Here is a 144179-nt window from a genome sequence, read left to right as displayed (position 1 = left end):
GAGAATGTCATGAACACAGTACATCATGAAACTACTGGGTTCCCACCGGAAGAAATTTTGTTAGGCAGCAGAAGTAAACGTTTAATTGAGGAAAAACTAGAGTTTCCACCTTGTACAAGCTTGGGGTTGAGTCAAAAGAAAGAATTAGTCAGAAAAAGGGCAAAGCAAAAAGCTGAATCTAGATCTAAAAGACAAGATAAAAATCTGAAAGTTTCAAAATTCAAATTTGGCGATTATGTTCTTTTAAAAACCCACGAAAAATCTAGTGAACTGAACCATGAAATTTCCAAATTTAAATACATTAATAATGGACCGTATATAATACAGAACATTCCACACGATAATGCTTACTACCTGATCTACCGAAAATCCAAAAGACCTTTAGGTGTAAGAAACGTTGTGGACTTGAAACTGTATGTTCCTAGGAGTGAGTAACCTAAGTACAATCAGAAATCAGTCTGCAGTAAATGTGTTGGATTTAATGCTGAAACTATTTTATTCCAAATGTAACAAACCTTGTAAATGTATGTATACCAATGTCAGTGTGCTAATGTACTTATGTGAGTTTCAGATTACCGAATGTACTATAAATGTAAAGATATGTATGGATACCAATGTGATTGTGCTAATGTACTTATGTGAGTTTCAGATTACCGAATGTACTATAAATGTAAAGATGTATGGAGGAAAGGGCTGAAAAGAAAGGGTAAATGCGGCAAGCCAAATAAAAGATGGGACTGCCAAAAGTCAAAGTGGGCAGTATATGAGTCATTATATAAAGGACTGCCAAACACCAAAGAGGGCAGATAAATAGTCAAAGGAGAATTGTAAGTGTGGTGCAGGTGATGTGATAAAAAGATGCAAAATGGACTGCCCAAATCTGAATAATAGACAGCAAATATATGTAGTGATTTTCTAAATATTATCGTGTGTTTATTAGTAAATAAGGAAATGGACTGCCATTCAATGCAAGCAGCAACAAATTGTCTTATAGTGTATGTAGGTATTTGTATATGCTTTGTAGTTAAGTGTTTGTGTTTCAGCTTTTGAATTTATTTTTCTGAGAAATTTAATAATAAGAAATTTGCTATTTAAATCATGTTCTGATAGGAGGTTGGACTGTGCCAAAGGCCCTTAAGTAAATGATAGGTAAATGTTCTCGATATATTATAAAAGTATAGACCTATATGAAGTGAGTGAAAGGAAGTTTTGTGGTAAAAACTTTTATGATGGCACAATCACGCAAAGATTCAGAACCCCTGTATAAATATAAAGTTTAGTGTTCCCATCAAATTTGCACTTAGTGAAATTTACTGGAAACAGGGGCATGTGTAACAGCAACAACGCTGTACTATTGTACATATAAGTAATATTTTATTTCCATCTGAATTTTCGATAAACTTGAGTAATTGATGTTCTGATTTCATTTCTTTTTTTTTTTTTTTGTTTCATGTCATTATGTTAAGGAAACTGTAAACAAATTTCAATGTGAATATTAATGTTTATGTCAAATGTCAAGCAATATTGTAATAAAATTTAAATGTAACAAATGTTGAGACTGTTGTAACATGTTTAAAATTGTAACTGTGCGTCTGGTCCATACGTAGGCAATGTGTTAGGATATGTAGAATGCAAAACCTCGGGTGAATACCCTGTCTGTAAGGAAGCGGTAAAAGGTGGATGGCAGGTGAGCGCGGGAAAATGCACGCGGGCACTGCACGGCATAACGGGCTCAGCAGTAGTAGTTGGAGTTTGGCATTGGTCTGAGCAACACGTTCTGGATCGAGGAGGCTCTCCTGGAAGACGTAGTTTCATTGAGCCTCGGGTATGCCGTTCCAACGCCCATACAGCATGGCAAAATTACATAGGCACTAAATGGAAAAGTATTGCGACGCTATGAAGAAATAAAGTGCCGATACGTCAAGAGCCATAGCTGTGGTTGTATGTCTGCTCTGTGCCTCGCCATCTCGCCGCCTGCCGACCGCCGCATCGATACAAGCAGGTTGAAACTTTTAGTACTGTAATCGCATGTACCAGAGAATGACTTATTCAATAATAACTTAAATTTTACCAGAACTTTCCTATCATTTAATTATCGTCACAACTAACCTACACAGGGTCCTTTCCAAATGTTGTGCAATCTGAGTGTCCCGAGATGAAAAATTGAAATGTGTGTTAATAATAATAACCTACAGACCTAACTATGTCAGAATGGTGTTTAAAGAACTGTTTTATTAATGAACCAGTAAATGAATAACGAAGGTCTGACAAAGTTGGAAGATAACTTTAGTATTTATTTAGTAATGAAGTTTAATTATTTCGAGACAGATATAAAGGTATTTAGATAAGCAGGAAATAAGATAAAAAGAGTAGTAACTCATATACTGGAAATCTTGAGCGCATAATTATTTCAGTAATCAATTTTTCAAATACAGTGATCATAACAGTTTCAGGGTCCCCCCCCCCCCTTTTATTTATTCATTTGAATTCTGAAGTGTTCTAAATTGGTTTGACTAGCAAAAGTTAAAGTCAAACCTGACATTTTGTGTGTGGCCCCAAAGTGCTATTTCTAGGGTAACCTATGCCCGATTTTAATCAGATTAATAGACAGCACGAAGTTTGGTAGTATACATTATAGTGTAGTGTTATGTATTTATGGTTTTTCCATATCAGTACAGAACGTGAAACTATCAGTTCAATAGATTTTCTGGTTCTAAAATTCTACTATATTATGCATTGTTACTATTTGTTGCTTTGCACGAATATCTGCCAATTTGTACAGGGAAGAAACTCAGTTAATGCCTAATTAGGGTGGCGACCGTATTATTAACAAATTGATGGCATCTTCTTGTGTTGTTTTTTGTCCGTCCTGACGTGTAGTTGCATTTCGGACTTGCTTGACGTATCATTGTTAATACAGAGTGGGTGTAAGTCTGATTTGCCTCCATTTAGGTACTCGCGGTCAAGATCTATACAAAAATCGTGTCTCGTAAGGTGAACCTCACTCACTTACCATAGTACAGGCTTTAAGGAGTATTGTGTGCCCCACGCGCACGTTACAATCTGCTGTATGAAGTGATAGAAAATCGAAGAAAGACGAAGATAATGAGAAGTAGTAGTAATGAGAACAGCGAGAAACTTAACATCGTGATTGATGGTCACGAAGAATATGAAGTTAAGTAACTCTGCTGCCTAGTCAGTAAAATATGCAATGACGAAAGAAGCAAAGAGGACATCAAAAGCAGGCTACGTATAGCAAAAAGGCATTCGTGGCCAAGAGAAGTCTACTAAGATCAAATATCGGCTTTATTTTAGGAAGAAATTTCCGAGAATGTACGTCTGGAGTACAGCATTGTATGGTAGTGAAACGTGGTCTGGGGGAAAACCGGGACAGAAGAGTATTGAAGCATTTGAGATGTGGTGCTACAGACGAATGATGAAAATTAGGTGAACTGGTAAGGTAAGGAATGAGGAAGTTCAACGCAAAATCGTAGAGGAAAGTAATATGTGGAAAACACTGAGAAGGAGAAGGGACGAGATGATAGTACATCTGTTAAGACATAAGGAAATGACTTCCATGGTACTAGAGGGACCTGTAGAGGGCAAAAACTGTAGAGCAATACAGACATTAGAATACATCTAGCACATTGTTGAGGACATAGGTGGCACGCGTTACTCTGAGATGAAGAGATTAGCACAGGAGAGGAATTCGTGGCGGGCCGCATCAAACAAGTCAGAGACTGATAGCAAAAAAAAGAAAAAAAAGAAAGGGAGAATGCTTGGAGCATGCTCAAAAGAGCTAGTAGCCAACATCGTCCATTAACGACTGAAGCTCTCAGGAATGCTGCTGTGGATGACACATACCATTTTATGTCTTTGATATTGTGAGAGATTTAAACTTCTTTGCTTTTTCAAACAATCTTCCTTTTTTTTATTTCGAACATATAGTTTAGTTTTGCTCTGTGTAATATTCTGTATCATCAAAAGATACAGTTATCAATTGAAGACATAAAGTCTGTGTGTGAGTCCGAAATCATTTTATTTTTAGCACATTTATTTTCACAAGTCCGTCTTGATCTCACAGATTTCTATTCATTTTATGACCGGTTTCGGCTTCTCGCCATCTTCAGATCGTTAAAATATTCTGGTATAAATCATCGTCAACTTAAACATCTTTAACTTGACGACGATTTATATCAGAGTATTTTAACATGTTAAACATATTTTAACAATCTGAAGATGGCGAGAAGCCGAAACCGGTCATAAAGTGTAAAGAAATCTATGTGATGAAGACGGACTTGTGAAAACAAAAGTGCTAAAAATACGATGTAAGACATCAATCTCATTTCGAGATACAAGAGCTAATAACACGATTAACTGTTTTTGATGTGTGTAATATCGTACTTTTCACTAGATAAGTGCCAATAGCGAAAAGCAGACAAACAACAGAGTAAGTAAATCAGAGTCAACGTATGTCTCGGAGCACTCCTTGCGCTAAATCCCCCAGCGAACACCTTGCAGTAGAACCTCCAAGTTATCCTGCGCCCGCTGGCATCGCACATGTGTGAGACGACGCCCCTGCGACGTGTCGGCCTTTTCCACGCCGCGTGCGACTGGTGACTTTCGGGAGCGAGACGGGCTTACGCTGATCGGCTTTCCGGAAGAAATCCACGCTTACGGCCGTCCGCCCGGCCTTCGCGGACGCCGGCGACGACGACGACGACGACGCCCAACCGCAAGACGACGCGTCCACTCTCCTCTTTGTGTTTCCACCTACGTGTTCCTGTCAGCATGTCTGATTCTCCACAGGTTGTGTCATTATGGTTCTCCGAAAGGCGTTCAGCACTACACTGTCGATGATACAAAACCCCTCACTAAATGCACTGACGCCTTCAGAAGCTTCCGTATGTGTGTAATTCAATACGATAAACAAGTATATAAGACTTAATGAGAAAAAAGACGTCAGCACGATTACAATGTACTACGCTCAAGTTACAGATCGTACATGCACTCGATCCAAGTGTCAAAAGCTTTAATTTAAAGGAGGGTACGATGAGTGACACTTTACACACACACACACACACACACACACACACACAAACATACAAACACACACACACACGCACTGAATTAGCGCTCGAGGGAACTGACACCATACATCCCACAGGGCTGTCCATAAATCCGTAAGAGCACGAGGACGTGGATATCTCTTCTGAATAACACATTGCAACGCATCACAGATATGCTCACTAACGTTCATTACTGGGGAGGTTGGTGGCCTGCGGAAGTGTTTAAACTCAGAAGAGTGTTCCTGGTGCCGCTCTGCAGCAATTCTGGACGTGTGGGGTGTCGCGTCCTGCTGTAGTTGTCCAAGTTCGTCGGATTGCACAATGGACAAGAATGGATGCAGGTGATCAGAGAGGATACGTAGGTACGTGCAACCTCTCAGACTTGTATCTAAACGTATTAAAGGTCCCATATCACTCCTACTGCACACGTCCCACACCATTACAAAGCCTCCACCATCTTGAACAGTCCCCTGCTGACATGCAGGGTCCATGGATTCATGTGGTTGTCTCCATACCTGCACACGTCCATCCGGTCTTTACAATTTGAAACGAGACTCGTCCGACCAGGCAACATGTTTCCAAACATCAACAGTCCTATGTCGGTGTTGACGGGCCCAGGCGAGGCGTAAAGCTTTGTGTCGTGCACTCATCAAGGGTGCACTAGTGGACCTTCGGCTCCGAAAGCCCACTTCGATGACGTTTCGTTGAATCGTTCGCACGCTGACATTTCTTGATGGTCTAGCGTTGAAATCTTCAACAGTTGGCGGAAGTTGTTCTTCAGTCACGTTAAACGACTCTCTTCAGTCGTTGTTTGTCCCGTTTTTGCTGGAACTTTTTCCGGCCGCAGCGATGTCGGAGGTTTGATGTTTTACGATTCTACGCTCATGCTACGGTACATGCTTCGGTGGTGTGCTGTGTTCCATTGCTCGTGCACCGACTATAATACCCCGTTGAAACTGACTTAAGTTATAGTAATCTGCCATTGTAGCTGCAGGAACCAATCTATCTAACAACTGCACCAGACACTTACTGTCTTATACAGGCGTTGCCGACCGCAGCGCCGTATTTTGCCTATTTACATATATCTGTATTTGAATACGCAGGCCTATACCTGTTTATTTGGCGCTTCATATATATATATATATATATATATATATATATATATATATATATATATATATATATATATATATATGAAAAAGTAAGGAACAAATTTGAAACATTTATAGCTTCCAAACTGCGAAAGATAGAAACACAATTGTTAAAACATTTATTGCTTCCAAACTGCGAAAGACAGAAACACAATTGCGACGTTCCTGAAAAGAGAAAAGTTGAAATTTTCTTGCATTCAACGTGAGCAGTAAATGTTACACGACAATGGCGGCTCTTTTCCTGCCACATTCGATGCAATGTTAGCTATAAAAAACGGTCTTTTACGAAACCCCACAGATAAATGTTACAAGGTGTGAGGTCTGGAGACCTGTGAGGCCACCGGCGTTGAAGTTCATCTTCTGCTCCTCCCCTTCCAATCGAATGTTCTGGATTTGTGTCATTCGGGTGACGTCGGACGTGATTGGAGAAATTTCTCAAATCACGTCCGACGTTACCTGAATGACACCAGTCCAGGACGTTGGATTGTAAGAAGAGCGGCAGAAGATGAACTTAATCGACGATGCCTTCCAGGTCTCCAGACGTCACACCATGTGACATTTGTCTCTAGAGTTACATAAAAGAACGCGTTTTTATCCCCCCCTCCCCCCCCCCCCCATGCCTGACACACTTGAAAATCAACGACATCGTTTTGTTCAAGGTATGAATTCGATAACAAAAGACCAGCTGTTTCGTGTGTGGCAGGAAATGAGCCACCGTTTTGATATTTGCCGTGTAACACATGGTTCTTACATTGAATGCATACAAATTAGAACTTTGAACTTTTCAGTATGGAATATGGAGCCAATGGATTCAGTAAGGCCGTACTCAACATCGCGCAAGGTCCCAACAGCTTTCCATGATAAATGCACGAGAGAACAGATACGTAATTTTCTCCTTCGTGCTGGATTGTAACAACACGACAATCACATAAACACTTCTTTGTATCAAGACAAGTATCCACGTGGACACTCGGACGACATATGGAGCACTGCAGATCGTCAGCAAGGAGGCCATTGTTGCTGCCTTCTTGACGTGGTAGGTGTGAGACGCGCACCGACCATGGTTCATTCAGTGGCAACACTGGACACATGAGTCGTGGTGCTTCCAGCTATGTGATGGTTTATCCCAGCATGGAGACCGCGGGGAGAACGAACGTCGTTGCCACAATGGCCCCAGCACCTGCTGTTTGAAAAGTGGTGTCATTGGGTAGACTACACGATGCACCTCTGGTTCACATAATCAGTAATTTGCCCAACAGGCATTATATATATGACGTGTTAAAACGGATGGCTGTGCCCTATTGTGATGCATTCCATGACGTTCAATATCAGTAGGATAATGCCTCTACTGACCAGCTCGATACGGAGGGTGTTCGATTTTTTCCCTGGCCCGGACAGTCACAAGACATCTCACCAGCTGGGCGTGGATTGATGTTCTCTGGCACAGTATCTAAGATGCTTCAAGTAAAGTACCCCTGTCTGATATTTCAGCTCAGTTTGATTCGATGCCTCGCGAGATGAGCACCATTGCTGCTGTCAGACGAAGAATTAACTCGCGTCATACACCTAAATGACATAAAAATTAAATGCTTCTAATATATGCGTTATTTTTAACCTTTTCGAGTATTTTTTATGGCCAGCAGAGCAGTACTTGGCGAGAGTCAGTGCCAAATTGTCTCGCAGGACACCGCAATCGCGCGCAGGACTGGGCAATCGTGGCAGACAGCAGCGCATCGCAGCCGGGTCCATCTCTGGGTGGCGTACGCACTTCCGGCGCGCATCGCTCACGCAATTAGCAGTTTAATTAACTCGTAAATTAAATGCGATGGCCGGGTGGACGGTCAGTGCCAGAGGTCAAGGCGACTAATAGCCTCTCGGGGCGTCCATTAGCCGACTTGCCCCGCGCTCTGTGTGCGGGACTGCGCTGCCCCGGTCAGACTCGGCTGAGCGCAGAGAGTTCCCCGGCTGTCAACGACGCCAGTTGCTGGCGTTAGCGTCGCAGGCTGGTGGTGGATGCGAGGTAGCGTCAAACGTCAGCGCGGCGTTCTGCACGTCTGGAGGTACACACGGCGCTATCACGGAGAGCCCTAGAACAAATATTATACATGGTGGACGATATATAACTGATACAGAAAGCATTTCATGCATCTTAAGAGAGGCAACCCAACTTGCATCACCTGGCCCTGTTACGGGTGATGAAATTGGGTTGCCTATCTTAAGGCGGATGAAACACTTTGTGGGTCAGTTTCGTTTCGTCAGCCCTGTACATAAAGTAGTTTTGGGTGAAGTCGACGGTACCTCCAAAACCAATCATCCCGAATAACTGTACTTATTTGTATTCCCCTGTTGTATACTGCAGTGATTGCTTGATATTCTACTAGACATCAGTCAAGTGGTCGACAGACCACATCTCTCCGCAGCAAAGTGTTTTTAAAGTGAAACAAATCAATACCATTTCACATTGTTCTTGATTTTCTCAAATATTCTCGACTGCATTCAAATGTTGTAGAACACTGTAGAATGTTATAGAATACTAAGTTCTAAACGCCGCGAACAGCAAAGATCGGTTCTCGGACAATATTGCCTCTACCGACTAGTTATCTGACGTATTTAGCTCAGAGCAAGAACCCGTGATCTGTTAGGTCTACAACTTTGCTTCCGCCGTTTTGCAATAGACGGCAGTAGCAACAAGAGGGGTTCAGGTAGTTGGCCATAGGTATAATACAATAAGCTTAGGCATATTTAAACATAATGCCATAAAAATATTAGTCGATTTGTGATTGCATCTTAAGGTTATTCTCGATTAAGTACGTCAACTTACGTACCCATTTCTCGCCATTTGCTGGTAGTTTTAATTTTCTGCTTTAACATAAAGAAATCTGCGGCTGTGGCTCTTAAAATTCTGGTTAAGACCAATGGAGAGGGAACTATTAGTGGAATAACTTGCAGAGAATGTTTTCAAAGCCTTAAGGAAGGTGATTTTGATGTCGAAGCCCGGCATGGCGGGGGAAGACAGAACGTTTTCGTAGCTACTGAAACAGACGAAGACAGTCTCAGGAGATCATTATCGAAAGCAACTGATGCGTTCGAGCCCAGCACTGAAACACAAACGGCCACAATACAGCGGTAGACACGTAAAGGTAATTTTGCTGCAGGTCAGTGCTCGAGCCCATGTCGCAAAACCCGCCAAAATGTACACGGAAACGTTGAAATTAGAAGTCCTATCTCTCCCGCCATATTCTCCATACGTTGCTGTCTCTGACTACCACCTTTTTCGATCAGTGGCATACGGTCTGGATGGCAAGCACAAAATTGAATCGATTCATGGATCCCCACAAAAGACGTCCAGTTCTTCCGCCACGGGATTCGTATGCTATCCGAAAGAAGGGAGAATGTAGTGGCCTCCGATGGGCAATACAATGAATCATAATTTTTTTGTAAGTTTTTCAAAATAAAGCCCCGAACTTCGAGAAGAAACGGCGGAAGCAAAGTTGTAGACCTAGTACATATACCTTATTCTTTAGTTTATAAACGAGGGAGTCCGAAGCGAGCGTTTTCGCATCTTGAATAACCATAAAATTAATTCATCTATTCATCTTTGCTCCTGTAAGCCAAACTCTAAATGTAGATAGTAACAATATACTTTCTTACTTGCTGTACACTTGAAATGATTAATTTTGTCTCTCTCTCTCTTTTTATTTTTTTGCAAAGCAATGAACAACTGGAAAAAATAAGACTAGTCTCAGGCTAAGATGGCAAGAAAATACTGGGTTCTGTAAAAATTTGATAGCCCAAAGAAGCAGCATGTGTGACAGTATCCTACACTGAACCAGGTATGGCGATCAACGAAAACCACAGTGCTTTAGACAGTGCCGTCAATGGTTCCAATTGACAGCCTCGGCTAACATTACCAGAAGATTTCGGGAGATTCGGTTTGGCCCTTAGGGGCATATTCTCTCGTCGTCGCACAATGGCAGCCGCAAAAGAACAGCAGTACCTTGCTCCATGATGGTTGCGGCTACACCATTTTTTTAGCGTTACTTAATCAATATGTAACTTTTTTGACAGAATAGACCGCCATTTAACTGCGTATTGCTGTATTTATCTTATGTGCTATCTAAATTTCGGCGTAAAACCCGAAATCTAGGTAGCACGAAGATAAATACAGTAATACACAGGCAAATGGTTGTTTATTTTTTCAAAAAATGTAAATGTGGCTGTACACCGTCGAAAACTTTTATTCCACATGTATCAGATCCTAAGTTTGTTCCTTTCTCTCGGGATCGTAGAGATACACTCAGTACTTGCCGTGATAATTAAGATTCTAAGGATATGTTCTGGAATGACTTGATGTACCTTGTAACGCTACCGCCCTGCTCGGACGTACGTTAGCTCTATGAAGCCTGTACTGTAATAAGTTCACGGGCTTCACCTTATAAACATGGATTTTAGTACAAAAGTTGGCCGCGTGTACCTAATAGAAGCAAAATCGGACTTATTCTCAGTCAATAACTACAGTGATTCATCAAGCAAATGTAAAGTATAATTACTCTTTCGCATGGACAAGAAGTACACACAGTAGATGTCACCTATAATTAATAATTCTGTCGCCAGCCTACTTAGGCAATGAGTAAGTTTTTCCTTGTACAAGTGGGTGCATGTACAAGCATAGTAACTCGTAGTAATGAAGCGTTATATGGCAAAGTTTGAAACCGGAAAAATCCACTGAACTAAAGTTTTCTCCCTTTGTACTAATTTGGATGAACTACAGTTACACAACACCACATAGCAATGATTACTACGAACTACATTTTGTATATTTATCAGACTGAAATCGGGCATAATTGCCCTAGCATTAGCAATCTAGAAAGTACACACACTATGTCACTATTAAGGTTGGAAAACTATTAAGTACTGAAGGCAAATTTACACTCAAATTTAGCAATCTATGGATAACTACTCTTTTGTCTTACTTCTGAATAATTTAACTGACATTATTTCTGTCTCCAATTAATTAAATAACATCGCTAACTCAATTCAAAAAAAACCCTCTTCCAATTTAGTCATGCTTTTGTTCTTTACTAACATTTGCAATAACACACAGCACTTTAGATTCCTTTATGGCATAAATTAATCTGCTGATAATTTTCATTGACACTAACATTAAACTTTCAGTTTAGGATACTCGGGTTGCACAATACGAGGTAAGGATCCTCTCTAGGTCAGTGATCAGGATAAGTCATGGCTAAAGCAATTCTGGTAAAAGTCACGTTATTATTGAACAGTTAGAAACAGTTTCGACACTGGTCCACATGGATACACTTCTAAAGATGAAATAAATGTTTGACCTGTGCAAGTCGGTGCGGCGGTTGGCGGGCAGCGATATAGCGAGAAGCACGGCACACATGCAAGCACGGCTAAGACTCTCACTGCAGAGGCACTTTCCTTCTTCTTAGCATCGTTATCTTTCCAACTTTGTGCCTCAGAATATAGCCATGCCAAGTAGTCGTCGGAATCGGTTCATCCGAGGCTCAATGGAATCCAGTTTTCCTGGGTAGCCTCCTCGGTACAGTACGTGTACTTCCGACTGTTGCTCGCCTCTGACTGTTATACTGTGCCCGTTGTGCCGAACCGCGCCAGTGTGCGTTTTCCCGCCTCGCCTGCCTCCACCTTTTCCCGCTCCCCTACAGGTAGGGTATTCACCACAGGTTTTCTACTACACATATTCTAATGCATTACCTGCGTATGGACCAAGTGTATAAATTACAATTTTCACATCTTACAATAGTTTTAACATTAAATACACTTTCCTTTGATTACCACATTATTTGAAATCTAACATAAATAATAATATTCATTTCAAAAGTTGCTCATAGTCTCTTTAACATCACGATACGAACCGAAAAAGAAGTTCAAAATTTTGCTTACATTAATTTATCTAAATTCATAAATAAAAAAGTTATTATATGTACAGTTGTCGTTACACATGCCCCTGTTTCCAGAAAATTTTCTTAATTCCAAACTTTATGGGAACACTAAATCTTACAATTATACAGTGGTTCCGAATCTTTACTTCACTGTCCAAAAAGATTTACACTACATATTTCCTTTTACTCACTGTATATAGGTTTACACTTTTTTAACACATCAAGAATAATTACTTGTCATTTACTCAAGTGCCTTTTGCACAGTCCAACTTCCCATCATAACATTACTAAAATAGCAATTTAATCATTTTTTCTAAATTTCTCTAAGAAATAATTTAAAATTCTGGAATACAAACATTTAACTACAAAAACAATTGCATATTTTCTATACACTATAAGATAATTTGTCGCTGCTTGCTTTGAATAGCAGTCCATTTTCTTATTTACTAAACAAAACACACACACATATATTCAGAAAATTAACTACACATATTTACTGCCTATTATGCGGATTTGGGCAGTCCTTTTCACTTCATATTGTCACATCTCCTGGATCACATTTACAATTTTCCATCGATTATTTATCTGCCCTCATTGGTATTTGGCAGTCCTTCATATTATGGTTCATACACTGTCCATTTTCATTTTTGACAGTCCCATCTTTTATCTGGCTGATAGCATTTATCCTTTCTTTTCAGTCCTTTTCTCCATACATTTTTACAATTACAGTACAATTGGTAATCTGAAACTCACATAACTACATTAGCACACTTTCAAGGGTATACAGACACTTACAAAGATTAGATACATTTAGAATAACTTGGGTTCAGTATAAGATACAACACATTTACTCGTTCCTAGGAACATACAGTTTCAGGTCCACAATATTTCTTACACCTAAAGGTCTTTTGGATTCTGACCACAATCTATTGATTATGAACTGTAGATTAAAACTGAAGAAACTGCGAAAAATGTGGGAATTTAAGGAGATAGGACCTAGATGAACTGACTAAACCAGAGGTTGTACAGAGTTTCAGGGAGAGCATATGGGAACAATTGACAGGAAAGGGGGAAAGAAATACAGTAGAAGAAGAATGGGTACCTCTGAGGGATGAAGTAGTGAAGGCAGCAGACGATCAAGTAAGTAAAAAGACGAGGGCTAGTAGAAATCCTTGGGTAACAGAAGAAATATTGAATTTAATTGATGAAAGGAGAAAATATAAAAACGCAGTAAATTAAACAGGCAAAAGGAAATACAAAAGTCTCAAAAATGAGATCGACAGAAAGTGCAAAATGGCTAAGCAGGGACAAATGTAAAGATGTAGAGGCTTATCTCACGAGGGGTAAGATATATACTGCCTACAGGAAAAATTAAGAGACCTGTGGAGGAAAGAGAGCCACTTGTATGAATATTAAGTGCTCAGATGGAAACACAGTTCTAAGCAAAGAAGGGAAAGCAGAAATGTGGAAGGAGTATATAGAGGGTCTATACAAGGGCGATGTATTTCAGGACAATTTTATGGAAATAGAAGAGGGTGTAGATGAAGATGAAATGGGAGATACGATACTGCGTGAAGAGTTTGACAGAGCACTGAATGACCTGAGTCGAAACAAGGCGCCGGGAGTAGACAACATTCCACTGGAACTACTGACGGCCTTGGGAGAGCCAGTCCTGACAAAACTCTACCATGTGGTGAGCAAGATGTATGAGACAGGCGAAATACCCTCTGACATTAAGAAGAATATAATAATTCCAATCCCAAAGAAAACAGGTGTTGACAGATGTGCAAATTACCGAACTATCAGTTTAATAAGTCACAGCTGCAAAATACAGACGCGAATTCCTTACAGACGAATGGAAAAACTGGTAGAAGCCGACCTCGGCGAAGATCAATTTGCATTCCGCAGAAATGTTGGAACACGTGAGGCAACACTGACCCTACCACTTATCTTAGAAAATAGATTAAGGAAAGGCAAACCTACATTTCTAGCATTTGTAGACTTAGAAAAAGCTTTTGACAATGTTGACTGGAATACTCTCTTTCAAATTCTAAAGGTGGCAGGGGTAAAATACAGGGAGCGAAAGGCTAATTAGAATTTGTACAGAAACCAGACGGCAGTTATAAGAGTTGAGGGGCATGAAAGGGAAGCAGCGGTTGGGAAGGGAGTGAGACAGGGTTGTAGACTGTCCCAGATGTTATTTAATCTGTATATTGAGCAAGCAGTAAAGGAAACAAAAGAAAAATTCGGAATAGGTATTAAAATCCATGGAGAAGAAATAAAAACTTTGAGGTTCGCCGATGACATTGTAATTCTGTCAGAGACAGCAAAGGACTTGGAAGAGCAGTTCAACGGAATGGGCAGTGTCCTGAAAGGAGGGTATAAGAAGAACATCGACAATAGTAAAACGAGGATAATGGAATGTAGTCGAATTAAGTTGGGTGATGCTGAGGGAATTAGATTAGGATATGAGACACTTAAAGTAGTAAAGGAGTTTTGCTATTTGGGTGCAAAATAACTAATTATGGTCGAAGTAGAGAGGATATAAAATGTAGACTGGCAATGGCAAGGAAAGCGTTTGTGAAGAAGAGAAATTTGTTAACATCGAGTATAGATTTAAGCGTCAGGAAGTCGTTTCAGATAGTATTTGTATGGAGTGTAGCCATGTATGGAAGTGATACATGGACGATAAATAGATTGGACAAGAAGAGAATAGAAGCTTTCGAAATGTGGTGCTACAGAAGAATGCTGAAAATTAGATGGGTAGATCACATTACTATTGAGGAGGTATTGAATAGAATTGGGGAGAAGAGGAGTTTGTGGCACAACTTGACAAGAAGGAGGGACCGGTTGGTAGGACATGTTCTGAGGCATCAAGGGATCAAAAATTTAGCATTGGAGGGCAGCGTGGAGGCGTAAAAATCGTAGAGGGATTCGAAGAGATGAATACACTAAGCAGATTCAGAAGGATGTAGGTTGCAGTAAGTACTGGGAGATGAAGAAGCTTGCACAGGATAGAGTAGCATGGTGAGCTGCATCAAACCAGTCTCAGGACTGAAGACAACAACAACATAGAGAAGATCTGTGGTATGGTAGTATGTTTTCGTACTGTGTGTATCTTTGTTTTTTATTTTGTTTCGATTATCTGGAATCGAGGTGTATGATATAAATAAAGTTACCTATATAATTTTTATGTTTCAAGGCTGTTGGTTCATTCAATATTTTATCAGTGACTGTGCGTGAGTTTATACACATTTAGATGTCTTCTAAAACGTTTATTTTCAATCCATTTGGAGTTACGTATACGTTAACTGTATTGTTAAATGATCAGCCACGAGTACTTCTACTTCTAATTGACTGAGGAAAGTGGATTAGTTGGTGTCTTTACATGATGCGTGATCTCTGTACCTAATTTCGAAGTCCCTGCCTGTATACCCCATACATAATTAAAAATCTTTAGAATTGATTTGGTATGTGACTGGTTGTGTGTGTATACAAAATAATTTGTAAAGTTGGTGTTTTTTAGTATAACGATTATCAGCAACGGCGGCCGAAAACCCCGACATAAGAAATAACCCTCATTCTGCAGACGGCCTTGTCGACAAGGTCAGTGGAGCAGAGAGAGGTTCCGGACACTTGCCGCTCTTCGTGGAGGGAGAGGGGGGGAGACTCCACCTAAAAGGTGGAAGAATTAGCAATGATCAACGGCATGGAGATGCACAAGGCAATGGAAACCAGTGCGTCAACGAGTAGTTTAATGACATGTAAGGCCTGGGGGACTTGCCTGATGACGTGACAGAAGAATAAACAGGAATATATATGGAAAAGGTAATGGAACCGCATTTTTTTTCTTTTTTTCAGTCATCAGTCTTCGACTTGTGTGATGCGACCCGTCACGAATTCCTCTCCTGTGCCCACTTCTTCATATCAGAGTAGCACACACAATCTACGTCCTCAATTATTTGCTGGATGTATTGCAAAGTCTGTCTTCACCTACAGTTTTTGCCCTCAATTACCATGGGAGTCATGTCTTGATGTAATAACAGACGTTATATCATCCTGTCTCTTCTCCTTGTCAGGGATTTTCACATATTCCTTTCCTCGCCGATTCTGCGCAGTACCTTCTCATTCCGTACCTTATCAGTACATATAATTTTCTACATTCATCTGTAATAGCACATTTCCAATGATTCGATTCTTTTCTCCTCCGGTTTTCCCACAGTCCAGGTTTCACTACCACACAATGCTGTGCTCCAGAAGTACATTCTCAGAAATTTCTTCCTCAAATTATGGCCAATGTTTGATGCTAGTAGACTCATCCGCACCAGGAATAACCATTCTGCCAGTGCTAGTCCCCCTTTTATGTACCCCTTGCTCAGTCCATCATTGGTTATTTTGCTGAATCGGTAGAAGAATTCCTTAACTTCATCCACTTCGTGACCATCAATCCTGATATTAAGTTTCTCGTTGTTCTCATTGCTGCTACTTCTCGTTACTTTCGTCTTTCTTTGATTTACTCTCAATCCATATCCTGTAGTTGTTAGACTGTTTATTCCATTCAGCAGATCCTGCAATTCTTCACCTTCACTCAGGATAGCAATGTCATAAAGGAATCATATCACTGATATCCGCTCACCTTGAGTCCTTATTCCACTCCTGAACCGTTCTTTTATTTTCATTCATGCTTCTTTGATATACAGGCTGAACAGTGTGGGCGAAAGACTGCATCCCTGTCTTACACCCTTATTAATCCAAGCCCTACCACTTTACACTCTTCGATCGCTTTTTCCAGGTCCACAAATCCTATGGACGTGTCTTGATCATTCTTTAGTCTTGTTTCGATTTTCAGTCACAACGTCAGAATTGCCTCTCTGGACCCTGTAGCTTTCTCAAAGCTAAACTGATAGCCATGTAACACATCCAGAATTTCCTTTTACATTCTTCTGTATATTATTCTTGTAAGCGGCCTGGATGCATGAGCTGTTAAGCTGATTGTGCGATAATTCTCGCATTATTCAGCTCTTTCAGTCTTCGGAGTTGTGTGGATGATACTTTTTCGAAAGTTGAGTGGTGTGTGACCAGACATACACAACAACATGAATAGTCATTTAGCTGCCACTTTCCCCAATCATTTTAGAAATTCTGAAGAAATGTTATCTATCCCTTCTGCCTTATTTGATCTTAACTCCTCCATCTCCAGCTACATGGATACTCTGAAAATCACATTTAAGTGCCTGGCAGAGGGTTCATCGAACCACCTTCAAAACTCTCTATCATTCCAATCTCGTATAGGAAGTGGAAAGAACGAACACTTATATCTTTCCGTACAAGCTCTGATTTCCCTTATTTTATCATGCTGATCGTTTCTCCCTAAGTAGGTCGGCTTCCACAAAATATTTTCGCATTCGGAGGAGAAAGTTGGTGATTGAAAATTTGTGAGAAGATTCCTCCTCATCTTAAATTCCGATTCTAATACTGGGTGCCCTATCTCCTCTAAACCGAATCTTGTTTCTTCTAGAGATGGGGGATCCGCTGCTGAACTGATTCATAGAGTTGAATATTTCAAAGGAGTGAACAATCAGTGATTCAGAAAAAAAGAACGGTAGCTCCAAACGTTTCCCACAGCAGAGAGAGAGAGAGAGAGAGTCGGAGCAGATCAGCGGGGCCTCTGCTGGTCAGAGTACACTGCACGCCACACAACACAGCCAGCGCTGGCCTCTGCCCTGCTTCTGCCTTGGCTGCCAGCATTGTGCAGTGCACCATTGGATTTTGTGTTTCACATATGCCGCGCCGTCTCTGTACTTCCTCTGGCGCGCACTCCTTCGGCGATCGTTTCAATCGCCCGTCCTGCCCTCTGGGCAGTTGATGCGAGCAACAGGACAGAGAGCCTCCCAGCGGAGAACATAAGAACTACTTGCAACAACCTGCTCGCAAGAGAACTGACGATTTATCTCTGAGCGGGTGACTGGTGGCCGTTCACCGCTCCCCTCACCCTCGGAACTCGACCGCTCAACGCTCACCCCACCGTTCTCGACTCTAGCCAGAGCGTTGAGCAAAGCAACTCGGGTGTCACTCTGGTCTTTACGGTCTTAACTCACGCAGTAATACAGCTCGCAGCTCGACCTGCTTGGTCCAGCGCCTCTGCATTGGAGTTCGTCTCTACTGGATATTGTTCTTCGTAGTATGTATATTACATAATTATGTTATGTATACATCATTTGTTTTTATTTTATTTTTATTTGTTTAAACTGATCAGATTAGGTTCCTCACGACTCCTCTTACTATAGGATTTTTTATTATGGACACTCGAATTTACGCTTTAATTACGAGCGAACCGATAAATGTATCGCAAAATGTGATACACCAATATTTTCCTTGTTTTGTTCTGCATAAGGCTATATGCAGCACTTCGGTCTTACGGTCAAATATATATATTTTTTCCTTATTGAAGTACGGATTTTGCGATTTTAGGCGTCTTCGGAAGGAAATGTTTACTTTAAAAATGTATGGCTTGCAATTTATTTGTACGAGGTTTTTTAATACATTATAGCCAAATATATTGTTAATGTAAATCTCAAGTTACAACATTTTCTGATCACCCAAAAAAACCACGATAGTGCAAAATAAATCAATAAACAAAATCTTTGTCATATCGTGGAAATTTCAATAAACAACACAAAATTCTTACTGATTATCTGTGTTACTTCAAAAGAGGATCAAATAAGATCAAAATACAGGTACAGTACTGGAATAAACCAAGTTTAAAGGGCAATGTGCCTTCCATTTATTTTCTATTGTGAATGAGTGGTGAGTCATGAAAAAGAGCTAGTTCATTTCAGGGAGTGAACAGTTCTGATCCGATCTCTGGAAAGAACAGTTTTGCCCATCTCTAGTTTCTTCCCCTATCACATCAGACACATCTTCCTCCTCACAGAGGCCTTCAGTGCACTCTTTCCTCCCATTAGCTCTATCCCCAGCATTTCAGAGTGGAATTTCTGCTGAACTCGGAACCTATATCATTGACGTTGGTTTGCAGTAGGGTTTTGGAGCATATACTGTATTCAAACATTATGAATCACCTCAAAGGGAACGATCTATTGATACGTAATCAGCATGGCTTCAGAAAACATCGTTCTTGTGCAACGCAGCTAGCTCTCTATTTGCACGAAGTAATGGCCGCTATGGACAGGGGATCTCAAATTGATTCCGTATTTCAAGATTTCATTGATGCTTTTAACACCGTCCCTCACAAGCGACTTCTAATCAAGCTGCAGGCCTATGGGGTATCGTCTCAGTCGTGCGACTGGATTTATGATTTCCTGTCAGGAACGTTGCAGTTCGTAGAAATAGACGGCAAATCATTGAGTAAAACAGAAGTGATATCAGGTGTTCCCCAGGGAAGCATCCTGGGACCTCTGCTGTTCCTGATCTATATAAATGACCTGGGTGACATTCTGAGCGGTTCTCTTAGGTTGTTCGCAGATGATGCTGTAATTTACCGTCTTGTAAGGTCATCCGAAGACCAGTATCAGTTGAAAAGCAATTTAGAAAAGATTGCTGTATGGTGTGGCAGGTGGCCGTTGACGCTAAATAACGAAAAGTGTGAGGTGATCCACATGAGTTCCAAAAGAAATCCGTTGGCATTCGATTACTCGATAAATAGTACAATTCTCAAGGCTGTCAATTCAACTAAGTACCTGGGTGTAAAAATTACGAACAACTTCAGTTGGAAAGACCATATAGATAATATTGTGGGGAAGGCGAGCCTAAGGTTGCGTTTCATTGGCAGGACACTTAGAAGATGCAACAAGTCCACTAAAGAGACAGCTTACACTACACTTGATCGTCCTCTGTTAGAATATTGCTGCGCGGCGTGGGATCCTTACCAGGTGGGATTGACGGAGGACATCGAAACGGTGCAAAAAAGGACAGTTCGTTTTGTATTTTCACGTAATAGTGGAGAGAGTGTAGCAGATATGATACGCTAGTTGGGATGGAAGTCATTATAGCAAAGACGTTTTTCGTCGCGGCGAGATCTATTTACGAAATTTCAGTCACCAACTTTTTCTTCCGAATGCGAAAATATTTTGTTGAGCCCAACCTAAATAAGTAGGAATGATCATCAAAATAAAATAAGAGAAATCAGAGGTCGAACAGAAAGGTTTAGGTATTCGTTTTCCCGCGCGCTGTTCGGGATAGGAATGGTAGAGAGATAGTATGATTGTGGTTCGGTGAACCTCTGCCAAGCACTTAAATGCGAATTGTAGAGTAATCATGTAGATGTAGATGTAGATGTTTCCCCCCGTGCTTTTAATTTCATCGAAGGTTGTTTTGACTATCCTATATGTCGTTCCGACAATCATTCATTTTTCGATTTCTTCACATTTTTCTTAGAGCCATTTAACCTTATCTTCCCTGTATTACCTGTTTATTTCATTCGTCAGCGACTTGTGCTTCTGTATCCCTGAATTTTTCTCAACATGTCTTTACTTTCTTCTTTCGTTGATCAGCTGAGGCCGGCCGCAGTGGACGATCGGTTATAGGCGCTACTGTCTGGAACCGCGCGACCGCTACTGTCGCAGGTGCGAATCCTGCCTCGGGCGTGGATGTGTGTGATGTCCTTATGTTAGTTAGGTTTAAGTAGTTCTACGTTCTAGGGGACTAATTACCTCAGAAGTTAAGTCCCATATTGCTCAGACCCATTTGATTTTTTGATCAGCTGAAATGTTTCTTCCATTACCCACGGTTTCTTTGCAGTTCCTACTTTCTACCAACGTTTTCCTTTCCAACTCTTTGATTGCCCTTTTTAGAGATATCAAATCCTCTTGAATTCTACTGCCAACTGAGCTATTCCTTATTGCTGTATCTATAGCCTTTGAGAACTTCAATCGTACCTCATCATTCCTCAGTACTTCCAAGTCTTCGCGTATTGATTCATCCTGACTAATCTCTTAAACTTTTGCCTTCTTCATCAGTACTACATAGTGATCTGAGCCTGTATCTGCCCCTGGGTACACCTTACAATCCAGTATGGTGATTTCGGAATCTCCGCCTGATCATGATGCAATATAACTGAAATTTTCCTGTTTCACTGGGCCTTTTCCAAGTATACCTCCTCCTCTTGTGTTTCGTGAACAGAGTATTTGTTGTTACTAGCTGAAATTTATTACAGAATTCTATTAGTCGTTCTTCTGCTTCAGTCCTTGGCTCAAACCCATAATCTCCGTAGCCATTTCTTCTGCTCCTTCACCTACAACTGCATTCCAGTTCCCCGTGACTATTAGATTTCTACTCCCTTCATCTACTGTATTATCCTTTCAATATCCTCATATACTTTCTCTATCTCTTCATCCTCTGTTTGTGACGTCGGCATGTATATCTGAACTATCGTTGTCAATGTTGGTTTGCTGTCGTTTCTGATAAGAACAACCCTATCACTGAATTGTTCACAGTAACATACTGTCTGCCCTACTTAACTATTCATAACGAATCCCTCTCCCATTCTACCATTTTCTGCTGCTCTTGATATTACCCTATACTCATCTGACCAGAAATCCTTGTCTCCTTTCCATTTCACTTCACTGACCCCTGCTATATTTAGACTGAGTCCCTGCATTTCCCTTTTATGATTTTCGAGCTCCCCTAGTACGTTCAAGCTTCTGATATTCCACACCACGAAGTTATCCTTTCGTCGGTTATTCAATCTTTTTCTCATGGTCATCTCCTCATTGGCAGTCATCTCCCAGAGATCCGAAATATTTTGCCAATGGTGAACTCATCTTGACACTTCTTCAATTACAGGCGACATGTTGTGTGGACGCGAGTTACGTGTCTTTAATGCAGTGGTTTCCATTGCCTTCTGCATCCTCATGTCGTTGATCATTGCTGATTCTTCCGCTTTTAGGTGCAGTTTCCCACCGCTAGGACACAGAGAGTGCCCTGAACCTCTGTCCGCTCCTCCGCCCTCTTTGACAAGGCCGTTGGCAGAATGAGGATGACTTCTTATGCGGGAAGCGGTGGCGGGTTTCTAAGCCGCACCGAGGGCCTTTTGTTTACTAGCTGTACAACTCTATATGAACAATAATATAAAAGGGCTTTCGAGGATTTAAGATAAAATAAAATGTAGGCGATAGATAGTACTCCATGAGAATTTCTAAAACCATTAAGTGAAGGGGAAATCAAAAGATTGCTGTGTAGAATGTATGCGAGTGGTGATATACCATCAGACGTCCGGGGAAAAAAATCAGTCACACAGTTCCAAAAATTGCAAAAGCCGACAAGTGTGAGAATTATCGCGCAATCGGCTTACTTGTTCATACTTCCAAGTAGATAACAAGAATAATATATGGAATGGAGAAGAAAATTGTGGATCTGTTACATGACGGTCGATTTGGCATCATGAACGTTAAAGACCCAGAGAGGCATTTCTGACATTGCGGTTAGTAATGGAAGCAAAACTGCAGGAGAATAATAGAATTCGACGCCTTGGGAAAAATCTTCAACAATGTCAAATAGCGCAAGACGTTCAAAATTCTGAGAATAATTGGGGTAGGATATAGGGGAAACGGGTAATAAAGAATATGTACAAGAATCAAGAGGCAACAATAAGCCTGTAAAATGAAAAGAAGAAGTGTGTAAGACAGGGATATAATCTTTCGCCTCTATTGTTCAGTCTATACATCGCGAAAGCAATGATGAAAATAAAAGAAAGTTTCGAGGGTGGGATTAAAATTCGAGGTGAAAAATGGCGATTATACGAGAGTACGAACTTTAATAGTCGCATCTATTTATTTACAGCTCGTACAAAATAGATACTTGTTTCAAAGTTTTACTGACCGGCATTGTGTACAACCCGTTGCCAGCGATGTGCAGGTCGTAGTATACTCTTAGCAGTGCCAGTTGTGTTGCCAGTTCGAGCGGCGCCTGACGAATTTGTAGCAGTTCTGGAGCGAATCCGTGAAATGTTTCCTTCGGTTTAGAAATCAAGTTGAACTTACGAGGGCTTAAGTCAGGGGAGTGCAGTACGTGGTAGAGCACTTAGCAACCCCAATAGTTAAAAAAAAAATCTGTTGCAGCTTGCACTGTACGTTCTTGAGCATTGTCCTGCAAAATGATGGTCAGGTCCTGCAAAAAGTGTCATCACATCTGTCTCTAAGATGGTCGTAGCTTGCAGGTGGGAATGTTGCCAGGCTTGTTGGCCACCCCATGTTGCAACGCCATGATCGAATCTTCCGCTTTTCCTCCATTTGCGTCTCTCGTGCCACTGTACCATCGGCGGGATTTGGCACTAATATCAGCAGTTCGTCCCCGCAACGCTGTGATTACTCTTGTGAGGTGGAGCAAGCGTCGCTCAATATTATCTCCGTACTGGAAGTACATATTTACGAGAGCTAATACTCCCGCGGGAGATTGCATTTCAACGATTGTTGCAGTGACTGTTTTTGTACTGCGAGAGAATTGTTCCCCGCAATAATTTCTTAGTAATTATTATTGCTGCTGTCGGGGCTTCCCCGCTGCTGACAATTTGCCATGTTGCTGCTGCAAAAGCTATTTTCCCAGCTTGAGAGTACGGCTCCTGCAGGCAAAGCATGTCTGGTCTCTTCTGCTTCATCACCTAGCGTAGCTCCTGCATCACAAGTCTGCCATTGTGAGTATTTAGCCGTGCGGGATTAGCCGAGCGGTCAAAGGCCCGGACTGTGCGGCTGGTCCCGGCGGAGGTTCGAGTCCTCTCTCGGGAATGGGTGTGTGTGTTTGTCCTTAGGATAATTTAGGTAAAGTAGTGTATAAGCTTAGGGACTGATGACCTTAGCAGTTAAGTCACATAAGATTTCACACACGTTTGAACATTTTTTTATTGTGAATGTTTAGTTGACCAATAGTTATTTTCGTCATTACGGGAAGTATGTATGTATGCGATCATCTGGCCAGTTCTTTCTCCAATCGAAAGCAATGCGTCCGTTTCCCAAGACTGTTTGCGTATATATATCATCAAGATGAAATTTTTCGCATCGTCTTTCGAAAACTTTCTTGACCAGATCCCGCAGGGCTCCGAAGTCGGTGGGGAGATTCATCGACTTTATCTGTATTCTGTCTACAGCCTCCATCACAGCGAAGGTTACCTTCCTGCCATATTTATGCCCTATCCGGACCACATGTCGCAATGCAGTGGTCAGGGTAGTCGGTTGGTCCAGCCTTGCCAATTGCATTTCGTGTTCTACGTTTGGGTACACTCTAACAGGGTCAGGAGGCGGTATTCTGACAGGAGTGGTGTCTTCTGTAGCTGGGAGCACACTGGTGCTTCTTAGTATATTTTCTTGAACTGGATATTGTTGTACTCTGCGCAGTTCATTTTTCTACATGGCCACAGGTGGGGCCACTACCACAGGATAACCTAGCCGCTCTAGGTCTCTTATCGGCCTAAATCCACGACTTTGGTAGGAGGGAGCTGCCACCATCGTTGGAAGCTCAGACTGTATCCCGATGTCAATCACTCCTATTTTATGGGTGTCCGAGAGCGACCTCAAGAACTCTCTGAATTTACTTGCCCACATAGCATCTCTCCTCTTTTTGCTCGGGAATTTTCACTTTGGCATCCTGTTCCATTTCTGTTTTCAGCCATAATCTGTTCCTAATATGAGCTTCCGTTCAAGCATCCTGTAAGAAGGGCAATTTCGACCAGTGCCTCTACATGATCTTTTACCTCGTTTCTTGCCTGTAATGCATATCCTGCTCCCTTGTAGTCTTTGCGTGTGTGACTTTCCTCGCCGCACTCGGAGCAAGCCGACCGCCTGGTGCAGTGCTTGAGAATGTGGTCTAGGTCACCACAGTTATGGCAACGAGGTACCAAGAGATAATCCCTGACGTTGACCGCGTGAAAACCAACTTGTCATTACTTTTTTCCACATTGCTGCGATGACCTCAGCAACGTAATGGACGAATCCACGTTCCCTAGGTTTCGTCTTAAATCTCTGATTTAAAACTCCCTTTAAGCTCGTCTTCAAAATTTTGTCTCTTTATTGTTTCACACAATTCTTCATCGTTCATTACTGTGGGTACGTCATACAGAATAACTAGAGGATTTCGTTTCTTGGGTGGCTCGATTTTGACCACCTTGCTTAAATTTTGGTTATTTTTGGTTATCTAGAACTTTTTCTTTGTCCTCCTCAGTTGCTACAGCTACGATTACAACATTTTTACGAGGTTTGACCTTATTAATCTTAATTTTATCTTTTACAGTATTAACACTGTTGTGAATAGTTCCTGTGCTTTGTTGATGTCCTGGCCAGGCAGAGGCCTAAGGAAGACCTCCGTGTGTGGCCGTTTGGTCACTTTCGCGATCGTATCCTTTGTGGTTTGCGGCATGAGTGGCGCTTGCGCGACCACTCCCACCCAGGTGTTTGTTCGTTATTTCCGTAATATCTCATTTTCTTCCTCAAGTTCTTCAACGCGGCTTTCGAGTTTGGCATTGGCAATAGTCCATGCTGCAAACTCGTTTTTACTGGTTATTAGAGCCGTCTGACTAATTTGATCTTTTTTGATGTTCTGCCCCAAGAGCAGTGTGAGCCTAGCATACCTCTGTAACACATTCTCTGTCCCAGCTCGTCCTGTGGAGAGGTACAGACACCATAGATGCCTGTGAAGGCGCGCTCACATCACTCGTTTCTATTTCAGCCATTATGAATTAACGAGTAATGAAAAGGTGGGCGCCTATCTCTTACCCTGGGCCGGCTCCTCTGTCATGTGGGAGGGGGGAGGAGGACACAAATGCAGCTCACCCACCGGCCTCACCCCTAGGCCAAGGGCACTCACGAGCTGTTGGGTTCAGCAAGCAGTCGCCAACGTACTGGTCCCCCTCGGTGGCCTCGTCATCAATGATTTCACTCGGTGCTCCTCGGCAAGTACACCCCGCACTACGGAGAAGCGGATGCACTTCTCGTCCTCTGCCGCCTACTAGCCCAAGCTTCCACCTCTCTGCTGGGGACCAACTCCTACTCAGGTGCTGGTCTGGTCACCCAGTCGTTCAGTGGTCTTGACCCAGCTAACCTGGTCCAGGCGATGTCACCACCTCCTGGGTTTGGCGGAACACGCCCCGGTCACCCAATGGCGCGGCAAAGCGCCCTCGCCTACTCACACCGAGATCCCCTGCCGACAAACAAGGTCGCCGGCATACATAGCACCTTATGTTCCGCAGACAGGGAGTGGAGCAGCAGCCCCTCAGTGCAGAGGATTCGCACACAGTGTCAGCAACACTCCCCACAGACTAGCAGCCCCGCCCAACCCCCCCCCCCCCCTAGAGGGACAGATCTTCGGTCCCTGGACACAGCTCCCCCTGTGCCACGCATCCTTCGCTTTCGTTTCGGGTTGGGTACCAGCTGTGCCTCCTGACGCTAGGTAAATCCGGGCGGGCCCGGGAAATACCGAGCTTAACGTCTGGCACCACGGAAAGGCGGAAAGAGCCACTTGGGAAGGAGATGCTGTGTATGACGCATCACTCCCTCATGTGAGACCGTCGTCGGCACTCCCGACCAGAAGCGATACGCCGTGGTGCGAGATTCCGTGCCTTACGTCGCGCCGGCGTCGAGCGGGCTCGCACCAAGCGCGCCGTGCATGCGACCGAGGAACTGAGAGCTTTCGTCCGCGCTCAGCTCATCCGACCTTTCGCGAGACGTATGGTAGCTTGTCATCTGCAACCAAACGATGTTGATGAGAAATTTTGTTCTGAGTTAACTTATCATTTTATGCTTTAAACGTAGTTTTGTATGTCGCGATATTCAAATTTGGCGCCAAAGTCACTGGTGTACTAATGAACACCGACTGAGCCGGAGCACTCAACGAGCACTATTACAGTGTGTCCTGCTGAAGTGTAAAGTGCTTTCTACAACCAAATATGTGTTATATTTATGTGTGCTTCACAACACCTCATCAAGGTGCTGAGAGAAAAGGGCTTGCCACACAAAAACGTAAGTAAAAACGAATACATGAGCGAAATATCGCGACAAACAGAATTAAGTTTAAAGCATAAAAGTATAGGTTAACTCCTAACAAAATTTCTCATCAACATCGTTTGGTGTCAGATGACAAGCTACCAGTACGAAATAATAATTTAGTAAAAATGTTCACATTACTGATTAAATAAAACAGAAACCCACTGATGGTGGCACAGAGGCGCTGAAACATGTTTTGGAACGTAGAGAAAACGGTGTTTTGCATAACTGGTGGACCTTACATCATACATTTTTTACGGCACAATGTTGAAAATTAGATACACTGAACAGGTAAGGAATCACGATGCTGTCTGCAGAAACTGAGAGGAAAGGAATGTACGGATAACGTTAACAAGAACAACGGAGAGGATAAAAGGACATCTCTTAAGACATCAGTCTTTAACTTTCGTGGTACTAGAGGGAACTGTAGAGAGTAAAAGCTTAGAGAAAGACAGAGATTAGAATACATCCAGCAAATAACTGAGGACACTGGGCACAATTGCTGCTCTGAGATGAAAAGTTAGCACAGGAGAGGATTATGTGACGGGCGACTACTTATCAAACAAACAAACAAACAAAAATGGTTCAAATGGCTCTGAGCACTATGGGACTCAACTGCTGAGGTCATTAGTCCCCTAGAACTTAGAACTAGTTAAACCTAACTAACCTAAGGACGTTACAAACAGCCATGCCCGAGGCAGGATTCGAACCTGCGACCGTAGCGGTCTTGCGGTTCCAGACTGCAGCGCCTTTAACCGCACGACCACTTCGGCCGGCATCAAACAAAAGACTCATGACAAAATGAAGGGTAACCAAACTTGCATGAGCACCTTAAGATAGGCAACCTGCCTTACATCATTTGCGATCGTGCCTGTCTTAAGGTGAATATAGAAGATGGTTTTATTTCAAAACTCGTACTTTGTATATAGGAAATCCACCTATTCCTCTGTCATTGACTTCCGAGAAAGTCCTCTGGTTCATAGCTACATATAGCCTTCTAAATAACATGTAATCCTAGAAGATATGTTACCAGGTACGTGACTCAATCAAAAATTACCTGAAGAACAGGACGCAAGTACTTTTTCGTGGATGGAGAGTCATTTACAGATACTATGGTAATGAATCCAGGGGCGTGCAAGAACGTTGCAGAGCCTGTGACACGCTATCAACTTAGCCATGAGTATCCGTTTGTAAATGTGTTGTTTAACTTTTTCTGTAAGAGAACTGGTTTCTTATTTTTTACTTCAGCGCGTGTAATGTGAATCTGAACAATGCAAGTGGAGTGCTTACACTATCTGATAGAATGAGTCTGAAGCTGTTTATCTGTAGTAAAATTAACTTTTACGACAAATAATCAGAACACATCAAATTGTATACTAAAGAAATTAAACTGTGAAATTCCCTTGTGTACAGTAGAGGGAACAGTGCTATACAGAGTGACGTCACAGTACATGTGTTGCAGTTCCAACATGCTAAACTAACGAAGCAAAAATTCTACGTGAAATTGCAAATCGAATTTGGAAGGAATAAATGTAATAAATGCTTTTATTAAAATGGCCTACATGTTCAAGAACTTTCGTGAGCAGCCGAAGGCAGAAACTGAACTTACTGAATGATTTAGGGAGACTAACATCCACAAACTGTGTTGTGAATTATGACACTCATTCCTTAACAATCACAACTATTCTTACAAAATTCGTATCTACCAAAAAAAAAGTTTACTCTGGCACATAATACGTTACTGAATGGTAAAGATGTAGACCAAACCAAGTGAGCAGATAAGTTTTGTTAATCTCCCCTCGTCAATCTAACTACCTGTGGCAAACTAATAAAGAAAAGTCATGCTAACAATCTGACCCTTTCAGACTCATCACAAATTACACGCGAGCAAGCGGTGCAGCGACAACGTTACCTGAATATCTTTATCCTTCTGAAATCAATCTTTACAAAATCACATTTCCAAAAAGTGACATCAACTGCTAGTTATCCCCAGACCGCTCAGAGACGTTACTAACACCCAGCTCCTTCACTTCTCTATTACAACGGCATCATTACTGACCAACAAATATCAGTGCTTTTACTCAGAACCTCTGTGATGTAACATATCGATTACTGAAGGTTTCTATTCGGAAGATACCCAGTGAACTAGTGTGAAGTGTGACGCATCGAGTAAAGAGACAGCTCACACTAGTTTTATAGCGAATACCAAAAATAAGGTGGAAACCTTAAAAGTTGCTGTAACAGACATTTAGTATATGACTCAATTACCTATGAAGCAGTTCTACCCGATTAAAGCTGAAATAACATGACAAAATATATTAATATATCGCGAATGATGCCAACTTGCCCTCATTGTAGAGAAATGCTAAGTTACGCACTTCTGGAGATGTAAAGGGGTAGATTATCCTCTAATAAGTCACAACTGTAGTCAGTCATGTCATACAGTTGGGAGTAACAATGTGTAGAGATGCGAAGTAGAAAAATATAAATAGACTTCATTTCTACGGTTCACAACTGACGATGGCTCAAGTTAATATATTTTCTTTCGTGGAGGACCTAAATCATATAGAAATTCCCGACAGAAAATTCCGCCATTTCAAACCAAATTTCTGTTGACATCCATTTCGGATCTATAGTCATTTTCAAGTGCAATTTGAATTTAAAAGTGTCGAGCTTCTTGTGACATTCCAACTTGCACCTTAGAATGGCTAAAAAACCGAAATCATGATTGTGTGTAATGTATGTACAGTAATTTACAGTCTAGTGACGGAAAATTGTTTCGAAATAAAAAAAGTCGATCCAATGTATGGCTCAGGGGCTAGCCAAGGAAAAACATTTGGAATGATCACATTTTGTTGGACAGGCGAGAAAACTATGCGAAATGCTGAAAATCCTTAACTAGTGGAAAATCAAAGGGAGCCGCTTTACGTCTCACGAAAATATGCTTAGGATACTTTAAGAGCATAAATGTGATTTCTGCCTGAGAATCTTTGACGACGAGGAGGATGACAACGACAACGGAAGGTTGGTGAGAGCGAGAAAGAGGTGAAGGTGACCAGCCGGCGATGGCCGACTGTGCACTGATAGCTCAGTAGACAGTAATCCCGTAGACGACGCTCGTACGCGGAAGATCCCAGTAAATTGTACGAGTGGTAATGCCAAAGTCAACCAGAACACAGCTGAGCTGTTCGCAGTGTCGGCACCGAGCATCAAGGACAGCTTGTTGTTTGTTTCAGGGCTGATTAAAGACGGCATTGTACGATGATAGAGGACGTATTCTGCGTCTGCTCTTTTTTTTTATTTTGATAAGTGGCTTCCGCAACATGCTCATACAGCCACCTCAACAGTGGAAGATATGACAGTGTGGTGCAGCAGTTCGGAACATTGATTAGGGCCAATCAGTACCCTAGTACGAAGCTGCATATACTGAGACTAGACCAACGATGCCAAGCGCCCATTTCAGTTTCTATTATGACGGTACCAAGGCACAACACCCACTCCTCGAAAGAAGAAAAACTTCGACCCGGCCGGGAATCGAACCCAGGTGTCTTTGGTTAGCAATCTCTCGCGCAGACCCCGCACCTACCATGGCGGATATTCACTGAGGCGACATAAGTCATGGGATGCCTCCTGATATCCCATTCGACCTACCTGTGCCCGGCGCAATGCAGATGCTCGACGTGGCATGGGGTCAACTAGTCACTGGAATAATGACCCATTTTACCTTTACAGCCATCCATAATTACGAAAATTTTGTTGGTGCAGGATTTTGTGCTCGAAGTGACCTCTCAATTGTGTCCCATATATGCTCGATGGGATTCTTCTCGTGTGATCATTCGCTCGAAGTGCCCAAATTATTCTAAAAAACCAATCACGAACAATTGTGGCCCGGTGACATGCCGAATTGTCATCCACAAAAATTCCATCCTTGTTTCGGAACATGAAGTCCATTAATGGCTGTAAATTGTCTCCCAATAACCGAACATAGCTATTTCTAAATAATTATCGATTCATTAGGACGAGAGAACCAGCCTATTCCAAGTAAACACAGCCCACGCCATTATGAAGCAACCACCAGCTTGCACAGGCTTTGTTGACACTCGAACCCTACCTACCATCAGCCCTCCTTTCTTGGTCATCAGTCTACTGACTGGTTTGATGCGGCCCGCCACGAATTCCTTTCCTGTGCTAACCTCTTCATCTCAGAGTAGCACTTGCAACCTACGTCCTCAATTATTTGCTTGACGTATTCCAATCTCTGTCTTCCTCTACAGTTTTTGCCCTCTACAGCTCCCTCTAGTACCATGGAAGTCATTCCCTCATGTCTTAGCAGATGTCCTATCATCCTGTCCCTTCCCCTTATCAGTGTTTTCCACACATTCCTTTCCTCTCCGATTCTGTGTAGAACCTCATCATTCCTTACCTTATCAGTCCACCTAATTTTCAACTTTTGTCTATAGCACCACATCTCAAATGCTTCGATTCTCTTCTGTTCCGGTTTTCTTTCCACCTATCTGCTCTCTCCTCTGCATTTAACAGTGGAATTCCCGTTGCACGCTTAATGTTACCACCGTTGCTTTTAATGTCACCAAAGGTTGTTTTGACTTTCCTGTATGCTGAGTCTCATCAGCCGTTACCAACTGAAATCGGTACTCAACTAATCGGGTCACGTTTTTCCAGCCGTCTACGGTCCAACCGGTATGGTAACGGGCTCAGGAGAGGCGCAGCAGCTGATGCCGTGCTGATAGTGTAGCACTCCCATAGACCGCCCGCTGCCATAGTCTCTTAGCGATAGATTTCGAGGCACTGTCCTAACGGAAACGTTAGTCGTATGACACACATTGATTTCTGCGGTTATTTCAAGCAGTGTTGCTTGTCTGTTTGCACTGGCACCCCTCTCGGTCGTTACGTGAAGTGAAAAATGGTATTCTCGACGCTGTGTATCTCGGAAGATTGAATTCCCTAACGGTCTACGATACGGAATGTCCCAAGCGTCTAGATCCAACTACTATCCCGCATTTAAAGTTTGTTAATCTCGTCGTGCGGTCATATTACGCCGGACACCTTTTCATTCAGGTACAAATGATAGCTCGACCAGTGCACAGCCCTTGCGTACGCAATGCTGTCGCATATCGCTATCCCATGACCTTTGTCACCTCGCTGTATTTCCATGCTACAGTGTCGAGCTAAGACCATTTATATGTGGGAAAACACTTTTGCCATTTCCATCCGTCTGTACGTGGCTTACTATAACGTTTGACTGACCTGGCTTTGCATATCTTTTTGAATACAGCTGCATAAACTGATCATTGTTCGTGAAACGTCAGTTGTTTGTAATTAGCATAATTGAACTGATGATGTTCTTGATGTGGGTAGTGTGGTGAAACTGCACTACTTAAAAGGACAGGGTGCGTCTGAGGTCTTCATGTATTGTTCACTGCCCAAATAATTCTTTTGTAAACTTTATCTGGTCACTCTTAGAGCTGCGGCTGGAATTATTTCGTAATAATCATTTGGTCACTTTAAGAGGCACGGTCCGAATCATTTTATAGTTATTATCTGGCCACCTTTACACTGTATATGGTTCTTTCAGCAACGGGGCAGACTCTAGAGTCCCTCTATTTTATAAGAAATTTAAAAGGATTTAAAATAATCCCTCTTTTTATGCTTGAGTTCGTACCTGAGAACGAAAGTTGCCAAGTAATGTTGAATCTGGAAGTTCATGGTGCTTAACAGCACAACAATGGTGTGATGAACTGTATCGATAATTAAGTTAATATTGTTAACCTGTATTCGTAGCAGCTGTCTTTTAGGGAAGTTCGAAAAAAAACGAAAAAAGTGATTTGTTTATATTCTTAACAGTTGAACGTCTTTTATTGGGTTGTAAGTGTCAAATATTTTTATTGTGGTTGTGCTAAGCTGCGCAGTAATTGTTATTGCGAATTACACACGTAACAAAACCACTACTTCAAAATTTTGAGTTTTCTAAAGATACTGGGACTGTGAATACACTTACTTGTAACTGTGAAAGATGTCGAAATGCTGTTACAGCTTCTTTGAAAATAAATATGTGTTTGGAAAAAGAAAAGTGTTATGTTTGGTGAACAAATAAACAATAACGTTCCACTTCCTAATTAATACTTTATCTACCATCATTCCACAAAGAACAGAGAGAAACAGGTGTCCATTCAAAACAAAAAAGGTACACCAACTGTACAAGCTGTGAGGTGTCTACAAAAGATTTATTGAGCGGTTTACATACAACACAAACGAAATTTTACCTGTCACTTTCTTTCGGAAAGCCCTGTGAACATAATTCCGATATAACATTTTTTTAAGAACCTCTTAGAACAATAGCAATAATTAAGCGGGAGAAACTGCGTAACATTTACTGAAATTAGTACAACAAGCCACCCTATTGAGTCGTATTAGCTCGGCGGCCTGCCCAAATGGAAGTAGATCTCAATTCTCCCGCCAGATGGCAGCACCTACCGGGCTTTAATCAGGCTGTGTCTGAGAGAACGGGAACAGTATCTAGAAACACAGCACACGACCAGATAAGCAAGGGTTTCTCAGCATTCTTGTATTCAAGATATCTGAGACATTATAAATTGTTTTACAGAATTGTAGATCATGCGAAAGAGGTAATTCTCAACTGCTAATTTCACGAAAATATTTTGCCGTAGATTTCTTTCTGAACACAGAATAATGTGTAGTTTAATTTTTAACCACAGCCAGCTTACGTTCACGAACAATGAAACCTCGCTCGCACTTTCGTTTGGAGTTTAAAAAAGTAAGTTATAATTTAGCTCTATGGGAGCAATCGTACTTCATTATACGGAAGTGTTTCAAAAAAATGGTTCAAATGGCTCTGAGCACTATGGGAGTTAACATCGGCGGTCATCAGTCCCCTAGAACTTAGAACTACTTAAACCTGACTAACCTAAGGACATCATACACATCCTTGCACGAGGCAGGATTCGAACCTGCGACCATAGCGGTCGCGCGCCTCTAGACTGTAGCACCTAGAACCGCTCGGCCATTCCGGCCTACGGAAGTGTTTGAGAGGGAATACAAATAATTTACTAATATGAAGGACGACTTTCAAAATGGACATCGTCAAACATAAAAAAATGTTTGAAGACGAATGCCAGTAGTAGTTAAGTACTTTATGAAATGCAAGACACGAAGCTATCTGTATGTCCTCTATTGTCACTGTCGGTTTTCCTTAATAACCGTCATCACAGTATAAAAATTTATGTACTGTTTACGTACCACTCCATGTCACATCAGCTTTGCAATGTTATCAATATAGCTCCATCAGAACTGCTGAACATCAAGAGAAGAAACAAGATATCGGCGATTGACTCTAATTCGTGGACGAAGGTAACAATGTCATTGACTGTTGCAGCGTACACGTGATCCTTGACGTAACGCGACAAAAAGATGTCCAGTGGCGTGACATGGGAAGAGCGTGGTGGGCGTCACGACCCATCCACCCCTGAGAAAATTTGTTGTTCAGGGAGGCTCACACGTTCAGATTCCATGTTGGAGAGCACCAACACGCTAGAAGATAATGGACAGCTGCAGCTCTTCGAAATATGGTGACAGGACGTGGTTGACCATGTTCAGCTAAAGATCTCCCATTACGATTTTCTCTGTGAATAAAAATAAGCCCCTCACCCTATCGTGCATTAAGTCACATTAAACATTAAGCTCGTGACATCAAGGATACGTTAAAGTTTGTTGTGCGGGTTTTCGGAGTTCCATGTCCAAATGTTGTGGTGATTCACCTATTCTGAAATATCTAAAATTGCTTCACCTGAAAACAGTCACTGCTTCTGGTAGTCATTGCCCGCATCTATGGAGGCCAGCATGAAACACACAACTACATTCAGCAGGGGACAGTCGTATTCTGAAATGCTTGTACCACTCGGTCTCTGCGTGCAGAAAGGCATAACCGCTTACGTGGACAGTTTATGTTGATTCCTGTAATTCACGTGATGCACGACGAATTGACTTTTGATGTCAGCTTTTAAATGAAGTTCTCATTCTGTCAACACGAGTCTCAGGCGCACGGGAAAGTCCACTTGCAGAATGACCTTTGATACTGTCTGTCTTTTTAGTTTTAGAACAAACCGCACTTTTTTTCGGGGGTAGATAATTCAGCACTTCCATTGTCATAGATTTGTCTTCTGTATGCCAGCTGAAGTATTGCATTTTCTTTTGCTGTGTAGCCATTTCTGACAAATCTGATACAAAGTACAGAGAAAAAAAGAATTTCAGAGCAGCTAAATGTTTTACAACCGTCTCTAATAAATTCCAAGTTGTGAATTTTTTTAAGTGATAGCGGACCTTTATGGACACCCTGTCTTATTATAGAAGATGTTCCTGGGCTTTCAGGACCCCTGTGATAGCAATCGAAGGCACCATAGCTGTGAGCTACGCGAACACTGCACTGCACTGCATGCCTTCAAACTCCATTCCTTTCCAGGCAGCGATGGCATCTTTCAACAGGATAACTGCCAGTGTCTCAAAGCCAGAATCGTGTCACAGTGGTATGAGGAGCACGACCGGGAACTGATGTTGTGACAATAAAATTAGCTTGATTCAACACAATGGACCACAATTAGGACGCTATCGGGTGCCATTTCCTCGCCCAGAAATTGGTAGCTTGTAATTTACTGAATTTGCGGTTCGTACTAAAAGAAATCGGCTAAATTTCGATTAAGTCACACTAATGTGAAGGCCGTAAATTCAACTAAATACTTAGGGATTACAATTACAAATAACCTAAGTTGGAACGATCACATAGACAATATTGTGGGTAGAGCAAACCAAGGATTGCAATTCATTGGCAGAACCCTTAGAATGTGCAAAAGCTCTACTAAAGAGACTGCTTAAACTACACTTGTCCGCCATATTCTGGAATACTGCTGTGCAGTGTGGGAGCCGTGTCAGGTGGGACTGACGGATGACATTAAAAAAGTTCAAAGAAGGGCTGCTCGTTTTGTATTGCGTGAATTGGAGTGGCAATCATTAAAACAAGGTGTTGTTCTCTCCAACGATGCACTTGCTTCCATGTTTATGAACACTAGCGTGCCAAACGTTATGACGCAAGTAACTTTCACATCATGTTTCAAAATGGTTCAAATGGCTCTGAGCACTATGGGACTCAACTGCTGAGGTCATTAGTCCCCTAGAACTTAGAACTAGTTAAACCTAACTAACCTAAGGACATCACAAACATCCATGCCCGAGGCAGGATTCGAACCTGCGACCGTAGCGGTCTTGCGGTTCCAGACTGCAACGCCTTTAACCGCACGACCACTTCGGCCGGCATCATCATGTTTCACTGCGAAGTAACATAGCTCAATGAAAAATGGGCCATACATAGAAAGAACTTCTGTACTATAGTAGAGAAGGTAACAGGGAAATACATAATGTGGCGAAGGGAAATGTCAGTTTCATTCACAGGCCTTAATTACACTGAAGTCTGATTCGTTCCCTGGACATTACAAAAGGCGGGACATGTTTCTTCATAGGGTGTACCATCACCCACGGACGGCAGTGCATGTCGTGCAACGTTTTCCCATGCTGGCCACAATGTTAGTAACAAGATCTTGGGGTATGGTGTTCCACTCATCCACCGGCCCGGATGACAACTGCTGGACGGTTGTAGGATCATGCAAACGTGCTGAAGTACGTCTCATACGTGCTCGATGGAATTTAAGTTGGGGATAACGGACAGGCTAATCCATTCGCGGAACGTCGTCTCGTTCCAATAGCTCCTCCACTTGCGCTGTTCGATGCGGTCGATCATTGTCATACCTAAAAATGAAATCAGGGCCAAATGCAGCCTTGCAAAGAGGCTAAAGGGGAAGGAGTACAGAGTCACAAAACCCTTGATCCGTGAGTGTACCACGTTCAAAGATTTGGAAATCAGCAAGCCATGTAACATTATACCTTTCAATATCATAATACCTGGACAATCAAAACGATCACATTTGATAATGCTCGACGAACTCACGTACAGTGAGGGGTGGCATCAGGTGATGCACCCTGGATATTTGTCGAAGAACATGATCACGTTGGTGTTATGGTGTAGAGAGTGCCAACTCCCCCCCCCCCCCCCCCCCCCACCTCCTTCCCACTTCCATCTACTGTCCACAGTAAACAATGTCCAGTTCAAGTAGTTAATAAGCAATGTCTTTTAGGAAGATTTCAGAAGAGCGAAGATTATAATATACTGTCTAGTCAACTTAGCTTCTCATGTTGAGATGGCTCCAGTTCTTCTTATCTTGTGGTCTGATTCTTGAAGCTGAAAATCTCACATCCTGTCCTTACGGTTGGTTTGAACTAAATAAATCTGCAGATTGTTGTTGAAGCATTTTTTACGCCAATATAGTTGTATTGTATGTTTAACGGGGGCATAGAAACGACGAAGAGGCTCCGTCCCCGCCGCAGCCGCAGTGGTCCGCAACCCCACGACGACTACCGCAGTTCACTTCACTCCTCCGCCGCCCCACACCGAACCACTCTTTCAGGGTTATTGTACGGTTCGGCTCCCGATGGACCCCGCTAGGGAACGTCTCTCACCAGACGAGTGTAAACCCTATGGTAGAGTATTGGTGGTGTACGCGTACGTGGAGAACTTGTTTGCACAGCAATCGCCGACATAGTGTAGTTGGGGAGGAATAAAGAGAACCAGCTCGCATTCGTGATGCAGATGGAATACCGCCTAAAAACCGTACACAGACTTGCCGGCTCTACGGACCTCGACACGGGCGGATTCGTGGCGGGGACCAGGCGCTCCTTCCCAATCCGGAAAGCCGTGCGTTAGACTGGCGGGCCGTCAGTATATTTTCTCAAATTTTAGTATGTCATACAGTATTTTGATTTTTCAGATTAACAAATACCGGGATTACATTGTTCTCACAAAAATACGTCCTATCACTTCAGAGGCAAGCTTACGACTCCCACACTCTGTGGATCATAACAACATTCCAAAGGATTTACCATTTTTCTAAACAAATGAATTTCTGCTAGTTTCCATTATATTATTAATTTAGATTATTATTTCATAAATGAATCTAGAAATAAATATAGTAAACAGTACAGGATTGCTTAATTAATAATAGAAATTTTAAGTTAGCCAATAATTCGTAATTTTATTTGCTTCTAAAAAATTATTTTAACTGTACGTTCAGAACTAGTACTTGTCGATTATAACATCGAAACTAAAATATTTTATAAAGTAATTCCTTTTCATAAGTTTTAACATGAAATATAACATACTGTGCATAAAATTACATGAAAGTTTTCAGAAAATCAACTGAGACAATATTGACCTCACCAAAATTCGAAAAATAGTACTGGTATCGACAACTACTGTCGAGGAAAGTTAATGCTAGAGGAGGGTGTCCTGTTACAGGAGGCACAACTTTGCATGGCCTTACTGACCTCCAAATCTTTTAACACGGATACTCACCGGCCGACGATATTCTGACACTATATCGCATCCTCGTGTACGTCTTTTAAAGGGTGCTTTCAGCCCTGAATTTATTTTTGTGGATGACAAGGCATGACCGCATCGACCAGCGCAGGTGGATGAGTTCTTAGAACGAGAGGGTATCGGCGAATGAACTGATCTGCCCGTTCCCCGACTAAATCCCATCGAGCACGTGAGGGATGGGTTGGGGGAACGAATTGCACCACGTCTACACGCATCAACGACCACCCAACCGTTGCCAAATGCAGCTCGTTACCCACATCGTGGACAGCATGGGATCACGTTTCAGAGCATGCGTAGCCGTTCGTAGTGATAACACATTATACTAAGAACCATATTCCGACTCGAGCGTGGTGACTTCAGTGTAATTATTGACTTTGAATAAAACTGTCACTTTCCAAGATGTTACTCCAGGCGGGTTTAAAATGAATGTGCGCAACGGAGAATACTAAACGCTAAAATGAAGATTTGGCCCTGTCTGACTACCCCATGAAGCAGATCTTAGGATCTCTTAATTCTATAAATTACAATCTAAACATGAATGAATAATGAAGGCAACTAATCCTACTAAATGATAAAGAAATTTATATTACAAAGGTCACATTTACTAAGTAAAATTACTAATCAATTGCCCAACTCAGTCCCTTATTATGACTGCGCGGTCTAATATCAATAACGCGAAATGACTGACATCATCTACGTTACAAACACTAGAAGACACTACTTTCAAAGATGATCTACTATGGTGTGGAACCTCAGTGGAAATAAACTAACGTGATCACAGCTGTTTAGCTTTTATATCCCTAATAAGCCGAAGCAATTTGCTATATCATCACATCCACTGCGTCCGGTGCGTCGAAGTGATGGTTCCTGTACATGTCTGCGACGATGGAAGAACTCCAGCCACAAATAAACACTAGGATGGTAGAAAGCGGTCCTCTGACTAATATACTCCAATACTGTCTTCTCCTCTCTGTGTTCTACAGACGAGAAACGCGAACTCCTAGGTACAAGGACGGAGTTCAGATAACGTTTCAACGTAAGTATAGGCAGAGAAAGTGTTCTCAATTACTGAATGCTGCTTACTCAACGACGAATTCCAACCCGGAGTGAAGTCCAGAATCGTATAGGTTCGCAACAGTACAGTGCCAACTGTTCTAACTATAAACTCTCCTGAGAGCAAAGACAGCAAGTCCATCTGTACCAACAAACCTGATATCGAGCGACCGTCACACACGGACGCTTACAACAGACCTCGTCTCTCCAGCGCTGGCTTCCCAGCAAGGCTTGGCTCCCCACAATTGTAATTCCGAAAATGAATCATATTGCTGAAACCACGGAATACTCTCGCTCTCTACAGATTCTTCTGAACGTCGACCAACCATATTTTAGTCTTTCGTCGTCCAGTGCGGAAAGTTTGTGAGGAAAAACCTATACTCGTACAATGGTACGCTTCTCAGTAAAAATCCTTGAAAATAACCCAGCCTGCGTGGTTTCCGATGTGCCGCATCTTAGTTCCTCTCACCTTGCGTCCAAGATTTTCAGCGTTCGGAAGTATTATCCGGTTATCCTTTTGGCCCCTACTACAATAGCGGCCGGCCGTCACCCTATTGTGCTCCAGAGCTCAGGTGCCTCAACGTCCATCTTGCTACTTCCTGTGTTTAAGCAGGACCAACACGCCTGTGTGCTCCTTCCACCCAGCCTGCCGTTTCATTTCCACTGGCGTTCCAACCTCTACTAGTATAGGCAATCATTCATTCGTCGTTTTTTATGAAAAAGACACTCCGTCACCTTTCATGCAATAAACGTTAACAATTATTTACAAGACGTACGTGACAGTGTCAGTCACCTTTATATATTCATATATACGATGTACAACCTATGATATCTAATTGTGGTTGTAGTTCACGGAAAAGTATGTGGATGAGTGCTTGTAAGGTACAAAATTATAGCCACCTTACAACTTCTGTTTGTTTCATAGTGTATTTCTGTCAAATACTATCTGTACTATATTGCAGCAATTCTTCCTATGGATGATCCATGTTTAATCGATCTGTTTTACGTCACGTCAGAGTTTCTTTCAGTTTTAAGTTTTTCTCACCGCTATATTTAAGATTAAACTTAACTTTGACAAGTTTAGAGAGTTATTTGTTGATGTACGGGTGCAAATCAAAAGGTAAGTCACACTAGCTCGCCACGAGGTCACGCTGTGTGTCGCGCCCGTGGCCAGTGTGTAGCACGGGACAGTAATCGTTGACACGCCCGATAGGACGGGTGATGTGTGTATCCTGTCGTATGCAGAGCGGGCTAGACTCAATCGTGCGTCAAGTGGACGTTCGCTCCAAATTGGAGGTCCGTGCGAACTATCAGATCTCTACGGGCTAAACGGCGCAGTTGCACGGACTTTCATCGTGAAATCACTGCTGCATATGGTGAGCATGCAATCTCTCGCTGAAGTATTATAAAACGGTGTAAGCAGTTCGACGTCGGACGCACGAATCTCACTGACGAATATCGAGAAAGTTGGCCCGCTACGTTCGGTGCTATTGCAAATGCTGATTGTGTGGATGTGATGATTAGAGAGGATCGGGGCGTAGCACTGCAGGAAATTGGCAGCATGCTGAACATCTCATATGGCAGCGTGTTCCCCAATGTTAACCAGCACGTCAGATATCATAAACTGTGTGGCAGATGGGTCTCACGGCTGCTCACCGATGATCACAAAGGGCAACGTTTCGGATAATCACTAGAATTTTTGGAATGGTATTCTGTGAAGGGCAACGAGTTTTTGCTGCGAATCATAACACGGGATGAAAGGGGGTCCACCACTTAACCCCCGAAATACAGAGAATGTAGACGGAATGGGTGCACACACATCCCCATACCGAAAAGCCCAAGATTCGGCCTTTAACAGGAAAGATGAAGACGTCAGTGTTATTTGACATAAAGAGTGTGGTGTATGTGCAATTTATGCTGAAAGCCGCGACAATCAACTCTGCTTCGTTTTGTCAAACGTTGCATCTGTTGCGTAAGCCAATTAAAGAAAGGCGTTTGAGATATTGATCGCATGTGTGATTTTGCTGCACGATAACGCAACTCCGCACTCGGCCAGCCAATCGTCATAACTGACGCGGTGATTCAACTCGTAGGTATGATAACATCCTCCATACAGTCCTGACCTAGGACAATGCGATTATCATGTGTTAGGCGAGAAGAAAGAGGATCTTGGCGGACGACTATTCTGAAACGATGAGGAGGTGAAAGCAGCTGTTTACAAGTGGTTACATAGTGCTGGAGGTGATTTTACGCATCCGGAATGGAAAAGTTGATTACCCGTTCCGAGACATGCTTACAATCTCCTGGGAACTATGTGGATTAGCGAACTTACATCGTAAGTTTCCACAGCCGTGTTGCCTATGTGTATGTGGTTTAATTAATGGCCATAACTTGGAAGTGTAACTTACTTTTTGATTCACCCACGTATTTTTATATACAAAGGTTGAAAGTATGTTCACAGCTCCATTCTGATTAACGCATTTAAAAGTGCCACAAATAAAGTTAACAAATTCTACGTAAAAGCCATTTACTGCTACCTTCTCAACACTAACATAATAACTCTGATTCTTGTCAGAGACAAACATATCTACAGGGCATAAGGAAATTAAGCTGTAAGCAGTGAACATTTTTACTCTTTAAGTTTCCAGTAGGAGTTTTCGTATCTGAGTACAACACTTTCTAGGAATACTAAATAGAATGATACAACAGACAATTGTAGGTAAGGCAGGTGGCAAACCTCGGTTACTGGCAGGATACTGGAGGAAAGCATTTAACCTACAAATGAAACAACTTAAAAAAATCACTGAAGGTCAGTAAAAACTGTCACGTGACTTTTGGATCACGAGAGCGTCACGTAAATTTTAAAAAAGTGTGAATTTTTACTCTCTTGAAGATAGAGACAAATTATCAGATGAGAGACTGCCTACAAAATTTTAAGGACCATTTTGAGGAAAGAATCTCCCGATACTCTTCATGCCTCTGTGTATCGCTCCCTTAGGAATCAAAAAACAAGATTATATTCATTACAACATACACAGGGACATTTAAGCAGGCAGTCTACCCGCTCCCCATACGCTGTTGGAGCAGAAAGGTGTTGTAATAAAACGAGTACCCTGGTCATGCACTTTAAACATGTATTCAGATGGTATATTTATTGGTCGATCGCAATATTATGGAGCTTGGGAATAAGGGCCTTCAGTCGACTTATCGTGAGTTTTTATCGTGATACTTCACCAGGAGGACGCACTGAACCAATTGATAGTATATGCGCAACTCTACTGAAAGCACTCACAATGTGATACTTTTCGTTATTCACCAAATTACTTTACTGTAACTTGATCATGTGTTCTCGACAAGGGCCAGTGGGCGCCAAGTGTTGTAACATCATGGTCGGGTAATAATTATACATGGCGGGTCACATAAAAGTGGCCTGGAGAACACAGTTACAGGACACAAAGAAAGGTAGCAGAGGAATCCTAACCACAGCAGATGGTGAAAGTGACCACCATTCGTCTCTGGGCGCTTTTGGCTCCTGGTCAGTAAGTTGCTGAAGGTGGACTTCTGGAATTGTTGCAAGCTCATCGGAAATATTTTGCTGCAGACTATGAGGGTTGTTGTCACTCACCTTCCGCTTGAGGGCTCCCCACATAAAGTAATCGTACAGTGACAGATCAGGTGACCTGAGTGGATCAGACTGTTGTTAGAGGTGGAGTATTCGTCCGCATGATTAAAGTGTTATGCTGGTGTTTCTCAACAGGAGCCGGTTTGATTTGGAAGGACGCTGAAGAATTTTCTGGTGTGCGGGTTTTTTTTTTGGGAATGTTTTTTAACTTGTTCCCAGCAGATCCCGTCTGACACAATCTTCAGACTAAGCGTTGCTTGGCCCTCTTTGCCGGCACTTTGACACTATTAAACTTCTCGCCAAACAACTGACCACACTGTTTACACGTTTTTGCTGTTGTGTAACGTTCCACAACGAATACCCGCGGCTTCACAGTGAGTACCATTGTCCCCTTTGCGCTGTTCCACTCACAGTGAGACAGCGTGCACTAGGCTATGAACCTCTGTGGATTGTGTAGCGGGCGTACACGGGGTATGCGTATCACGGGTTATGGTTATATGCATACATCCACGTCCAACCGTATCCACTAGTCCGGGCCTCTTTTATTTGGCCCACACTGTAGATTCCTGTTTATTTACCACACAAGTGCAAAGAAAATCGATACGAAGAATACTGAAAATTTGAGGAAACGATATAGTGAACTGGTAGAATCAATTCGAAACTATTTACAAAAAGCACTTCTTATGCAGATTAAATATAAAATCGAATGAAAGAGCACTTATTTTGAAGCAGTTCCTTCTTCTGTCTTACTTTTCCGTGCAGCTTTAATTCTAGTAAACGTTACATTTCATCAGAGATTATTGTAAAATGGAGTGAGTACAAACAGTTTCCAAAACTGAAAGTAAGGTCTGGTGATTTTAAAAAGAAATACGAAAGTCAAAATTATATGTTGTTACAGGTATTGTGCCTAACTTTAAACTTTTATTTAGATTTGGCACCTAGATCAAGCTTCAATAACACGGAAAATATAAATGTTGTGTTTCTACCCGGACCGCAGAGAAGGGTGAATGCAAACAGCATGGTAAAACTATTTTCTAGTTATTGGTCTACTGGGAGAAAAGAGACTTGTCAACATCTGTTTTCAATCTAGAACAATAAGAAATAAAATTAAGTGGCTTATTCAATGTGAAAATTAAAAATATGGCGTGAACTCTGATTTCTTATTCTGCTTTCGACAGAAAATTTGTTGTATTTCTTATTACTTTACTGTTATATTAAATTGATTAACTTGGCTTATTTGTCAATACATTACGTCACCAACATAATTTTTAAAAATGCTCTCTTTGATTCTATAAATTATACAGCCAGAAGTACCGAAGAGCTTATAATGACGTATCAGTATTTCCTCTTTTCTTCGTGTTTCAGTGAAACTATTTTTTTCTACGACTAAATATAACAGTCTTTTTTTTTGTCATCAGTCTACTGACTGGTTTGATGCGGCCCGCCACGAATTCCTTTCCTGTGCTAACGGCTTAATCTCACAGTAGCACTTGCAACCTACGTCCTCAATTATTTGCTTGACGTATTCCAATCTCTGTCTTCCTCTACAGTTTTTGCCCTCTAAAGCTCCCTCTAGTACCATGGAAGTCATTCCCTCATCTCTTAGCAGATGTCCTATCATTCTGTCCATTCTCCTTATCAGTGTTTCCCACGTATTCCTTTCCTCTCCGATTCTGCGTAGAACCTCCTCACTCCTTACCTTATCAGTCCACCTAATTTTCAACATTCGTCTGTAGCACCACATCTCAAATGCTTCGATTCTCTTCTGTTCCGGTTTTCCCACAGTCCATGTTTCACTACCATACAATGCTGTACTCCAGACGTACATCCTCAGAAATTTCTTCCTCAAATTAAGGCCGGTATTTGATATTAGTAGACTTCTCTTGGCCAGAAATGCCTTTTTTGCCATAGCGAGTCTGCTTTTGATCTCCTCCTTGCTTCGTCCGTCATTGGTTATTTTACTGCCTAGGTAGCAGAATTCCTTTATTGAGTTCGTGACCATCAATCCTGATGTTAAGTTTCTCACTGTTCTCATTTCTACTACTTCTCATTACCTTCGTCTTTCTCCGATTTACTCTCAAACCATACTGTGTACTCATTAGACTGTTCATTCCGTTCAGCAGATCATTTAATTCTTCTTCACTTTCACTCAGGATAACAATGTCATCGGCGAAACGTATCTACATCTACATTTATACTCCGCAAGCCACCCAACGGTGTGTGGCGGAGGGCACTTTACGTGCCACTGTCATTACCTCCCTTTTCTGTTCCAGTCGCGTATGGTTCGCGGGAAGAACGACTGTCTGAAAGCCTCCGTGCGCGCTCTAATCTCTCTAATTTTACATTCGTGATCCCCTCGGGAGGTATAAGTAGGGGGAAGCAATATATTCGATACCTCATCCAGAAACGTATCCTCCCGAAACCTGGCGAGCAAGCTACACCGCGATGCAGAGCGCCTCTCTTGCAGAGTCTGCCACTTGAGTTTGTTAAACATCTCCGTAACGCTATCACGGTTACCAAATAACCCTGTGACGAAACGCGTCGCTCTTCTTTGGATCTTCTCTATCTCCTCCGACAACCCTATCTAGTACGGATCCCACACTGATGAGCAATACTCAAGTATAGGTCGAACGAGTGTTTTGTAAGCCACCTCCTTTGTTGATGGACTACATTTTCTAAGGACTCTCCCAATGAATCTCAACCTGGTACCCGCCTTACCAACAATTAATTTTATATGATCATTCCACTTCAAATCGTTCCGCACGCATACTCCCAGATATTTTACAGACGTTACTGCTACCATTGTTAGTTCCGCTATCATATAATCATACAATAAAGGATCCTTCTTTCTATGTATTCCCAATACATTACGTTTGTCTATTTTAAGGGACAGTTGCCACTCCCTGCACCAAGTGCCTATCCGCTGCAGATCTTCTTGCATTTCGGTACAATTTTCTAATGTTGCAACTTCTCTGTATACTACAGCATCATCCGCGAAATGCCGCATGGGACCTCCGACACTATCTACTAGGTCATTTATATATATTGCGAAAGGCAATGGTCCCATAACACTCCCCTGTGGCACGCCAGAGGTTACTTTAACGTCTGTAGACGTCTCTCCATTGATAACAACATGCTGTGTTCTGTTTGCTAGAAACTCTTCAATCCAGCCACACAGCTGGTCTGATATTCCGCAGGCTCTTTCTTTGCTTATCAGGTGACAGTGCGGAACTGTATCGAACGCCTTCCGGAAGTCAAGAAAAATAGCATCTACCTGGGAGCCTGTATCTAATATTTTCTGGGTCTCATGAACAAATAAAGCGAGTTGGGTCTCACACGATCGCTGTTTCCGGAATCCATGTTGATTCCTACATAGTAGATTCTGGGTTTCCAAAAACGACATGATACTCGAGCAAAAAACATGTTCTAAAATTCTACAACAGATCGACGTCAGAGATATAGGTCTATAGTTTTGCGCATCTGTTCGACGACCCTTCTTGAAGACTGGGACTACCAGTGCTCTTTTCCAATCATTTGGCACCTTCCGTTCCTCTAGAGACTTGCGGCACACGGCTGTTAGAAGGGGGGCAAGTTCTTTCGCGTACTCTGTGTAGAATCGAATTGGTATCCCGTCAGGTCCAGTGGACTTTCCTCTGTTGAATGATTCCAGTTGCTTTTCTATTCCTTGGACACTTATTTCGATGTCAGCCATTTTTTCGTTTGTGCGAGGATTTAGAGAAGGAAATGCAGTGCGGTCTTCCTCTGTGAAAAAGCTTTGGAAAAAGGTGTTTAGTATTTCAGCTTTACGCGTGTCATCCTCTGTTTCAATGCCATTATCATCCCGGAGTGTCTGGATATGCTGTTTCGAGCCACTTACTGATTTAACGTAAGACCAGAACTTCCTAGGATTTTCTGTCAAGTCGGTACATAGAATTTTACTTTCGTATTCACTGAACGCTTCACGCATAGCCCTCCTTACGCTAACTTTGACATCGTTTAGCTTCTGTTTGTCTGAGAGGTTTTGGCTGCGTTTAAACTTAGAGTGAAGCTCTCTTTGCTTTCGCAGTAGTTTCCTAACTTTGTTGTTGTACCACGGTAGGTTTTTCCCGTCCCTTACAGTTTTACTCGGCACGTACCTGTCTAAAACGCATTTTACGATTGCCTTGAACTGTTTCCATAAACACTCAACATTGTCAGTGTCGGAACATAAATTTTCGTTTTGATCTGTTAGGTAGTCTGAAATCTGCCTTCTATTACTCTTGCTAAACAGATAAACCTTCCTCCGTTTTTTTATATTCCTACTAACTTCCATATTCAGGGATGCTGCAACGGCCTTATGATCACTGATTCCCTGCTCTGTACATACAGATTCGAAAAGTTCGGGTCTGTTTGTTATCAGTAGGTCCAAGGTGTTATCTCCACGAGTCGGTTCTCTGTTTAATTGCTCGTGGTAATTTTCGGATAGTGCACTCAGTATAATGTCACTCGATGCTCTGTCCTACCACCCGTCCTAAACATCTTAGTGTCCCAGTCTATATCTGGTAAATTGAAATCTCCACCTAAGACTATAACATGCTGAGAAAATTTATGTGAAACGTATTCCAAATTTTCTCTCAGTTGTTCTGCCACTAATGCTGCTGAGTCGGGAGGTCGGTAAAAGGAGCCAATTATTAACCTAGCTCGGTTGTTGAGTGTAACCTCCACCCATAATAATTCACAGGAACTATCCACTTCTGTTTCACTACAGGATAAACTACTACTAACAGCGACGAACACTCCACCACCGGTTGCATGCAATCTATCCTTTCTAAACACCGTCTGTACCTTTGTAAAAATTTCGGCAGAATTTATTTCTGGCTTCAACCAGCTTTCTGTACCTATAACGATTTCGGCTTCGGTGCTTTCTATCAGCCCTTGAAGTTCCGGTACTTTACCAGCGCAGCTTCGACAGTTTACAATTACAATACCGATTGCTGCTTGGTCCCCGCATGTCCTGACTTTGCCTTGCACCCGTTGAGGCTGTTGCCCTTTCTGTACTTGCCCAAGGCCATCTAACCTAAAAAGCCGCCCAGCCCACGCCACACAACCCCTGCTACCCGTGTAGCCGCTTGTTGCGTGTAGTGGACTCCTGACCTATCCAGCGGAACCCGAAACCCCACCACCCTATGGCGCAAGTCGAGGAATCTGCAGCCCACACGGTCGCAGAACCGTCTCAGCCTCTGAATCAGACCCCCCACTCGGCTCTGTACCAAAGGTCCGTAGTCAGTCCTGTCGACGATCATTGATATCCTTTCACCTTGTATTTTAATTCCACTCCTGAACCTTTCTTTTATTTCCATCATTGCTTCCTCGATGTACAGATTGAAGAATAGGGGCGAAAGGCTACAACCTTGTCTTACACCCTTCTTAATACTAGCACTTCGTTCTTGATCGTCCACTCTTATTATTCCCTCTTGGTTGTTCTACATATTGTATATGACCCGTCTCTCCCTATAGCTTACCCCTACTTTTTACAGAATCTCGAACAGCTTGCACCATTTTATATTGTCGAACGATTTTTCTAGGTCGACAAATCCTATGAAAGTGTCTTGATTTTTCTTTAGCCTTGCTTCCATTATTAGCCGTAACGTCAGAATTGCCTCTCTCGTCCCTTTACTTTTCCTAAAGCCAAACTGATCGTCACCTAGCGCATTCTCAATTTTCTTTTCCATTCTTTTGTATATTATTCTTGTAAGCAGCTTCGATGCATGAGCTGTTAAGCTGATTGTGCGATAATTCTCGCACTTGTCAGCTCTTGCCGTCTTCAGAATTGTGTGGATGATGCTTTTCCGAAAGTCAGATGGTATATCCCCTATCTCTTCTAAATCGACTCCTGTTTCTTCTTCTATCACATCAGACTAATCTTCACCCTCATAGAGGCTTTCAATGTATTCTTTCCACCTATCTGCTCTCTCCTCTGCATTTAACAGTGGAATTCCCGTTGCACTCTTAATGTTACCACCGTTGCTTTTAATGTCACGAAAGGTTGTTTTGACTTTCCTGTATGCTGAGTCTGTCCTTCCGACAATCATATCTTTGTCGATGTCTTCACATTTTTCCTGCAGCCATTTCGTCTTAGCTTCCCTGGACTTCCTATTTATTTCATTCCTCAGCGACTTGTATTCCTGTATTCCTGACATTCCCGGAACATGTTTGTACTTCCTCCTTTCATCAATCAACTGTAGTATTTTTTCTGTTACCCATGGTTTGTTCGCAGCTACCTTCTTTGTACCTATGTTTTCCTTCCCAACTTCTGTGATGGTCCTTTTTAGAGATGTCCATTCCTCTTCAACTGTACTGCCTACTGCGCTATTCCTTATTGCTGTATCTATAGCGTTAGTGAACTTCAAACGTATCTCGTCATTCCTTAGTACTTCCGTGTCCCACTTCTTTGCGTATTGATTCTTCCTGACTAATGTCTTGAACTTCAGCCTACTCTTCATCGCTACTATATTGTGATCTGAGTCTATATCTGCTCCTGTGTACGCCTTACAATCCAGTATCTGATTTCGGAATCTCTGTCTGACCAAGATGTTTTCGAAATCTTCCCGTATCTCCCGGCCTTTTCCAAGTGTACCTCCTCTTCTTGTGATTCTTGAACGGGGTATTCGCTATTACTAGCTGAAACTTGTTACAGAACTCAATTAGTCTTTCTCCTCTTTCATTCCTTGTCCCAAGCCCATATTCTCCTGTAACCTTTTCTTCTACTCCTTCCCCTACAACTGCATTCCAGTCGCCCATGACTATTAGATTTTCGTCCCCCTTTACATACTGCATTACCCTTTCAATATCCTCATACACTTTCTCTATCTGTTCATCTTCAGCTTGCGACGTCGGCATGTATACCTGAACTATCGTTGTCGGTGTTGGTCTGCTGTCGATTCTGATTAGAACAACCCTGTCACTGAACTGTTCACAGTAACACACCCTCTGCCCTACCTTCCTATTCATAACGAATCCTACACCTGTTATACCATTTTCTGCTGCTGTTGATATTACCCGATACTCATCTGACCAGAAATCCTTGTCTTCCTTTCACTTCACTTCACTGACCCCCACTATATCTAGATTGAGCTTTTGCATTTCCCTTTGCAGATTTTCTAGTTTCCCTACCACGTTCAAGCTTCTGACATTCCACGCCCCGACTCGCAGAACGTTATCCTTTCGTAGATTATTCAATCTTTTTCTCATGGTAACCTCCCCCTTGGCAGTCCCCTCCCGGAGATCCGAATGGGGGACTATTCTGTAATCTTTTGCCAATGGAGAGGTCATCATGACACTTCTTCAATTACAGGCCACATGTCCTGTGGATACACGTTACGTGTCTTTAATGCAGTGGTTTCCATTGCCTTCTGCATCCTCATGTCGTTGATCATTGCTGATTCTTCCGCCTTTAGGGGCAATTTCCCACCCCTAGGACAAGAGAGTGCCCTGAACCTCTATCCGCTCCTCCGCCCTCTTTGACAAAGCCGTTGGCAGAATGAGGCTGACTTCTTATGCCGGAAGTCTTCGGCCGCCAATGCTGATTATTTATCAAAATTTAGGGCGTGGCGGGGATCGAACCCGGGACCGAAGGCGTTTTGATTATGAATCAAAGACGCTACTCCTAGACCACGGGTCTATAAAGTGTATTATTCACGGTGAAAAATAGGTTACGTATATGAACCACAAAGTTGTTATGCTTAAAGTTTTGAGTAATAGGGTTACTAACTAAGTTATCCCTGTAAAGCAATCTCCGTCTCTTGTGTGACATACTTCATTTTTCACTTCCTTCTTCATCTTTCCTCCTCTAGCCACTATCTGTTAAGAAGCATATGTTAATGCAAGTTTCATTACGTGAGAATAATAGCTCATTTTCATTCATACACTGTGTCATGTTCTTTTATTTTTTACCAATAAACCCTTGACATCTATTTACAAGTTTTATAGTGGAGCTGAAGGTGAGTCCTACTAAACGAACGGAAATATTTGGCTTGTGTGACATCTGCTTAGCCGCCGTAGCGGCCATCTTGCGGAGATAATTACGAATAACACTAATTACATAGAACCTGCTTGTCAGTTAATGAATCCACTAGTCCAATGCGAATAAAATTGGCGTACTTAAGATATTTCAGACTTTAACTGTCGCGAAAACAGGCAGCCAAGCTAGTTATATTTTCACAGTGAAACTGCATTCAGCGATAGGCGATGCACACAGACCGGTATCTGCATTCTAAGAGTTGTCATCCACCACACCAACGCACTGGCGTCCTTAGGACTTTGGGTCGCAGAGCACGTGCCATTTCCGACGCGGGCTTGTTAACCCAAGAGCTTGCGGCTTCGATGGCTCTTTTGAAAGAAAATGGATACTCTGATAAGGAGATTCGTCGGGCTATGGCGTTTGGAACATCATCGGACATGCATGAAGAGGAACATGCTAGGGGCATATTATTTAAGAGTGGTAGAATTTTAAGAAATTTTAACATTAATAGTGTGATCCGTCCACCTTCAAAGATTAAGGCCCTAATGGGCTCTGTGAAAGATGATTTGGGACTTAGTAAACCCAGTGTGTACAAAATTCCATATCAGTGTGGGAAGGCTTACATTGGCCGTTCGATTCGCTCAGTTCATGACAGGTGTGTGGAACATCGCCGACACATGAGGCTACAACAGTCAGAAAAATCGGCCGTAGCAGAACACTGTACGAGATTAGACGAAACTGTGATAGTGGCCAACACTTCCGGTTTTTGAAACAATGTCTATGAAGGAGAAATTGAAATTAGGTTGGCGGATAATTTGCTTAATAGAGACACTAGGTTTCCTCTTAGCAAGACGTTGAATGCTGTGCTATCCCGCATCAAAAGAAACTTTCTTCTGTGCGACCAGTCCGAGTGTTTGAAAATCGTCTCTGAGCGCCACATACCGTTGCCGCCCGTGTCCCACTAAGGGCGGCGCCACCTGCCCGGTCTTGGAGGGCAGCAACCGCGATGGGCGGCGCATGCGCCGTGTACGGCACGGTGGCCTATATAGGACGTCGATTTGCAGCCTGGCGTCATTTCTCAGCGGGACTCATCAGCAGAAGCAGAGTTCTCCTGAACATGGTGAACCGTTGAAGCGCCGAAATATTTAATCAAGTTGATTTTAGGATCCGGCAGCAAACACGATGAGTCTTTCAAGGCTTACGACGCCGGGGAAGCTACGAAGTAAGAGTGAAATTGCACGTCTGATTAGAATTCAGTCTGTAGACTTTCCGGCAGCGCCACTCACCATCTGTAAAGGGAGAGTTAAAAGCTTTCGAAGAGCATCCAATTCACTAAAAAATAATTCCTCATCTGTTAAAAGAAACGTGTTTAATCGGCCTGATTAAGAGTGAGAATCAACGTAACTCTGGCATCTAAATAACCAACTTTAGATTCATTCAGTCTAAATGATCGCTTAGTTTTCCACATACTTTAACCACAGCATAGTATCCTGGGTTGAGAACAGTGCCAAGTATTTCTGCATTTCCGTCAAATTCTTGGTCTTATTCTAAAAAAAAAAAAAAAAACGGCGATTACTGTTTCTATTCATCCCAGAAATTCCGAAAACACATCCCTACATTTTGAGTTAGCTGAAATACAAGGCAGATTAAAGTTACCGTATAACGTGTAACGTCCCACAAGTTAGTGAGTAGTTAAAAACTGGTTTAAATACCAGTGAATACCTTGCTTTCGGTTTCTCTCGACGACTGCATACATGAGCTAAAATACAGGATACGGTAATGGATTTCACTACAGTGATGTAGGCCACAGCTGAAGTAAAGTAAGTACGTAGATTTATTCTCTTCAAAACCTGTATCAGAGCTCATGATCAAGCTTCGATATAATAAGCCTCGTTGTTGGTACGACAGCTAAACGATGGTAGCACATACTACGCTGGCGATATTAAATAGTCCATATGCAGTAATTTGATTGAAATGCGTGTGTGACGTCAATTGCATTGTTCAACACAAATACTCAACAAAGTACGAACACAAAGTCACATATCATATTCGATATTAAATCAAACTGTTTAACACTCCGAAATTATCCGTCACTGAACTGTTCTAATATTCTGTTTGAGACAGTGTCCAACACACGAGTTGCGCTATTGTAAATCCAAACCTGAATCATGCACCAAGAACCTATCTCAACTGTACACACAGATCTGTTCTCTATTGTGTCCAACACTCATTTGCCCTAACAATACTTGAGGCCGAGTATTTATACTCTTCCTACAATGTACTACTGGTTATAATGATGCACGACATAATTTATGATATTAAATAGTTTAACAACATTATTAAACACTCTATAATATTCCCTACTTCGCTAGGACAAGTTTAAGACATTTTAGAAACACATAAAAATCACATTAATATTGAAATTGCAGAAATAAGCATTCTCACAATGCTGAACGATCAATTATCTATATTTTGTTAATTAGGCTCGAGATTTAATTCCTACCATTTACAGATGATGAGAACGAAATATATTATTCTTTTATCTAAATAATTTCCATATTATTAATTTCCCGAATCTGATTTTGATTGTTTATGGTACAAACGGTATTGTAACTACTATTGTTTGATATTGCTATTATTCTTGTAAAAGTCTTTCTCCTATTATCGAAAAGTAATTGAATTTAATTATAACTGGAGATATAAGAATATTGATCTAGTAATACATAATCGGGGCCGCGCGGGGTAGACGTGCGGTCTGTGGCGTCTTGTCACGTTTCGTCGGCGGTTCGAGACCTCCCTCGGTTACCGGTGTATGTGTTGTCCTTGGCGTAAATTAGTTTAAGTTAGATTAAGTAGTACGTAAGCCTAGGGACCCATGACCTGAGCAGTTTGGTCCCATAGTCCCTAACACAGATTTCCAATTTCCATAGTACAGGGGTGGTAACCGTAAGCCTGGAATGTTTCTGTTTAATGAAATGGGATTACAGATTTGTTTACCACGTACACAACAGTTTTTAGACTGGTACTTACAAATCAAATTTGAAATAAGGAAATTCAGCACCACACCCACTGTCTGTCATACAATGAACAAAACATCAACTGACAGTGTCGACAACTTTTTATTGTTTCCCTGTTAGGCAAATAAATCTTTTTCAGGATCTTGTGGGGTCCACGGTTGACTGAACAATCGCTCAGTCAGTCCACAGTCGACGTCACAGAATCCTGAAGAAAATTCGAGCAGAAGGGTCTAAACTTATAGAAGAAATATAATGTGATCTAACAACCCACCAGATTTCATATTCGCTGAGAGCGGCCGTGCAAGCCTTTTGTAAAGGGAACCTTTGACTCCCGACTCGAAAGCATCAAAACCGGTTGTAAGTTTCCTTTCTATAGACCCCATTGTTACTGTTCACCCCAATTTACGGTGCTAAGGCGTTAATTCTCCTCTACACAACCTTCGAACGACATGGTGCTGCATGGATTAGCATTGTGGAGAGCCGGGCATTATATTCCCAAGTAACAGTTTGAACAGACTGCTGCATAAGATCGTAGCACTTTCATTTTGAATGTTCATATTCCGATTGCTATGGTTTTATTTATCGATCGTCATTTTTTATTTGTAGTTCAATTGGAAGAGCAGTTGAACGGAATGGACAGTGTCTTGAAAGGAGGATATAAGATGAACATCAACAAAAGCAAAACGAGGATAGTGGAATGTAGTCAAATTAAGTCGGGTGATCCTGAGGGAATTAGATTAGGAAATGAGACACTTAAAGTAGTAAAGGAGTTTTGCTATTTGGGGATCAAAATAACTGATGATCGTCGAAGTAGAGAGGAAATAAAATGTAGACTGCCAATGGCAAGGAAAGCGTTTCTGAAGAAGAGAAATTTGTTAACATCGAGTATAGATTTAAGTGTCAGGAAATCGTTTCTGGAGGTATTTGTATGGAGTGTAGCCATGTATGGAAGTGAAACATGGACGATAAATAGTTCGCACAGGAAGAGACTAGAAGCTTTCGAAATGTGGTGCTACAGAGGAATGCTGAAAATTAGATGGGTAGATCACATAACTAATGAGGAGGTATTGAATAGAATTGTGGAGAAGAGGAGTTTGTGGCACAGTGTGACTAGAAGAAGGGATCACTTGGTAGGACATGTTCTGAGGCATCAAGGGATCACCAATTTACTATTGGAGGGCAGCGTGGAGAGTAAAAATTGTAGAGGGAGACCAAGAGATGAATACACTAAACATATTCAGAAGGATGTAGGTTGCAGTAGGTACTGGGAGATGAAGCAGCTTGCACGGGATAGAGTAGCATGGAGAGCTGCATCAAACCAGTCTCAGGACTGAAGACCACAACGACAACAACAGTTTGTTAATGTCTATGTTTGCATACTGCCATTTGCAAAAAGATAGTGGAGATGTGGACGATAGAGAATGGAGTGCCAAGTAGAGAAATCGGAACATTTGTGACATATATTTCTGTTTGAGTTCGGTAGAGGGGTGTCAGCAGTGGAGGTAGACACAAGAATTTGCGCCGTACGCGGGGATAATGCCATTGAACAGAGCAAGTCAAGGAAATTGTTTTCTCGTTTTAAGGAAGATAGTTTTGACATTAGTGACCATTCACATTCACGAAGACCTTCGGGGATTGGTGAGGCTCGTTAAACACATGAATCCACTGTTATCCACATCATTCTACTCGAGAATCGGCAAATGTGATGATCTGTGATCACTCCACTGTCGTGCTACATTTGCATGCTACAGGGAAGGTTAAAAACTCCGGTTTATGGGTACCTCATGATTTAAGAGAATATCACGGAAATCAACGGTCAGCCTCTGCCTCATCGTCATCAGTTGGCTCTTGAACAACACCGACCATTCCTGTCCTGTTTCGTTACCGGTGACGAGAAATGTTGTCTTTACCCTAATACAAGGAAAAGAAAGGAATTGTAGAGCCTAAATGAGGCAGCAACTCCCAGTACAAATCCTTGTGCGCTTTCCCGAAAGATAATGTCATGCAACATCTGGTGGAACAGTGGCAGTGTGTTGAACTATGAATATCTTCCCCGAGGTGTAACCGTCACTGGTGATATTTGTTGTCAACTAGTGAGACGTCTCGCAGACGCATTCCAAGAACAACAGCCAGGAAGACTGCGTGAAGTGATGAGACTCCATGATAACACCCGTCGGCATTCTGTTAGACTGACAGATAACACTGGACGGGAGTTGAGTTGGGAGATCAGTCCCACCCACCTTATTCACGTGATCTTACACCGTCAAATTTTCACCTTTTCCTCTCTCTATGGAACAACCTTCAAGGAACTTCCTTTCCAAATGAAACTGCGCTCCGAACATGACGGCGAGTTCCTCGTCTCAAAACCAGATGATTTCTAGAGTCGCAGAATGAAAAAGTTACCCCAACTTTCCCAGACTTTTGTAAACAGTGACGTAAAACATGATATTGATGACTAAAGTCTCTGTTATGTGTACCTGTTGTGTTTATTAAACTTAAGGAAAAACGCGACGAACTTTTGGATCAACTCAATATATCTTGTTAAATGTCAGACGCTTACCGAAGGTAGTATAGCAAACAGTTTTATTCTAAGCACCCAATGTGACAATTTCTTTAGTGTTCCTCTTTGCTAGTCCCGGAGGAGGTTCGAGTCCTCACTCGGAGATGTATGTGTGTGTTTGTCCTTAGGATAATTTAGGTTACAGTAGTGTGTAAGCTTAGGGACTGATTACCTTAGTAGTTAAGTCCCATAAGATTTCACACACATTTGAACATTTTTTTGTTCCTGTTTCCGTCACGTACTAAGGAAAAAGGCTACACAGTTGTTCGTTACACTTATATTTTAGTTCAAACTATGCATCATCCATTAACTAAGCTCGAGATCCGAAATTTCTTGGTCTCTGGTTATGCTGCAGACTCACTGAATTTGTAAAGGAAAGGAATTTTAGTGTTTGATGTCCCATCGTCAAAGTGGTCATGAGAAACGGAACACAAACGTAGCTTGTGAACATTAAAAGGGTAACGGTCGAACGCTTTCAAAGAAATCACACCGGCTTCCGCCTTAATTAGCTTAAAAAAAAAAAAATATCTTAATAGCTACGGCCACAGAGGGCTTGGAATTGAGTGCGAGTAAAGCATTTTACCACTACGGCAACTTGCCCGGTCACAGCAGTTCTTAAATGGAAGTCGTTAATTTCACAAGTCCGTTGTTTTTTTGATGCCTCCCATACTTAAGTTTGTGATATCTCCTCGTATGCATGAGGCCGAACGTAAAAAGGCTTGAGATACCACCATGCAAGTAAAGCACATGTTCAAACTATGAGCCTGGGGAATTATGTAAGAAATCCGTATAATTAAACACAGCCCGAGCTCATGGTGGCTCTAGTAAAGCGGGTCATGTTTTTCCTGCCAAGGAGCGAAGCCGAGGCCATAAGAAAGAACTGGGTTAATGCAAGCCCCTCCCCACCGCCTTGATGCTGCCAAGCGTATGTGGAATAAAGACAACGCAGAGTATTTATCCAACAAGTTGCTCTGCTTTTATAACGGGTTAGCCTTTTAATGAAGTCCGTACATTTCTTTAAACTCGCAGTGTTGTTTCGTACAGTAAATACTTGCAAAGTGTATGACATTAGCTGTATTCTTTAATCCTTTACTTACATTCATTATCTATTCCTCTGAATAATCAGTTGATTGGAATGGACGAGATATGACCGTAAACCTAAATGCATTACGCTGTTCCCATCTAAATATTGTGTAGCAGAAGAGGCGAAACAGTGCTTTTTTTCTCTCTTCGTCCTGAGCCTTGGTTTCAGACAGTTTTCAAAACTTAATTTGGCAAATTCAGAGCTATTTCCTAAATTATACCTCAGATAAAAAACACGCCCACAGTTATATCGCAGGACAGATAGAACGCGCAGCAAGGTGAAGAACCGGCAACACAGTAAGATATTTAGCTAAAGCAGAGAGAAGTAGCCTATTTGAAGTTATTTAGTTATGCGGTCCATAAATGGAACCACAAAGCTTTAGAGGATGATGATTTTAAACCTACTACTCCCAAATACGGATCGGATACATTAACCACTGTGCCATCTTCCTCAATCGCTCGAAAATCTCTTGGAGAAATAACCTTGTCGCTTGAAAATTGTTCCAAAATTACGAACTCTTTGGATTCGAAATGTTCAAAGAGTTTAGTGAATACAACGACCAACTCCTCGACTTTAAGTACAGATGATAATACAACAATTTAGCGTCTCCGACCTTAAATTAGAGGAGGGTTATATTTTTTACTAGCAAATATTCATCTGCATTACGTGTAGTTTGAGGCCACCATCTCTTTGTGTCCCCTGCTTATAGTATTTGTATGAATTTTTCCGTCGTGGTCTAAATTTGCCGTTCTCACATGTAGAGAAAATAATTTTTGTGGCCAAAGGATTTATTTTTTTCATATAGTCTCCTACTTCTAGTGTTCAAGTCCCTTCTTTGGAGTGCGATTTAGGAAGGTGTACAAAACACCCGTCTACTGTTGTCATAAATTAGTTGTTGGACTCCTACAGAATTCCTAGTTATTGATATAAGTGAAAGTCGTTTCAGGATACATCTACTGTATCTACTGTATCTTCAGAAATACGTGTCCCTATCTTTGCATCCTCCACCTGCGGAAAACGTTTATGGAATCATCCATTATACTGATGAAACATCAACTATTTAAATACGTTATTACCCTATTTTTGCATCAAGTGGGGCCAGATTTATTTTGTAACATTCTTCGGATACTATCAACCGCTTTCAAGGAAATCAATACAAATATTTCTCTGTGACTTGGAATATACTGGACGTAGCCGTTTCTGCGGTAAAATTCGATTTTGACTTTTGACCGTCATGTACGAAATGAATTGACTGTTGTTTCGTTACTGGCGCGACGTGTGAAAATCGATGCACCACGAAGGAATTATTTGAGTGGGATGAAAAGCAATAGATGTCTGGGATGAGTTCAGGCACGCATTCACTGGTCATCGGGGCTGAGTTCGAAACGGGACACATCGCTCTAGACAACTCTACCCCAGTCAGTGTGACTCCAGACCGAAAATGTGTCTGGAATGGCAGCGGACAGCGGTGGGATACCAACTTCATTGTCGCCCGACATTCCGTCCGAGAAGCAGAAGTGCTTTTTAATCTGAGAACTTTGTTCTTAGTCTTCCACTCTTATTGTTCCACTTGTCTCTTGCATCCACACACTGTCCTGTAAAATGATGTTCAGATCCTGCGGAAAGTGTCACCACTTCTCTCTCTATGCTGTTCATGTTTGGAATGCAACCTACTACCAGCTTAGAGACAGAAGACACTTTCTGCAGGACCAGACCATCATTTTGCAGGACAATGCTCAAGCACGTACAGTGCAAGCTGTTACTGATTTGTTTGACTGATGAGGCTGCCAAGTGCTACACCGCCTACTGCACTCCCCTAACTTAAGCCCTCGTGAGTTCAACTCGATTTCTAAAATGAAGGAAACACTTCACGAAATTCGCTTCAGAACTGCTACATATTCGTCGGGAAATAGACCGCGCCGCTCGAACTGTCAACACAAGTGGCACTGCTAAGAGTATCCTACAACATCCACATCGCTGGCAACGGGTTATACACAATGCTGGTGACTGCTTTGAAGGTCAGTAAAACTTTGAACCACCTATCTATTTTGTACGAGCTATAAATAAATATTAAAATTCCAACCCTCCTATATATCACTCGTCTATTCTTATAGCTTAGCTCTATTTGTTTTTGGAATTTCGAACAACTTTCATTATTTGACATTGTCGAACGCTTCTTCCAAAACGAAGAATCCTGTGAATATTTCTTGATTTTTATGTAGTCTTCCTTCAATTATCAACCGCCACTTCAGAATAGGCACTCCGCTGCTTTTAGCTTTCCTAAAACGAAGCTGACTCTCATGTAAAACATCCTCAATTTTCGTTTCCATTCTTCTCTATATTATTCTTGTCAGCAACCTCGAAAAATGAGCTATTAAGCTGATTGTGCGATAGTTCCTGCATTTATTGCCTCTTGCAGACTTTGGAATTGTATGGATGATTTTCTTCGGAAAGACGAAGAGTATATCGCCAGACTCACACATTCTACACACCAACGCAATTAGTCATTTAGTTTTCACCTTCCCCAGTGATTTCAGAAATTCTGATCAAATGTTATCTATCTCTCCTGCCTTAGTCGATCTTAAGTCTTCCAAACCTCTTATAAATTTTGATTATAATATTTTATCCCCTATATCTCCCATATCAACTCCTGTTTCTTCTTCTATCGCGTCATCAAACAAGTGTTCCCTCTCATAGATGCCTTCAAAGTAATTTTTCCACGTATCCGCCCTCTCCTCTGGTCTTAAAAGTGGACTTTCCACTGCACTCTTGATGTTCGCTCCTTTGCTTTTAATTTTACCCATGATTTTTTCGACTTTTCTATACGCTTAGTAATTTCTTCCTACAATCATTTCTTATTCGAATTCCTTACATTTTCAATGCAGTGAGTTCGCCTTAGCTTCCATGCACTTCCTGTTTATTTCATTCTTAAGTGACTTGTATTTTTGAATTTCTGTATTTCCGTGTACAGTTTTGTACTTCATTCTTTCATCAATCTACTGAAGTATTTATTCTGTTACTCATGGCTTCATCGCAGTGACATATGTTGTTTATGTTTTTCCTTCTGACTTCTATGAATGCTTTTTTTAAAGATGTTCGTTCCTCTTCAACTAAACTGCCTATTTAGCTATTCTTTATGATAGTATCTATAGCCTCAGAGAACTTCAAGAAAATATATTCATTTCTTAGTACATCCTTATTCTACATTTTGATTCTTTCTGACTAGTCTCTTAAACTTCAGCCTATCTTCATCACACCTTGCCTAACAATCCAGTCTCTGATTTCGGGTTCCCTGGCTGTCCATGATGTAATCTGAATATAATCTATCCCTGTGACCCGGCCTTTTCCAAGTATACCTCTTACTCTTGTAATTCTTGAGTAGAGCATTTGTTATTACTAGCTGAAATTTATTCAGATTTCAGTCCTTCTCTTCTCTCATTCCCGCTGGCAACCCATATCCCTCTACTCCTTCCCCTACAACCGCTTTCCAGTCTGTCATGACTGTTAGGTTTTGATCACCATTTACACACTGAGTTATACGTTGAGAATCTTCATATACTTTCTCTATCTCTTCATGTTCGGCTTACGACCTTCGGCATGTATACAAGAACTACCGTTATCGGCGTTGAGTTCTGTCGATTCTGCTGAGAGCAACCGTGTCACTAAATTGTTCACAGTTGCACACTCTCTGCCTTATCTCCCTATTCATGACGATTCCTACTCCTGTTATACCATTTAATGCTGCTGTTGGCATTGCTCTATACACACCTGGTCAGAATACTTTGTCTTCTTTCCATTTAACTTCACTGATCCCCACTATACCTAGTTTGAGCCTTAAAATTTCCCATTTCAGATTTTCAAGCTTCCCTATCACATTCAAATGTCTGACATTCGACGCTCGGACTCGTAGAACGTTATTCTATCGTTAGTCATTCAATAATTCAATATTTTTCTCACGGTCACCATGGAGATCGGAATGGGGGACCTGTCCGGAATTTGTTGTCAGTTGAGTGATCATCGTGACTCTATTTCAATTACAGGCTTCATGTCCTGTGGACACACATTACGTGTCTTTGGTGTTGTGGTTTCCATTGCCTTCTTCGTCCTCATGCCGTTGATCATTGCTGATTCTTCCTCCTTTAGAGGTAGTTTGCCACCATGGATGACAATCCGTTGTTCTTACAGTTTGTATTTTATGCACTTTATGTAACAGTAAGGTCTTATGTACAATAGAGAATTAGCACACTCTTTTACGTTATCTTAGGCAGAGTAGATGTATACACTTTCTATCTTCTCTGTGAGCCACACGGTCCAGCCAACGTATGGCTGTCTCGGAACCTCACAGTGTTAGATGGCACGCATGCCTCACTCTCTTTTTGTCATACGCTCACCACGCCAATTTAGAGTGTTTAGTGATCTGATGTCACCTGGACTCGCATGTTCCTAACAGAAGCTAAGCCTTCATTTAACCATGGGAGCCAAATCTGACGGTCTTACTACTATGCGGAATGGATGTTCATTCCCCACACACATGTATAGTAGCACTTTCTGGTCCTTAGCTCTCGTTTCCTTCGTATTTTTGAGGACGATGATAAATTCCGCTTTACATGAACTTCATTTTAGGATTATACCTACCATTTCTGGTTTACACTGGTGTATTCCTCGATGTCGTGTCAGATTTCTGATCTTAAACAGTCTAGACACTTTCACGTTACAACAAGTGACTGTGACATTACTGTGTCATTTATTCTTTCATATGGGTCTATTATTCCACATGTTGGACATTTCCCACAGCTACTTTTATAACACCTTTATTTTAGAGTCGCTTTTATTTTAAACCTAAATGTCGACCGGTTTCAGTCATAGACCATCTTCACGGTCAAGGGTTCAAAATAGTTTAAGCGACAACATTACAGTTTTCAGTACATAAATAATGTGTAGAGCTTGCCATGAATACCAGTATACGAAACAGGACTTTTAGAAGCAAACATACTAGTAACAAGTGTAGTACTCATAGTACTGTATATTCATGAAATACTGGACACATTATTTACGTAATGACAAATGTAAGGTTGTGTCTTAAACCACTTTAATCCTTATCCATGAAGATGGTTCCATGACTGAAACCGGTCGATATTTGGGTTTAGAATAAAAGCAGCTGATGGTCAAACATGCATTTTATACATTACTTGCAGGCCGCAGTGGCCGTGCGGTTCTGGGCGCTACAGTCTGGAGCCGAGCGACCACTACGGTCGCAGGTTCGAATCCTGCCTCGGGCATGGATGTGTGTGATGTCCTTAGGTTAGTTAGGTTTAATTCGTTCTAAGTTCTAGGCGAATGATGATCTCCGAAGTTAAGTCGCATAGTGCTCAGAGCCATTTGAACCATTTTATACATTACTTGACGGCTGTTGATAGTCACCTTCCAAAAAAGTTTAAATAACATGGGACATAAGACCTTGTATTTTGGACAATGGGTCATGCCTTTTGTTATCAGTTCGTATGCCACGATTTTGGTTTTTAGTATTAACAATTCTGTACCTGATAAGTCAGGCAGGACAGTTCTTATGAACACGTTTTTCCGAAACATCTACACCAAATAAGACGAAGTAAATATTCCTGAATTCCAATTAAGAACAACTGCCAAGATGAGAAACATAGAAGTAGATATCATCGGAGTAACGAAGCAGCTTCAATCACTCAATAAAGGCAAGGCCTTCGGTCCAGATTGTATACCAGTCTGGTTCCTCTCAGAGTATGCTGATAAAATGGCTCCATATTTAGCAATTATATATAACCACTCGTTCACAGAAAGATCCGTACCTAAAGAATGGAAAATTGCTCAAAGCACACCAATACCGAAAAAGGGAAGTAGGAGTAATCCGCTGAATTAAAAGCCTATGTCACTAACGTCGATTTGCAGTAGGGTTTTGGAACATATACTGTATTCGAACATTATGAAATACCTCGAAGAAAACGTTTTATTGACACATAGTCAGCACGGTTTCAGAAAGTATCGTTCTTGTGAAATACAACCAGCTGTTTATACTCATGAAGTAATAAGTGCCATCGACACGGGTTGTCAAATTGATTCCATATTTTTAGATTTCCAGAAGGCTTTCGACACCGTTCCTCACATGTGTCTTCTAACCAAACTGCGTGCCTACGGAGTATCGCCTCAGTTGTGTGACTGGATTCGTGATTTCTTGTCAGAAAGGTCACAATTCGTAGTAATAGACGGAAAGTCATCGAGTAAAACAGAAGCAATATCCGGCGTTCCCAAAGGAAGTGTTATAGGGCCTCTATTGTTCCTTATGTATATTGACGACATAGGAGACAATCTGAGTAGCCGTCTTAGATTGTTTTCAGATGATGCTGTCATTTCTCGTCTTGTAAAGTAATCAGACGATCAAAAAGATTTGCAAAGTGATTTAGATAAGATGTCTGTATGGTGCAAAAAGTGGTAATTGACCCTGAATAAAGAAAAGTGTGAAGTTATTCACATGAGTGCTAAAAGAAATTAGCTAAATTTTGATTATGCCATAAGTCACAGAAATCTCAGGGCTGTAAATTCAACTAAATACTTAGGGATTACAATTACAAATACCCTAAATTGGAACGATCACATAGATAATATTGCGGGTAGAGCAAACCAAACACTGCGATTCATTGGCAGAACACTTAGAAGGTGCAACAGGTCTACAAAAGAGACTGCTAACACCACGCCTGTCCGCCCTATTCTGGAGCATTGCTGTGCTGTGTGGTTGGGATCCAAAGCAGGTGAGACTGACGGATGACATCGAAAAAGTACGAAGAAGGGCAGCTCGTTTTGTATTATCGTGAAACAGCAGAGTTAGTATCACATACATGATACGTGAATTGGCAATCATTAAAACAAAGGCGTTTTTTGTTGCCATGGGATCTTCTCATGAAATTTCGATCGTAAGTTTTCTCCTCCGATAGCGATGACATTCTGTTGACACCCACCTACATACGGGAAAATGATCATCACGATGAAATAAGAGAAATCAGGGCTCGCACAGAAAAATTTTAGTGCTCGTTTTTCCCGCGTGCCGTTCGAGAGTGGAACGGTAGAGAGACAGCATGAAAATGGTTCATTGAACCCTCCGCCAGGCACTTTATTGTGAATATCAGAGTAATCACGTAGATGTAGACGTAGATGTATAAAAAATTTTACCCATAAATACAACTAGTTGTACCAGTCGCTGAGAGACTACAATAAAACAGGTAACGCAGCACACTGGACTTTCAGTCACTTTTACCAGTATTTCAACACTTCAGTATATTTTTATTATAGTGTTCCTTACAGTATGTATAATTATTTCAGCTGTGGATGCCGTGCTTATAAGATTGTTTGAGATACTTAGTACAAATCTTGCTATCCAGTTTTACGAAATCAGTAATCGCCAATACTGGCGAAACTCGCGCAGCGTTTTTTACACCTGATAACAGACTAAATATGTAGCATGGCTAAGATTATACAGATACCTTCCGGCATATTTCCTTACAAAACCGAAAAACTTTCGCAAATCGGACCTGTACAATGACTGAAATTACAAAATTCGGATAATTACTTGAACGCACACAGTATTTAACTAAGCTGTGTGTCTTCTAGTTTCACTAGACAGATAAATGACCTTATTGTACGAAATATTTCTGGTTGTGTTTTCCCTCGTCTTGGTATAAAATACTCCCAACGTCTCGGCTGCTAGTCGCCCGTCATCATCAGGCAGCTTCTGCTCCGGTAATCGGGCTCGCATATCCTCCCGCATCAAACGACTGCTTACGCCGGCTACCGCAGCCGTACGGTTGGGTGGCCCTTACCGAAGCTCATCGCTGGGGCGTGTCTCTTGGCCACAGATACCACAAACTCCCTGTGGGATTACTGCGTACCCGAGCCGTTCCATTGCGCAGCACGACCGCTGCTACATTCATTTACGACATAATTTCCTCAGACGGAAACGACAGTGTTATACCAGTGCACTAAACCTCTTTTACATTGAGTAAGCGTACCTCTTCAAAAGCCAAACACACGCATGTTTTAAACACCTTTTGCTGGCTCGTACTTCACGCGTATGCAGATTATCTCCTACAGAGTTTTTTTGCGGTTTCAATGAAGAAACGCTGAGACAGCCCTGGGCTGGCAGCTGCCAGATGTGATTGCTGTGAGGTTGCGAACGAACAGAGAGGAAACAGATACATCCGTAACTGGAGATATGTTCCTCATAATTCTGCTTCTAAGTGTTCGAAACGTAATATTTAAATGATACATGATATAGTGTTATACTTGAGTAAACTGTACTGAATTCAGCCTTTTTAGTCTAACATTTCTACTGCAAACGTCGTGAAACTGTAGGACATAAACGGGAATTCCGTGTATGGGTTAAGTCACCCAGGAACTACAATTACCAGCAACTTAAATCGGAAGGAACGCGTAGAAAATGTTGAGGGTAAAGCTAACCAAAGACTGCGTTTCATTGGCAGGACACTTAGAAAATGTAGTAGATCTACTAAGGAGACTGCCTACACCACGCTTGTCCGTCCTGTTTCAGAATACTGTTGCGCGATGTGGGATCCTTACCAGATAGGACTGACTGAGTACATCGAAAAAGTTAAAAGAAAGGCAGCACGTTTTGTATTAGCGCGAAATATGGCAGAGTGCCATAGAAATGATACAGGATTTGGGATGGACATCATTAAAAGAAAGGCCTTTTTAGTTGCGACGGAATCTTCTGACGAAATTCCAACTTTCTCCTCCGAATGCGAAAATATTTTGTTGACACCGACTTACATAGGGAGGAACGATCACCAAGGCAAATTAAGGGAAATTAGAGCTCGTACGGAAAGATATGTGTGCTCATACTTCTCGCGCGCAATTCGAGATTGTAATAACAGAGAATTGTGAAGGTGGTTCGATGAACCCTCTGCCAGGCACTTAAATGTGATTTGCAGAGTGTCCATGTAGATGTAGATGTAGATTGGAGTAACCGAGAAGACGAGAAACCTCTAGTGGTAAAAGTCTAAGGAGAACAAGAAACTCACGCTTACCAATTGTGACACATCTGTTCGCTCTTTCTTGTGTTTTTACCAGATTTGGAAATCCTCCCGCGTGAAGCCGCTAAGCCTTCGCCCCGGGATATTGATTCCGCCCCCGCACGCATCCCGCCACCACAGCGCCGCCTTGCGGCCTCGCCCAGGCTAATAGCCGCCTCCACCTCTGCCGCCGCCTCCGCCACTGCCGCCCCCGTGACGGTGCAGCGTCCAATTAGCGTCCGGCGTCGAGGCGCTGTCACGTCACGTGACGCGCCTAAAACCCGCGCTGTCGACTGCAGTCTCTTCAGGACGTTGGCTGCCCGCGCAATTACCCCGGAGCAGCGGCCGTGCGTTCCTGGGAGCTGCCGTCCGATGGAAAAAGTGAACGGGCGGTCCGACATCAGTGCTCTTACAAGCAGGGACTCTGACATGTGGGTTACCGATTGTGATCAAGTTCCGAAGTCTTTTTGCTAGGCACTTCCTAGTGTTTGATAAAATCGAGCTCGAAGCTGATGATCGAAAATCGTAATTTCATTGCTACATATCTAAAGATCGTCTATAAACAAACATTTCCTATTAACACGATATGGGGTCCGAAGTTAATAATGTTCATGTCAATAATACACTTCTCTTATCTAGCTTTAGCCTGGGTAGCCATCGTTGAGTATGTCTACCAGAGTGACCTTGGCTCTCGAGGAGTGTCGGCACGGTAGCTCAGTGCTAAGTCTGATGGCTGGCTGCTCTCTTTACTAATAGAAAAAAAAGGTGAAGTATTCAACTGTATACTTGAAGGCGTATTATGTGCCGTCGGCCAAGACCAAATGCCGAAAACGATGACGAACGAAATAGGAAAAAATGAAAAGTGGTCAAGGCCGCAGAATACCGAACACTTGGTCCGTGTTCGACTCTCGGTAGTAGTATATTTTCAGTTGATATTCTTTCGTTGTATCCGATAGTATTTTGGTAATCGGAAAATTTTGCCTTACTTTTTTTAATTAAAATATTCGGTGGTTTGATCAATAAGTCATCAAATTAGTATAATCTCCACGAATTGACACTTATTTTCATCGTGATACACAACAAAATTACACCTAAAGTATATATTATTGCGTAATCTTTACTAATCGTCTGTTGGTGAGCGCTTTCGCAATCAGTGCCGTGAAACTTAATAATAGAAACAGGCAAAACATTATTACGTCTCGCACCATGTAGAGCACACGAACGAAATCTCCCTGCACTGCATTGTTTTGGAATACATCGTTCATAGGAAACATAACTTTCGTAAAGTAAAAAAGATCTCCTTCCGTCACAATCGTGGTTTTACTTCACCGCACGATACATGTCGATCCCTGGGAGCTGATTTTCGGGTGCTTTGGCGGTCAACATTGATTACTCTCCAAACTTTAAGTTAACTCTGGTCTCAGTAAGGTTAAAATGGTAATATACCATTATAATGGTGATACACCATTGTAATCTTACCAGGACAAGAATTAAACTAAACCTGGAAAAATCGTCAATGTACTCTGAAAAACCATCTGAAAATAAGACCCCAGAGCTCGATATGCATTGTGCAGTGAAATAAAATCTCGATTGTGATTGAAGGCGATCGTTCTTTATTTTACTTAAGTAACACAGTCACTGAAGAAACACTGACAGAAACGGATAAAATTAACAAAACATGACTGATTCTCGTAGTTTAAAACAGATCTGTACCAAGCATACACACTGAAGCGCCAAAGGAAGTGGTTTAAGCAGGCATATTTGAACACATACATATGAAAACACGCAGGATACGGCACTGCGGTCAGCAACGCCTATATAAGACAACAAGTGTCTGGCGGTTACTGCTGCTACAATGGTAGGTTATCAAAGTTTAAACGAGGTAGAACGTGGTGAGTCGGCGTGCGATCGATGGGGCACAGTATCTCCTAGGTAGTGATAAAGTGGGAATTTTCCCGTACGACCATTTCACGAGTGTACCGTGAATATCAGGAATCCGGCAAAACAACAAATCTCCGAATTCGCTGCGGCCAGAGGAAGATCCTGCAAGAACGGGACCAACGACGACTGAAGAGAATCGTTCAACGTGACTCAAGTGCAACCCTTCTTCAAATTGCTGCAGATTTCAATGCTAGGGCATCAACAAGTGTGAGCGTGCGAACGAAATATCATCAATATGGGCTTTCGGAGCCGAAGTAACTCGTTTACCCTTGATGACTGCACAGCACAATGCTTTACGCCTCACCTGGGCTCATCAACACAGAAATTGGGCTGCTGATGACTGAAAACATGTTGCCTGGTTGGACGAGGCCCGTTTCAAATTGTATCGAGCGGATGGACGTGTACGGATATGGAGACAACCTCATGAATCCATGCACCTTGCATTTCGGGGGGGGGGGGCTGTTCGAGCTAATGGATTCTCTGTAATGGTGTGTGTCTTGGACTGTTGGAGTGATATGGGATCGCTGATACGTCTAGATACGACTCTGACAGGTGACACGTACGTAAACATCCTGTCTGACCACCTGCATCCACTCATTGCCATTGTGCATTCCGACGGACTTTGGCAATTCCAACAGGACACTGCGACACCCCAGACGTCGAGAATTGCTACAGAGTGGTTCGACTCTTCTGAGTTTAAACGCTTCCACTGGCCACCAAAATCCCCAGACATGAACATTATTGAGCATGTCTGGGATTCCTTGCAACGTGCTGTTCAGAAGCGATCTACAGCTCCCCGTAATCTTAAGGATTTATGGACAGCCATAAAGGATTCATTGCGTCAGTTCCCTCCAACACTACTTCAGACATTAGTCAAGTCCATGCCACGTCTTGTTGCAGCACTTACGCGTGCTAGCGGGAAACTTACACGATATTAGGCAGATGCACTATTTTCTTTAGCTCTTCAGTGTAAACACATATTTTGAGAGACAGGTGTGTACTGGTAATCGCCATCCGTGGTGGCCGAGCGGTTCTAGGCGCTTCAGTCTGGAACTGCGCGATCGGATGTGTGTGATGTCCTTAGGTTAGTTACGTTTAAGTAGTTCTAAGTTCTAGGGGACTGATGACCTCAGATTTTTTTTTTTTTTTTTTACTGGTTATCGAGTAACACATGAATTTTGGTAGCACCCGCCCTGTCTATTATATCCCAGCTCTGCCGTGATCGCATGATTTTAAGGTCTGTCATGAAATTCCTTACCTTTTGGAAAGAGTAAACGTCACTCCGTTGATACACAGACGCACATTTCGGTGTTATCACTTTCACGGTGCAGGTCGGTTCAGCATCATAAACTAGTGGGGCCATTCAACGCGATAAAGACAACTGCCGATTAATTACATGAACTTATTTGATTATTAACCCCACCTCCCGATGTTTTAGATAAAAAGGAAATAAATGTATTCCTATCAACTAAATATTATCAGATATACCGAAAAAATACCGTAAGAAAGGAAAGCCACGACGATGCATCAGATACATACCAGTTGTTTGCTAACGTAATGCGCTGGCCGCTCGAACACCGACCTCGCTTTGCTAGACGTACTGAATGATGAGAAACCAAGCTACAGCATGAAAACAAAAAAACGTTATTCATTATTTAACCCGATAATGGTTTATTAAAAAAATTTTTGTTTCTAGACGATCTGCGGTTGTTTAGCGTTGAAACTACTATTTTCCGTGATGACTTTGGCGTCGATTTTTTCTAAAACTAAGAAGTGTCTAGCAAAACACCGAAATCCTTGTGTCTTTAGTTTCATTATAGAATGTTCTTATAAAACTTGATCCAGATCTCTGAGCTACATGTTAGACAGTCCCAATGACAGATGGCAGCCCCGAGAAGAAGTCCCTTATAAAGAAAATTAATTTATCAGCCATTCCAAATGAATGCCATTACCGAAGACCCACTATGCCACTGCGTTTAAGCAGTCTCATTCTCTGAATGGTTGGCAGGCTTACCCTGCCATCAGGGAATCCAACACAGGATAAGATTACAGAGAAACAGTTCTTCAGTTGCGAAACCTTTGTCAACAACATTGACGTTAAACATGTTATAAACACAAAAATGACGAAGGACCTAAAAAAACACGTTCTTTACATTTAATTTGAGATGGTGGTTTTAAAGTAGACTGTAATTACATAAATGAATAAAAGAGTCGTCATCATAATTAGGGAAAGAGGTACCAAGTTATTATACTGTTCATTAACGAAATTAACTACTGTGTATGGCTTTACGTAGTCACAAAATCTGTTTTGCAAACACGACACGAAACAGAAGGACAATAAAGCAAGTACTGGAACAATAGTATGTCAGGAGCAACATAGATCTAAATTTAAAGTGTTCTGGTAAGAAACTGTCTCTCACTAACACATACTTCCTGTGTTAAAAGCAAAAGTGCTTAGGATCATTACCTACAAGTTACTGAGAGAAGCAAAACTAATTTGGACATGAGGCGATTTTTACCATTACGCATTGAAAACAACACTTACACAGAAATGATCTTTCATTATTCTGCTGTGGACGAGGCTCTAGACTGGTACAGGGGGGAGTGAGGTAGTCAGATATGAAAACCTTTCACAAACCCAAAAAATTTTTCAGGCTTTACTATTTTTGATGTTGATTGTGCCGTTACTGTCATCATCGGATCTGTCATGAGAAGAAAGGTATAAACATAGGACGTGCAGTTCTTTGCACATATTCCAAAAATATTTTCGTAAGAAAAAGAAGTCACCATGGGATCAACGTTATTTCATTAGATTGCAAAACGATAAGTGCTCACAATTAATAGGGTTCAAATACAGTAGTATACTGTACGTGTGTGATACATACCAAATATTTTAAAACATCAATACAATGTCAAATCTACAGCACAAATCTATAGTACATACCAATGTCATGTGTAGTTGCACAATGTGGCGACGCAGTCACCGGCAACCAGGCAAATTAATCAGCTGCCATCAAAGTGGCGCTCAAAGAACAATAACACCGCATTCTATGTGACAGTTTGTACTGAAACTCAAACGCAAATAAAATGTATATAAGATTAAAAATAGCCTTTCTTTTCTTGTAGATGTGGTAAGTAAACATTAAAATGACACGTTTATATTAATACATGTGCGTCTATACAGCTCTCATAAGGTTCTTACAATCTTGACGTAACGTGAGAGTAGCGCAATGTAAGACACAATACAGTAATACACTGCAATATTTAATGAAAAACTGAAGACCGCAAAAAGGGAGACGATGGCAACTGAAAGAATCTTTATTACCCAGTTGTATTCAGAACCTAATGGATTGTCAAATTATCTGAAACACTAAAAATGAAATCATATCTATTTGACAACGTCTTCTAACCCATAGAAGAATTTAGGTTTGTGTGTGTGTGTGTGTGTGTGTGTGTGTGTGTGTTAGGGAAAGAGAGAGAGAAGTGCTTTCAAGAAACAAATAGTCATTAATGTTTGAGTAATGAATAATACACATTGGGAGCTATACAGGACCATTTCAGTGTACATAAAACGTAGGCCCCATAAAATATTCCGTTTTTTCAATCCATATTAAATTCAGGCTTTCGAACTTCAATTGCAACAAGTAAATCGACACTTGCGAGATCTAAGATATATAAAAGTTGATAAGTAACAATGATCAATATTCATTAGTCTCTTGACACTACTTTAAACATTGCATGTAACAATGGATAGTGGCCACAAAAACACTTTACAGTCATCAGATAGACAAAAGAAAATTTCCCGTCAGAAAAAAGCAACAAGAACATTATTTAACAAATAATTTATTAGGGAACAATGGGCGTTATTTAACAAAGTAAACGTCTGTACGATCTCTGCATTTTAAATCTGACACAGAGACCATTTTCGTGCACAATATCCCGAAAAGGCGTTTTCAAAGAAAGATAGAAAGATGTTTTCTTGTATGCATGTAACTTCAATTTCCGTTTACGACTGCACCAGTTTCTGCGCATTGGATCTGCAGATAATGTACGTATTAGATAGAAAGTGATTAGGAAAAACAAATTCTGTCGTGTCCTAGACAGTGATATATTTCAGTGTATCTTTTACAGTCTTCAAAATGTAAGACCGAAATTCGTCACTACAGTATTCTGTCATAGTAAATAATAAAGCCCTATTCCACATTTACATTTTTAGTTGTACCATGTACTTGTAATATGTGTATCAGAGTGTGATAGAAACCTATGTGGAGAATTGTAGGAAAATCATTTTTCTTCCGAACTCTGGGGGTCAGTGGTAATATGTTTTCGAAATAGCTTAGCGTTAAGAATAAGGAATGGTACTCACAATGTGTTATACACTCCCGCGCTTACTCCTGCATGTCAAGCGCTCTTCTAATAGTACGTAAATTGCAGGCTACACAACTGACATGTGTCGCTTTCTTTCCAGATTTTTTGGAGTGAGAGATCTAGCGTATAAGTAAAGTGGGTGCTAAATTTTATTTGGTATAAAACATATGCAGCGAAAACATTAATAAAACCGAGAAACTGTAGGGACGGGTTCTGACTGGAAATGGAGGAAAAAAGATTGCGTGGACATGTGTGCGGAAATGCAGCATTGCCACGGTAGATGGCGCTGACGAATGAAAGCTCTTCTGCCACATGCAGCGTGCCCCTTGCGTGTTGCAGGTTTTGCGATTGACGCAGCATACTGTAAGCAGTAGAATGATCCGATATTCATGTCGGGAACAAAGAGAGACGGTGTTTGTGTACGGTCAGGCAGATGGAAACGGTGAGAGGCAACAAAACAGGTACCATCACAGGCACCAACAACATCGGGCAACATTTGTAGTCCTTTCTTGGCCGCACTTGTGATCGTGGATCGTTTCAAACGAACTTAGAGGAAGGTGGCGGACTGCGCTCACACCAGATTTAGAGGATTGGATTCTACAGGATATTCAGATGAACAGTAGTTCCAGCTCCAGGGACGTGGACCGCCAACGTGATGTAAGTCAGTGTACGATAGTGTGTATACTGCATGATAACCGCCACTAGCCCTAATACCTGCAACGAATGCTAGGGTTGTCAGCAGCTGATTTCTCTGCACGGGGAGGATTTTGTAGATGGTTTTTGCACCAGACCTTCACAATTATGGGATTTCTGTAGCCAGTTCACTTTACCGACGAAGTATAGAATTACAGAGCATCGCTCGTGCGAAACTGAGCTTGCCCTTTTCTCACGTGATATACTGCGAACTATGCACGAAGGGCAACAGGCAGATTCAATATTTCCAGTTTCCAGGAAGCATTTGACACGGTGAGCCATTGTAGGTTGTTAGCGAAGGTACGAGGAGATCGATATGTGAGTGTCTCGAGGACATCTTAAATGATAGAACCCAGTATGTTGTCTTCGGGCGTGTGTTATTCAGATACAAACGTATCATCATGAGTACCCCTAGGAAGTGTGATAGAACTCCTATTGTTCCCTATATACATAAATGATTTGGTAGCAACCTGCGGTTGTCTGCTGATGGTGCCGTGGGGTACGGTAAGGAGTCGAAGTTGTTTGACTCTAGGAAGTTACAAACTGACTTAGACAAAATTTTCGTCTGGAGTGATGAGTGGCAGTTAGCCATAAAAGTGAAAAAACCTAAGTTAATGCCGATGAATAGGAAGATCAAACCTTTAATATTCGGACACAGTATTACTAGTGGCCTGCTTGACTCAGTCAAGTCGTTTAAATACGTTGGAAGGCCATATGGAATGGAACGAGAAAGTGAGAACTGTGGCGGAGAAGGCGAATGGTATATTTCGGTTTATTGGGAGAATTTTAGGAAAGAGAGGTTCACATATAAAGGAGACCGCGTATAGGACGCTGGTGCGAACTGTTGTTGAGTACTGCTCGAGTGTTTGGGATCCGTACTTGGTCGGATTGAAAAAGAACATAGAAGCAGTTCAGTGGTGGGCTCCTAGATTTGTTACCGGTAGTATCGAACTACACGTAAGTGTTACGGAAATGCTTCGGGAATTCAGATGGGAATCCCTGGACGGAGGGTGACGTTCTTTTCGAGAAACGCTATTGAGAAAATTTAGAGAACCGGCATTTGAATCTGATTGTCGAACGATTCTAATATCGCCAACGTACATTGCACCTAAGGATCACTAAGATACGAGAAATTAGGGAGGCATATAGACAGTCTGTTTTTCCTCCGTCTATTTGCATGTGGAACAGGAATAGAAATGACTAGTAACGTGAAACAGGTTACGCCCTTTACCACAATTGGCATCGTCAGTCTGCATAATCGTCAGCTCTCGGCTACGGACAATCTTAGGGGAATAGTTGAGCCGTCTCATCAGCATCGGTTTAGCATCAACGTGTGGGCAGGGATTCTTGGCGACCACGTACGTGGACCGGTTCCACAACGCGTCCAAAAACGTACCTTAACTTCCTTCTGAATACCTTGCCTGGGCTTCTTTATAATGTGCCATTGGCTAAAGGACAGGTTATACTGTTTCTGCGCGACGGAGCACCACCCCACTTCCGCATTAGAGTTCGTCGCGGCTTCTGTAACATTATCTCCGGATCCTGGATAGGACGCGGTGGCCGTGTAGGATGGCCTACCAGGTCACCGACCGTGAACACTCTGGATTTTTTACCGCTGGGAGCATCTGGAAAGGGTTGTGTATGCTGAACGAATTCCTGATGTGGAGACCTTTCAACAGCGTATTCACAACACCTGTGATGTTACTCGGAGAGAGGTTGGAATGCGCGAAAGATTTCGGCAATCCATGATGGACGTGTGAACATGTGCATTGCATCCCATTGAGGCCACTTCGAAGACATGTTGTGACGTTGGTGCGATGCACCTCTGTACTGTGTTCGGGGACGATTTGTCGTCGTTGCACGCAGACCGTCCATTTCCCGACACACGTTAATAGGACCTTTATTCTTCCATTTCCCGTCAGGAATACGTCCCAGGAGTTTGTCGATTTTATTAATGTTTTCCCTGTATACCATTTACGTGCAAACAGATAGTTATGCCGAAAGGAAATAAATAGCATATTTTCTTTATATCTTTATAATTAATTATGTGCGTTTACGTGAAACTGTTTTCTGGTTGTGGAACATCAAAGCATATGAAACAACGATACCGTTTAAACTGCATTCATTGTCGAAGATAAAAAATCACGTATAAATAAATTAAATTAAATATGGTGGAGATTGGAAGCACAAAATTTGGCGAACGAACCAAAGCGACAATATTCACACGCAGCACAATCGGCTTACAGAATAATCCTATTCTATAGGAGAGGCTCAAATGAAACTGATTAAAGGATTTGTATTTTTACAAGAGCCATTGACAAAGTACTCCTCCGTTATTGGACATTCACGCCGAAAAAAAAATCACAGCGTTTGAAAATACATGAAACGCGTATGTATTGTCATCGCAGCAAAAGAATTTCATTTCATACCGCGATTAAAGGGATTCAGCGAAGCTTTTAACGGTATATGGTTTTCCGAGGACAGCGTTCAAAATCGACACATTAAAATATAAATTTATAAAACTGAAATTAATTACTTCAATTACAGACCCTCAATTTAATTCCTAATTAGAATGTGCAACCCCTTACAACATTAATTTTGACGCAATTGCTGCTCAGTTTTAATGACGCTTTGTGTCTTTAACGTTTTATCTAAAACGGTTGCCTTTGATTGTTGCCAGCGTTATATCTGAAAAACTGCAAATTATATTGAGGTGATGACCAGGACAAGAAGGAATATATATGGTGCTTGCTTTAACTTGGCACACTTTGCGTCTCGAAAAATAGACATAGCACGAAAAAAAAGTTCCAGATGGAAGGTTAATATTTTCAAAGGGTAAATCCGCCTTTGCTAAAACTGGGCAGCAGCTAACAGCCCCCCCCCTTCCCCGGCTAGCCATAGTGGGGTCTATTTTTTATTTTCAAATGGGACACCCACACCAGAAAATACTTAGGATTTGCCAAATAAATTTCCCCTGGTCGTGGTAGATGGCGCTGTAAGAACTTAAGAACCGGCTGAGTTAATTCTACTTCATATTTTCGATGCAACTGTAACCTTCCTCACCCTCAACAGCTGATATTGTTGTACAAATTTAATTTAGTTTTACAAATTTGAGTGTACAATAAAACTCTTAAGTTTATACATTTAAAATTCTGACAAATAAGCTTCATTTAACGTAATGTAGTTTTCTTTTCCTCTCGGGATTGATTTCTGTGAGTATCCGCAGCGTATGGAGGCTTGATTTCACAGAGATCCCTCCAATCTCACCATCAGGGTGGCCTATTTCAGAATGTTGTTCCGCCCAATTGCCGGAATCCTCGCGCCAACCACAGCGCCATTTGCAACGAATGAAAAAGGTTTCAGACAAATGGTAGGTAATTTTTGACGTAGATCCCGAATCTTCAATAAAAATAGCTTGTTCTCGTTTGAAAATAAAAAGTTGAGGGGCAGATTTTAAGAGGTAGGCAATTTTAGCACAGACATATCTCCGCTTCGAAAATATTAAATTTTCATCTGGAATATTATTTTATGCAATGTGTATTTTTCGAGATATTTAGTTGTTTAAGGTTAATGTATATAAGTCAGTCTGTTTCATAATCATTTAAACTAGCATGCGTAAACAGCTGAAAAGATTTAATTTTTGAGAAATTCCACTTATCACTCACAACTGTAAATAATGAGGGATAAATTTGGGATGGCATAATAGACACATCTAGCTTTGGAGAAGATAGATAGGAGGAATTTTGCCTGGAACCATTGTATGAAAGTGATATCATTGCATCAAGGTCGTCATTTACAAAATTTCGTTCCAGCAAGTTCAGCCCTGGCAGCTTTTCCAAGACATATTATTCGAATAACTAAATAAAACACTAAGGAGATCAAGGTAGGTTACAGTACACTTGTTCGCCCACTGCTTGAATACTGCTCAGCAGTGTGGGATCCGCACCAGATAGGGTTGATAGAAGAGATAGAGAAGATCCAACGGAGAGCAGCGCGCTTCGTTACAGGATCATTTAGTAATCGCGAAAGCGTTACGGAGATGACAGATAAACTCCAGTTGAAGACTCTGCATGAGAGACGCTCAGTCGCTCGGTACGGGCTTTTGTTAAAGTTTCGAGAACATACCTTCACCGAGGAGTCGATATTGCTCCCTCCTACGTATATCTCGCGAAGAGTCCATGAGGATAAAATCAGAGAGATTAGAGCCCACACATACTAACAACACGAGACTGGAATAGAAAGGAGAACCGATAGAGGTATTCAGGGTACCCTCCGCCACACACCGTCAGGTGGCTTGCGGAGTATGGATGTAGATGCAGATGTAGAAACATGTGCATACTGCGAAATGACATTGATGCACAAGTTACCCCCAGCCACGCGATGGTTGTAGCAGCACTGATCTAGATGTCGATGTTGTTTGAGACAATGTAATTTCAGCAATTCATTATAGGTTATGGGTGGTGCTGGTGAGCTCATAATTTTGCTGGCATTAAACCTATAGGGAATGCAGTATACCTTTTGTATATCTAAGTCCTCTTACTGCCTAGTCTGAGGTCAGCTACTCATCGGAGTCATAAGTTGTACAGAGTGGGTGAATAAAGGTTATGATTTTCTAGCGAATTTGTCAGCCCACTGAATGAGGCCAGAAACAGTTTAATGAGGTAAGGCGCTCTGGATGTTTGCATCGTACTATTATATTCTACCTAGGTACATTCATAATCAGTATGTGAATAACCAACACAGATGATGTGTGGATCAGTATCGCCCACAGTATGACGGCAAAAATGCTGTAGTTGATCTGAAAGATTTAATTATGATCAACAAATGCAAGGACATCATTACCAGGAAAACTGAGTTTAGTTTCGAATAAGTCCCGATTAGGAACAACGAAGCCACACAATCATTCACATTTTACTGTCACTGCTATCTCATATGATAACGACCACGGCATGGGACAAAATCAATCGAGGGAATGCGAACTAATTACGGGTGAAACCAGATATGTCATAAAATTTGGAATGTGTTTAGGACATTAGCTATCAAGAGACAGCAGTTTAGGACAAATTATACCACAAATTACGCTGCATAACGACCTTTCCAGTATTTTCAGTAAATAGCGTTCTAGGCGATACAGTCTGGAACCGCGCTACCGCTACGGTCGCAGGTTCAAATCCTGCCTCGGGCATGGGTGTGTGTGATGTCCTTAGGTTAGTTAGGTTTAAGTAGTTCTAAGTTCTAGGGGACTGATGACCTCAGACGTTAAGTCCCATAGTGCTCAGAGCCGTTTGAAGCCAGTTCACTATCCGAACACTGTTTAGTTTGTAGTCAAAACTTCCGTGAGTTTTAAATATATCACGAATCACATAGAGGTACTATTACGGCGTTTAGAAATAAGGTAAACCAAGTTATGAGCTGACATTTTTGAAGTTTTCCGCTTAAGGCAAAGAATTTGAACACATCGTACTGAAAACCCATTTTTGGCTGTTGATTTCTTGATTGGGAGTGACTGGATTATTGAATAAGAGTGTAGGCTGGATTTTACAAGAAGTATATTAACTGTTCAAAATAGGATAAGACGATAGTGTAGTTTAAATGATGCAGCCAGGCATTCTGATCGTAAATTAAAATATGTTGATGTCCAAGATAATGAAGTTTAAGCTTAATAATCTCTCTTAGCACATCAGTGCATTGACGGAAACAATGTCTAACTACGATCTATGTAAAATCTGTGGCCAAATTCGGGAATATCCTGATTCAGCAGGACAAAATCAATGAATAATTTAAGTATTAAAATCCAACTACACATATCAAAAAAAGTTTTGTGTCATCTCGGATTCCAGAGATCCAGAGTCAGTACAGAAAATCGGAATAGAGATCAACATAAACATCATTTCCGCCGTTTTTATTGCTCATGTAAACCACAAATTGCGTATTGTACAACCGTACAGCGAGACCTTCAGATGTGGTGGTCCAGATTTCTGTACACGCCGGTACCTCTGATACGTAGTAGCACGTCCTCTTGCATTGATGCATCCCTCTATTCGACGTGGCATACTATCCGCAAGTTCATCACGGCACTGTTGGTCCAGAATGTCCCCCTCCTCAACGGTGTAGATCCCTCAGAGTGTTTGGTGGGTCACGTCGTCCGTAAACCTCCCTTCTCAATCTATACCAATCATATTCGATAGGGTTCATGTCTGGGGAAGTTGCTGGCCACTCTAGTCGAGCGATGCCGTTATCTTGAAGGAACTCATTAACAAGATGTGCGCGATGGGGGCGCGTATTGTCGTCCAGGAAGAGGAATGCCTCGCCAATATGCTGCTGATATGGTTGCACTATCGGTCGAAGGATGCCATTCACGTATCGTACAGCCATTACGGTGCCTTCCATGACCACCAGCGGCATACGTTGGCCCAACATAATGCCACCCCAAAACAGCAGGGAACCTCCACTTTACTGCACTCGCTGGACAGTGTGTCCAAGGAGTTCAGCCTGACTGGTTTACCTACAAACACGTCTCCGACGATTGTCTGGTTGAAGACATATGCGACACTCATTGGAGAAGGGAACGTGATGCTAATCCTGAGCGGCCTATTCGGCATGTTGGCGGGCGAACTGTACCGCGCTGCATGGTGTGGTTGTAAAGATGGACCTCGTCATGGACGTCGGGAGTGAAGTTTCGCATCATGCAGCCTACTGCGCAGTTTGAGTCGTAACACGACGTCCTGTGGAGGCACGAAAAGCATTATTCAACATGGTGGCGTTGCTGTCAGGGCTCCTTCGAGCCATAATCCGTAGGTAGCGGTCATCCACTGCAGTAGTAGCCCTTGAGCGACCTGAGCAAGGCATGTCATGGACAGTTCCTGTCTCTCTGTATCTCCTCCACGTCGGACCAACATCACTTTGGTTCACTCAGAGACTGCTGGACACTTCCCTAATTGAAAGCCCTTCCTGGCAGAAAGTAACAATGCGGATGCGATCGAAAGACGGAATTGACCGTCTAGGCGTGGCTGAACTACAGACAATACGAACCGTGTTCCGCCTTCCTGGCGGTATGACTGGAACCGATTAACTGTCGGACCCCCTGCGTCTAATAGGCTCATGAATAATTGTTTACATTTTTCGGCTGGTTTAGTGTCATCTCTGAACAGTCAAAGGGACTGTGTCTGTGATACAATATCCACAGTCAACGTCTATCTTCAAGAGTTCTGGGAACCAGGGTGATGCAAAACCTTTTTTTAAATTTGTGTGTATGGCGTTTTCTGAGAAGCCAGAGTAATGAGAAGGCGGAGACACAAATTACACGCTAAGAATCATGAACCACTTAGAAACAAGACTTACCCCATTCCATCATGAAGCTGTGGATCGCGAAATTAAAAGAATGCTGTAACCAGTAATCATTGAGTAATCATTTAGCAACTATCGTAATCCTATCCACGTAGGTAGGAAAAAACGGCAAACGTCAAATTGCTCTTTTCACTACAGAGATATTGACATTTCTTTCATCAAGGACGTTCCGACCGAGACGTTTATCGAGAAACCGCTACGCAATATTTTGGCAGAAGAACATGCAATAAAACATTAAAGCAACTTGAAACTTAGACAATCCAGATGAATTCATCTCTGTGCAGCAATGATTAATCAGTATTATTTACACAACATAACACTTTATACGAACAGTCACTAATTCTACGCTACTGAAGATTACGTATGCCTTACCATACAGTAGATGATCTGGTTAAATATGTTCACGATAGTTACGGATATTTTGACCCAAGTAAACGTAATAGTCCGCAGCTCGTCGTCGTGCGGTAGCGTTCTCGCTTCCCGCGCCCGGGTTCCAGGGTTCGATTCTCGGCGGGGTCAGGGATTTTCCCTGCCTCGTGATGACTGGGTGTTGTGTGATGTCCTTAGGTTAGTTAGGTGTAAGTAGTTCTAAGTTCTAGGGGACTGATGACCATAGATGTTAAGTCCCATAGTGCTCAGAGCCATTTGAACCATAAACGTAATAGGAAACTGCAACAGTATTGTATACGTAATAAAATGGCAAAAAGAGCTCATGTGATATTAAAATCACGTCACTTGTCTCAGAAGGCAAAGGTTTCCGCTCGGCAGCGTAAAGTACATCTGAATAATATAATAGCTGACGAAACTGACCAGATGCCTCAAATCGACCTTTATGGACAGTTTTCAAGATCTACCCACAATTTTAAACATATAATGGTAGAACTCGAACTTTTTTTCGAGATATGTTTGTTTTTATCCTTTGCGTAAACCTAACAGACACATAATTCCCAAGAAGTAAGAGGATATTTATTTGCTGAATGTGTTCAAACCAGAATGCGTCCTCAACGACAACAGCTCACAGTTGAGATGGAAATTATGGGAGAACTTGATGGAGAATCACACCAAAAATCAAGTTTTACTTTCCACTTGTTATCAATCTTCTAATCAAATACAGCGATTTGTGGAGAGCTTGGCAGATTATTTCCTGCCTACTGTGGGAAATAAAATTCAAGACTTCGAATGAGTGATTAACAGTTTAAATTATCAGAATGCAGTTTCACTCTGCAGCGGAGTGTGTGCTGATATTAAACTTCCGGGCAGATTAAAACTGTGTGCCCGACCAAGACTCGAACTCGCCTTTCGCGGGCAAGTGCTCTACCATCAGAGCTACCGAAGCACGACTCACGCACGGTCCTCACAGCTGTACTTTTGCCAGTATCTCATCTCCTACCTTCCAAACTTTACAGAAGCTCTCTTGGGAAACTTGCCGAACTAGCACTCCTGAAAGAAAGAATACTGCTTAGCCAGAGCCTGGGGGATGTTTCCAGAATCAGATTTTCCACTTTGCAGCGGAGTGTGCGCACAATCTGCCAGGAAGTTTCAGTTTAAGTTATGATATCATAAGTGAACTGCCACATACAGATTTGTGCCATAAGAAGCCATTCAGTATTTTGGAGCAGTATGTGACCTACCCACAGAGAACTGCATTCTCAAGTGTTGAAATATTGCAAGTACGAGACCACATGAATAAGAAAGCTCTTACTTGCAAGTAGAAACATGATAAATTAGTGAAACCTCAGATACATATAAATCCTTTAATACATGTAGTGAATTATTGGATTCTCATCAAGTGTCATAGGACATCTCATTGGGTAAAAGATGAAAATAAGAGATTTAATAACTACTACGTTGGCTCCTTTAGAATAAAAATGATTATGCACCGTAATTCCATTGAAGTGCAGCACATCAGTTCAAGAAAATGTTATGGATTACCGAACGAAGAGAATGTTGAACTCTGCCACAAAAAAGACTATCTGAAGTCACCTGCGAAGTTTCTCATGTAACCAAACAGTCCCATGAATCTGTATTTGTGTTTCACTGTACATTTTCTTCTGCATATAGAAAGGACAGTTTTGTTTGTGCTTTGTTTTCTCCTTACAGAAAGTGACTGATCCGACATTGCAATTTATATGAGTATCTGTGTGTGTGTGTGTGTGTGTGTGTGTGTGTGTGTATGTGTGTGTGTGTGTGTGTGAACATACTGAAACCAGGTTGAATTTTTCACTCTGCAGCAGAGTGAGTCTGATATGAAGCTTACTCGCGGTCAAAACTGTGTACCGGACTGAGACACGAACATAGAATCGTTGACATTCTCAGGCAAGACCTCTGCTGACTGACCTGCCCAAACAGATCTAATGACGCGTACTCACAGCAGAGGAGTTGCTAGCGAGAGACACAGGTCGCAAGTTGGAGTTTCGTTGCGATATGCGGTTTTAATCTCCCACGAGAAAAGTGTTGTACAAGCGAAGGAGCGACACGTGTGAATTATGCGAATAATTGTATTTTCCTGTCTGAACTACTGCTCATGTCATTTGTCCGTTTTCTTTTGTTTATGCTAGACACTCGGTAAGATGTGTAACATAGTAGAGAAATGTCCCTGCAACTACGTCATCACGGAGGTACGCCGCAACTGGAGGCATTGTCTGATAGTTCTAATGGTTCTCCGCCTTTCGACCCACTACGGCGGCTTTAACAATGACCCGCGTCGAGGTACCGACTGCGTCGTAGCACTGCACTATCCCCTCCATCTGGCGTCGTCAGCAGTCAGCGCTTACTAGCGTCGAAAGATATCGACTTTCCCACATCGTCTCAGTATGGATGCTTCACAGGTCGAATGAGAATGCGTTACGTCGTAAACCAACGTGGATTTTACGCGTGTTATCCGCCTCGGCACATAGGTTGTACAGTGGTAATTAAGAGAAAAAGTATGTTCACAAAAAGTCGTTCATGAATCATCTAGTGTTGTGGCTAAAGCAATTGCAATAGTTGGTAAGTTATCCAGAGAATATACCTGTCCTAGTTCTCGCTTGTTTAAATGTTTTGTTTTACATTGAAGCGCCAAAAAAATTGGTATGGGCATGCGTATTCAAATACAGAGATAATATAAACAGGCAGAGTACGGAGCTACCGTGGGCAACGCCTGTATAAGGCGACACCGCGTCTGACGCAGTTGTTAGATCGATTACTGATGCTACAATGGCAAATTTAAGGGAGTTTAAATGTCGCGTTATAGTCGGCGCACCAGCGATGGGACACAGCATCTCCAATGTAGTGATGAAATGGGGATTCACTCGTACGACCATTTACGAGTGTACCGTGAATATCAGGAATCCAGTAAAACATCAAATCTCCGACATCGCTGTGGCCGGAAAAAGATCCTGCGAGAACGGGACCAACATGACTGAAGAGAATCGTTCAACGTGACAGAAGTGCAACCATTCCTCAAGTTGCTGGGCTATCAACAAGTGTTAGCGTGCTAACCATTCAACGGAACATCATCGATATGGGCTTTCGAGGCCGAAGTACCACTCGTGTACTTTTGATCGCTCCACGACACAAACCTTTACACCTCGTGTGGGCCTGTCAACACCGACATTAAACTGTTGTTGGCTTGAATCATGTTGCCTGGTCGGACGAGTCTTCTTTCAAATTGTATCGAACCGATGGCCGTGCACGGGTATGGAGACAACCTCATGAATCCATGGACCCTGCATGTTAGAGAGTACTATTCAAGCTGGTGGAGGCTCTGTAATGGTGTGGGGCGTGTGCAGTTGGAGTGATATGGGACTCCTGATACGTCTAGATACGACTCCGGCAGGTGACACGTACGTAAGCATTCTGTCTGATCACCTGCATCCATTCATGTCCATTGTGCCTTCCGAAGTGCTTGGACAGCTCGAACAGGACAATGTGACAGCACACTCGTCCGGAATTGCTACAGGATGGCTCCAGGAACATTCTACTCACTTTAAACACTTCCACTGGCCACCACACTAGCCAGACGTGAACAATATTGAGCATATCAGGGATGCCTTGCAACGTGGTGTTCGGAAGAGATCTCCACCGCCTTGCACTCTTAACGGATTGATGGACAGCCCTGCAGGATTCATGGTGTCAATTGCCTCGAGCACTACTTCAGACATAAGTAGAGTGAATGCCAAGTCGTGTTGCAGCACTTATGCATGCTCGCCGGGACCCTATACGATATTAGGCAGGTGTACGAGTTTCTTTGGCTCTTTACTGCAATATGTATTCAAATAGTGATTACTGTGAATATTTTCATTAATTAGTATTGAAGATTAACTTTGGTATCTTCATTAGCATTCGTGCGTTCTGCTTAAGATGGAAGCTTAATATCTACCAATACAGCACGCAGTAAGGGATGTAGCGTATTTTTTGTTCTGATGTAGAACAGTTCCAGTTTATCTTTTTCCTGCTTATTAATGTACTTTCTACACGCTATTTCTTACTTGTATAGTCGTTTCCCGACTATGTTCGTCATATTTTTAGTCGGTTTTGTAAATATTTTATGTTTACATTTGTATATGTGCTTCAATTTACATGATAGTCTAAGCCATCTCATAACTTGTGGTCATATAATCCGTGTGCAATTGTCAGCTGCTTCAGTTTGTGAATCACATTTTATTAAGTCTGACTGAGTTTATTAATACTGATTAATAACATGGTTACTTGAACTCCATCCTGTCTAACGATTTATTAATCAGTTTTATAATTATTTATATTAATTTATTCGAATAACACTTCCAAGGGTGTGATAAATCAATTTTCGTTTTCCTTCTTCATGTTTAATTTTCGCAGCTCCCCAACTTCCTTCACCCATTGAGAGCGTCATTTCTTTTCTTCCAGGGTCCATTATCTTACATCTGACGACTACTTTTTTTCTGAAATCCTTTCCTTCGTGATACTCACAGAAGTGTATTGTGTTATCGATTGTGCCCATTCGAATTACAGAGTTTTCGATGTCTTTGTTAATTTCAGCGAACCATGTAGGTTTCTGTTTGCAGCTGTTTAGTAAGTTTAGGAATTGCTAGGTTAGTCCGTTATTATTTATTTGGTATACGTGTCCATAAAATTGCAATCTTCTTTTCCTCATTATATCTGTTAGTTTTTCCGTTTTCAAATAGAACTCTCTGTTTCATCTTAATTTTTAACCAGTGTTACTATTTCCTTTACGTTCTTTTATTATCATTAGAATTATTGTTTCAACTTTGTCCAGTTTTTCAAGATCCCAAATCTTGTCAGTTTAAGTGTTTCTGCTGCACACAGTGTTTCAGGTTTTCCCACTGTTTGATAGTATCTTACTTTTATTTATTTATTTATTTATTTATTTAACCTAGCAAGATTAGGGCCATCAGGCCCTCTCTTACATCTAACCAGGCATTCTACTTATTTTACATTCATGCGTTTTAGTAGGCATGTTAGACTACATCTAGTACAAAAAGTGAAATAAACAATTAGAAAGGTACATCTGGAAAAATACATACATATAGAGTTTATATTCGTAGATCATAAGTACTGATATAATTAGACATTATTGAAGAGACAAATTTTAGATAGGAGTGCTGGCAGCAGGGAGTATGAGGGAGACTCATGGTGAAGGGAGGAGAAGAATAGAGAAACATGATGAAACATAATTAAGGAAATATAAAGGGAAAGAAGATTGCGTGGCTAATAGAGATATATGAAGGGGAAGGCATCTCAGGAGCAAGATAGGAGACGCTAGCTTTGCTATTTGACAGGTGAGAGGATTGGCCTGGTACATTAATTTTGTGGAGAACTTTATGAGGATGATAGTAGGAAATGCTTCAACTTCTTCTTAAAAGCAACAGGAGATTGAATTTTGCGCAAGGTAAGGGCAGTTTGTTCCAGAGGCGGACAGCAGCAACTGAGAAGGAGTTTGCAAAAGTTTTTGTTTTGTGAGTGGGCACAGTTAGGATACCAAATAAGAGTGACCTCGTGTTTCGATTATGATGGCATGACAGGTTTTTAATCTCTGAAGCAAGGTACTGGGGTGCTTGCGCGACGAGGAGTCTGTGAAGTAGACATAGAGTGTGGTAGTCACGCAATTTGTCCGGCCGCAGCCACTTTAGCTCGGAGTATGAAGCACTAACATGATCATATCGGCGAATGTTGCAGGTGTAACGCACACAGGCATTCATGGTTAGCTCTAGCCGTCATTTGTTTTCACTACTCGTGCCTTGTCGAATCACATCACAATAGTGGAGGTTCGGTAGAACGAGTGCTTGCACGAGGTGGCGTTTCAAGTCCTGTGGAAATATGTTCCGAAACTTTTTGAGAGCATAGAGACAAGCAGACGTCTTTCGGCACACTGCGACTGTATTCTCCGCCCAGTTGAGATGCTCATTCAAAGTTACATCCTAGTTCTTCACTGTTTTCTGATATGGTATTGGAGTACCGTCGAGCAGAATAGGAGGTAGCCGTTCGCGGAAATCTGAACTTATTAATTTCTGATGAGCTATTAAGGTTATTTGCGTCTTTTTTGCATTTAGTTTAAGCCCCAGGCTTTTCGCCCATGTCACTACCGAAGACAGATCATCATTCATCTGAGCGATTGCAGTGTTTACGTCTTCAGCTCTGACGCTTAGGTAGAGCTGGAGGTCGTCGGCATAGAAATGATATTTACAGGAGGACAGAACCGACGAAATATCGTTGACATATAAACAAAACAAAAGTGGTCCTAAGACTGATCCTTGTGGCACTCCCGAGGAAACATGTTTCCAGGAAGATTTTTCATTTACGCAGACAACACATTACTGTCTGTCTTTTAAGTAACTTTCAAACCATCTCATTGCACTATCAGAGAAATTAAGCTGTTGCATTTTTCTGAGCAATATGTCAAAGTTAACAGTGTCAAAAGCTTTGCTGAAGTCCAGTAGTGTCAATATTGTTGCCTTTCGATCGTCGATGGCACATTTCAGGTCATCTGTCACTTTAATTAGAGCAGTGTTTGTGCTGTGATGTTTGCGGAAACCGGATTGAAATTTGTCATATAGGCTGAATTCATGCAAGTGTTCAGTGATTTGGTCACGAACAATATATTCGAGTGCTTTGGAAACAGCAGGTAGTATGCTAATTGGTCGGTAATCACTAGGCAGTTGCGGGTTTTCGATCTTAAGGATGGGTCGAATTATGCTTCTTTTCCATGCAGTGGGGTATATTCCGTTCACGAGGGAAAAATTAAATATGTCAGTTAAGACAGGTACTAAGATATCGGCAACATTATTAATCATGGTTATACCGATACTGTCGTTGCCTATTGCATCAGAAGAGATTCTCATTATTGCTTTTCTTGCCGTATTTGTTGTTTCATGTTTTAGATGGAAGCTATCGTTGTTAGTTATCCTGTTTGGGGATTCTTGTGGACGGTAATTATCAGCCGTGCTGGTATTCAGAGGTACAGAGAAGAATTCATTTAATTCGTTAGCTGACACATGAAAAATAGTTTCCGATTTTGCCTTTCCGACCCCCAAGCTACGGAGATTCTTCCATAGAGTCGTGGGCGTCATATCGCTGCATGCAAGGGAGCGAGCGTGCCTGATTGTAGCATTGCGAATGCATTGTTTCACTCTGTTCCGTAGCTTTCTGTATTCTTCGAAACGCTCGGGTTTCGGATCTGCCTTGAAACGCCTGTGGACAGCATCCCTATTAGTCATCATTTGATCATCATTTGACGTAATTCAGCTGTCAGCCATGGAGCAGGAGATTTTCTTACATGGATTGTGCGCGCAGGTGCATGTTTGTCATAGAGGGCAGTGAGTTTATCACCAAGTTCATTAATTTTGCCGTCGATTGTAGGTTCTCTGATTATTTGATGCCATGAGATTTCTGAGCAATCGGCTGTTAGAGCGTCAAGGTCAATACGTTTCATGTTCTTACAAGTTATGTAACGCGATTTGATCCTTGGGGGCTGCACAGAGTAGGCCAGGAATATTACATCATGTGCTGAGAAGCCAGGGGCCGATGTTTGACCAACATCTCTTACTTTGTCAGTCTGTTTCGTTGCGATTACGTCTATAAGAGTATGACTGTGTGCCGTATGGTGTGTAGGTTGTAATGGATGAATGTACATGCTATTGCAACTAAACAATCTTCTTAGGTTTATTGCGGAGGGAGTGTCTCTTAGCAGGTCTACGTTCAAGTCACCCATTACGATGACACGTTCGTATTGACACTGGAGTGAATGTAATTGCGACTGGAAGGAACTCATTGAGTTTATTTTTGGCGGCTTGTACACGACGCCAGTCAAGAATTTCTGACTTTGTATATTTATTTCAATGAACATGAATTCAACCTCTTTTTCTTCAGCAGGATTTGACGTACATAAGACTTTCGCTTTGAGATGTGTTCGTATATATGCGCCGACCTCGCCACCTCGCTTTTTTGATCTGTCTGCCCTAAGAAATGTGCACCCTGGGAGATGAATAGATGCAGAGGATATGTGTGGTTTCAACCACGTTTCGTATAAGAGGATTACATGGTAGTTTAGTTGGTTGAAGAGGAGGCTAAGTACTTCGTAATGTGCAGGTAAAGACTGGATGTTGCAGTGAGCTGCTAAAAGCTCTGACGCGTTCCGCTGAGCAGCCTGGAATAGGGTGGCAGACTGGTTTGTCCCTTTGTTAGGCACTACCTGCCGCGAGGGACACTGGCCGGTGCTTCCGCCAAGTGACATAACACAGGGGTGTCCGCGATTTTGCGCGCCCTGTTTGTGACTCCGCGAGTGCCGAAAGAAAGGCGACTGCAAGAGATTTCCTGAGGTTGCAGGAGTATAGAAAATGGATTAGTGGTATTCGGTGCAAGGAGAATATGACCAATAATAGTGAATGCCGTGTATCACTGTGTATCCTATGTCGTAAGAGGAGAAATGTAATTAGCGTATTTGAAACAGGTTAGGGTGGAAATAAGGGAAAGGGGAGTGATTTAAGAGGCCGATGCTGCCAGCAGAGAGGAGTAAGCTTAATAATTAATAGATTGTCGTAGGAAGCTAGAATTAAATTGAAATTTACTAAAGTGATACTCGTAGTGATTATCGTAGGAAGCCACAATTAGATTGAAATTTGCTAAAGTGATACTGATGGTGATTTTTGTTATGAACAATTTAAACCGAAGAGATGGGTGATTAATGAACTAAAGGAGAGAATGGAAGAGAATAAACTGAGAAAATGAAAAAGAATTAGCAGTAACTAAAATTAAGTAATGATTAGAGCTACAGACACAAAAAAATAGTGAAAAGTTAATATAGTTACAAAAACAATTAGTTGAAGGTACAGATATGGGTATAATTGAAAAGTTAAAACAGTTACAATTTGTAAATGTAGTTAAGTTTGCACTTTTGGCTCAAGTAGCTTCACTTAATACTATTCAGTTCTGTCATGTTTGTTACTGTCTTCTTTCCAGCTGCTGTCTTAATGATTACTCTGCCATCCTGAGTCCACACATTCTCAAGACCGAAATGGGATATGGCACTGTTTAAAATCTTTAGCCGTTCGTGTGTCAGATCTTCCCTTATTGTAAGCCCTGTCCTTGCTAACTTCTTCTTCTGGGTAAAGATCTCTGCCCTTTTCCGGTACGAGAGAAATTTAATTATTATTGGACGAGGTTTGGTAGCACCTGGTAGTTTTCGTCCCACCCGATGGCTCCTGTCAATGTCTGCCTTGGTCACTTCAACACCTAATTTTTCACGCGCAACCTCTATAAGCAGGTTGTCTGTGTCATCTTCCTTATTTTCTGCTACTCCAAACAGTCGTAGACTATTTCGCCTTTGGTACTGTTCTAGCTCGTCTGTTGCGGCAGATAGTTTCACTTCTAACTCTCGTGTCATTTTCTCGTATTCAGACACCGACTTTTTTAGTGCTGTAATTTCGGCAGTATTGGCCTTAACAGTTAAACGCATTTTGGCCAATACTGCTGCCGTTACAGTATCTGATATAGTGCCTGCTATCAGATCGAGATTGTTTTTATCGCGAAGCGCAGCGTTTATCTCAGAGCGGACCAGCTCCGCTATACTGGGAGCCGCGGCCGCACCTTCCGCCAAGAGCAGACCCGCCGCACCTGCGGCTTCCCCGCTGCTGGACGCGCTGCTGTTCACTCTTCTGTTTACCATTTTCTCGAAGATATTGGCGGAGCACAGAAAAAAAATAGCACTACTGCAGAGAACACTGTTGTTTACACGATTTCCACTTGTAATAGACAGCACCACCTGCGAGAACACCTTCGAAATCAACTAAATTTCGCGAGCCGAACTTAACACGTGTTACACTGCAGCCGCCATGATAATTAGCCGCGTTGTTGCATACATAGTTATCTGAATGCCCATTTCATTTTTTGTACTCTATTTTCTATTGATATGATCTCTTTTGAAATGCTTACTTTCCATTCTCCTATGTATTTAACAAAGTTTGGTTTTTTAATATTTTATTTATGAATTTTAAGACTTTGGGGAGTGACGCTGAAATATGTCATGAACTTTATTTGATCAAACAATATTTTTGGTCCAATTGTGTCTTCTTGTTTCTGTAGTTCTGCAGTTAATTTTTTAGCTCTAACCTGTGATTTAGTAACTCAAAGTATAGACATATAGTCTGTCACTAACTTCTCTAATGCGCAGTTGAAAAGAAAAGTAAACAAACATCTCATTGTCCTGCTCCTGAATTTATTTCAGAATGTTTGTAGAGTGTTGTATTTATAAAAATTACAGTAGGTACTTTTGTTATTTTATTATAGCGTCCAGATTCGTTTATAATACTGATTAATGCATTTCTATCATTTTTGTCGTAAACATTTTCAAAATCTATAGATTTTAGCACGTATTTCAAGTTTTCGTCCTTGCTATTATGTTCTTTAGATTAAGTATTTTCTCTGCATAGGACCTTTCCTTCCTAAACCCTGCTTGATATTCCTGTAGTTGTTTGTTAAGTATTTCCTCTGGTCTCTTGCAGTGTGCCATGGACCTTATATTACACGTCACTGGCAAAAAGGAGCTCCCTTGATAGTAGTTAGAATCTGATTAGAGTACCTTTCATTTTTATGTAAGGAAAGTATTAAGGCCAATTTCTGTTTTGGAAGTGAACTATATGTTGTAAAAATTTTATTAATGATTTCTGTTTGCAAATCGTAATGTTGTCATTAGAATGTTTCTGTAATTCAGCAACTATAGCCTCTTCTCCTGATGTTTTGTTACTTTTGTTTTATGGTTTCACTGACCTCCTCTATTATTGATTAATTTGAGTCTGGCTGTACTTGGATTATATTATCAAATTAAACTGTTCTTTTAGCGAACTGTAGCTGTGGAGTTCTTTGAAGTAGTCCACAAATATTCTTCGTTCTCGTTATTATATACAGTATTCTGTGTTTCTGGATCTATAACCTATAAACCTGGAGGTGTGTATGTATTTATGTATTTTTGAGGGTTTATAAAAGTGTATAGTGTTGTTTTGCTTAAAGTACCATTCAATTGACGTTAACTGATCTTTCTCATATTGTGCTCGATCTTTCGGAGACCTTTGAAACATAACTGCCTCGTTTCTACAAAATTTCACTTGTTATCGTTCTCACATGCCTTCCAGATATTCCTTATAACTAACTCATCACAATCTTGTTTTCATGAAGCACATTTCCTTTTATTTTTAAGAGCAATAGTTTCTTCTGCTGCCTGAATATTTATTGCTCGAAGCATTTGGGAATTCTTCTTTCCAAAAGTATTTTGATATCATCTACAGATAACTTCTGTATTTCTAAATCTTTGGATTGGTATTTGTACTATTTTCAAAATACTCATATAAACTAGAATTTAGTGATGGGTTGTAGTCTGAACGTAAACCGGCACCCTTAAGTAACTTTTGTATAGTGTACCTCCACCGCAGAGTGTTTCCTTGTAGCAATGTCATCTACACATTTTTAACCACAAACAGCTTTTGCCAGTATCCATGTAGTGTTTCCTTGTAGCAATATCATCTACACATTTTTAACCACAAACAGCTTTTGCCAGTATCCATGTAGTTTGGTTTCTAGGAAGTGTCTTTGACGAATGTCGATTTTAGTATTATATTATGCTGGTGTACAAACTTATGATTCTTTCTCTGTTTGCATGAGGTGTTTCAACTGCAGGGAATTTTCCTGCTATGAACCTGCACTGACATTCCCAGAATATTTGCACTGACACTCTTTGCCATTTTCGGCATCAAAGTCTCCAAGTAGTAATAATGACTTATTTGCACTGAGATTCTTTGCCAATTTCGGCATCAAAGTCTCCACGTAGTACTAATGCGTTCCTCCATAGAATGTGATCTACAATATTTGACATATTTTGCCAAGAATTTCTGTATGAGCTTTCTGATTTCTGTTTTTCTCATTCGTTGGTGCATGTATATTTAAATTGTTGTAAACTTAATTTGATGCAGAAACTCTTCTGTCCACAGTTGCTTACCAGTCAATTTGTTTCTGGAAGGGTTCAGCCTTGAGTGATACACTTTTTTATCTTTCCTTCTGTTGAATTGGAAAAGCAAGCAGCAACAATAATACTAAACCCACAACACAGAAAATCATTAAGAAAGAACAGCTGTCATTCCACGTTTTATGTACATCTTATGGGCATGGGTGACTGGAATTCGAGTGTAGGAAAAGGGAGAGAAGGAAACATAGTAGGTGAATATGGATTGGGGGACAGAAATGAAAGAGGAAGCCGCCTGGTAGAATTTTGCACAGAGCACAACATAATCATAACTAACACTTGGTTTAAGAATCATGAAAGAAGATTGTATACATGGAAGAAGCCTGGAGATACTAAAAGGTATCAGATAGATTATATAATGGTAAGACAGAGATTTAGGAACCAGGTTTTAAATTGTAAGACATTTCCAGGGGCAGATGTGGACTCTGACCACAATCTATTGGTTATGACCTGTAGATTAAAACTGAAGAAACTGCAAAAAGGTGGAAATTTAAGGAGATGGGACCTGGATAAACTAAAAGAACCAGAGGTTGTACAGAGATTCAGGGAGAGCATAAGGGAGCAATTGGCAGGAATGGGGGAAATAAATACAGTAGAAGAAGAATGGGTAGCTTTGAGGGATGAAGTAGTGAAGGCAGCAGAGGATCAAGTAGGTAAAAAGATGAGGGCTAGTAGAAATCCTTGGGTAACAGAAGAAATATTGAATTTAATTGATGAAAGGAGAAAATATAAAAATGCAGTAAGTGAAACAGGCAAAAAGGAATACAAACGTCTCAAAAATGAGATCGACAGGAAGTGCAAAATGGCTAAGCAGGGATGGCTAGAGGACAAATGTAAGGATGTAGAGGCCTATCTCACTAGGGGTAAGATAGATACCGCCTACAGGAAAATTAAAGAGACCTTTGGAGATAAGAGAACGACTTGTATGAATATTAAGAGCTCAGATGGAAACCCAGTTCTAAGCAAAGAAGGGAAAGCAGAAAGGTGGAAGGAGTATATAGAGGGTCTATACAAGGGCGATGTACTTGAGGACAATATTATGGAAATGGAAGAGGATGTAGATGAAGATGAAATGGGAGATACGATACTGCGTGAAGAGTTTGACAGAGCACTGAAAGACCTGAGTCGAAACAAGGCCCCCGGAGTAGACAATATTCCATTGGAACTACTGACGGCCTTGGGAGAGCCAGTCCTGACAAAACTCTACCATCTGGTGAGCAAGATGTACGAAACAGGCGAAATACCCTCAGACTTCAAGAAGAATATAATAATTCCAATCCCAAAGAAAGCAGGTGTTGACAGATGTGAAAATTACCGAACTATCAGCTTAATAAGTCACAGCTGCAAAATACTAACACGAATTCTTTACAGACGAATGGAAAAACTAGTAGAAGCCAACCTCGGGGAAGATCAGTTTGGATTCCGTAGAAACACTGGAACACGTGAGGCAATACTGACCTTACGACTTATCTTAGAAGAAAGATTAAGGAAAGGCAAACCTACGTTTCTAGCATTTGTAGACTTAGAGAAAGCTTTTGACAATGTTGACTGGAATACTCTCTTTCAAATTCTAAAGGTGGCAGGGGTAAAATACAGGGAGCGAAAGGCTATTTACAATTTGTACAGAAACCAGATGGCAGTTATAAGAGTCGAGGGACATGAAAGGGAAGCAGTGGTTGGGAAGGGAGTAAGACAGGGTTGTAGCCTCTCCCCGATGTTGTTCAATCTGTATATTGAGCAAGCAGTAAAGGAAACAAAAGAAAAATTCGGAGTAGGTATTAAAATTCATGGAGAAGAAATAAAAACTTTGAGGTTCGCCGATGACATTGTAATTCTGTCAGAGACAGCAAAGGACTTGGAAGAGCAGTTGAATGGAATGGACAGTGTCTTCAAAGGAGGATATAAGATGAACATCAACAAAAGCAAAACAAGGATAATGGAATGTAGTCTAATTAAGTCGGGTGATGCTGAGGGAATTAGATTAGGAAATGAGGCACTTAAAGTAGTAAAGGAGTTTTGCTATTTGGGGAGCAAAATAACTGATGATGGTAGAAGTAGAGAGGATATAAAATGTAGGCTGGCAATGGCAAGGAAAGCGTTTCTGAAGAAGAGAAATTTGTTAACATCCAGTATTGATTTAAGTGTCAGGAAGTCATTTCTGAAAGTATTCGTATGGAGTGTAGCCATGTATGGAAGTGAAACATGGACGATAAATAGTTTGGACAAGAAGAGAATAGAAGCTTTCGAAATGTGGTGCTACAGAAGAATGCTGAAGATTAGATGGGTAGATCACATAACTAATGAGGAAGTATTGAATAGGATTGGGGAGAAGAGAAGTTTGTGGCACAACTTGACCAGAAGAAGGGATCGGTTGGTAGGACATGTTCTGAGGCATCAAGGGATCACCAATTTAGTATTGGAGGGCAGCGTGGAGGGTAAAAATCGTAGGGGGAGACCAAGAGATGAATACACTAAGCAGATTCAGAAGGATGTAGGTTGCAGTAGGTACTGGGAGATGAAAAAGCTTGCACAGGATAGAGTAGCATGGAGAGCTGCATCAAACCAGTCTCAGGACTGAAGACCACAACAACAACAACAATGGGCAAGAAACAGCTGAACAGATGTCAACATGAACTTGACTGTCTCAAGTGCAGCACTGGCCCTCATAAAAACTAATAATAGAAGAGAACTTATTTTTGTGTCAACAGTCTTCTGACTGGTTTGATGCGGCGCACCACGATTCCTCTCCTGTGACAACCTCTTCATCTCAAAGTAGCACTTGCAACCTAGGTCCTCAATTATTGCTCGATGTATTCCAATCTCTGTCACCTCTACAGTTTTGCCCTCTTCACTTCGCTCTAGTACCATGGAAGTCATTCTCTCATTTCTTAAGAGCACCACACATCGTCTCTAGTAGGACGTCTCAAATGCTTCAACCGAGCGAGGTGGCGCAGTGGTTAGCACATTGGACTCGCATTCGGGAGGACGACGGTTCAATCCCGTCTCCGGCCATCCTGATTTAGGTTTTCCGTGATTTCCCTAAATCGCTTCAGGCAAATGCCGGGATAGTTCCTTTGAAAGGGCACGGCCGATTACCTTCCCCATCCTTCCCTCACCCGAGCTTGCACTCCGTCTCTAATGACCTCGTTGTCGACGGGACGTTAAACACTAATATCCTCCTCCTCCTCCTCAAATGCTTCGATTCTCTTCCCCCTATGATTTTAGAAATTCTGATGGAATGTTATCCATCCCTTCCACCTTATTTGATCTTAAGTCCTTCAAAGATGTTTTAAATTCTGATACTAATACTGGGTCCCCTATCTCTTCTAAAACGACTCCTGTTTCTTGTTTTATCGCATCACACAAATCTTCACCCTCATTTAGGCTTTCAGTGTATTCTTTCCACCTATCCACAGTCCTCTGCATTTGACAGTTGAATTACCATTGAACTCTTGCTTTTAATGTCACCGAAGGTTCTTTTGGCCCGCATCTCGTGGTCGTGCGGTAGCGTTCTCGCTTCCCACGCCCGGGTTCCCGGGTTCGATTCCCGGCGGGGTCAGGGATTTTCTCTGCCTCGTGATGGCTGGGTGTTGTGTGCTGTCCTTAGGTTAGTTAGGTTTAAAGTAGTTCTAAGTTCTAGGGGACTTATGACCACAGCAGTTGAGTCCCATAGTGCTCAGAGCCATTTGAACCATTTTTCTTGACCTTCCTGCATGCTGAGTCTATCCTTCCGACAATCATTTCCTTTCCGATTTCTTCACATTTTTCATGGAGCCATTTCGTCTTAACTTCGCTGTGCTTCCTATTTATTTCATTCTTTGGTAGAGTTTCATTCAGTTATTCACGCACTTGGCAACTCCAGTGAGGGGGTGCCCCGTCTTGTTGAAAATGGATTTGTCTTTGTGCAGGTTCGTAAACAACCAGATTTGTAACATAGCGAGATACTGCTGACCGTTAATCGTGTTTCGATCAAAGAAGAGTGGCCCATAAACACATGGTCGGTATATCGCTCAAAACACATTGGCTTTGGGCGAATCTTGTACATGTTCAATAAGTGCATTAGGGTTCTATAGGCCCCAAATTCAAACATTGTGTTTGTTTACCTGACCACTAACATGTAAAGTCGGTTCATCACTGAATACGATACGTTTTGCGAAACTGTTATCATCGTCAACAGCATCAAGAATCTCGTTACAAAATGCCACACGTTTGCGTTAGTCATCAGGACGCAGAGTTTATAACATCTATAACTTGTACGGATTCATAAACAACCAACGTCTCAAACCAAGCAAAATTGATGCTGTAGGCAGGTGGAACTCCCGACTGGAAAGACGAGTTGATTTTGAAGGACTGCGTTGGAAAGGAGTTTGAATTGGTGCAAAATTTTCTTCAGGAGCACGAGGGCGGTCAGGACTCTTTCTATTACATACACATCCTGCATCTAGAAACTGTCGATACCATCTGCGAATGTTCCACGCATTCGGATATCAATTTGGTACCACAACCTGAACGTTTTGGCACTGTAATCACGGAATTACACCTCGCAAATTCGAGAACACAAAATGATTTCTGCTGCAGAGTAGCCATTTGAAACATATGACGGTTACCAAGCAAAACAGAAGACAACTGACATCTAGCGGCTATTAATATAAACTAGACTATGTATTCGTTTCTCCAAAAGCCGAGTCGAGGGGTAGCGATCGATAGTTTGGACAAAATAATACTTTGTAATACGTATGTTTTTCTTGAAACAGCCTGTAGTGGTAAATTGTAGCCCTTCCGGAGGATTATTCGTGAGTGGAACGTTGAGGGATAAGGAAACATGGTACTGCAGGTGATCACCGGCACAAATCAGCTAGTAGCTAAAGGAGTACATAATGTGCAGTTGAAAGCAAACGAGACGGATGTAAAAAGGTAGGTAACACATACAATTTCCATCGGTGAGATGGGACGGTCAGTGCCTTCAGGGAAAAATATATGCGGACGTAACCACGATTGCACCCATGATTACCCAGCCGTGCAGCTCTTCAAGCGAAGCAAATCAACGGACAAAAACGTGTTTTTCAGGGCTGTAAAAGTATGGGCATCGCATGGGGAGAGATCGGTACTGTATGGAGAACGCGTAAGGGCTTCTCAGTGTACTCGAAACAACCTTGAAAATAGGTGAGATGTCAGTTTTTGACAGGTACTTTCGACTACACTGCAGAAGTTTCTCATCATCCTTCTGTAGCACCACATTTCAAATGCTTTTATTCTTGTCTTAACTGTTTATCATCCATGTTTCACTTCCATACATGGCTACAATCCATGCAAATACTTTCACAAAGAACATACTGACACTTAAATCTGTACATGTTGTTACACAAATTTCTCTTCTTCAGAAATGCTTTTCTTGCCATTGCCAGTCTACATTTGATATCCTCTCTACTTCCACCATCGTCAGTTAATTTGTTTCCCAAATAGCAAAACTCACCTACTACTTAAGTGTCTCATTTTCTGATGTAATTCCCTCAGTGTCACCTGATTTAATTCTACTACATTTCGTTATCCATGTTTTGCTTTTGTTGATGTTCATCTTACGTCCTCTTGTCAAGACGCGTGTGCTCTTCCAAGTCCTTTGCTGTCTCTGACAGAATTGCAATGCCATCAGCAAACCTCAAAGTTTTTATTTCTTTTCCCTGGACTCAAATTCCTACACCAAATTATTCTTTTCTTTCCTTTACTGCTTGCTCAATACACAGACTGAACAATATCGGGGTAGGCTACAACTCTGTCTCACTACCTTCTCAACCACTGCTTCCCTTTCGTGCTCCTCGAGCCTTATAACTGCCATCTGGTCTCTGTACAAATCATAAATTGTTTGCTCCCTTTATTTTACCCCTGCCGCCTTTACAATTTGAAAAAGAGTATTCCAGTCAACAAAGTCAAAATCTTTTTCTAAGTCTACAAACGCTATAAAGGTAGGCTTGCCTTTCCTTAACCTATTTCCGATGAGACGTCGTAGGGTCAATATTGCTTCACATGTTCCTACATTCCGCCAGAATCCAAACTGATCTTCCCCGAGGTTGGCTTCTACCAGTTTTACCGTTCTTTCGTATAGGAATCATTTTAGTATTTTGCAACCATGACTTATTAAACTCACACCTGTCAGCTCCTACCTCCTTTTGAATTGAACTAATTGTAGAAATCTGAGGGTATTTCCCCTGTCACATACTTCTTGCTCACCAGATAGAAGAGTTTTCTCATGGCTGGCTCTCTCAAGTCTATCAGTAGGGCTCCAACCGAAAGTTGTCTACTCCGAGTGCCTTGTTTCCACATAAGTCTCTCAGTGCTTTGTCAGATTCTTCACGCAATATCGTCTCTCTCTTCTCATCTTCATCTACGTCCTATGCCGCTCCATAATATTGCCCTCAATTACATCTTTCTAGTATAGACGCTCTGTATAGTCCTTCCTCCTTTCAGCTTTCATTTGTTTACTGGTGACTGGTTTCCCATATGAGCTCCTGATATTCATACATGTGGTTCTCTTTTCCTCAAAGGTTTCTTTAATTTTCCTCTAGGCAGCATCTATCTTTTCTGTAGTAATATACGTTTCTACATCCTTACATTTTTCTTCCAGCCATTGCTGCTTAGCCACATTGCACCTCCTGTTGACTTCACTTTTTAGAAGTTTGCGTTGCTTTTCGCCTGCTTCATTTATGACATTTTTATATTTTTCCCTTTCATCAGTTAAATTCAATATCTCTCGTGTTAGCCAAGGCTAATACTAGCCCTCAACTTTTTACCTCCTTGATCCTATGCTGCCTTCATTACTTCCTCTCTCGAAGCTACCCATTTTTCTGTTACTGTATTCCTTCCGTCTGTTCTTGTCAATCGGTCCCTAAGCTCTGAACAATCTCTGGTAGTTTCTGTTTATCCGGGTCCCATCTCTTTAAAATCTTTAAGAAATGTATCATCCAGGAATTGGAGATGGTAATGTGGCAGTGCATTGTCTTGTTAAAAACAATCTCCACTTTGGTACAGTTTGTGAGCAGCTTCTTTACAGTTCATTCCTGCGACATGGTAAAGTATTTTACATGTGTCACTGTTCCTTCAAAGAGAATAGTCCTACGAGTCCTCTGACAGACGCACTTCACCACACAGATAACCAATAAAGATTAACAGCTCGTTCTTCCGCCACAAACGGATTATCTCTTGCCCAGAACACACATAGCTGTGGTGACGGATGGTTCCATTCAACTTACACGTTGCCCATCATACCACGCATAGACATCAGGACCTTGTGAAAGCTTGTACCACTATGTCCATCCCTCTTTCATTTGGCACTTATTTCTTCCTGCCACCTCGTCCCTTCTTCAGTATACGCACACTTAGTTCTCTCTCAAATTTGTCGATAATTTCGTTATTATTACACGTGACGGTTTCACAGTATCAAGCTCTGCCACAATCGCCCCTCCACTTCTTTCTAGTTTCCTCATTTCCAATAACACTTTAAGATCCACTTTCTTTGCTACGAGGACAAGTCCCAGTCATCCTGATTCTACGTGATGTAGATGGCAATTGAAAATAAACAAAAGAAAAACAAACAAACAGCTACACACACTAGACATGAGAGCACCTATAATCACTATTCCATCATGATTTCTTCAATACCTCCTCCGTTATTAATGAATGCCTAACCGCAGGTAACACATAAACCGTAAAAATGGTGGCATTGCATCCCCTGATTTCCCCTTTCCCTCCACTTATAAATCTGACTTAGAAGTACTGAATTTCAGAGACATGACTGAAGAGACTGTCTCCATAATGTAATAACCTGTGCTTTTACCAGTTCTACTTGTCCTTTGTTAGGGAAAAATGTTGGGAAACACTGGATTACACGATGTGCGGTCGTCGAGTTAGACTTTGCTGAGAGATGAAATGTTACGCTGTATGATAGAATTTATTTGTTTAATGAGTTTACTTTCTACTTCCCCTAATATCTTACCCTCTTCTTAAGGTTTCTCTTCTGTTGATCTGTCCAAGTTTTATTGGAATAAGTTCTTTAGTTTCCGGTAAACTGAAAATTCTAGACGAGTGTTCTGAACGTAGGAATGGTGAGACAGATAATTTTTTTACCGGCATGTCATCATTAGTTCTGAGAATGCGACAGAAAAATTTCAATAATCTGTTCATCAGAGCTTCAGAGGTTCTCTCAGTTTGTTGACAAATTATTGACATTTCCTTATCTTCCATTTTCCAACTAAACACGCTTTGCCCATACGTTCCCGTTGACTTTTCTTTCTTGCTTTCGAAATTCATTCATTACTGATCTGTCTTCAAATATTAATGATTCCGAAGCGTATAACACTTGCAATTTTATTAGTGTGTTGTAGTGATTTAGTACTGCGGTCTCAGACATGTACATCTCGCTATATTTCTGAGGCCACTCTGTAGACATTTTGTTTTTATATTGCCTTTTATCTTCAAAGTTGGATGATTTCCCCATGGTAGCTGAATTTGAATACTTGAGATATTTCGTCAAATCGAGTTACTACAGGTGCTCTACCAAGGTACCGAAAAGTTCCTTCTGCGTATTGAGTTTTTATGTATGAGATTTATGTTCCTGTTTTAGATCCAATTTCGTGAATTTTCCTTTTGAGTAAAGACCCAACACTTCAAACACACTGAACAATGTACGTCTTTTTACAGAAACATAATATTTTTGAGGACGACAGAGATGATCAACATTGATCTGCCTTTGCGTATTTGTAGGATATTTTGCGACTGAAAATTTGTTGCACGCTGGATCTGTCTTTCCTACATCCTCCGTGATAATCACTGATTAGATGGTTTGTTTGTGCCTCATGTCCGTTGAGTAAGGCTTAGGAAAAAAACTCCGTAAATAACTGATCGCAAGGGAGTCCCTTTGTAGTTACACAAGTTTGTTTTATCATATTTCTTGCATGAAAGGTGGTTTAGGGAGATAGCTATCATCGGAGAGTATTTCACCAAAGAATCGCAAGAATTTTCGGAGCGAGGATTTGGTCACCGAGTTTTCACCTTGTTACTTTCTTTTCAGTATAGGTGTTACGTGCCTTTCATTCGTATTAATGTGAGAGATCCAGAATCTGGTATTTATTAAAATCGTAACAAAGTCAGTTGCTCTTTGAGCGTTATATCGTTGAAAGTAGGAGTTGTATGGAGAACTATTGTCGAAATCAACGTAAATTTCGTAAATTCTGCTACGTGTACAAAAGGAACGGTGACATTGAGGCATTTCAGACGAATGGTATGCTGGCCGCTCAAGTGTCTAAAACTGTATAACAGTAACTAAAATGAGAGGCAGTTATGTATATTATGTGACATCCTTGTAGAGAGAGAACGTGTGTTCGGTTCCTCGAGTAACATGTAGTACTATGTCCTATAAGGCAGCGCTAGACTGATACTGCCGCAGTACGAGTCCGAGAAGCGACCTATTGCTGCAGCCTGTCACCATATAGCAGGGGTAGGATAGGACGCCGTGCGACACAGATGTAGCAGACGGTCCGCCGACCTGCAAATCAGGACGCAGCGACGCAGCTGCCGCTGCCTGCGCCAAATCCAATTCTGCGCTCGTTTGCGCCGGAGAAGGTCTCTTTATTTAGCGGCGGGCAAATCAGATTCCGCCTGTGGAAGCGGCCGTATCGCTCCCAGAAGCAGCCGCTCGCGGGTGCTTCTCAAAAAGAACGAAGACTTACGTACGTCTCTTTCGTGGCTGCCAGTTTACGGGCCACGCTGCCTGGCATATTCCGGTACAGAATGAGTTCCCTGGTACATAACTGTGATTTTGTGACCGACATTAGCGGAAAACCTAACAAGAGAAGCTAACAAGAGGAAGTCGTGACATTCGGATCACGGTTTTCCTTCGAACTTCGTACCCTAGTACGTTACACTTCTGAAACTGTCACACAAACTGTACACGAGTGTCATAGAGACTCTAAATTACTCGTATTTTCTGGAGTAATTCCCAGAATATTTTATAATAAAATTGGACGTGTACTCACTAAACGCATTTTATTTCACCTCCGTTATATACTCTTTCAATCAGTATTAGTTTTTATGCATCCAAAATTCGAGACTAAATAAGGCATCCAAAATTCAAGACTAAATAATGCATCCAAAATTCGAGACTATCTACCATAATAGCATTTTAGTTACGAAACTTGTAAGAGATCCAGATCTAAAGACTTTATTTGCATTTCAGCTAGAAGACTATGTTACTTTTTTTAATGAAATGTACGTGTTAAACAAATATTTTGAGGCATTCTCAGTTTTTCATAAATCCATTCATTGATTATTTCCAAACTCTTGGAATATGGACTGGAATGTTATCAGCAACTGGCAGGCGTCAGCTATTAGGGACAGCTATGCTCTAAAAATGACCACTCTTAATGTGGGTGACAGTATTTTCTTCGTTGCTGTTTGAAGATTCGGCAAACTGATCAGTTTTGCTAGTGTCCATACCTGCTGCAGGAGCATCAGTTTCAGAATCACTTTCATGAAGAAATTCACTTACGTTACTTTCATGATTGAATTCTTCTAACAGTGCTTCCTGTATAGCATCTTCCGTTAGTAAAATGTCATTCCAACGTACAATTTTCACTTAAATGAGTTCACACTCAGTGACAGGACAGTTACACAAAGCCTCCAGGGTCACAATCACCCTTGCAAAATTATTTCTATCAAATTAAGTAAACAACCCTGTCTCACAACTCGCATTGTCTATTTTGTCTTACTAAATGCGAAATTTAGATGGGTGGCCACGGGCAGTGAATGTACAGTGACACATGTACAGTACAAAACTAAAAATTCCAAGGTTAGGATGACGGTCGTGAATACTTCTAGTGTTACAACAATATAATGTGCATGTAGTAAGGCGTACTACTTAGAAGATTTCGAAAATATCGCAGAAGAACATCACGTGTCACTGATGTACAAGCACATCGCGACCCTGAGTAGGAGGAGGTTCTGGTGATGCAGTTAACGTTCAAGCTATGTAATCGATGGATTTCTGGATCGAATGCCGCTCTTTTTTTTTTTCATTTCGATTTTTTTTTTATCGTAGTCATATCATTTCATGGATATTACATTTGAAAGATAATGTGACGAAAATAACCGTGTCTGTGCATGAATTTTGGTCAAATTTCCAATGTTACTTGTCTGTTTGCTAAATTTTGTAATCATAAGAATTGTATTTACGACTTTTATTTCTACAGGCAAGTTAAAAGCATGACCAAGTGCCTTCAAATTTACTAATATTTGATTGATGACGAACGAGAAATTGCGTTTCGTGAAGATGCTATTAAAATATATTCAATCATACACCACCGGTTTTCTGAACCGATAATTATGAAAACTTCGAGTTACGCATGGCTTGCATCCAAATTGTTGGAAGAAAGAGAATCTTTAGAAATTTACAACGAGCTTTGTGTTTCCTTAGAAGCTCTGAAGATCCCTTGTGCATGCGGGGAAGCTGTATTCATTTGATGTGGCAGATGCCGTTTCTATTTACGTTTTTCATGTGCGTATGAAAAATATCATCCTGCAACTTGTAATGTCGGAAATCTCGACAGACATACATTTTCAGGAAAATTTTATGCGTTTTGTCGACTGCTTATCGACAGTTATATTTGTTATGATAGTAAAAATTAGCAAACAGCCAAATGACATGGAAAATGCAAAAAAATTACGAGCAAGTACACTCGTCTTTTCGTAATATTACCTTCCAAATGTTATATATATGAAATAATATGACCAGTGTTGAAAAAAATATAAACTAAAAAAAAACATGAACGGGACTCCATCCAGAAATTCACCGATTTTTGAACTTGATTGCTAAGTACATGCCCGACACCAACTAGTACTCAGGGTCCCGACGTACCTGTACAACACTAACGACTGAAACTTTTATTCTGACTTTCTCGAAATCATCTAAGTAGTACGCCTTACTACACGCACATTTTTTTATCCTAACGGCTTACTAAAATTGTACAGAGTCATGGCCTCCCCCAGCAAGTAACAGCCTTAAGAAGCAATTGAAAATTCTTCGTTCCAGATTCTAAAAGCTATTAAATTAAAGAGCTACACTACATTTTACTTTTATGTATGTAAGTGTAGCCATGTTCCGCATCAAGTAAACGAATATTCGTGGTGTAAGTTAAACACTCCTGCAATATATTTTATATCTGTATTCATATCACGTTTGATATTAAACGCATAATGAAGTAGAAGAGTGTCTTTCTACCTAATACCACATGGGAGGAAACGCCGACTCTGACAGGACAAGCAAAAGCAATTTAAAAATCAACTGAAGATGGTTCTAATCCAAAACATAAAAGAAAACATTAGTACAGAGGCAGAAAAAGGTAATGTGTAAAATGAGTCATCCGGACAATACAAAGAATGCAACATTGAATTTATTTTAATTATTCCACATTTGTCGTAAAGAAATTTCTTAGTTGACACAATCGGTATCGAAACAGGTTCATTCGATCCTGTGGACAGTCAAATGATAATAATAACAATGTAGCAGTATTAGTCATTTTATAAATATCCTCACGCTTTTGTGCAGGAAATACATTATTAAAGGCAGCATTTCTTGTATAATATTGTGTGTTTTGGCGAAGATGTAGTGCAGTTGTCTCCGTAAGGTAATTCATAATGTTCTTCTTGTATGTAAAATAGGTTTGTCTCTTTGTTTCTTTAATATCTGTAACACTGGTCATAAGTTTACTGAACAGCTTTTACATTACATAGAATTGCTGCAGAGAACAATATTTATTCCAGTTTTGTGGGAAATGCCCTCCACTACAGATGTTCTGCCCATACTATTCCAGTATTCATTTGTGTTACTTTCTACTAGCTTCATTCCTTTCTATCAAATCACTGTCGTCTCCAGATACCTTTCCATTCTTAGTACGTCGAATAGCTTCAATCACCCGATCTGCCATTACTTCCAAAAAATTGTTTATTTTAGTATCTCCTATCTATGACTCTGATTCATCTCTTAAACTTACAAGACGGTTGCTTTTTTGTAAATTTGACTACGTTAAAACTAATCTTCAAAGCTGGAAACGTGCATGCATAGAACGGGACGTTTATTTCTGGAGACTGACAACTGAATGACTTCAGTGTCTCTATACTGTGGCACAGGTACATAGCCAAAGGTGGTTGATAGCAGTATGTGAGTACAGAATGCCGACTGAGAAAGCGCTATCCAAAAGTACATAAAAAATTCACCCGAAATGACTAAAGAAAATGGAAATGAGATATAGCAAATGTAATTCAGTTTGTATATTGATTTCTAATCAAGCAAACAGAGGATAGAAGCCACATTGTTTTATTATTATTATTTCTTTACTTCCTCAGACATTAAGTCTGGTTAAAAATGGAAAGTGACATGTACCTTGATCAAGCGTCACTTCCTTTTAACTGTACGGTATATGTTACATTGCATTTAGGAACTTTTGGGTAATTGAACATGTATCAATAATTACATGTGGTATGACTCCTGTAGTTGATAGTACAATTGGTATAATGTCAACTTTATCCTGATGCCACATGTCCTTTACTTCCTCAGCCAGTTGGATGTATTTTTCAGTTTTTCTCCTGTTTTCTTCTGTATATTTGTTGTATTGGGTATGGATATTTCGATTAGTTGTGTTAATTTCTTCTTTTTATTGGTGAGTATGATGTCTCGTTTGTTATGTGGTGTTGTTTTATCTGTTATAATGGTTCTGCTCCAGTATAATTTGTATTCATCATTCTCTAGTATATTTTGTGGTGCATACTTGTATGTGGGAACGTGTTGTTTTATTGGTTTATGTTGTATGGCAAGTTGTTGATGTATTATTTTTGCTACATTGTCATGTCTTCTGGTGTATTCTGTATTTGCTAGTATTGTACATCTGCTTGTGATGTAATCTACTGTTTCTATTTGTTGTTTGCAAAGTCTGCATTTATCTGTTGTGGTATTGGGATCTCTAATAATGTGCTTGCTGAAATATCTGGTGTTCATTGTTTGATCCTGTATTGCAATCATGAGTCCTTCCATCTCACTGTATATATTGCCTTTTCTTAGCCATGTGTTGGATGCGTCTTGATTGATGTGTGGCTGTGTTAGATGATACGGGTGCTTGCCATGTAGTGTTTTCTTTTTCCAATTTACTTTCTTTGTATCTGTTGATGTCATGTGATGTAAAGGGTTGTACAAGTGGTTATGAAATTGCAGTGGTGTAGCCAATGTATTTATATGAGTGATTGCTTTGTGTATTTTGCTAGTTTCTGCTCGTTCTAGAAAGAATTTTCTTAAATTGTCTACCTGTCCATAATGTAGGTTTTTTATGTCGATAAATCCCCTTCCTCCTTCCTTTCTGCTTAATGTGAATCTTTCTGTTGCTGAATGTATGTGATGTATTCTACATTTCTGGCATTGTGATCGTGTAAGTGCATTGAGTGCTTCTAGGTCTGTGTTACTCCATTTCACTACTCCAAATGAGTAGGTCAATATTGGTATAGCATAAGTATTTATAGCTTTTGTCTTGTTTCTTGCTGTCAATTGTGTTTTCAGTATTTTTGTTAGTCTTTGTCTATAATTTTCTTTTAGTTCTTCTTTAATATTTGTATTATCTATTCCTATTTTTTGTCTGTATTCTGGATATTTATAGGCAACTGTTTTTTCCATCACTTCTATGCAGTCACTGTGGTTATGCAATATGTAGTCTTCTTGTTTAGTGTGTTTTCCTTTGACTATGCTATTTTTCTTACATCTGTCTGTTCCAAAAGCCATATTTATATCATTGCTCAATACTTCTGTTATCTTTAGTAATTGGTTCAGTTGTTGATTTGTTGCTGCCAGTAGTTTTAGATCATCCATGTATAGCAAATGTGTGATTCTGTGTTGGTATGTTCCAGTAATATTGTATCCATAATTTGTATTATTTAGCATGTTGGATAGTGGGTTCAGAGCAAGGCAGAGCCAGAGAGGACTTAATGAGTCTCCTTGGTATATACCATGCTTAATCAGAATTGGCTGTGTTGTGATATTATTTGAATTTGTTTGGATATTACGTGTGGTTTTCCAATTTTTCATCACTATGTTTAGGAACTGTATCAATTTAGGATCTACTTTGTATATTTCCAATGTTTGTAGTAACATGAGTGGGGTACACTATCAAAAGCTTTTTGGTAATCAATGTATGCATAGTGTAGCGACCTTCCTTTAGTTTTAGCTTGGTATGTCACCTCTGCATCTATTATCAGTTGCTCTTTACATCCTCGTGCTCCTTTGCAACAGGCTTTTTGTTCTTCAATTTCTGTGTAATTACTGAAGTTAATATTTTGAATATTATTGGTAGACATGTTATGGGGCGATATTTAGCTGGGTTTGCTGTGTCTGCTTGATCTTTAGGTTTAAGATAAGTTATTCCATGTGTGAGTGTATCAGGGAATGTGTATGGGTCTGCAATGTAACAGTTAAATAATTTAGTTGGATGTGAATGTGTTGAGGTGAACTTCTTTAGCCAGAAATTTGCTATTTTATCTTTCCCAGGGGCTTTCCAATTGTGCATAGAGTTAATTGCTCAGGTGAGTTCCTGTTGCAAAATTATCACTTCAGGCATTTGTGGTATCATCTTGTATGTGTCTGTTTCTGCTTGTATCCACCGTGCATGCTTGTTATGTTGTACCGGGTTTGACCTTATGTTGCTCCAGAAGTGTTCCATGTCTGTTATGTTTGGTGGATTGTCTATTTTATTGTGTGTGTTATCTATTGTCTGGTTAAATTTCTTTTGGTTTGTGTTGAATGTTTGGTTTTGTTTCCTTCTATTTTCACTTTTTTTGTACCTTGTAAGTCGTTTGGCCAATGCTTGTAATTTCTGCTTCTTTTCATCTAGTTGCTCTATCGCTTCTTGTTGTGAGATTTTACCTAACCTTTTTCGTTTTTTGTCTGATATTTCGTTTCTTGTAGATTGTGTTAGCTGTCCGATGCCTTTTCTCAGTTTTTCTATTCTGATCTGTAGCCTGTGTTGCCATGCTGGTTTTGTGGATTTCTTCTGTGTGTTGGTTGGGTCTGATCTCTGCCTAGTGTGTATATTTAGTGTAGTGAGTGCTCCTATATAAACCAGTAGTTATAACTTTTCCATAGTTTTGTTTTCATTTATTTTGTTGTGTATGATTGTCTTGATAGTTGTTATTGTTGTGTCGACTTGTGGGTTATTTGGTGGTCTATGCAAGAATGGTCTAATGTCTGTATTTGTGTCTTTGTATTCTATATATGTCAGCTGAAATTTTTCTTCTATATCTAACATGTGTCTCACTTCGCTTTCTATTTGTGCCTGTTCTGGTGGCTGTCTTAAGATTTCGTTTTCCTCTGATTGTTTAATTGATGCGTGTTGTTCTTTGTTTGTTTGCTCTGGGATGTTTGAGTCCATTACTGTATTTTCCTCTTCTTCTGATTGCACATTATTTTGTTCCAGTATTTGTTGTACTTGTTGTTTGATGTTTTCTAATTCTGACTCGGGTATCCTGTTATTTTTGATTATTACACGGATCTGACCAGCTAGTCGTTGTTCTGTTAAAAATTTTAATTCTGAGTATCTGGTAATAAATGTTGTGGATACTTGTGATCTGTATCCAGTTGCGTTGGTTCCTAAGTTTGTTGCTTGGTAATAACAGAAAATGAGGTGTCGGTTAACTTCATTTGACCATCTCATCCTCTGTCTTTGTTTTGCTTCTTGAGTGGTTGCAGGAAGCATATCCTGCAAAACACCTTCATGTGGATTTAAATCATTTTCCATCTGGCTAGCAGTGTCGTTACCATTGTGGACGGACATAGGGTTCAAGCGTCGTCCCTGACAATGACAGCGCTTGTCCAAGGCTTCATTAGTTCTGTCCTGAACAAACTAATCACACTAAAAGGGGGGTTAGCCCTATTAGTGGTTTGTTCTTTTCGTCGCCTTTTACGACTGGCAGAACACACCGGAGGCCTATTCTTTTCCCAGGCCTCCACGGGGTTTATTATTATTATTATTATTACTATTGCATACGAACATTTTAATACATACATAAAGGAGCACTGAATGCAAACACAATTAACATTTTAATAGAATAGGTGCTAGATTCACAAAGGAAATACTTTCGTACTGTAACCAATAGTTAAATGTGCTAACTGCAGGTATAATTATGCGCTGAATGCAAATACTATTCACAGTTAGTAAAAATTAAGAACCTTTGACAAAGGTATTTTTGCACTGTATCCAATAGCTATATGTTCGAACAGTACTTTAAGTGAAGAATATCTTTCCTTGTAGTATAGCAAATTGTTCCATTTCCATCACTGAACCACAGGATAAATTAATCACTTGTATACTGATGGCAAAACGTGGATCTTATGAAATAGCCTTTTAGAATGCTTAATATTCCTCAGAGCAGTGCACTAATCCTGAATGGGCTGGTTGGTTTTCAGATTTTGCATATAAGTATAGGATGTTGGAAATCGTAATGGCAGAGGCAGGAACTATTAAATTTCAACCAATATCCTGCTATTGTTCCGAAAATAGTCTTCTTCTGGATAGTTGTGGAACAGAAATTTTCTTTTTGTCTTCATGTATTGTTCTTGAGCTTTCCTGTAGCTTAAATGAATAATGCCACGTTAGTATGGCAAGTGATGCGTGTGTTCAGGTAGATGAAAGTAATCTTCTGATGATTTAAAGGCATTCAAGATAAACGTATAAGCTATGTCGGAAGTTCCACGAATCACGAAGACACAAAATTCACCACTTCAAGAACAACATTAAATGAGCCAAATTTAAAAACAGAATACGTAATTTGATGTATAATTCTTCGCACTGAGTGACCAGAATACGACCCTGTAACCAGCTTCAAGCTTAATGAAACCACAAAGACTCGCAAAATATTGTAACGCCGCCCCGAAAATAACAGCTCACCTGCTTAATTCGTAGCAGTTTTAACATACGAAATTACTGAAAAATGGGCCGTAGGATAAAAACACCATGCGAATGAATTCACTGAAATACCTCACCTGTGAGAAACTACTTCCATTAAACTGCAAACACATTGTAGCGCATGTGACCTCAAACCAACCGCACAAACCCCCCGCCAGACGCATGTTTCAAAGCTGTCCGCGAGCATGAACTTTCAATGACCAGTAAGCTTGTTGGTAGAAAGCGCACAGAAGCCGTATAAGGTGACAATGCTCCCCCCGCAACATCTCGGTGAGAGAAAACTCAGAGACTCCAGTGTGTATATTTATGAAATTATCAGTAAAGACCAGCTCATGAGTTATTCAAAGCATGTTACTGAACAAATGAAAGTGCACATTTAAAAGGCAACTTCATCAACGTTAAAAAAATCTTTGCTCTCGAATCTTAAGGAAAGAAATGTGAATGTTATATCCCACATTCTGTTTTGGTTTATTATTGATCCAGCTAATTTCAAAATTTCAGTTTTCAAATATTCACTATACCCTCTCATACCCAACAAGAAATATTTTTAGTTATTTTGCTTATTTCAACATCTTGTCTCACGTTCTGACATTCTGTCGTTTGAAACCCTCGTCTTTCTTTAAAAGGTTTTCCACTGGATATTTTTCTCGTATTTGTTTTTTCTCGTACAAACAATATATTTTATTATTTGCCAAAGAATCTGAGTAAAAACGGCGTTAACTGTACGATCTCTATTTCCTAAGACACTGAATGTCTTTTTACCTTATAGTAGTATATTTGCCTATTAATAAATAAATTCAAAAAATCTGTAGTTCTTGTTGCCTGCATGACGCGTTTTTCTTACTCCAGATTTGCAGCTATTTTTACATTGCATCTTACTAGTCTACAATAACTTGAAATAGAATGGTTTCGAACCATCAAATTCTATACAATTTATTTAATTTTGCTAAAAGATTACCAGCTTCCAACTTCAGGTGTTCTAATGCGTAATTTGGCGGTGTATTTGGGAGCAATGTTGGCAGGAATATTGAATCGTACTTCGATATCCTACTTCGCAAGAGTGTTGTAAGAGGAATACAAACGCCTCATTTCAATTTCTGGTCGATAACATTGCTTTGTTCACTTCCGCTTCATATTAAGGTAACACGTGGACTCTTTTCTACAGTCGATAGTGCGTCGTCACGTACGAAATCTTTCTTCGCAAATATCCACCGTCATTTTGGTGGCCTAAGTGAGTACCTTTCGTCGTAACTTTTGACTTCAGTGATTGTGACAGTTAGACCAATCGTGATGGCAGGCCCAACAATTTGTAGTACAACTGCTGAGATAAAAGCAAATACAATTACAGCTGTAAGCCTACTGCAGTTATCGTTGTTGATCTGTTCGTCTTGAAGATGGCAATAACGCATCTCCGCACTCTGGTCCATTTCCCGCAACTTTCTTCACCTCTCCAAACTCCTGCCAGTTTCCTACATGCTAATGTACTTACTATAGTCATGGCTTCGTCTCCTTCCACAGTTTTACTTTCTCCTGCTCCACCTGATTACACACACTCCTTCCTCCACTACGAATCAACCCTCTCTAAATGCCTCAGGATACAACCTGACGGCTTAACTCTCTCTCTTTCTCTCTCTCTCTCTCTCTCTCTCTCTCTCTCTCTCTCTCTCTCTCTCTCCTCTTTCTTCCTTTACATTTGTACCATAATGCTGTTTTTTATCCACTTTCATTCAGTACATCTCCATTAGTTATTCCATCTATGAACATACCATAAAATATACAGAATTATTTTGTAACACCTATCATGCTCGTCTTGTTTATAAAGTTTCTTTCTCTCCCGTTTTCTCTTATTCCCTTAACACCCCTAATTTAATTAGGCAGTACTAAAAAAACTCTTGTTTTACATTTGATAATATTCATCTCAACCATCTCACTCGGCTGCTCTTCAGAGTGGGTTGACGTCACTGACAACAATACAGTATCGTCAACATACACTGAGGTGGGATAAGTCATGGGATAGCGGTGTGCACGTATACAGATGGCGGTAGTATCGTGTGCAGGAAGTAAAGATGGCACTGCATTGACGGAGCTGTCATTTGTACTCAGGTGATTCATGAGAAAAGGTTTCCGGCGTGATTATGGCGGTAGGACGGGAATTAACTAACTTTGAACTTGGAATGGTACTTTGAAGTAGACGCAAGGGACCTTCAGTATCGTAAATCAATAAGGAAATCAATATTCCGAGATCTACATTGTCAAGAGTGCTCCGAAAATACCAAATTTCAGGCATTGCTTCTCACCACGGACAACGCAGTGGACTTGACGACCGAGAGCTGGCGCTTTTGCATAGAGATTTCAGTGCTAAAGGACACGCAACACGGGAGAAATAACTGCAGAAGTCAATGTGGGCTTATTAATAGCGTCTCCGTTAAAATGGCGCTCCGAAAAGCGGCGTTAATGGGTCATGACAACAGACGACCGACGCTAGCGCCCTTGTTAACAGCTTGATATCGCCTGCAACGCCTCTCCCGGGCTCTTGACTATATTTGCTGGACATTTGAGAGGCGGATGAGTACCGATTTCATTTGGTAAGGGCTGATGACAGTGTTCGAGAGTGGCGTAGACTCACGAAGCCTTGGACCGAAGTTATGAATAAGGTGTTGGTAGTGGCTCCATAGTGGTGTGAGCTGAGTTTACATAAAATGGACTGAGTCCACCGATCCAGTTGAGCCGATAACTGACTGTAATTTATCATGTTCGGGTATTTGGAGACCATTTACAGCCCTTCATGTACCCGCGACATTACGCCATGTCACCGGGACAGTTGTTCGCGAATGGTCTGAAGGACATTCTGGACAGTTTGGGAGAATGATTTGGCCTCCCAAATCGCCCGACGTGAATCCCATCAAACATTTATGGATGGTAATCAAATGGCTCTGAGCACTATGGGACTCAACTTCTGAGGTTATCAGTCCCCTAGAACTTAGAACTACTTAAACCTAACTAACCTAAGGACAACACACACATCCATGCCCGAGGCAGGATTCTAACCTGCGACCGTAGCGGTCTCGCGGTTCCAGACTGTAGCGCCTAGAACCGCACTGCCACTCCGGCCGGCTATGGGAGGTAATCCAGAGGTCACTTTGTGTACAAAATACTGCACCTGTAACACATTCGCAATTATGGACGGCTATAGAGGCACCATGGCCCAATATTTCTGTAGTGGACTTCCAACGACTTTTTGAGTCCATGCCACTTCAGGTTTCTACACTACGCCGGGAAAAAGGATTTCCGACACGATTTTAGGAGGTATGCCATAACTTTTATCAGTCTAGTGTTCTTCCATATTTCTTCTTCTTCAACTTTAATTTCGTTTTACATTATACGAAGAGCAGAGAAACAAGGGTTACTGTAATGTAATTACAATTATTGTAACAGAAGCGTACTATTCTGCTGATGCGATTACACAAAATTAAGGAAGATAAATTATTTAAAAGAAACCTCTCAGTGTACTAAAAAGTATGTTAATCACATTCTGAGATCTTTGGTCCCAGTTCTCTTTGAGTTGATACATTATTACTATTGAACTAAAGTGCTATTTACGCTCAGTTCGGAAGTGGAAGGGCCGTGGACACAAATCCAAAGGAAACGCAGATTAATTGAACACATTTATTTAACAATGAACTACAAATAAACCTGTAAGTTACTACAAACAAATGTACCACATCATAGTTTGCACAGTTTGCAACACATTGGCAGCCGGAGTGGCCGAGCGGTTCTAGTTCTAAGTTCTAGGGGACTGATAACTCAGAAGTTAAGTCCCATAGTGCTCAGAGCCATTTGAACCATTTTTGCAACATATTCAAATAACACAGGTGTTGAAGGCGTCAATGGTGGCCTAGCCTTCCGTCAAACAGCGCCTACGGCCTTCCTGACAGCTGCCGTCACAAATACATTGACAAGTAGAAGGCTCAGGAGAGATCTAAACCACACATATATAATCATTGTACGACTGAGCATTAACGGGTGAAGTACACAAGAACGCCGAACTCAAAACCAGAAAACTGTTTTAAAAGGGTTAGTACTTACTCACGCAACCTTACCGTAATAAAAAGTTATAGTTAGTGAAAGAAGTCAGTAAATAAACCATGTAACCTGTACTAAACGAACTCGGGGAAAAAGGGCCGTGGTCTGAAAAGAGAATTGATAGCTTGAAACAGGAAATAACATGGTATATACAGAACTTGAAGGCAAAGTCACGCAAATAAGTGAGCCACTTGCCCCAGCGCAAACCTAAACTACTTTCAACATTTCATGCACTGTTACTTTGCCTGTTCTCCGCAAAAAAAAATCATTCAGTCGTGTATGAGAAAGCACCCACAACCCTCAGTTAGTGGAGGAAGTGCCAGACAGCCCCATTTGATCCTGCCGAACGCACACAAATGACACGTTTATCAAGAGATCGTATTCGCCAACCCTACACTACAGACCACACCTTACGCTATGGCTACCACAGCCGGTCCCCTCCAAGGTGCACTGTAGACTATCAGTGTCCATCAGCAAAAGCGACGTCTCACGGCCAAATCTAGTCTTTCCTCTCGAACGGAGTCAACAACAAATGACTAGCCAGAGGAGTCTCTGCAAGCCAAACCACTCGTAAACAAGAAGCTGGCGGACGGGTACTCAGAAACTACTCACTCTGCAGGGCTGCGTGCGATACTTTTTATCCCGACTCACACAAATCGGCCTCCTCCTGGAGAGGCAGCGTCAAGTATGGCATCAGAGCTTTGTCTATCGATAATGGAATGACTCTCTCTTTCCCGAATCCGTAACTGTATTACACAATGAAGCGGCAAAGAAACTGCCGTAGGCATCCGTAATCAAATACAGAGATATGTAAACAGGTAGAATACGGCGCTGCAGTCGGCAACGCCTATATGGGACAACTAATGTCTGGCGCAGTAGTTAGATCGGTTACTGCTGCTACAGTGGCAGGTAATCAAGATTTTCGCGAGTTTGAACGTGGCATTACAGTCCGCGCACGAGATAGCGATGAAGTGTGGATTTTCCCGTACGACCACTTCACGAGTGTACAGTGAATATCAGGAATCCGTTAAAACATGAAACCTTCAAGAATATCCTGCAAGAAAGGGGCCAACGACGACTGAACAGAACCGTTCAACGTGACAGAGGTGCTACCCTTCCGCAAACTGCTGCAGATTTCAATGGTGGGTCATCAACAACTGTCAGCATGCGAACCATTCAACGGAACATCATCGATAAGGGCTTTCGGAGCGGGGAGCCCACTCGTGTACCCTTGATGACTGCACGACAAAAAGCCTTGCGCCTCGCCTCTGCCCGTTAACACCGACATTGGCGTGTTGATGACTGGAAACATGTTCCCTGGTCAGACAAGTCTCGTTTCAAATTGTGTCGAGCAGATGGATGTGTACGGGTATGGAAACAACCTCATTAATCCATGGACACTGCATGTCAGTAGGGGACTGTTCAAGCTGGCACAGAGGCTCTGTAATTGTGTAATGGTGTAGCACGTGTGCTGTTGGATTGATATGGGACCCCTGATAAGTCTAGATACGACTCTGACAGGTGCCACGTACGTAAGCATCCTGTCTGATCACACGAATCCATTCATGTGCATTGTGGCTTGGGAAATTCCACAGGACAATGGGATACCCCACACGTCCATAATTGCTAGAGTTACTTCAGGGACATTATACTGAGTTTAAACACTTTCTCCGGTCGCCAAACTCCACAGTCACGAACATTATGGAGCCTATCTGAGATGCCTTGGGACGTTATGTTCAGAAAAGATGTCTACCCCCCTCGTACTCATACTGATTTATGGACAGCCCTACAGGATTCATGGTATCAGTTCCCTCCAGCACTACTTCAGACATAAGTGGAATCCTGCCACGCCGTGTTGCGGCACTTTTGCGTGCTCGCGGGACCCTACTCAATATTAGGCATTATTTGGCTCTTCAGTGTATTCTGCTGTTGAATTCCCAAGCAATTAGAGCATAAATAACAACCTCATAATGTTTTGAATGAGTAGTCAGACGTATCAGTCGTTTCGCTGCCGTGGACGTGTATACGCGTCCTGCTAAGCTGTTCCCCAGGTGTGTACACGAGCGCCGCTGGGGTTTCCCTACAGAGCTATGGACGTATGAATGCCTCCTGTGATGCCGACTTCTCACTGCTGCAGATGAGTTACTTACGTACCCGGGTGCATAAAAATGTTTCGATTATTTATCACAAAACATACGTGCTATAATTCTCAAAAAACTTCGTTTCGATATTTTGAATCTTTATGAGGAATGACGTCTGTTGTGACCACATGATACGCGAGGCGCATGGACGTGAATGGGCACGTCGCTGCGACCGCCCTTCGGATACCAAACACAATAACTCGGGAATAAAATGAGATTTTTCTGTTCTTAGTTTCAAATAAAATTTAAGTATCTAATTTCAGTCACTGCGTTGAGTGAACTAAAATCAACATACACACTATTTACATGATACGTTTTCACCTCAACAACATGTGTCATATTTCTCACGTTGTTTTACTTAATTTGATACAGCGCATTAAGTATAGTGTACAAGGAAAAAAATTCAGTTCTTTGTCGAGTGAGGAGATCAGGCTGTAAGATATGCAAAATCAAATTGTTCCGCGTTATAGTTTTTTAAAAATCGGACGATTAGTATTTCACGGCGTCTCTCAGCACAGATGCGAGCATCTGGCGAGCAGTACAGCCTTAACTAAAGCAGCCTCAGCCCGGAATGCAAAGAACACGTCTGTATCAGTGAAAAGGTTAGAGACTGCAATGCAATTATGGTCAAAAACTATGAAAGGTTAGTGATATAGCCATCTCTTAAGGTCCCCCAAAGCCATTTTATGACGATGTAGGGTTATACTATGAACGTGGCTGGACACATACGGTCTTTACATTAAGCAGGCAAACACAACAAAATATTGATCTACATAGGTTAGTACAGTGAGAGACAATGCTACGACGATTGAAACAACATAACTCGTTATTTAACACAGATGGTGAAATACACTATATAGTAAGGGAAAAAAAAGTTATCACGAAGAGATTACGCGAATGGTACGGGAACTGGTAGTTGTGAAGTACATGTACAGACAACCAGATTATTACAATTTCAGAAAAACTGGATTATTTATTCAAGAGAAAGACATTCACAAATACAGCAAGTCAATAGCGCTCTGGCCCACCTCTGACCCTTATGCAAACAATTATTTGGCTTGGCACTGACAGACTCATTGGTTTATAGACATATAGGATGCACGCCAGGGAAACATTTTGTCCAATTATGGCGCTTTAGATCGTCAAACTACCGAGCTGTTTTGTAGTCCCTGCTAATAATGCTCCAAACGTTCTCAATTGGGAGAGATCAGGCGATATTGCTGGTAGTGGTAGGGTTTGGCAAGCACAAATACAATCTGTAGAGACTCCCGACGTGTGCAGGCGGACTTTATCATGCTGAAATGTAGGTCCAGATACCTTGATATGAAAGGCACAAAAATTGTCCCTAGAAGTTGTCGACATACTGCTGTGCTATAAAGGCGCCGTGGATGACAGGCAAAAGGGCCCTTCAATGAAACGAAATGGCAGCCCAAGACTATCGCTCTTGGTTGTGTGGCTGTAAAGGTAAACAAAAAACTGTTATGCCATATTGAATGACGTATCTCTTGGACGGCCTCATTTGTCAATGTGTATACTTTGGAATATTACCAACTGTGGCAGCACAATGCGGACACGAATAAAATTGTTTTAACGGGAATTTTTTTTTTCATCAGTCTCCTGACTAGTTCGATGCGGCCTGCCATGAATACCTCTCCCGTGCCAACCTCTTCATCAGAGTGTAGCGCTTGCAACTACGTGCTCAATTATTTGTTGGATGTATTCCACTCTGTCTCCCCTGATGTAATAACATATGTCCTATCATCCTGTCCCTTCTTCCTGGCCACGCGGGGTAGCCGCGCGGTCTCACGCGTCTTGTCACAGTCAGCGCGTCTCTCCCCGTCGGGGCGGCCGGAGTGGCCGAGCGGTTCTAGGCGCTACAGTCTGGCACCGCGCTACCGCTACGGTCGCAGGTTCGAATCCTGCCTCGGGCATGGATGTGTGTGATGTCCTTAGGTTAGTTAGGTTTAAGTAGTTCGAAGTTCTTGGGGACTGATGACCTCAGAAGTTAAGTCCCTTAGTGCTGAGAGCCATTTGAACCATTTTAGCCCCCGTCGGAGGTTCGAGTCCTCCCTATGGCATAGGTGTGTGTGTCGTCCTTAGCATAGTTTATGTCAGATTAAGTAGTGTGTAAGCCCAGGGACCGATGACCTCAGCAGTTGGGTCCTATAAGACCTCACCACAAATTTAAATTTTTCCTTCTACCTGTCAGAGTTTTCTACACACTCCTTTCCTCGTCGATTCTGCGCAGAACCACATCATTCCTTACTTTATCAGTCCACCCAATTTTCAACGTTCTCCTGCACCACCACATCCCAGATGCTTCAATCCTCTTCTGTTCCGGTTTTCCCTACCATACAATGCCATGCTCCAGACCTATGTTCTCAGAAATATCTTTCGTAAGTTACGGCCTAGGTTTGATACTGGTACACTTCTCTTGGCCAGGAAAACCCTTTTTGCCATTGCTAACCTGCTTTTGATGTCCTCCTTGCTCCTTTCGTCATTCGATATTCTGTTGCCTAGGTAACAGAATACCTTAACTTCATCTACTTCGTGACAATCAGTCCTGATGTTAAGTTCCTTCCTATTCTCATTTCTACTACTTCTCGTTACTTCCGTCTTTCTTCGATTTACTGTCAATCCGTATTCTATACTCAGTAGATTGTTCATTACATTCATCATATGACGTAATTCTTTTTTTTTTTCTTTCACTTAGGATAGCAATGTCATCAGTTAATCGTATCATTGATTTCCTCTCACCTTGAATATCAATCACATTCCTAAACCTTTCTTTTATTAGCATCATTGCTTCTTCTATGTACAGAAGGAACAGTAGGGGCGAGGGACTACATCCCTGCCTTACACCTTTTTTTAATTACTGCGAGTGCTTCAGTGTTGGTTGTCCACTCTTATCATTACCTCTGTAATTACTGTACTTCACCCGCCTCTCCTTATAACTTACACCTATTTCCCCCAGAATTTCGATCATCGTGCACCATCTTACGTATCGAACGCTTTTACCAGGTCGACAAATCATATGAACGTGTGTTCATTTTTCTTCAGCCTTGCTTCCATTATCAACCGCAACGTCAGAATTGCCTCCCGGGTGCCTTTACCTTTTCTAAAGCCAAACTGATCTTCAATGGACATCCTCAATTTCCTTTTCCATTCTTCTGTATATTATCCTTGTTAGAAACTTCGATACATGAGCTATTAAGCTGATTGTTGGATAGTCCTCGCACTTCTCAGTCCTTGCTGATTTTCGAGTTGTGTGGATGATATTTTTTCTAAAGTCAGATGGTATGTAGCCAGACTCATACATTCTATACACCAATGTGAAGAGTCGTTTTGTTGCCACTTCCGCAATTACTTTAGAAATTTCTGCCGGAATGTTATCTACCCCATCTGCCTTGTTTGATCTTAGGTCCTCTAAAGCTCTATTAAATTCTGATTCCAATACTCGAACCCCTCTCTCCTGTATATCGACTCCTGTTTTTTCTTCTATCCCATCAGACAAATCTTCCCCCTCATAGAGGCCTTGAGTGTACTCTTTTCACCTATCTGCCCCCTCCTCTGCATTTAATAGTGGAATTCCCGTTGCACTTAAGCTGTCACCACTGCTTTTAATGTCACCGAAGGTTGTTTTGACTTTCCTATATGCTGTGACAGTCCGTCCAACAGTCGTTACTCTTTTGATTTTTTCACATTTTTCATGCTGCCATTTCGTCTTAGGTTACCTGCACTTCCCGTTTATTTCATTCCTCGGTGACTTGTATTTCTATATTCCTGAAGCTCCCAAAGCCGTTTTGTATTTCCTTCTTTCATCGATCAACTGAAGTATTTCTCCTGTTACCCATGGTTTCTTCGCAGTTACATTCTTTATACTGTGTGTTTCTTTCTCACTTCTGTGATTTCCCTTATTAAAGACGTCCATTCCATTTCAAGTGTAAATCCTAGTGAACTATTGTTTATTGCTGTATCTGTAGCCTTAGAGACCTTCAAGAATGAGTCGTCACCCTTTAGACCTTTCGTATCACATTTCTTTGCGTATTGACTCTTCTTTACTAATCCTTCAACTTCAGACTACTCCTCATCACTACTGTGTTGTGATCTGAGTCTATATCTGCTCCTGGGTATCCAGTATCCGCTTTCGGAGTCTCAGTTTGACTATGATGTAATCTAGCTGAAATCTTCCCATACAACCGGTTTTTCCAAGTATACCACCTACTCTTGTGATTCGTGAACAGAGTATTTGTTATTACTGGCTGAAATTTATTATAGAACTCAATTGGTCTTTCCCCTCTTTCATTCCTTGTCCATACCACATATTTTTCCTACCTCTCCATATTATCCCACACCTTCCCCTACAACTGCATTCAAGTCGCCCATGACTATTAGATTTTCATCTCCCATACTTACTATATTACCCTTTCAATATCCTCTTATATTTTCTCAATCTCTTCCTCTTTAGCCAGCGATGTTGGCATGTATGCCTGAACTATCGTTGTTGGTGTGGGTTTGCTACCGATTCTGATAACAACTGTTCACTGTAGCACACTCTTTGCCCTATCTTTCCATTCATAAAGAATCCTACTCCAATTATATCATTTTGTGCTGCTGTTGAGGTTACTCTAGGTATACTCATCTGACTAGAAATCCTTGTGTTCTTTCCATTTCACTGCATTGACCCCTAGTGTATCTAGATTGAGCCTTTGTATTTCCCTTTTCTGATTTTCTAGCTTCCCTACTACATTCAAGCTTATGACATTCAACGCCTTGACTCGCAGAACGCCGTCCTTTCGTTGATTATTCAGTCTTTTTCCCATGGTCAGCTGCCCCTTGGCAGTCTCCTCTCAGACTTCCGAATGCATGCTATTGCGGAATCTTTTGCCAATGGAGAGATCATCATGACACTTTCTCAATTACAGCCAGCATGTCCTGTGGATGCACGTTACACGTCTCTTATACAGTAGTTTCCATTGCCTTCTCCATCCTCATGCCGTTGATCATTGGAGATTCTTATGCCTTTAGGGGCAATTTTGCACGACCCCAATGTCAAGAGCGTGTCCCGAACTTCTGTCCTCTCCTCTGGCCAATGTGACATGGCCGTTGGCAGAATGAGGTTGACTTCTTATGCCGGAAGTCTTCGTCGCCGTTGCTGATTATTAATCAAAATTTCAGCAGTGGTGGGTTTTAAACCCAAGACTGAGAACGTTTTGTTTACTATCCCTAGACCATGGGTGCATACACAATTCGTTGATGTTGCCTCCAAATTTTATTCAAAGTTGTATCAATTAGTTGTATGATCAGTGTTGGATCTATATTACAGGCACACATTTCCATAAAATTTCCAAAACTATTGAGACTGTAAACAAATTTCTTGATACTGTAACGACAGTGAATTTAGAATTTACTTTTCTTTGCTGGTTTTATAATTAGTTTCAAATTATATATCCTTTAACAATTGAGCTGTGCTCACTCCCAACCACGCGTTTTCGTGAACTCGGCTGTCTGTCTGTGTTTGGTTTCCCGCCCTTGTTCCGGTTATGCCGTAGTTCTTCTTCCTTCTGCGTCTGGCAGCAGCGATGTGCATTGATATTTGCACCGTGTACCGCCTTTGGTTTTGTTCATACAGTTTCCCAATAGGGGGTCGGCGGGAGACGGTCGGTTGCTGTGGACCAGGGAAGTTATCAACGCGCTTGGGAGTCTGCTGGGTCCACTGGAAGTCCCTGCGCAGTGTCGGAGCGTGTGTGGGGCTAGCCGATCGCTACGAGCTTCGTGGTTCAGCGACCCAGGACGTCTAAGTTTAGTAGTGGTTTCAAGTACCCAAGTCACGTCCATTTACGTTGTGTGGTTCGTTTCAGTGGTTCGCTGTTGGGGAGGTTTTCCTGTGAGCAACACCGAGTGTTTGTATTTCTGAAATTTAGCAGCCATGCGGTGGAGTTAACTACTCCACCGCATGGCTGCTAAATTTCAGAAATACAAACACTCGGTGTTGCTCACAGGAAAACCTCCCTGCTGTTCAAGTGCACAAGCGGAATTTTCTGCCTTGTGGACGTTAGCGTTCCGGTTACCGGCCCTGGCCACTAACGTAATTTCAGGCAGTGTCCTTTCCTCACCTGTTGTCACTGTCCAACACGGTGTGTAGTTTAGACAGCGTAATACATTTACTTATGTGATTGTGGATAATCACGCCCGTAGCATTTTGTGTTTGAATTCTCATGTGCCGGTCGGTCCGTGACTGTCTCTTGGTTGGGTTCTGACGGATCAAATGTAGTTGGGCTCATCGCCTGTCTCACTTAAGTGAAGGAAGGCAGACCGATCCCCTGGAGGCTTCTGAGTGCTGTTGTGTTTCTGTCTTTCTCACCGGTGTTAAATTGTATGTTTATAATCTATCATAGCCCATGATAAAAAAAATCCTTGGTTTAACTGTGTTTTATGTAAGTAAGTTTGAATTCTGGCAAATGGATATTTGCTGAAAGATTATTGCTGTTGTGTTGTCCTTTCTTTTAGTCCGGTTTCATCTACTTAAAACTGAAGGTTTATAGTTACATTTTTTTTTATTTTGGGAAAATTAACTGTGGGCCTTCAGCCTTGGAACTTCATTCCAAGCTTACCGTTCAACCTTAAACATATATAATTTTATTGGTAATTGTGTAACGTCTACGCTCGGGCGTACGTTAACTCTTTAAAGCCTGTACTATGATAAGTTGACGGGCTTCACCTTAAAAGAAAGGATTTTAGTAAATATGTTGACCGCGTGTACCTGAATGGAGGCAAAATCAGACTTACGCCCACTCAGTAACAACAATGATACGTCAAGCAAGTCTAAAGTGCAACTACACGTTAGGACGGGCATGAAACATACGCAGCAGATGCTACCAATTGTTAATAATACGGTCGCCAGCCTAATTAGGCATTAAGTGGATGTACGTACAAGCATAACAACACGTAGTAATAATGCATTATATGGTAAATTTTAGGACCACAAAAATCTACTGAACTAATATTTTCCCTTTCTGTACTAATGTGGACAAGCTATAAATACACAACATTACACTATAATGATTACTACAAACTGCGTTTTGTCTATTGATCTGACTGAAATCGGATATAGGTTACCCTAGAAATAGCACTTTTGAAACACACAAACAATGTCAGTTTTAGTAAGGGTAAAACACTGATTAATTTAGGTTTTATATTGACTTTAACTTTGCAGGTCAAATCAGTTCAGTACACTTTAACTATTGGAAACATTAATCACTCAAGATTTACAAAATATGAGTTACTGCTCTTTTTGTCTTATTACTTCCTCATTTAACTACCATTATTTTTGTCTCAAATTAATTAAGCTTCATTACTAAACCAGTTCCAAAATTAACTTCCAACTTTGTCAGACCTTTGTTCTTTGCTTATATTTTCATTAACAATAAAGCTCCATAAAATTCATTCTAGCATAAAAAGGTCTGCAGGAAATTCTTATTAACATAAACTTTTAATCTTCATTTCGGGACACTCGGATTGCACAACATGTGGAAAGGACACTAGGTTCGTGATGAGGATAATTAACTGATAGGACAATTCTGGTAAAAGTTAAGTTGTTATTGAAGAATCAGGAACAAAATTAACACTGGTCCACACGAATACAATTCTAAAGATTCAACCTGTTCGTGTCGATGCGGCGGTTGGCGGGCGGCGAGATGGCGAGGCGCACAGCACACCTACAATCACAGCTATGGCTCTTGGTGTATCGGCACTTTGCTTCTTCTTAGCGTCGCAATCCTTTTCAATTCAGTGCCTATAGAAGATAGCCATGCTGTGTAGTCGTCGGAAACGGCACATCCGAGGCTCAATGAAACCGCTTTTTCTAGGATAGCCTCCTCGATCCGGAACGTGTTCCTCAGACCGATGCCCAACTCCGACTGTATTGCTGAGCCCGTTATGCCGTGCCGCGCCCGTGTGCATTTTCCCGCGCTCGTCTGCCATCCACCCTTTACCGCTCCACTACAGATAGGGTATTCACCAAAGGTTTTACATTCCACATATCCTAATACATTGCCTACGTATGGACCAGGCGCACAATTACAATTTTAAGCATGTTACAATAGATTCAACATGTGTTACACTTCAATTCTGTTATAGCATTTCTTGAAATTTGACATAAATATTAATATTCACATCAAAAATTGCTTACATTTTCTTTAACATAATGACACGAAAAGAAAAAGAAATGAGATCAAAACATTGCTTACATTAATTCATCGAAAATCAGAAGAAAAATTATTATATGTACAGTTGTTGTTGTTACACATGCCCCTGTTTCTAGTAAATTTTACTAAGTATATATTTAATGGGAACACTAAATTTTACATTTATACAGTGGTTCTGAATCTTTACGTGAATGTCCCAAAAAAACATTTATACCACATACTTCCTTTCACTCACATTATATAGGTCTACACTTTTTCACATATCAAGAACATTTACTTGTCATTTACTTAAGTGCCTTTTGCACAGTCCAACCTCCCATCACAACATTATTAAAATAGCAAATTACTCATTTTTACTAAATTTCTCAAAGAAATAATTTTAAAATCTGGAACACAAACATTTAACTACAAACCAAATGCAAATATCTGTATACACTATAAGACAATTTATTGCTGCTTGCATTGAATTGTAGTCCATTTCCTTACTTACTAAAAAAGACAAACACACACAATAATATTCAGAAAATTTACTTCACATATTTGCTGCCTATTATTCAGATTTGGGCAGTCCTTTTCAGCTCATTTTACCACACCACCTGTATCACACTTACAATTCTCCATTGATTATTTATCTGCCCTCACTGGTGTTTGGCAGTCCTTTATATTATGACTCATATACTGTCCACTTTGGTTTCTGGCGTTTACCCTTTCCTTTTCAGTCCTTTTCTCCATACATTCTTACATTTATAGTGCATTTGGTAATCTGAAACTCACATAACTACATTAGCACACTGTCAATGGTATACATACATTTACAAAGATTTGTTACATTTGGAATAAAATAGTTTTAGCATAGGATACAGTACATTTACTGCAAATTATTTTCTGAGTGTACTTATGTCACTCACTCCTAGGAACATACAGTTTCAGGTCCACAACATTTCTTACCCCTAAAGGTTTTTTGGATTTTGGGTAGATCAGGTAGTAAGCATTATCGTGTGGAATGTTCTGTATTATATATGGCCTATTATAAATATATTTAAATTTGGAAATCTCATGGTTCAGTTCACTAGACTTTTCGTGGGTTTTTAAAAGAACTAAATCTCCAATTTTCAATTTTGAAACTTTCAGATTTTTATCATGTCTTTTAGATCTAGATTCAGCTTTTTGCTTTGCCCTTTTTCTTACTAATTCTTTCCTTTGACTCAACCCCAAACTTGTACAAGGTGGAAACTCTAGTTTTTCCTCAATTAAACTTTTACTTCTGCTGCCTAACAAAATTTCTTCCGGTGGGAATCCAGTAGTTTTATGATGTAATGTGTTCATGACAGTCTCAAAGTCCGATATAAACTTGCCCCAGGCCCTATGGTTATAACTGCAGTACGTTCTACATAATCTTCCGATTTCTCGCATGTACCTTTCAACCGGGTTGCTAGCAGGATGATAGGCTGCGACATATTTAACCTCTACTTCATTTTGCTCCATCCCTTCCTTCCAAATTTTCGATATGAACTGGGGACTATTGTCTGATAGTACTGCCTTGGGTTTTCCAATGTTTCTGAAGTATTCAACCATCCTACTAAATACAGCTTTTGCTGTTGCTTTTTTCAAGGGGTATAATTTCAAAAATTTTGAGAATACTTCCAAAATTACTAAAATATATGCACAATTTCCCGAAGTCTTTGGGAGGGGACCATATAAATCTACCGATAATAAGTCTAGGGTGTCTTCAGGTAATGTACTTTTCATTGGACCCCTACTAGTTTTGTTCGGTACTTTGGCCTTTTGACAGACATCACATGACTTAACCCGTTCGTTCACCTTCTTACTGATACTACCAGCAATCACTACTACATTATTCAATTTATCGAAACATTTCTTCGAACCACTATGCCCCAACGCTAAATGAAAATAGTCTATGACCTCGGTATCTAACTGGTGTGGCCAACATACTCTCCATTCCTCAGTGGCTAATTCTTTCCTCCTATATAAAATGCCTTTAAAGATTTTGTAATACTTCTTAATTTGAGGACACTTCACACTGTCAAAATTTACTTTCACAGATTTCCATGTCAGATCCTCATTTTGATGTTACCTCATATTTTTACATATTTGTTCAATTTTCCTTATTCCTGAAACCTCTTTCATATGCCTGATCTGAAAAGTAACTTCTTCAACATTTTCATTGGGCACTTCACTAATACCATTAGGCAATCGAGATAAAGCATCTGCCACATAATTCTCAGTACCCTTAACATAGCAAATATCGTAATCAAATTGTTGCAGGTACAAAGCCCAACGAGTTAGCCTACCATTAAGTAAACGACAATCTTTAAGAAAAGTTAAAGCTTTGTGGTCAGTATGTATGATGAGCTTATGGCCCCACAGATAATTTCTGAAATTCTGTAACCCCCATATAATGGCTAAAGCTTCCTTTTCCGATATAGTGTAGTTTCTATCGTATTTTGTTAGAGTCCTACTTGCAAATGCGATAGTCCTGTGTTCGAATTCTTTGCCCTCACAGATTTCTTGGAAAACTTCTATACCAATTCCATAAGCACTGCTGTCAGTACTCAAATGGAAAGGTTTTGACAGTATGGGGTGATGCAAAAAATTATCATTCAAAAATTCACTTTTTAATTTTTCGAAATCTCTCATACACCCTTCAGTCCACACAAAAGCACTATTTTTCTTAAGTAGGTTATTCAAGTGAGGACTATTAAAAACTTGCCCCTTGACGAATTTTGTATAGAATCCACATTAACCTAAAAAGGCTTTCAACTGTTTTCTATTTCTAGGAGCTGGACACCCTGCCATTGCACTTAACTTCTGCGGGTCCTTGGCAATACCGGTCGTAGTAATAATGTGTCCCAGAAACTTTATTTCCGACTTCACAAATTCACATTTCTTCCACTTAAGTGTCATGCCCCCTGCATGTAGAGCAATAAAAACTTTCTGCAATAATTCACAATGCTCTTGCCATTCTTCTGTAGCAATCAGTAAATCATCTACATAAATGGTTAGCCGGGAACTCAATTCTCTCCCTAATACAAAGTCCAGCGCCCTAATAAATACTGCCACAGAAGTGCTAAGCCCAAATGGCACTACTTTATACTGATAGCATTTCCTGGCGAATAGAAAAGCGGTATATTTACGGGATTCTTTACTCAAAGGAATTTGCCAGTATCCGGCAGTCATGTCCAGACTGGTTAAATACTTCACGTTATAAAAATTTTGGAGCATTTCGTCCAGACTTTCAGGTCTGTCTATTTCCTTCTTTACAATTTTGTTCAAAGTTCTGGCGTCGATAACTACTCTCACTCCCCCATCCCTTTTGTTCACGATGATAAGGGGACTATTATATTCGCTGCTACTCCGTTCGATTACACCCCATTCTATCATTTTATCTATTTCCACTTGAACAGCCTGCTTCTTTGATATGGGTATCGAAAACGGTCTTACAAAGAAAGGTTTATGCTCTATTGTCTCAATCTGGTATTCAAAGTTCTTAACTAGGCCAGGTTTGTCCGAAAATACGGTGCTGTTACTATCTAAAACATCAAGCAATTCTGTTTTCTATTCGGGAGATATTCCCTTCAAATTTTCCACCATTTCTTTAAAATTATGCCCCTGCTTGTCACTCTCATCTATTAACCTCTGGACATGGTACATGTCAAACCATCATTCCCTTGGTCAATCTCCAACAATAAAGAATCAATTTCTGAACCGAACACCTTCCCATTTTCCTCAAATTTTAATTCCAAATTCCTAGATGCATTATTAGTTTTAATCACTTCCTGGCTACAATCAAAAATCACCTTTTCTTTATCTAACCAATCTATTCCCAGAATCATTTCAGTACTCAAGTCTGGCACAACCAAAAAATCGTGTTCAAACTTTTGTCCTTTTATACTAAATTCAAGCAAAACCTGGTTCTTTACCGGCTTGCTAGTTTTGCCAGTAGCACCAACAATTTTTACGCCCGTCACTGACATAATTACTAGTCCAGGCTTATCACAAATGTGTTCGAAAAACGACTGGGAGATTGCGCTTATCTGAGATCCAGTATCAAGAAGTACTTGCAATTTCACATTATAAATTTCAACTGGTATTACAGTTTGTTTAACCGTCGAATGTTTTTCATTATTGTGATCTTCCCTAAGCAAATCCGGGTCGACGATAACATCGTCCCAAGATATGCTTTTAACATTCACCCCACATATATCTGGCGGTTTCTTTGGTTCTGGGAGTTCAAAGTCATTAATTACTTGAACTCTTTGTAAAATAGATCCTGAGTCGTCAGGTGGCTCTTTCTTTCTTTGTTCGGTCTCAACATCTGGATTTTGTTTTGAAACTTCGCAATCATTAGGTACAATATCACAATTAGCTGCATCCCCATTATTTTCACCAGTACCGAAATATTCGCCATCTGAACTATCGTCAGAATCCGACCATTCTGGATCGCTTTCAGGTTCTAACATAAAAGCTTTTCTGAGACAGGCATTAAGGTCTCCCTCTGCATTTTCGTCAGGCTTTAGCTTTAACTCAGTATCCTCTCTTGGCAAAACGGCCTCATCATCAGCTTTACTCACATCTACTGTTAATTCATATTTCGTGTAATCCTCGTGGACTTCAATTACCTTTAGGTAATTACCTGCCTCTTCCTCACTGTGCCTATCGGTAGCAGCTTGTACCGTTGGCGAATCGTTAACAGAAGTTCCTTCCTCATCAGTGCTTAGGATTTCATCCTCCACTTCCTTCCTATCTTTAATCATTGTCCTATCGGCAAAACGCGTACTCAGCGCTGCGCTGTTTACTCTCTCCTCTTCAACTTTGGGCCACGTCACCTTATCGACGTCCCTATTATCTCCATTTTCACTAATCAACTTCCTTGCCTCATACTCCTTCTTAAAATCCTCCCACTCACATTGCTTTAGGCCCTTGTACAGATCGTCGATCTGCACACACCAGTCAGTTACTTCTGCTAGATCATTCTCGCCATTTACTTTTTTGCTAACACTGCTAACCGCGCCTCTCTGTGTCTCCACCGTTTCATCTACTATTTCCTTCGCCACGGAATTACCACACGTAATGTATGCACCAGTACTTACGGCAGTGCTCGTATCTAATGCTGCCGCATTGCTATCGGTTTCTCTCTGAACAGCTGTTTTGCTAGGCTGGGCCGTTGCCCTCTGATGCTCCACTCGCCTGTTAACATGTTGCGCTCTGCGCGGCAACGATGACTCATTTATGCCCGCACCTGACGCTTGTTTCGCAACAACACGTTGCGTCGTTCCACGCCTGTCTCTAATCTGTCTCATAACTTTACTGTCGGTCCGGTAACATTTCTTAAATCGGGGCCGGTATGTACTGTCCGCTTCCGTTTGGCCCGCAACGTTCGCGGAAATCAGTTTCCCGCGTCATTATTATCTTGCGCGGTATACCCTCTACCGCGACCTAGATAACTTCCCCTTCCTCTTCCTCTGCCTCTACCTCTTTGTATCACATTGACGCGAAACCCGTCGCCGTCATTTCTCTCGTCACGATTACGGTTGTTCCTGTTACCAAAATTTTGATAATTGGCGCGACTTTCGCGCCAGTGGTCTTCGTCTTCGACCCTTTCGAGAAATGCTTGGAAGCTGCGATGATTGCTTCTCACGTATCTCTTTGAATCTCCTGGAAGCTTTTTATATAGTTCTGAGATGATTTCTGAATCAGATCTTCTTCCTCTTAAATGCGTTAACTTCCGGTACCAATATTCGCAGAAATCTTTCAAAGAATTCCTGCCCCTGTTATCATGAAGCTTGGCCATGATAAACTCGCGCCATAAATGATCCTGTCTTTGTTCGGACCAATATTCTTCAGTAAACCTTTACTTGAATTCTTCGAACGTCATTTGTTCGGTATTCAAATTAATTCCCCAGCTCTTAGCGTCACCTGCTAAGGCGCTAATTACTACGTTTATCTTTTCCTGATCAGACAAGTGTTCAGGAAATATCCTCTCGCAATTTCTGATGAAATCTAACAGATGCCATCCGTTATGTTTCTTGGCGGGATGGAAGCGTTCCTCACCTTCTAATAGCTTCGTAATTGGTGTGCCATTACAGACAACACCAGGTCTATCTTTAATTTTACTCTCAAAATCGAAAATTTTGCCTTGAATTTTCGAAGCATTTTGTTCACATTTTTGTACACATCCGGTAACTTTCTCACCTAAATCTCTTTCAGTGTCTGAAACTGCCCTTTCCAACTGTGAGATTCCGTGTTGACATTCGTTTACGATTTCAGTTTTAAGACCGAAAACTTTTTCGTCTACTTTTGTTTCAACCAGAGGCTCTACTTTCTCTTGGATGTTGAGACTTTCAACATCAAACCTACTGTTAATGTTGTCAATTTCCCCCTGCATAGTATCCATATTTTTGTTAATGGTGTCAATTTCAAATTTCATAGTATTTACCACAGAACTTAAATTACCCACTTTTTGTTCTACCTGTTCTATTTGTTTACTAATTTTAATTCCTTGCTCTTCGACCTGTGCTTTAAGCTGATCATTCTGTGTTTTGAGCTGATGTCTCTGTGATTTAAGCTGCTCATCAACGTGTGTTTTAAGCTGACTAACCTGACTACCGACTTGTTTTTGAAGCTGATCATTCTGTGTTTTGAGCTGATGGCTCTGTGTTTTAAGCTGCTCGTCAACGTGTGTTTTAAGCTGATCATTCTGTGTTTTGAGCTGCTTGGCAATGTGTGTTTTAAGCTGATTATTCTGCCCTGAAATTTGTTTGGTTAATTGTTCAAATAAATCGTTCATGCTTAAAATTTTTACACTGTTTTGTTCTACTGAATCGGTGTATGCTGATCCTACTTCAGAAGTTTCTTTCGGTTCTTTCTTTATCTGTGGTGAATCAAACACGTCAGTGGATTCATTCACATACCCACTATCATCTACAAAGCCACCCTCTACTTCCTGTTTTATTCCTTGCTGTGTTCGAGACGATCTCGACATTTCAATTTGTTCGTTAACGTGTTCATGATATTGTATGTACGCCAATTGTCTTCCGCAAACGTCATCTGTTATCTGGCCGCGTAAACTCCTGCTACTGCCAGCCGCATTTTCCATTACGCTCGGCACATCTACCGTATCTACGTTCCTGTCCATACTGAATGCCAATTACACCTCTCCACTGTACTTGACGTTCACTGCTATTTACTTTACTGACTATTATTGCAATTCGAGCCACTGAACATCCACTGTTAGGTATTCACTTTAATTTGTGACCGACAACAACTGGATGTCCTGTCACCGGGAGCCACTTGTAACGTCTACGCTCGGGCGTACGTTAACTCTTTAAAGCCTGTACTATGATAAGTTGACGGGCTTCACCTTATAAGAAAGGATTTTAGCAAATATGTTGACCGCGCGTACCTGAATGGAGGCAAAATCAGACTTACGCCTACTCAGTAACAACAATGATACGTCAAGCAAGTCTAAAGTGCAACTACACGTTAGGACGGGCGAGAAACATACACAGCAGATGCTACCAATTGTTAATAATACGGTCGCCAGCCTAATTAGGCATTAAGTGAGTTTTTTCCTTGTACAAGTGGATGTACGTACAAGCATAGCAACACGTTGTAATACTGCATTATATGGTAAACTTTATAACCAGAAAAATCTACTGAACTAACATTTTCCCTTTCTGTACTAATGTGGACAAGCTATAAATGCACAACATTACACTATAATGATTACTACAAACTCCGTTTTGTCTATTGATCTGACTGAAATCGGATATAGGTTACCCTAGAAATAGCACTTTTGAAACACACAAACAATGTCAGTTTTAGTAAGGGTAAAACACTGATTAACTTAGGTTTTATATTGACTTTAACTTTGCAGGTCAAATCAGTTCAGTACACTCCAGAATTTAAATGAATAGAAAAGAAGGGAGTGGGGGGGGGGGGCCTGAAACTGTTATGATCATTTTTTTTGCAACTATTGACTATTGGAAACATTAATCACTCAAGATTTACAAAATATGAGTTACTGCTCTTTTTGTCTTATTACTTCCTCATTTAACTACCATTATTTTTGTCTCAAATTAATTAAGCTTCATTACTAAACCAGTTCCAAAATTAACTTCCAACTTCGTCAGACCTTTGTTCTTTGCTTATATTTTCATTAACAATAAAGCTCCATAAAATTCATTCTAGCATAAAAAGGTCTGCAGGAAATTCTTATTAACATAAACTTTTAATCTTCATTTCGGGACACTCGGATTGCACAACATGTGGAAAGGACACTAGGTTCGTGATGAGGATAATTAACTGATAGGACAATTCTGGTAAAAGTTAAGTTGTTATTGAACAGTCAGGAACAAAATTAACACTGGTCCACACGAATACAGTTCTAAAGATTCAACCTGTTCGTGTCGATGCGGCGGTTGGTGGGCGGCGAGATGGCGAGGCGCACAGCACACCTACAATCACAGCTATGGCTCTTGGTGTATCGGCGCTTTGCTTCTTCTTAGCGTCGCAATCCTTTTCAATTCAGTGCCTATAGAAGACAGCCATGCTGTGTAGTCGTCGGAAACGGCACATCCGAGGCTCAATGAAACCACTTTCTCCAGGATAGCCTCCTCGATCCGGAACGTGTTCCTCAGACCGATGCCCAACTCCGACTGTATTGCTGAGCCCGTTATGCCGTGCCGCGCCCGTGTGCATTTTCCCGCGCTCGTCTGCCATCCACCCTTTACCGCTCCACTACAGATAGGGTATTCACCAAAGGTTTTACATTCCACATATCCTAATACATTGCCTACGTATGGACCAGGCGCACAATTACAATTTTAAGCATGTTACAATAGATTCAACATGTGTTACACTTCAATTCTGTTATAGCATTTCTTGAAATTTGACATAAATATTAATATTCACATCAAAAATTGCTTACATTTTCTTTAACATAATGACACGAAAAGAAAAAGAAATGAAATCAAAACATTGCTTACACTAATTCATCGAAAATCAGAAGAAAAATTATTATATGTACAGTTGTTGTTGTTACAATTGTAACTGTGTGTCCTTCGTCACTTGAAATTACCTTGTTGATTTTTTTAGATTTCTTGTCTGGGGGCCATCAGCTGTGAAAGATTTGAGTGTGATTACAATTTTAAGATGAATGAGACCCCAACCGTATTTGGCCCTTTCCACAATCCTAATCACCTGTTTTGCCTACTGGGTCTAGAGGGCAACAATAAGCTTCGTTATGTGAATATAAATTGGTAGTTCTAGGATCTTCAGCTATATAGCCTTTATTTTCAGGACAGGAGCTTAAGTTAGTTTTAACACTGTTAGCTTCATTTTAATGTTACTGCTTTTTCCAGTGACCAGATCTAAAACCTGAACTACAAGTTGACAGTTTCATGCGTTGTCTCTCAAATACTTACGTATATGACAAGAAGTTACTGAAACTGAGATATTAGCGAAGCGTTTAATTTATAGATTACATAACCACCTAGTAACAAGTTCACAGTTTCATGCATTGTCTCTCAAATACTTACGTAAATGATAAGAAGTTACTGAAACTGAGATATTGGCGAAGCGTTTAATTTATAGATTACGTAAACCATGCAGTAACAACAGGAATCTGCAAACTTTATAACATGATACTACTGTTCACGTATTCCCATTTAGCTGGAGGGGAAAAGTCCACATGAGGTGGACTGAAAGTTAATTAAATACTTTATCTAAACCCCACATACAAATAATATGTTTTCACAACAGTCTGAATCTTTACATATTTAGAAGTAGTTGACAATGGAATAGGGTTCTTCGTAACTAAAACTGCAATACGTTGGTCATATGTTACGTCAGTACAAGGACTTTTTCAAGGTTTAAAACTGAGCAACAACGTGTACATTTGTTCGAAGCTATATCTAATTCATAGTATTGCAAAACTATTATTATCAGTTGCCCTCTATCAAGAGCGCGCTGCGATAAGGAAAATATGCTGTCTCACACACAGAGAAAGTTGTAAAAAGGTTATGGCGTTGCATCTTTAAGAACTACATCAGAGTGAGTAAAATATTCACGTGTTCATTTCGAACAAAATAGGAAGTGGTTCCAACGTCCTTGCTTGCGAAAGGAGCGATAAAATTTTACGATTGACCTAATTCAGCTGAGATGACGACACGTGTGGTCCATATCCTTGGCAAGTTACAGCTTGCAGGCATTTCGCATACAGGTTTGCTACCGCCATCTGTACTATTCGCTGTCTTCGAAAGTGTGATACTCTAGCACCGCTACAGATCCAAGTCAGACTGCTAATCCACATATTGTGCACCATTCGAATACTGCTTTGCTGTAAACTTCAGACAAGAACATAGAGCTATACATAATTTTCATCTCTACATAGAAGCACACATGTCGTTTCCTCCTGACAATACTTGGTCTAATCTAGAAAGTTTGAATGGATGTAAAAAAAAAGTTTCTTTTGAGCAATGTAGCAAACAAAGTACAATGTCTTGCAAAATTAAAATCTAAACTATCGAAACATTGTGTTTACTTGTGAGTTAACGTGCATTTTGCAATCATTTAAGTATATGGGCAATGAATCAGCCTATAGGAATGGTAAAACGAACCCTGTCGTCCAGGACCGTGTACCATAAAGGCCGCAGATTCACTACGAGATGGGGAAACTCACAAGCGTCTATTGTCTATTGAGGCCTAAGCGCTGTAGTGTGCGAGTCAGACAGACGAGAACCTACGTCATAGGGAAATGCAGTAGTATCCATATGTGGCCGAGGAGACGTAGCAGTGTTAACCACGACGGACCTAAGATCGTCCATAAAGGGAAACAATTATGGAAACTGTTTAATTCTGTAGTACTGGAGGGAATCAAGCCACAGTAACTTGAATATCCCATCCTCCATAAATTTTCATGGTGATCCCAATAAAAACTGAATATTGAATATATCTATAATAGTTTAGGATTTACTGTTAAAGCGAAATTAACAAGTTTTGTAACAAAGACCAGAATTCTAAAATCTCAACGCTTTGGTCGATCTTAACGATCGATATTTCGTATAGAAGCGCATCATTAGAACGACCAACATTGTAAATATCAACTCTGTAAATTTATTTGCTTAAAAGATACACTAAATTTAAATTATCAGTATTGTCAATTAAGCATCATTTCATCATTTCCTCCACACAAAACACATTGAACGATGACAGCATGACACCTTATTGAATCATTAAGTAATGGAATATTTGTTGTAATGAATAGTGCATAATAGTTACTTTTGTTCTTTATTTCTTTAGCAGAAGGCACGTCGGTGCAAGGCTACTGGCCGTGACGTTCATAGTTAAGAAGGAAATTGTATTGGTTTTGTGTAAAAAAAAATTAACGTTTATTATGTAATGGATATTATTTTACTTTATTTAGAACGTGAAAGTGGTCAAGCTTTAATTATTTTAATATGTTAAAATGTAAAGTAATGTAGAATAAGCTGTAGCCAATCAGATGGACGGCTTCGGGAAAGGGAAATGCGCCAGTAACTTGAACGAATATGTTCGGCGCGCAGGAAACGCGGCTAGAGACGTGCAGAGGACATTGCTGGTGCAGACGCGAAAGTGGGCAGTTCTGGTCTAGACACCAAAGGGTACAGTGCCGGTGGAAACGCGGAAGCGGACGGTTGATCTTGAGGTAGCTAGGAAGTGAAACAGAAAATTTCACGTTGTGTGGTATCGCAGAACTTAGTTTCTGAGCGGTGAGCAGCCGCGCGCCTGGTGTGAACTCTAACTTTTCGTGTGGAGTATTGGACTTGTAATTCGAGATGAGACTGTGAATGATCGAACTGTGTCAAAAGGATATGCGCTCGCGTGTAACAGCAACTCTAAATACGACCACTTTCGTTATTAATTTGCTTTCTAAATAAACATTATTCAAACCAAATCATATATGGGTCGTTAATTTATAGTTTCCGATATTATTATTACTGTTACTATATGTTATATTAACTTTGTATTTCGCAAACTTACCATCAGCCAAACAATTTAACCAAAGGTTCACAAGTGTGTAATTTAGGGCGTGTGATGCGACACGTGCGGTTCAACCCCTAGACGAGTTTGAGCCGAGAGATTTCGACGAAGAGGAACCGCATGTGAGCCCGAACATCTTTGGGATGTTAGCTCACATTAATCACTAAACAACAGGTAAGGTAGTGTAACCTCCCCCCTCTCTTATCGACCTTAATGACAGTGAAAAATGAAACCGCGTGTACCTAATGGGAATTTGGGAAAAGCAATCGTCACCGAAGTTAATCTGTCGGTTAAGAGGGAGGAAAGGGTTACATCTAAATGAAAGGAAAAATGCAAATGAAACTGGTGGAAATTAATTTTGAAAAGGGGTAAAGTTAATAAAGAAAGTAAATGTGCGGTCGTTACGTTAACAATTAACTAGCGGTAATTAGATATTTGAGATTTGGGGGAAATCACGGTCGCCAGTCCTAAGGACAATTACTATAGTAACTGAAAAAGAAAGGTTATTACACATATAATTAACACTAGAAGCGTGGCAACTGAAGGTTGACACGTGTAGTGTGAAAACTGAAAGTTTGTCAGAAGTAATAAATTTCGCTACACTCTGACTTAATTTAGCAAAAGAATTAATAAAACCGGAAAATCGAAAGTTAATTTAGTGACTGAAGTTAATAGTGAGCTTTCTTTCTGAAGCACATCGAAATCCAGTAAAATACGGTTAGTCTTGGACTACCTCAACAATCATTTCAAAAGCAACTTGACTCTACGCAATTTAGAAACAAGAGATTTAACTTTGAACTTGAATTAAATGATTCTGAACTATTAACAATAGTAAAATTTAGTATGTACCAAGCTGAGCTGCAGTCACAGGTAAGCTAAAGTATGCTAACAAAACTCGCACTCTAAATTTGTGCTCGTGTAACCTAAATATTGTAGCCAGCTACTGAACTTTGAAATTAAAGCAGTGAAATCTAATCATATTATTTTAATGCTGGCGTTTGAATTTCAACGACACTCGGGTTCATTTCGGAAAAGGAAGGGACCCTGCTTGGCAATGCAATTGGGACAATGAGCAACAAAGGTTCATGCTAAGTTGCTGTAATTTTGCGAGGCAAATGGAACAATTTGAAAAGCTGAGGTCTGCCATACAGTTCTGAAACTTTACGTGCTTTTAGTCTTCCTTGTTGGTTGATTGAAGGTTTGAAGCCGTCGATCGAGGAGGTGGCGACAGTCACTCATTGTCGGCCGTCGCTGTTGCAGAAGCTGGATGTTGGCGCGCCTTCTTCTCGACACGGTCACCAGGCGAAACGGGCTCTTGATGTGCGCCAGCTAATGCTTCCCGTCCGCGACACCATGTCAGAAACTATCATCGCGAGTCGAGCGCAATTACATGCTGCCAAACCCCGAAAGCGCGGCAACTCGCGGGAGCGTCACACAACACACCTGCTCCACTCGCTACTCCAGCCAGACTCTCACTGCCCTGCCCGCGCTCCACGCGGCAGAGTTAACACTACCAAAGATCCTACACACTTTGATTCTTCACACGACCCATCGATGTAATCGTTCGATAGCAGTTTTCCCTAGGCAAGACCCAGCGTAAAAATACAAATAATATTTACGAAACAAACCAATTATACATCGACATGAGTGCATAAATATATATATATATACAAACAGTAAAACAATTGCAATATATAAAGAGACAGAAATGTCATATCTTGAGGTAACAAAACAAGGAAAAAAAAAAATTATAGTACAATAGATGGAAATAGGAGGATATGCATTTCCGGCGTTACAGTAGAAGCGAACCCTTTCTGCATTCACATGTTAGCCGTTTTTGTCTTTATGTGGTAGCACGATAAAAACCTTCACGAATTGAGGATTCAAAGCTATTGGAAGCTTTTAAAATTCAGATGCATCTGGCATGATCAGTTGCTAAAAAATATAGCCGTGAAAGCAGTAACAGTTTTATGATTACACAAAAAATGAGTGTGCTTACACTTGCTTCTAATCAGTATCCATTACATGTTCTAGCTCTCTCACATTCGATACTGCAATTTACGTCGATTGGCGAGATAGGATGCTTTTGCGATTGTGCCCCTCTACCCTGGGTAATGTCTTGCGTCTGATTGGGCACGGGAGAAGAGGGGATGGGGGTGGGAGTGGAGAAATCATAAGCTTGAATGTGGTATTTAATAAAGCTCGTTACCTGGTTCGAACAATAACGTTCTATCTTTCTGCTGCTGTACAACTCATACGATATACACTATACTTGGCTGTTGTAATTTTTTTATTTTAAGTTCTCTTATACAAATTTGAGTCATAATTTTTACAGTAAAGTAATACCTTAATTTTTTTCATTTCATTGCGCCTGTATATAGAGTGTCTTACTATCAGCAGTATTTTCTGAGATTAGTTCTTATTTGTTGGTTGCATTAGAAATATTGAGGGGCCTAACATTTTAGCAACGTATTTCGATTCTATGGTTGCAATAAAAAGACAAAATAAGGGGAATCTTTAGTTAATACTATGACAACGATTGTGGTAAAATGTTGTGGGGCAATTTATGATGGCTGTGGACTCAGTTACAGCCAAAATAAGGGTAGCTCACACCCTGCGAAACACCTGGAAATGGCTTCACATATAAAACTTCAGAGTACTGAAAACAATTTCGTCCAATTACAGGAAGGTGTGAGAATCAGGTCGTCTGCCAACGAATCCCAAAATTAAGCTCCAAAGCGCGAGAAAAAAGCTAAATCAATAAAATGTTTCCTCTTGTGCAATGACAGATACGTAAACATCCCTTTTATAGTGAATAAAAACCAATCGATCGACTCTGGATAAGAGAAATGTCTCTTTACTAACAAACACAGCCAGTGCCCATTGTAAAAAGGATATGACCTGTTAGGAACACTCGTGTGACTAAAATTCAATATTTCTTTCAAGTATTCACAATAGGTAGACCTCATTTTTTCTGTGTAATGAGAGATTGAGATAATGAAGCACCCAGGTATCACCAGGCTCTCTATTGCCATTATCAGTTATTGATGATTCTTGTGATCTAAACGTTAATTCAGACATCACATTTCATCTAATGTTAATAGTATTATACTAACATCGTCAGACTTCTGTGTTAATAGGCATTTTTAAGAAGCCCTTCCCCCTGGCTTGAATTCAGCAAAAGTCAAGTCCAGGAATTCTGATAATCACGGAATTACACAGATTTACATATAGCGAAGTAATTATATTTGATATGTCTGTTGTGGTTGGCAAAATATAGTTTGTGGTAACGATTTGGTGGTTTACATTGGTGGTCAAGGGGACCTATTGTTCGTCACTTGCAGGAAATGACTCCCACCTTCCAACTTCTAAGGACGTCTCTTCAATCTGTGTGTAGCGCATGTACCTAAATTCAGTGTACCATCACAGGCATCAGGACCAATAAAAATGTAAGGTCAAAGACATCGAAGGAACGATTCCAGATGCCAAAAAATTTACGTTGGGCAGACAATGGCACGATCAAAGCTTAGATGAAAACAGAAATAAGAAATGTTCTTCGACGCAGATACTAATAACTAAGACTGATTACACAGCCACAGGGTCACAAAGATAATATACCATTCACAAAAAACACACATTATAACATAGTCTCGTTTACTGCGGGCATAGTAATGTATCTGTATTGTGTGTGTATCCATTCACCGAACATGCGTAGGTGAAAACTTTTGATTGTGTCTTACGTTGCAAGCGAACCATTTCTGTGGCCTCTGTAGTGTATTTCCGTGCATTTCAGAGCTAATTCGTAATACATCATTACTGTCATATTTATTAAAAGTTGGTGTAGTATCTTGAAAACCTACCAGTGCAATCTGAAAGATTTCGAAGGATATGAACCTGTAATTGTGCTAAAATATTAATGAGGATGGTTACAGGAAGCTAAAACAAAAATCGTCCTCATCGCCAGGGATTCTCCTGTAGTGTGCTCAACCCAACAATGGGAAATCATGATACTCCGATTTGCTCTTCTCAAGGTCATGTAATGTTATTTTCCACGCGTCTAGTGACCACTTTTGCTTACTCCGCCGCTTTCGCTGGTCACTGCTGATAATCTGGGAGATATTCATTTTTTCGGTCAGCAGTCTTTTGAATGATTTGGTACAGCCAGTCACGACTTCCTTTTCTGTGGCAATGAAATGATATTACTCGTATGTCTTATGCCAGTAGAACCAAGAAATACTCTGCTGCTTCTCAAATGAAAATTATTATTTTTCAATCAGTGTGTCCTGGGCAGCATTAATATGTGATACTAATTAGACTGATACGTTGTACCTTGAGCATTGAGTTTACTCATAGTGTTTCAAAGAAGCACTTTCTCTTTCGTCTTCAATTTGGTATATCCATTAGAGGGTTTTGAGCACTTGAAACTCCTTTAACTATTTATGTGCAGACTCATTTTCAAGATACGTCTTTATCCAGTAAGTACAATAAACACGTGGTGAAACGTCATATTGTTGGTGATTTTATATCCTCAACTTCTCTGCGTTCATGACCACGAACCACGATATATCTTTTCTTCCTTGTTATTATTTTGATGCAGAGATGGTGCTTTGTTTGAGAGGAAATGCATTAATTATTCTGGTAACGAAATCGAGGCAGTAAGCAACAGAGTCTTAAGATATTTTCCCATCTTTGTAGTCTGATGGGCCGTATTGTGTCGGTCCATTATCAAACGTGAAAGCCATCTTCTACAAGAACCATTGCAAGAGCCTGTTGCACTTATTATCACCTGGATTCACACGGCCAACGTTTGTGTACGAAACATTTGTTTGTCTGTCTATGTTACCTATAATGCTAGTACTGTAACTGGAAAAGAAAAGTCCAGTAACCCAAACAGAAAAGACTGTTTATCACATGAGACTGAAACGAGAACGCTGAATACATTCAAACATACTGCTCGTTTCAACTGTAATAACTCTCCGGTGTTGGTTACTTTTCGTTCTTCATTGAGAAAAAATTGCATATTTCTTATAAGGGAAACACTTCTATGTAGAATATGCTATTTTTTATCAGTTATCTAATAATAAAACTTACTCTGTAAATTTTAAACTATCGCCCGCGGGGTATACTTTAACCGCAGTGGTTACTTTGACCACTCTTACACCAAAAGTTGTACAGCACTCTACTGGCTCTCAGTTGGGCGTTTAGTATATACTGTTTGGTGGTAAAATTCCATCAATATACGCTAAATGGCACCGTGTAGTGCCAATTTTCTTGCGCTAGAGCTGTTGAGTTTGTTGCAACTCGTAATTGTATTTGAAAAAAGTGTGTTAAAATCCGGTTGTGTAAAATCATTTAACTGCATAGCGATCGGTGTTTTCAGCTACATCGTGTGTGTTACCCGATTAATTGTCGAAACAGACCTCTGGTTAAAGTTTTGTTCACGTGTATATATGTGCCAATATATTACTATATCTGAGGTCATATGCATGATCTTGTGTCAGGGTTACTTTGACCGCTGGCCATTGTTACGCCAAGATTACAGATGCATAGTTTGTTAAACATTATTGATGCCAATGACAGTGCGATACTAAGGAATACATAGATTAACATCGGTGTATAGATGAAGACTCATTTGTATCTCTTAATGTGCTTACAACTATGAAAACAAATGTCAGTCATAAACTGCTCTAATAGCAAGATGTTGTGGTTAAGCCAGAGAAACAGATGCAACATATAAAGTCAAGTATCTCCGGAAACGTGGAAGGTAGTTTGTTTGGCCACAAGAGTCAGATACTGGCTCTATAAGTGAAGGACAGATAACCTTAATTCTAACTGCAATGGGTGATTCGAAA

Source organism: Schistocerca americana, chromosome 1 (genome assembly GCF_021461395.2).
Source record: "Schistocerca americana isolate TAMUIC-IGC-003095 chromosome 1, iqSchAmer2.1, whole genome shotgun sequence".
NCBI classification, from domain to species: Eukaryota; Metazoa; Arthropoda; class Insecta; order Orthoptera; family Acrididae; genus Schistocerca; species Schistocerca americana.
This window is presented reverse-complemented; position numbering follows the sequence as displayed.